Source organism: Cebus imitator, unplaced genomic scaffold, assembly GCF_001604975.1.
Source record: "Cebus imitator isolate Cc_AM_T3 unplaced genomic scaffold, Cebus_imitator-1.0 Scaffold109, whole genome shotgun sequence".
Lineage (NCBI taxonomy): Eukaryota > Metazoa > Chordata > Mammalia > Primates > Cebidae > Cebus > Cebus imitator.
In genome coordinates this window covers 4,362,132-4,486,965 of record NW_016107424.1, presented here as the reverse complement: position 1 = coordinate 4,486,965, position 124,834 = coordinate 4,362,132, and the positions used below count along the sequence as shown (strand labels likewise).

General features: G+C 41.3%; 1 protein-coding gene across 1 annotated transcript; it reads left to right on the top strand.

Annotated features, from left to right (window-relative positions):
- The first annotated feature begins 3,736 nt into the window (after nt 1-3,736).
- On the top strand, nt 3,737-81,822 carry CDH17 (cadherin 17). The gene is made up of 18 exons (XM_017538105.2): nt 3,737-3,847; nt 17,685-17,755; nt 23,027-23,125; nt 38,250-38,384; nt 39,296-39,434; nt 41,708-41,866; nt 41,975-42,174; nt 44,936-45,067; nt 45,364-45,514; nt 51,164-51,379; nt 54,847-54,923; nt 57,163-57,354; nt 64,867-65,111; nt 68,429-68,559; nt 71,115-71,354; nt 77,586-77,702; nt 77,839-77,952; nt 80,598-81,822. Exons 2-18 carry the CDS (start codon nt 17,705-17,707, stop codon nt 80,696-80,698), a joined length of 2,499 nt encoding a protein of 832 aa, XP_017393594.1. The 5' UTR covers nt 3,737-3,847; nt 17,685-17,704; the 3' UTR covers nt 80,699-81,822.
- Nucleotides 81,823-124,834: the final 43,012 nt, after the last annotated feature.

Sequence of the window (124,834 nt, the reverse complement as noted above, 5' to 3'; positions counted from 1 at the left end):
TGATGGAGTCTCACTCTCACCCAGGCTGGAGTGCAGTGGCAGGATCTCGGCTCACTGCAACCTTCACCTTCTGGGTTCAAGAAATCCTCCTGCCTCAGCTTCCTGAGTAGTTGGGACTACAGGCAAGCGCCACTGTGCTCAGCTAATTTTTGTATTTTTAGTAGAGATGGGGTTTCACCATGTTGGCCAGGATGGACTTTAACACTTGACCTTGTGATCTGCCTGCCTCGGCCTCCCAAAGTGCTGGGATTACAGGTGTGAGCCACCACACCTGGTGATTCAATGTTTTTTATTTGAAACTAGTGATTCATTTTGTTATTTAAGTTTTAAATCTTGTAATAATTCTCTCAAGTGTTCTGGTTTGCAAAACTGCCAAAACAAAACCCAACAACAGAAAAGCCTCCAAACAAACAAAAACCTCAAACCCAAACAAACTCAAAAGTAAGTATAGGCCGGGCAGGGTGCCTCACGCTTGTATTCCCAGCTCTTTGGGAGGCTGAGGTGGGCAGATCTCTAGACCCCAGGAGTTGGAGTCCAGCCTGGGCAACACGGTGAAACGCCATCTCTACAAAACATGGGATATGGTGGTGTGTGCCTGTAGTCCCAGCCACTTGGGAAGCTTAGGTGGGAGGATGGCGTGAGCTTGAGGGGCCGAGGCTGTGGTGAGACGAGATTGCACTACTGCACTCTAGCCTGTCGGCCTGTGACAGAGCAAGACACTGTTTCCAAAAAAGAAAAAGTATAAGAGCTACAGGAAAGTGGAAGCTGTTTTGATTAAATTTATCAGAAAATGGACTCTGTCCTGGCCAGCAAATGTAGTTAATGAAGATTCTGCTTCAGTTTAAAAATAATGACTAGCAGAAAATTAGTTTCACTTCATTCCACTAAATAAATGTGGAACAAAAACTGTGAACTCTAGGTTTCATGAAGTTCAAAATAATTTGCTTTTCTGGGTTCCTATTGGCCTTGGTTGAGCCTGCAGGTAGTCATAACTATTTAGAATTATTGAATTAAATTACTGAATGGAGTTGAGTTCTAAGAAGCACTTATTGAGTGCTAATTGAAGACAAAGTTCCTGCCACCATCAGGGTAACGAGAGTAAGACAGATATTAAGTAATTAAAATATTATTTTACACTTATATTAAGTGATGCTTATGTGTTGATGGACTCATGATAAAATATTCTGAATGTGTAATAAGTAACACATAAAGAACATATAAAATGCAAGTGCCTGAAAAATGGAAAAATTGAGCACTCATAGATTCCATTTGGAGTTTTAAAGAATAAAAATAGGCTGAGTGTGGTGGCTCATGCCTGTAATCCCAGCACTTTGGGTGGCCAAGGCTGGTAGACCATCTGAGGTCAGAAGTTCAAAACCAGCCTAGGCAACACCAGCTAATTTTTAAATTTTTTGTAGAGATAGGTTCTATGTTGTATATAAAAATACAAAAAATTAGCAAGGCATGGTGGTGGGCACCTATAATCCCAGCTTCTCTGGAGGCTGAGGCAGGAGAATCGCTTGAACCTGGGAGGTGGAGGTTGCAGGGAGCCGAGATTGTGCCACTGCACTCCAGCTTTGGGGACAGAGCGAGATTCTGTCTCAAAAATAAAATAAAATAGAAAAAGAATCAAAATATTAGGAATATAACATACTTTGACTTTTAGGAATAATTCCAAGTTTTCATAACTTTTTTGCCTGTCTGGGAGACTATTTAGATCTAATTTCTTACTAACAAATGTCCATAAATTATTTATGTATATTCTAGGGATAATATTGGAGGAATTCTTAAAACATGATTATAGACAAAAGTGTTGAAATGTTTTCACCAACATGAAGCTGTGAGTCAAAAGCACAAGCCCAAGTCCTTTCACTTGTTCAGTTTCAGTTTTTTTTTTTTTTTTTTTTGGATGTAGTGCTCTGTTGCCCAGGCTGGAGTGCAGTGGCACAATCTCGGCTCACTGCAACCTCTGCCTCTCAGGTTCAGGTGATTCTCCTGAGTCAGCCTCCCGAGTAGCTGGGATTACAGGCACCTGCCACCACGCCTGGATAATTTTTGCATTTTTAGTAGAGATGGGGTTTCACCATGTTGGCCAGGCTGGTCTCGAACTCTTGACCTCAGGTAATCTGCCTGCTTCAGCCTCCCAAAGTGCTGGGATTACGGGTGTGAGCCACTGTGCCTGGCATTTGGTTGTTTTTATCCTATAAATCATATCTCCTCTGCTTTGGAAAATTAAATCAGTAATCTTTGTCAATTACATTTTCCTTATTCCTGTTATTCTTATTAGCAAGTCCATTGAACTAGCAATGACTCACTTTTGCATGAAAATGGGTTTCTAAAATGCAGGAACAAGTAACTATAAATGGTGTATATATATATATATATATATATATATATATATATGCATTTTATTTTTGAAGAAACTCAAATTTAAAAGCACTTTATTATTTTAAAATTTCCAAAGAAGATCCAGACTTCTTTCTGAGCAGTGCTTTGTGATGAGATGCTTCCCTTGATTCCAGGAACTGAAACATGTGGCAAGTGGAAGCGATTTGACTTTGTAGAACAAGCACACTTCATTCAGCTAATGGGAGGGCAGAGGTGTGAAGAATGTGAGAAGTGCTTAGCCTGGATAACCTCATTCTCCGAAATGAGTGGTGCTGGCCATGGAACAAAGGAAGAAGGGACCTTGCAGAACCCACCAGTCCACCAAGGATGCTAACTGCTGGCATGCAACTGGATGGTGTCACTTGCAGTGTCCCGGAATAAATGAGGTTTATTCCCGCAGTGGCTTAGAGCACTCATGAAGCCTTCTCATGAAATCTGGAAAGGAGGGAGCCCTTCTACAGAGTAGGCTGGGCTCCTGTGCTTTCCCTCTGCCAGGTGCACACCTGGAAAGGAATGGAAATCACAACCCCAGCTCAGGAGAAGCCCAGAAATGAGCATGAGAAGGTCCACAGAAACAGGGCCAAGTGTGACACACTGGACGTGAACATGATGTGGATGCTCACCTTCAGTGTGGATTCCCAGAGTGACCGAGGTGTGGAAATCAGGAATCGGTCTAAAAGAAGCCTTGATTTGAGATATCTGAGGGTATTGTCTTTTACTGGTTAATCAAAAACTTCATTTTGATTAGGGAAAAATAACTTGTTCCTAGGTACTTCTGTTCCCTGAATTGTGGGGGGAAAAGGACTTGGTTTGGGTTTGGGTAAAAATTTGCTATCAGTTGTTTCTCGTAGACTTTGGAAGGGACCCTTGGATTTCAGAAGCACGCACAGCTAGATTTCACCTTCCCTCATGTCTTCTGAATCATTTGCGACGTCTCTTGTGGCTGGTTATCAATGAACTGTGTCATTGCTCAGAAATGGTGCCCCTGCTGTTTCTTTGGTGTTCGAGATGGAATCTACGCAAATATTTGCTGATCGAGTCTCCTGTGCCAAGTGCTGGGGGAGCAAAATATGAACAAAAGTCTTTGGTGTCATGGAGATAGTTGAACCCACAAAAAGCTTTTCCACGGGAACTTCTTGTCTTTTCATTGACTTGGCTACATTGAAAAATGTAGATGTTTGTTTTGAGATGGATTAGATGTAAATTACACTTCTTTTGGTACAAAGCCATTTCTTTCCTAGGGTAAATGTAATGACACTTTTTATGATACCCCAGTGGTTCCCGAAGATCAATAAAAAATGTTCATGGTTAATGTTTGACTGAAGCTGAAGGGAGAGGCTGGGAGGCAAAGCAGGGCAGAGGGAGTGTTCCCTGGAGAGATACTCAAGTCGCAGCAAGAGTCTCAACTACTGAATGGGAGACAAGGACTTTTAACCACCATTTTGTTACTTACAGAAAGGTAAGGGATGACATGTCTTACCTGTGTCAGTAACATATTTCTTCCAGAAGGACAAAGTAGATGGAGGGAGGGAACTTAAAAAGCCACTTGACAAATGTTTTCCTTGAGGTGGACTATGTAGCAAGCAGAGAAGGGAAATTTGTTGCTGGCGTGACAAGTTTTGCTTATAGAGTGTAATTTTTTTTTTTTTTTGTAATTTCGTTGGGCTCTATTTTATAAATTCATTTGATAAAGTGGCTGGAGTGAAATCAAGCTTGGCAGGGGAATTAAAGGGGAGATTGGGTTCTCTGATGTTTAAACAAGTATCCCACCCATTCTTTGTGATGAGCGTATAAAAGTGCCTGGTCTTAAGATGCGCTGGGTCTCTTGTGTTCTAGAAATTGGGGTTGGAATCACATTCTCACAAAGCGTGTCATCTCTCAGCATTCTACTTCTCAGAGAATGAGATTCAATTTGGGATTCTTAGGATTGTCTGGGACACAGCAAAGGAGGGGAAGTGCAGAGAAGAAAAGAAGCCTTTTTATAACAGTACTGGAGTAAGAATCGAAGACAGACACAGGCAGACCTGCCTACACATGTGAGAGGAGAGGCTGATGTGCATGTTACTCAGCTTCCTGGGCTGCTTCTGGCCGTGGTGGTGGATGTACCACCTGCAAATGTGTGTTTATTTTAATGTTAAGTCACACATAGCTTACTGGTATCTTTAATGGTCCAGTCTTTACCTCTATCTTGGTCTTTTTTTGATGACAGGTGACTTTATGGTGACAGATGCCCTTTGTGGTAGAGGATGCCAAGCAGCAGATCAGAAGGACACTAAATTAATAATTTCTTGTCTTTATTTTTCTTCAAAAACTTAAATAGCAAATGAGGCATTATTTGTAAGAAGAAGAAAAACACATGTTTAGATGAAACGAAGATGCATGCTATTCAGCTCTCACTAGGAAACAAAGCAAGCCCTTTACCGAAGAGGTTTCTAGTGGGTTATAGGGCTGTATGAGTCTTCAGGGTTGGCCAGATAAGTTAGGCCAGTTTGATTACTTTCCAGCCTGTGGGCACAGAACAGAGGGCTGTTACTCTCTGAGCCTTAATTTTTTTTGTCTGTAAAACAGAGACTTGCCTATCCAAGTAGTTACTGAGAAGTAAATTAGGTAAGTAGGTAAAGAGCTTACTATGTTGCTTGGTGCATGGTACACATCCAGTGAATGTTAGCTCTCTGCTCCGTGAAAAAGTTCGAGTAGGTGACTCAGGGCAAATTGAGAAGTTGCTGTCTCATTCTTAAGAAAAATAAGAAAAAAATCAGTAATGCCATGAAACATTTACAATTATGCAAGAAAGGAACAAATTCTATGTTCAGGAAGTGGGATTCAAAAATATAAGATTAATAAAATGATTGTTTTTGCTTTCATATATATATATATACACACACACACATATGTAAATTTACATATACATATACATAAATATATGTATATGTATGAAGCATTTTAAAGCCCCTCCAATGGTTCCCATATAAGTCTTTGGGTGGGGTTCAGGTGTGGCATCCTTTGAAACTCACCCAGATGACCTCTGAAGAAAGTCATCCCTGTTCAAGGTGAAGGTTACATTTCCGGTACCTTCTCCGTTCTCATACAAAAGGGAAAATATGGCTGGGTGTGGTGGCTCATTTCTGTAATTCCAGTAATTTGAGAGGCTGAGGAGGGAGAATCACTTGTGTTGGAGCTCAAGACCAGCCTGGGAGACTCTGCCTTCTGTTCAGGGAAATTGAAAATTAGCCAGGAGTGATGGCACTTACCTGTAGTCCTAGCTGCTGGGGAGGCTGAGGTGAGAGGATCCTGTAAGCCCAGGAGTTTGAGGCTGCAGTGAGCCATGATTGTACCACTGCACTCCAGCCTGGGTGACAGAGTGAGAACCTGTCTCAAAAAAAAAAAAAGCAAGCCAGATGATGGTGCAAAATATATCCTGGCAGTAAATTTACCTCTACTCTTTCTGTCTGGGTAAGTTTCAAAGCATGCCACACCTGCACCTTACCCAAAGACTTATATGGGAATCATCAGAAGGGCTTTAAAATACATACATATATATATTTAAAAGCAAAACCAATAGTTTTGTTATTCTTTTATTTTTTAATCCCACTTCCTGAACACAGAATTAGTTCCTCTCTTGCATAAAGGTAGATTTTTTAAAATGGCATTATTTCTGTTGTCCAAAACAATTTCTAGAAGGATGTGTCCCTCATTTCTCTTCCACATTAACAGAGACGACTCTGAGGAGGAACGCTGGGCATTGTCCTGCTCCCCGCTCTGGGGGCCGACAGACAGTGCTTGCACAGGAACTGGTTCACGGGTGGAGACGTATAAAATTGCATTGAGTCAGAAATCCCTGGTGTCAGATGTAGAATGGGGCCAGTTGTTCTGTAACTGCTCGGTGATTATCCAAAGAAAGACATGCTGAGTTTTAAGGAATATCTACTTATTTGTTGCTTGTGAGAACAGACAGGAATGTTTACTTAGGTACAAGAAATATTAACTTAATAAAAGCTGATATTTCTCCAGTGGCTGAGAATTACACTAACATTGAAATTTTTTTTTTCACTTAAGCAATATGTAACAAACTAAGCTATACTTGATTGCTGTCTATGTGGTACAAAGAAAATTTCTCTTCAAATATTCTGTAAGACTGACATGGAATTTTCTCATTTATATTTCTAAGTCATTCATTTTTGGCTATACACTTATTGCTTAAAAATATTAGGACTTGTTCTTAAGTGAAGGACAAAGAATCTAAATGGCAGATTTGTTGTCTTGACATCTAAGCTAAAGATGAACTCTTCCTCCCCGAGAGGCCGGCGGGCAGAGTGGCTGGGTGCTGGGCCGCTGCATTCACAGCACTGCCTCAAGCGCTCAAGGCTCAGTTTCTTGCTCTGTGGGGTAACAACAGGCCACATTGTACAATTATTGTGTTGTTCAAGGAAGTTCCTTGAAGTGCGTAGCTAAGCTTGCAATGTTTTGAGCATTTGCTATTTTTTTAAAGTTTCAATGATTTTGAAACCAATTCATGAGTGAGATTTCATCATAGTCTGGTACCTTTTATTAAGCAGGATTACATTTATTTTCCCTTCTTCTCTTACCCATCCCAGTTGTCAGTTATGATTTAATTACAGAAATTGGACCCATGAACCTGCCATACTTAAGCATGACTACACATTCTTGTCATTAAAATTCCTGCCTCGGGTCACCTTGCAAATGAATTGGTATTAGAGAAGGTATTTTTTTTCTTTTCTTTCTTTAAATACTTCAGTGTCTAAACCCTATGGGGTGGAATCTAATTTAGATTTACTTCCTACTGAATTTCTAAGGCCAGGATGTGTTGCTTTATTATCTTGACAAAATGCTTATCCATAAACTTTGTATTACATGCAGAAATAAACACTTTGTCAAAAAAATAGTCAAGCCACCTTTTATGAGAAACAGTCATTCAGTCCTCCTCTTTGGTCCAGGGAAGATGCTTGTGATATTGTTCTGCTAGATCTGGGGGAAAGAGGGTATCCCCCTGCCACCTTTCTAGGGTTTTTGGGATTTATAGCTGCACATGTCAGGGAAGTCAATGATGAAGTCCCTCCTGGCTACCTGCTTAAAATCCATTTATGCCTAGTGTCCCATTATTGGAATGCTAAGCATGTTGGAGTTATTTACATCCTATTGCTCAAGGTCATTGCCAAGGTCTGATTGCAAAAATTCAAAACATTGCAACCTCAGGCATAAATGGGTTATGACATCAGGGAAGTGTCCCAGCGGGATAGTCACTGTTGTCCCTATGTCAGTGGGTTCCCTTTCCTATGACTGCTCTGGGCCCCTCTTCCATTCAACACTGGGATGTTCTGGGAGACTCGGAGAAGAGGCCTTTTCTCCCCAGCTGACCCTTCCCTTGCTCTGTCTTGGGGGAATGCTGGGGGAATGAAAGCCAACCAGGAATGAGCATGACACCTTTCTCAAATATTCCTTGGAAGTCATTCTTTTCTTTAATAAGAATAATTATGCTAGTAATTCCATTACTGGATATATAACCAAAGGATTATAAATCATTCTATTATAAAGACACATGCTCACGTATGTTTGTTGCAGCACTATTTACAATAGCAGAGACTTGGAACCAACCCAAAAGCTCATCAATGATAGACTCGATAAAGAAAATGTGGCACATATACATCATGGAATACTATGCAGCCATAAAGAATGAGTTCATGTCCTTTACGGGGACATGAATGAAGCTGGAAACCATCATTATCAGCAAACTAACACAGGGACAGAGAACCAAACACTGCATGGTCTCTCACTCATAAGGTGGAGTTGAACAATGAGAACATGTAGACACAGGGGAAGATCACACACCGGGACCCGTCAGGTTGGTGTGCAAGGGGAGGGAGAGCATTAGGACAAATACCTAATGCATGTGGGGCTTAAAACCTAGATAATGGGTTGATAGGTGCAGCAAACCACCATGGCACAATGTGTACCTATGAAAGAAACCTGCATGTTCTGCACATATATCTTAGAACTTGAAGTAAAAATTTTTTAAAGAAAAAATGAGACAATTTTTAAAAAGAATTGTTAGTAATGTGTATTATAATTGATTATATCAATCTAAACCATTTTAAGTTATCCAGGGGACCATTTAGCCTCCTGTGAGCCATGCTCCTCATGAACCTATTGGTAGAACAAATAACCACCTCCAATTATGCATATGTGTAAATCCAGATTGTCATATACTGACAGATGGGCACATCTATATTACAGAGTTTAATGACAAAATCTGGCTTATGTTTGTGTGTGTATGTTCATTCCTCCCTCCCTCCTTTCATCCCTTCTTCCCTCCTCTCTAAAAACTGTCTTCCTCTCCTCTCTAAAAACAAATCATCCAGCTGCCCATTTCCTCCCCACATGGACTAATATGTTTGAAGTGTGAGGCAGAAGCCCAGATTTATACTTGCCTGCTTGTTTCTAGCTTATTAATAGCTACTTTAATTGGGTCCTTAATTTGTCAAAAGTGCAAATTGGTCAGATGCTTCTGTGGTTCTCTAAACTTTGAGTGATGCAATTGGTGCCAGAGATCTGTGAGCCTGACCAAAAAGATGGGCGTGACAGATCTGAACATTACTCGATGAATAATGGTTTGAGCGAGATTTTCATCTGATCTTTATATCTATCTGGGCTTGCCTTATACTTTATGCTGCTCTTAGCAGAATACAGTGAGGAGGAAAAATAAATGGCTCCCAGGATCTTTGGCACTGTTGGGTCCTGGTGGTGGTATGAATTCCTGTCACATCCCTTCCTGCCCACACTACCTTAGGATATTTGAAAACCAATTCTGTAGCTCTCTCCTTCTGCAACTTCTTTGTCCTTTGGAGCTGCATGGCTCAGCCTTAGCGCTAAGTGAATTATTTTAATTCAAAGCCCTTCATGCTTTATTTTAAAAAAATAACAAGAGATGACTGACTCTAAGATTCGTCTATCACAGCTTTTCATGAAGGGGACAAAAATCAATGCTATGTGTTGACATGTAAATTTGGAGATCTGGGACCTGGAGACTCCTTGTCCTTACTCAAATAAATGGGCAAATGACAAGAGTGTCTAAACATCACATTCCCATCTTGCAAGTTGGTGGGTGAAAGACTTGAGAAGCCAGATACTAAGGAGAAAAAAACCTAAAGCTAACAAGGCTTTTGCCAGTTGCAAGGTGAAAAGGGGAGAACCTCAGGGCTAAAAAGCCCAAGAAGGGGAAGCCTTGCTGCAGCCCAAATCCTGTCCTTATTGGAGGATTTGGCAGATATTCTGGAATTCATAGCCTCAGTATATTTGGCTATGTATTCCAGAAAGGCCATGTACAAGAGGAAGTACTTAGCTGCTAAGCCCAAGAGTGAAAAGAAGATTCTTGCAACTGTTACAAAACCAGTTGCTGGGGACAAGAATGATGATGCCTGGGTGGTTAAGCTTCACAAAACGCCTTGATATTATCCCACTGGAGATGTGCTTCAAAAGCTGTCCAGCCATGGCAAGAAACTCTGCAGTCAGTGTATGAGAAAACTTAAAGCCAGCATGGCCCCCGGGACTACAGTGCTCATCCTCCCTGGACGCCACCAAGGCAGGAGGGTGGCTTTCCTGGAGCAGCTGGGCAGTAGCTTGTTACTTGTGGCTAAACCTCTGGTCGTCAGTGGAATTCCTCTGTAAAGTACACATCAGAAATTTGTCTTCACCACCTCCATAAAAATTGGTATCAGGGCTGGACGTGGATCCCAGCACTTTGGGAGGCCAAGGCGTGTGGATCACTCAAAGCCAGGAGTTCGAGACCAGCCTGGTCAACATGGCGAAACCGTGTCTCCACTAAAAATACAAAATTTAGCCAGGTGTGGTGGCGCACACCTGTAATCCCAGCTACTTGGGAGGCTGAGGCATGAGAATCACTTGAACCTGGGAGGTGGAGGTTGCAGTGAGCCGAGATGGCACCATTACACTCCAGCCTGGGCATCAGACTGAGGCTGTCTCAAAAAAAAAAAAAAAAAAAAACCAAAAAACCAAAAAACCAAAAACAAACACCTAAGCATTGTGAGAACCCCAAAACATCTTACTGATGCCTACTTTAAGAAGCAGCTGCAGAAGCCTAGACACTAGGAGGGTGAGATCTTCGACACAGAAAAAGAGAAATATGAGACTACAAAGCAGTGCAAGGCTGATCAGAAAGCCGTGGACTGGCAAATTTTACCAAAACTCAAAGCTATTCCTCTGCTCCAGGGCTACCTGTGTGTGCCCTGACAAATGGAATTTATCCTCACAAATTGGTGTTCTAAATTTCTTAAGTAGGACTTAAGTATATAACTGGAAAAAAAAAATTCATACTGTTAAGCCTCTTGGGAGCTTGGAGCCTGGTGGGAGAATCGGTGAAGGCTTGGGTGGGCTGCTGGGACACGGAGGGCCCCTCGCTGTCTAATGCCTGAGCAAAGCCTCCTGTGAGGCCACCTCTGCCCTGGGATGGCAGAGCAGGCAAAACCAGAGTTCCCCGGGGTCTTCATTTGCTAGGGCTGCCTTCACACGATACCGCAGAATGGAGGACTGAAACAGTAGGCATTTGTCAGCTCAGTTCTGGTGGCCAGAAGTCCAAAACCAAGAGGGTGGGAAGGTTGGTTCCTTCTGAGAGCTGTGAAGGAGGGATCTCCTTCGGCCTCTCTCCTTGGCTTGTAGATGCTGTCTGCACATTCCTACAGTGTTCTTTCTTTGTGGATGAATCTGTCTCCAAATCTCTTTCTAGAAGGACGTAAGTCATAGTGAACGGTTAGGGCCCACTCTAACAACCTTATTTTAACTTCATTACCTCTATAGAAACTCCAAAGTCATATTCTGAGGTGCTTGGAAATTAGGACTCCAGCATCTGCTTTGGGGCAGGGGGAGGGAGACACAATTCTACCCATAGCATTTGGATTGATTAAAAAAAGGGAAGATCCCTAAGGTGAAGTGCAGACATGAGAAACAGTGAGACACAGAAATACGTTTGCAGTAGAAATGAACTTCCCAGACCAAGGCAGCCTTTTCCTCCAGGCGGGTGAGGGTGGGTCACGTCAGCATCTGGGAAAAAAAAAACAGCTACAAAGTGGGAGGTGGGGAAAAAAACCTTTTCAAAGTTTTGTAAAGATCTGTAATGGATGAAATGATACTTGGCGTCTCATCTTCAAGATATTTGTGTTTCAAAGGGAGTGAAAATTAGCCTGGCAGTGTGACCTTGAGCAAGACTCTTCATTTCTATGGTCTTCACTGTTTGATTTTCTATCCTTAAGAGGTAGATGGTAATAGCATCTGTTCCATAGAGTTGTTCTGAGAAATCAGCAATGTAATTCACCCCAAGTCTTATTGATGCATGCGGCAAATTGTCTTCTGGCAATGTTGGCTGCCTTTGCCATTATCCTGGCTGGACGCAGATTCAGGCTTTGGCGGGGTTCCTGTGTCTTCTGTTGTGCAGTGGATTAAATGAGGCACCGCTCCTGCAGGGTAAGCCCAGCAGCCCTGGTTCCCCTCTGCAAGCACACACCCTGGCCTACTATTGAGCAAGTGGTGGTGGCGATGGTGTCCACTGGGTGAGGGGCAGCCACAGTTTTGGAACCAAGGCCTCATTTTCAAAACTTTTTTTTTTTTTTCTCAACACCTCTGATCTATGTTGCAAAGGGTATGCTCGGCCTCTCAGATAATTAATTGCCATAGAAACTTTCTGAATTTAGTCCTTGTATCTGAGGGAAATCCTGACAAATGGCAAAAATTCCATGCAGATGGTTGGATCAACTATGACAGGTAGTTGAGATAAAATGGCACAGAGTCCTCTGGAAATCTCTTCCAATTCTTTTCCAAGTAGCATTTGTGAGGAAACCTATGATACGTTGTCTGGCTTGGTGGTTTGGGCAATTTCGGTGATGAAGCATGGCTTCCCATCAGCACCATCATGAGCCAGGGAGCGCCATTCATGAATGGTATTGTGTCCATGGAAGGAGGAAGTGTAGGTGGGAACAGTTTGAGAGACCAAAGTCCTCTTTTGACCTAATCTTAGCATTAGTCTCGTTTGCCTTGGGCTTTGCCTTGCTGCCTCCTTTGGCTGTGAGGATGTTGCTGTGGAGGCTGTTTCTAGAATATTTTCATTAGCAGGCCACCAAAAGTTGGGAACTGTGAAGAGAAATGTCTTGTTGGACAATGTTTACAGTTTGACTAAGCAAACGTGGGTGGCAAAGTGAATTTTTGACCAATAGCATTCCAAATATGAACTTGCTAAATCTCCTAACTCTCAAAGGTAGGTATTATTATTGTTATCCCTACTTTACAGAGAGTAGACAGGGCCACCAGTCAGCCAGTGGAAGAGTTAGGACCCAAGCTGGCCAGCCTAACCCCCTGGGTCTATGCTTCTAACAACCGCATAGTGTGGTAGATTTGTCTTCAAATAAATCATGGCACCCTACATGAGGCAGTGGAAAGCAATGACTTCTTCCCACTGGAAACCCTTCTGTGAGGGGCAGGCTAAATGTAAATGACAAAATAAAGGATAAGTACATTTCTACTTGTACTTCTCAGGTTCCATTCAAACATCTCAGACAGTAGTCTCTCTGAGCATCTGACCAAAGCAAGGCATTCCTTTCATTTTTATTTGCTCTTCTGTCATTCAACTTGTGTTTTTTTTGAAGACTAAAAGTGTTAAAAAAAAAAAAAAAAAATCAGTTCAAGAAGAGATGATCAATTTCAATCAGTTCTAGGTTATTTACTGAGCAGAAGTCTGTTAGTGTATTTAAGGAGACAACAACTCTTTTCATCAACAATAAAAATGCATTACTTTGCTTCAAAATAAAGCTTTGAATTTTGAATAAGTTTCCTTTAATATATCATGTTTATTCTGAAAGCTCTTACAGGTGAGAGCTTTAGGATATTATTTGTTAATATCCTATTAACAAATTAATAGGATATCCATGTTAGGTAATCACAAATGTTTTAGAATTTATCCAACATCTGATGAGGGCTTGATATATGCAGGGGATAGCAGGAAGAGCCCTGAGAAGTTAAAAAAAAAACAATAACAATTTAAAATTAAGGCCTCTACCCTTAAGGATCTTATTTAATAGTGGCAGTAATGCTAACAGATAAATAAATGATTAAAAAATATGATCAGAATTGGCTTTGAGAGGAAGAGACTTCTGGCGGGAAATCAAGGAAGATTTCACGAAGGAAGTAGACCTTAGGTCCTAGCTCCATGAAGGTAGACCCTGTACCCTTTTTCTTGGTACCCTGGTTCTTAGCACAGTATCTGGCACATGCTAGATGTGTAGCTCAATGCTATTTAAATAAATGAGTAAGTTGAAATTAGATGGTAAGGTGTGAGAAGCAGAAATGAGGAAACATCTCCATCTAACCTCATTAAGCAAATCTCCATTGTCCATTTTCTCCGGGCCAGGCCTTGTGCCAGGCGGGGAGAGCAGCAGGGGTGAGAGCTTGGCTGCGGGACAGCTCGGGGTACAAAGTCCATCTGGGTGGAGGCATGACTGGGTGTGGGAAGGGAGTGGCAGATAAGGCTAGAAGAGTTGGAGCAGCATTTGAAAGATCTTGAATACTGAGGAGCTTAAGGAGAAAGATCTCCCAATATGTCATTATTTTTACTCGCATTAAGCAGATACAGGTTGATAGCTGACCATGTGCATTTTGTTACTATTACAGAAAATTAGTTCCTTAGACTTAATATCAATGTATTCATTTATAAGTGATAACATCATCTTGCAATATGCTAGAACCTGAGGTTGTTACTTGTTTCTATGTGTTTCTAAACCAAGTAAGCAGTCTAAAGCAGTAATGCTCATTTGTTTGTGAGTTAATTCTAAAATGATGCTTGGATATGTCAACCAAATTAATTCTGTTACAAAAGCTAATTTTTAAACATTCAAGGAATTTATGAATCTAGGAATCCCAAAGGGTTTTAATCCTAGCTTTTCCTTAAATTAGTTGTGGAATTTCAGGGCAAGTTGCTTAATTTATATACTGTGTATAAATACATATACATATACAATATTTGTAGGTCTGTATAGCTCTTTCTCTGTCCATGGTCTTTGTCATACATCTACATCTAGATAGCTATCACACTATATAAAGTGCAGTAGACAGAGCTGAAATTCCAGAGTTTAAATTCTGGAATCGATAATCTGGTTGGGGGCAACGTAATGTCACTTCCTAGCTGTATGGTGTCTTTAGGCAAATTGGTTGACTTTGAACCTTGATTTTTCTCACCTACAAAATGAGAAGAGTAATTCCCAGCTCATGATATCTGAGAAAATCATAAGAGCACAAACTTCTTATGAGCACTTGCTGTGTATTTTCCATGTGAGGAGACTGAGGTCTGGAAGATGAAGTAGCATATCCAGAGCCGCATAGCTACAGAGATCCAGCTTTCTGACTCCAAGCCTACCTGTTGGGCCACTCTGTTACTATTTTTAATTTTAATTTTTTGAGACAGGGTCTTGCTCTGTTACCCCGGCTGCAGTGCAGTGGCGCAATCATGACCTGCTGCAACCTCTGCCTCCTGGGTATGATCCTCCCACCTCAGGCTCCCAAGTGAAGTGGTGTCATTTTCTGGGGTAAATACCAAAGGTCTGTGATCTCAGAGCAGGGAAATAGAAAACCCGGACACGCAAAAAGTGAGTTTAAGAGCAGAGGTTTCCCTCCCTGTGTCCATTGGGGTCAGTTGGGGGGAAATAGGGGAGGGACGGTGGGGGGTGGGGAGCTGGGGAGAGATAGCAAGGGGAGAAATGCCAGATGTAGGTGATGAGGAGGAAGGCAGCAAATCACACTGCTACGTGTGTACCTATGCAACAATATTGCATGTTCTTCACATGTACCCCAAAACCTAAAATGCAATGAAATAAATAAATGGGGGGGGGAAGGAGCAGAGGTTTAATAGGCAAAAGAAAGAAAGAAGAATAGCTCTGTCTCCTGCAGAGAGAAGGGAGCGCCCAAGTGGGTCTTCAGGTTTCATGGTGAAATGCATGTGTTTTTTGTTTTGTTTTGGTTTGGTTTTGAGACAGAGTCTTGCTCTGTTGCCCAGGTGGGAGTGCGGTGGCTTGATCTTGGGCTCACTGCAACTCCGCCTCCCCGGTTCAAGCAATTATCCTGCCTCAACCTCCAAAGTAGCTGGGACTACATGTGTGCACCACCATGCTGGCTAATTTTAGTAGAGACAGGGTTTCACCATGTTAGGCTGGTCTCGAACTCCTGACCTCAGGCAATCCACCCCTATATCCTTGGTGATGCTTTATAAAGGATTGTTTCTTTATCTCCCAGTACATTAGAGAGGCTAGAATGAAATGGCATTTTTACCCTTTAAAGTTCAAATATAAGTTAAGCAAATGTAGGCTATGTAAAATTTTCAGGATGTAAATTTTTAGAGTGGTTAAAATGTTATGAATTTTTTTCCATGCTGGTGATATTAGTGGCATGTGTGTTCCATATAGAAAACCTTAGTTCAACCATTGTGGAAGACAGTGTGGTGATTCCTCAAGGACTTAGAAATAGAAATTCCATTTGACCCAGCAATCCCATTACTGGGTATATATCCAAAGAATTATAAATTGTTCTATTATAAAGACACATGCACACGTATGTTCATTGCGGCACTGTTTACAATAGCAAAGACCTGGAACCAACCCAAATGCCCATTGATGATAGACTGGACAAGGAAAATGTGGCACATGTACACCATGGAATACTATGCAGCCATAAAAAACAATAAGTTCATGTCCTTTGTAGGGACATGGATGAATGTGGAAACCATCATTCTCAGCAAACTGACATAAGAACAGAAAAGCAAACACCGCATGTTCTCACTCATAGGTGGGTGTTGAACAATGAGAACACATGGACACAGGGAGGGGAGCATCATACACTGAGGTCTGTTGGGGGGGAATAAGGGAGGGAGAATGGGGGGTAGGGAGGTTTGGGAGGGATAACAGGGGGAGAAATCCCATATATAGGTGACGGGGGGATGGAGGCAGCAAACCACATTGCCATGTATGTACCTATGCAACAATCCTGCCTGTTCTGCACATGTACCCCAGAACCTAAAGTGCAATAAAATATGTATACTAAAAAATATAAAATTAAAATATAAATAAAGTAGTAAAAAAAACCCTTTAAATAATAAAGAGTAAGATGATGAAATAAACCAAGATTATTCATAATCTCTAGAGATAAGAAAGTGATTGGAATTTTAGTGAAATAAATACATTTAAAAAATTTCCTTGACTTTCTTTTTTGGTGGTGGAGGGGACAGTCCAAACTTACAACAGGCAACAACACTGTTTTTCAGGACATGGGAAAATTTATCTCACACATTAAAATCAATTAGTCATGACATGTCTCAGGGTGAAAGTTATAATCTCTGTGAAATGGGAAGCCTTAAGGAGGAAAGGAAAAATAATATTGGACAGGAGAGAATGAGGACAGAGTTCAGATTTTTGTTTGATCTCTTCTGGAATAGTAAGAAGTACATTTTTTTCTTAGGTTTATTACATAGGTAATGATAATATCTGGAAGACCAAAAAGGTAGCTGGTGATGCCTTTGAAGAATTGTGAGCATTCCTGAGTTCTTTTCACTTAAGGAGACTCATATGTTTGTGGCTTTGAATCAAAATGTTTATATCTAGTTATGCTGGCATTTGCCAAAATACATTTTCTCCATCCATATAATAAGAGTGAAAACAATATTTTGCTGGCTGGGTGCAGTGGCTCATACCTGTAATCCCAGGACTGTGAGAGGCCAAGGCAGGTGGATCACCTGAGGTCAGGAGTTCAAGACCAGCCTGGCCAACATAGTGAAATCCTGTCTCTACTAAAAATACAAAGATTAGCCAGGCATAGTGATGTAATCCCAGCTACCTGGCTTGAACCCAAGAGGCGGAGGTTGCAGTGGGATGAGATTGCACTACTGCATCCATCCTGGATGACAGACTTAGACTCTGTCTTAAAAAAACAAACAAAAAAACACATATTGCCTATTATTTAATATGCTTAAATGAAGAAGATCATAACAGAGCAAAGCATGCGAGAAATGGAATTATCATGAGCATGTTTTGAGATGTTGGCTTGCATAGTACTATGGATGATGTGCATGAAGCTTCTAGAAGACTGGGCTGCTCCATACAGAGAAGAGCCTGGCCTTTTGGGGTATCATTTTACTAGGTTTATAACTGGATATCATACATTGATTCTTACTGATTGGAAAGACATGACTTTAACAGACTAGTAACTAACCACTTTTATCTCTGGCTTATTCACAGGAATTTGAATAAAGAAAACTATGATACCTCAGGTCCATCTTCACTCCCTGTGTCTTCTCATACTTTATTTGGTAAGTGAAATGGGTGTTCTTCTCTATTTATTTACTAGAATATTTTCTGCTACTTTATACCCCATACCAGGGAAACAATGGCTATTATTACTTTAAAAAGATGACCTATCAAAATTAAGTTGTTGTATAGAATGGAAACATAGCTTTTTCCACTGTGATATGTTTGATGAAATGGCTACAAATCACATGTCTGCCCTCAACTAGGGAATGTATTTTCTTTCCCACTCTTAAAAGCCAATACCAGTTACGGGTAAGGCTGAAAACAAATCTATCTATTTATGTATAGCTCGGGGAATCTGGAATGACATTGTACTGACACATGAATTAATCTGTGTCCCTTAATATTGACTTTCTTTAAAAAAAAAAAAACTTTGCCCATGAAAACTTACTGAAACATCAAGAAAAGTGTTTTCTCTATTTTCAGCCCTGCCCTGCTCTGTACTTTTCTTCTCATCAATAGTTTGGAGTTTTCTCGTTGTCTTTAACCATTTGTTAGGTTAACCCTGTTGACTGCCAGCCTTCTAGAGCTTGGAGCTGAATGAAAACTGGGGAGTCTTTACCCTTGACCTCGGGGTAAACAGAAGATGCCTTTTTTTTTTTTTTAACCTACATGACTCCTGAGGTTCACAAAAAGTGCCCAATAAATTGCTGTATTATGAAACAAGATTATAAGATTTAGGGGAAGCATTTGCTTTTTTTTTTTTTTTAAACAGGAAGCTTCTAGATCTTCATACCTCAAATCTTATTTTCTTTCTTCTGGGACCCATAAATAATACACTAAATTTTGAGTCCCAAAAAGTACCCTAGAGCTCACATAGTTACAGAGTGAAATAGAGCGAAACTTAAAACTATGAGAGCCTTCCTCCCAGGGGAAATCTGCCATTCAAACCTTATGAGAAGCATGAGTTTTCACAGCCTGGAGGGTCAGAGCCTGTCTCCAGAATTGTGTAAGGGCTGAATATCAGACATCCCCAGTTGACCTCTCTCCTCATCCTACCCCTCAAATGTCCTTCATCGCCTATGTTTATCCCAGGGTAGTGATAAAGTCAGACCTGTTTTCAAACTTGGTGCCTCCACTACCAGTAATAGGAATTTGGTGAGTTACCTAAGCTTTGAACGTCAGTTTTCTGTGAAATGCATCTAATAATAGTACTTGTCTTATGAGATGTTGTGGCAATTCAATGAGATACTGCATTTACAAGGCTCTTGGATCAGTGACTGGCAGTTAAAGACACAATAAACATTAGCTACTGTAATTGCTACAGCATTTTAAGTGTTTGGTGTCTACATCCATATGGACCCTGACCTCCATGAAGAATGGACTGTGTTTTTGTCATCTTTGCAGATTCAGCACCAAACACACTTCTAAATTATTTAATAATATCAAATTATTAGGCCTCATTTGCTTCTTGTCTGAGAAGGGAACATGCATTTTTATTCCTGGATGAAAGGTGAAGATAAGGCTTCCTTCTCTCTATTCTCAGCCCGGTGGGATTTCTATCTAGAGTGAAAAATACTGCCCAACCACTGCTGCCAGCAGCGCCTTCTCCAGGTGACAGCCGCAAGCACAACTGTCTCTGGGTGAAGATAGGGAGAGGGATTTCAGGGGTGTTGGGAGGGAGACACTTCTTTTTCCTACCACCTCCCAAGGCCTCTCCTATGAAGACTGGAAGTTTGCTTGAAGAAACTTGCCTTCCGCATAGGGCTTTATTCAACAGAGGCACTAATTTACTCCATACTGCAAGTAGATCTTCTGTTCTTTTCCAAGAGACAGATTCGTCAGAGGGTTGGAAACACAAATGCAGCATAGATGTACTTCAAGGGCACCAAAGACAGAGTAAGTGATCCAGGATTTGGGAAAGGGAACTGAAAAGGGAATCGGAGGAAACCAAGGCAGAGCTGTCTATTTTGGAGTTTTGCCTGGGACTTCCAGAAGGAAGATGAGTTTGGTGCAAATACTACATAATCATTGTACTGAGCGCTTGACGGAGCTAGCAGGTAGGTGAACCTGGCAACTGCACATGTTCTTCGGCCTGGAAGGCAGTGCAGCAATGTGGTCAAGAGTTGGGGATTGGTGGTCCAATGGTGCTGGCTCCCGTCTGGAGGTAGCTCTATCTCTGAATGCTTTGCCCCTACTGTGGGACTTCTCTGGAGACACTTTCTTGATAGCATTAGTCAGATGAAATGGTGTTATGTGGTGATCTAGTCCCGTTACTGCCACATAAAAGACACTAAAAGTGATTTTAAAATGGCAGTTCCATTCTCTTCCTTTCACCTCTTTGTGCAAGATGATAAATGCTATACCCTCCAACTCCTGCATAAAGCCACCCTCTTGTCCTTACACAAGTTTCCACCACACCATCCTTCCTACTTCTGGGGAATGCGGCTTGATGATTCACAGTGTGACATGCACTTTGAAATCTTTATAGCCCCAATAGCCATGTTAATCGGCAGGAAGAGAGATTTCTGGCTCCAATACAAGCAGGCGACTTTGAACCCTGGAACTGAGACTTGATTCCCATTTTCTGATGAGTGAGCCAGCTTGTCCTTGTTGGGAAAGTGCAGCCATGTTTGTGTGTGGCTAATGTAGTTTTCACTGGTGTGACTAACTCAAAGACCGGCTGCTTGCTGACATGAGTGCAAAGCTGATGAAGATAGTTTGCTGTTAAGCAGTGGTTCCATAGATAGCACTCCCCTGACTTAACCAACCACGGTGGTACCTGACCTCTGTCCTGCACACCGGTTCTTATGCCCTGCCTTCTAGAGGAGTAAATGGAACAGGAAAAGATGTGGAAAAAGTGAAAGGGAAGCAGAGCTTCCAAAGGAAGATAAACTTAGGAGGAGATGGGCCAGAAGTCTGGCAAAATTACTTTGTGAGTTAAGAATGCATTTTCTTGGCTGAGCATGGCAGCTCATGCCTGTAATCCAGCACTTTGGGAGGCCGAGGCAGGTGGATCACCTGAGGTCAGGAGTTGAAGACCAGCCTGGCCAACATGGTGAAACCCTGTCTCTACTAAAATATAAAAAATTAGCCAGGCGTGGTGACGGGCACCTGTAATCCCAGCTACTTGGGAGGCTGAGGTGGGAGAATCACTTGAACCTGGGAGGTGGAAGTTACAGTGATTGCACCCCAGCCTGGGCAAGAAGAGGTCGAAACTCCGTCTAAAAAAAAAAAAATCATTTTCTTGCAAGTAAGAGGAAATCTGACTTTAGAGCATTTTAAATAAATAAGGGTTTATTTTCCTTGGATAACATGAAGGCTGAAGTAGCAATCCCGGGCAGGTTTAGCAATTCCATGATGTTGTCAGAGACTTGAGCTACTTTCTCTTTGTTACAGCATTTTTTGAGCTGGTTTGTCCTATCAGGGTTCATCACAGCTGCCCCAACTGCAGACACAAGGTCCATTGTCTCAGCAGGAGCCACAGGAAAGGGCAATGGTAGCCACAACTGCCTTTTTTTGAAATTGGGAAAACAGAAGCTTAACCAGTGGACTTTGCCTCTCATTTCATGAACCAGAACTGGGCCATTTGGCCACCTTCCTAGCCGCTAGAGAGCTGGGAAAGGACCACTTGGTTTACCAGCCTCTGTGGTGGCAGGCAGCAAAGGAGAGGTCTTGGCAGTGGCCCAGGGGCAGCAAATCTTGGGCCCTACCCCAACTCTGGGGACAGAAAACCAAACTTCAAAGCCCCTGTGTTTTCATTCATTATTGCCCTTTTGCCAGATATCCAGCATCCAACTTAGTCAAGATTCCCCAAACTGAGGGGTCCAGCATAAGACCTTTCTCTGATCCTTGGCATATTGATAAGTTTTGGATATTCCCAGCAGGGAGCAGTTTTCATGTCAAGAGTGTGCTTGCTCTCCCTAAATAACTGGAAAATAAATGGTTTTCCCCCAACCTAGTGGCACCTGGACATCTGTCCTGCACACCCAGTTCATTGGCTTGCCACATTGTGCTTCTGATTTCAATTTCTTTCACCCTGGATTTCCACCATAAATGGGAGACCCAAAGACTTGCGCAGGAAGGAGAGAAGACCAGTGTGGGGATGAGGCACTAAATCCCTTGTCCTAGAGGGTGCCCCAAGGTGGGTTCATGACTGACTGCCCCTTCATGCAGGTGACCACTCCACCTGCCTTCAGAGGTGCTGCTGTGGTGAGGGCTGCAGTGATGCTCCCCATGTTCTCAGACTAGGAATGGTGGAAGTCGCACTCTCATGCGCATCCTCAGTGCAGCCTGCTGGCTTTTCCTCCAGGATGTCTTGGCTGTTTCACATCCTCTGGTGGCTGCTGGTGCATGGAGGCTGAGAGGGCTGATTCCAGAGTTGCAGGTTCAAATCCTGCTTCCTGCCACTACCTGGGCAAATAATTTAACCTCTTTGAGTCTCTGTCTCATCACCTGTAAAACAAGGGTAACAATAGTAATTTCCTCCCGGAGGGTTGTTGTCAGGATTAAATGTGCTTAGTACAGAGCTTCACATGTACTAACGTAGCAAGTGTGAGCCACTTTTCTTACCATCCCAGCCACACTCACTACGACTCCAGCCTTGACTTGGGTGTCTGCAGAGGCTGCTTGGCTCTCAGGTTTAGGGTCTTTGGATTTTAGAACCATTGTGGGGCTGCTGCTTAAAGTAAACATTTTGTTCTTTTATTATTTCTGTTCTAAATGAATGTAAAGAGCTAATCAAATGTTAAAATAGTGAGCTTTGCTTATAGTTCAAATTCAGATTCAAATTTGGCTAAAACTTACTGTGTAACTGTGCCAACAAACTTTGTACTAAATAGATCTATATATTCTTTCTCCTCCGTATAAATTCAAAACTTTAGAGTGCTAGCAATCTGCTGCAAATGTCCTTATAAGATAAAAAGAGCGGAGGGAGGTGTTTTATGAAGCTGGAGTAAAAACATATAGAATTTAGAAGACTGTGGCACTGTGCAAGACCATGAGCTTTAGCTCAGGCCTGAGTGTGTGTGCTGTGTTAGCCTTTTTAAATTCCATTTTGAATATGGGGATGTTAATATTCTTCTCATAGGGTGATTCTTCTCATCTCTTATTCTTCTCAGATGTTTAAGAAAAGCAATGCAAAGATTTGTAACGAGCTACTTTGTTTGACATGGTAGAGCGTCAGCAGCTTTCACGCTCGTTTCTGCTTTGATCGGATTTCGGTTATGATAGAATTCTATGTTTCATATATTGGTGCTGGAAGCCCTAATAAAATCAACAATGACACAGACACAATCATACAAGATGCTAATTTTCTTTCTTTTTTTTAACAGACAACTGGATACAGCCAAGAAGGGAAGTTTAGTGGACCCCTGAAGCCCATGACATTTTCTATTTTTGAAGGTCAAGAACCGAGTCAAATTATATTCCAGGTAAAAGCTACCCTTGATCACTGTCCTCTTGATTTTGTGTGCTCTCTTGATGGACTTTTACTCCCTTATCTATTGTACAGCAGGAAGTAAAATAAAGGCATGGCATTCTCATTATCAAGAATGATTTCAGAAGCTAAGTTAAACAGAGAGATGAGTGGCCTCAGTATCATAAGAATTGTACATGCCATTCTCATTTGGACTTCCTCAATCATCTCTGGGGCGAAGTCTCCCATCCCTCTGCAGAGAGCTTGGTGCCTGTAGGCTCTGCCTCTCCCCTAGAGTAGAAAGGAAACCCGTCTCTGGAGAGGGGAATGACCATCCCCACTCTGGGTTGTCTGATCAATGAGCTTACTGCTTGAGGTGTTGGAAGATGTGGCTTCTCTGGAGTCAGCACTGGAATGAGCTTTCCTACCAGAGGAACTGCCTTTTCCTCACTGCCTTCTTTGAGCCCCCACCTGGGCCATTGCCAAGGTGTGCTGGGAGGCGGGTGTCTTGTTTAGTTAGAAAACCATGAACAGTATCAGATGGAGGGGTGGTCTGCAGGTGAGAGTAAGGGGAGGGTCCTAAGTCCCCTCAGAGGTGCTATTAAGGACACATAAATAATCTTGGAAATGTAGTAGAGAAAGAGAAGGATACTACTGTATTTACCAGACTTCCCCCTGGAAGGCCTCTTGGCCCTGAAGTGATTGGAGGTTGCTGATGAGCCTCTTTGGGGTGCCCATGACCCCTCCTCATCCCATGAACCAGGGAAGTGGCAGAGGTTGCTGAACTACCTTCTAAGGCAGGTGCCTTCCATTAACTGCCAAACATTTACAGATAGCCCTCTGTATCTCTGGGTTCATGCATCAGCAAATTCAACTGACAGAATCAAAAATATTTGGGAAAAATAAAAATAATACAAATTTTAAAATAATCATTTACATAGCACTTACATTGTATTATAAATAATCTAGAGATGGTTTAATGTACATGGGAGGATGTGTATAGGTTCCATAACCATAATACACCACTTTATATAAGGGCCTTCAGCATCTGTAGATTTTGGTATCTGTTTGGGTCCAGGAATGATCCCCCACAGATGCCAAGGGACAAATGTATTGTGCTGGACAGTTCCCCTCCACAGAGGAGAGGCTGAAAGCTGTCTCTCCTCCCCTTTCTTTCATTGGTACCAGCTTAGTGTAAAGGGCCCCAGAGTAAGAGCTGGCAGGGGCACGCATACATGTCTATGCAGCCTGGTGGGGTAGGGTGTTGTAAGGGGCCTCAACCTCTCCAGGCAGACAAGTCAGGGCCTGAGGAAGCAGTGAATATGTTGAGAGTTGGAAGTTGACAGGAATTAACTTGGTGAGGAAGGGAGGGAAGAGAGCTTAGCAAAGGCCCAGCAGGGATGGCTACCCTCTGCCAGGGGAGGGCAGGGGACATACTAAAGACTGGCAGATGGCCATGCAGCTGGGGAGGATGGAGCCAGGAGGAGCAGGTGGGAGACACAGAGGAGGAGGCCACAGAGACAGGGAGGACCCTGACTCCTAGGAATCTTGGGCTTTTCTCAAAAGCAACGGATCTGAATCAAGATCCCATGAGAAAAGGTCACTGTCTACAAACTAGAGGAGGAAAGAAAGGATTCAAGGAACCTGTTAGGAGACTCTGGCAGGGGGTCACACAGAGTTGAGTTGCTTACTTTCTCACACACACTTTCTTTTATTAACCATGTACAGAGTGACTACTGTATCTCCCAGGTGCTCTGCTGGGTACTGGGGATATGGGATGACCCTGACTCTATCCCTGTCCCAGTGAGCTTACCAGCTGGTAAGAGAAAACTAACAAGGAAACAGACACATGCACTGAAGGTTCTCATAGGAGTCCGGTGGGATGTGGAGTGGGCAGAGGGTACGCGAAGAAAGAGTGGCTGATTTTTATTTGTTTGTGTTTACTTTTTAATTGATAACATTGCATATATGTGTACAATGTATTTTGAAGCATATGTAGAGAGAAATGACTAAATCAAACTAATTAACATATGCATTATCTTATCTCTTTTGTGGTGAGAACACTTAAAATCTAAAAATAATCAGTTTCAAACAAAGATGGTAGTGAGTAAATAGAAGAGGTTTCACTGACTCCTAAACTGAGTATTCAAAGATGAGCAGGTGCTCACAGTCAGGAAGCACCTACTGAGTAAAGGATAGGAAAAAGCCTGGGGGTGTGCACTTGTCAAGAAAATGACAGATGGCATGTGGCCCAGAGTCTAGGGAGGGAGACAGTATGCAGTCAAAGGTCTGCATGCCTGCTGAGGTCAGCATGGGCTGGACTGGTCCTTTGTCCTACAGCAGGCTGCAGGGTGCTGCTGGAGGATTTCAACAGGGAAAACCATAACTAGATAAGTGCTGTAGAAGCTTACTGTGTGATCACTCTGCATGAGCTGAAAGGGGGTGAGTGTAGAGGTTAAAAGGATCTTAGAAAACTATTTTCAATTGTAGAGAGCCAGAGTAGCCCACCCCCTCTGGGGGACTCCACAGCAAGGCTGCTGCGAACTTTGGGTGAACTCGAGAAGCGAAACCGTAATAGGGAAACGTGTATGTCTCGGAGAAAATCAGAGAGGCCTAGAAAAAGATAACCAGCCCTCACTGACCTTGCTGCAAGATAGTTGGTAGCTGAAGTATGTTAAAGTGTGAGAATTATACCACAGGCTGTTCTAAGTAACTGCACCCTTCCTCTGCTATGTGCTTTGTAAACATGTAAAATAAAGTACTCTAAGGCAGGTCAGGGCCAAAGAGACTGACACCATCAGCTTTTTGGACCGCCTGGCCCAGCTTTATATATGTCTGTCTGTATGTCTTTCTTTATCCCCTGCTGTTCCCTCTTAGGTCTTTGAACCCTTGTGCAGCACGGGACGCAGCACATGCCAGATTCAATAGTTCAATAAGAAGTGATAGAGTCCTGGTTAGAGTAGCTTATAGAGGTCTGAATGTTGGTGTTCCCACGAAGTTCCTATGTTGAAGCCTAATCTCCAATGTATAAATGTGAAGAGTTAGGGTCCTTGGTAGGTGATTAGATCATGAGGGCTCTGCCTTTATGAACAGGATTAGTGACCTTGTAAAAAAGGCTTGGGGGAGCCTGTTTGCCCCTTCTGGTATGAAAGGTGCAATCTGTGAGGAGTGGGTCCTCACTGAATCTGCTGGTGCCTTGATCTTGGATTTCCCAGCTTTCAGAACTATGAGTGATAAACTTCTGTTGTTCATAAGTTACTGACAGGGGTGAGGGAACAGAAAGTAAGATAACTCTTAGGTCTCTGGCCTCCTTGACTGGGTAGTTAATGGTGTCACTGAGTAAGAGAGAGACAGAGTATAGCAAAAGATTTAGAGAAAAGTGAATAAATTTTAGGCTTATTGATTTTAAGTTAACTATGAGGCAGCCATGAGGAGATGTCTAGGAGACAGTGTTCATATTGGCCTAGAGATACAGATCAGGGAGACTTCCTCATATAGGTGCCAATAGTGTTCTTGGGTGTGACATAGATTCTTGTCTGTGTTGAGTTATTGCAACTGCCCTTAGGGGCTAGCTGAGTGATGAATGAAGCCATCTGGAGAAAAGAAAAACAACAGCCAAACAACAACAACAACAAAAAACAGATATGAGATAAAAACCTAACTGCACAAATATATCAAAAGCTTTCTGATACTTGTCTTTCATATTTGGGACAAGAGGGAGTAGTGGGGACTGTGGCAAACTGAGAGTAAGTCAAAAGGGGATGGGCTCAATTTGGCTCCAGACAATTTTCACAAGTCAGAATTTGGGTTCCACTGTATTAGATTTTATTTTAAAAAGGCATAAGATTTTGTATTTATATAAAATTCACTGATGTAAAAAAAATTGGCATTTCTTTTTATTACAAGCTAAACAAAACATATTTGTGAAACAAAGTTTGTGGCTACTTCTGAGAGTTCCGTATGAAAAGACTCAAGGTCAAAATAGAGTAGGTGTTCTGTGAGTTCAGGTCCACACTCCATTGAAGGGAACCAGGATTGTACATAGATGCAACCTTCAACTTACAAGCTTTACAACTGACAAATATGCAGACCTAGAAACTGTTCATTAGGATCATTCCAGAGTCTCTGGGGATATCAGTCAGTAAAAATCATTCCTTGGGCTGCTCCATGTTTTGTTTGTTTGTTTGTTTTTGTTTTGTTTTGTTTTTTCCTGTTAGCCATGCTACAAAGTTATCTTTTCTGGCAGAAAATGATAGCCTGGTTATCAAGGTTGAATGTTTCTTCTTTATAGGTGTGTGTGTGTGTATGTTGGGGTAGGACGTGGGGTTGGGATGAAAGAGTAGTGAGTAGAAGATGAAGGGAATTTTCTTTTTAGAATCACAGAAGCTTCATACTAGAAAAGACACTGGAGAGTTTTGGTACCAACCACTTGTTTTACACATGGGGAAACTGAGGCTTAAGTTGGTTAATGGCAGAGCCAAGAATAGAATACAGGTCTCCTGACTTCTAGTCAAGCATTCTCTGATCTCTCCGTCTTTGTATGTGGAAATAGTGAGCAAACCCATCCTTGGTAAGATGTGGTTGAAGCTCTTTGTTTTAGTGGTGGGGAAAAGGTAGCTGTACAAATCCTCTCATCCAGCACCTGGACCTACATAGGCATGAAAAATATTCATTGACCCATGAGGTTGATTGTTGGGTTATTAATATATCCTCAAAAATAAAATGAACAGAACAACCATGGACTTCTGTCATTGAGGATTTTCAACTAGTGCCAGCTGTGTACTCACCAGAGGCTTCCAGATCATCAGACAGTGTGATACAAATCTGAGAGAGGTCTTTTCTCATTTTTAATGAGATATAGCCCACATATCACAAAATTGATGCTTCTAAAATTCAGTAGTTTTTAGTATCTTAAAAGATGTGCAACCATCACTGCTATCTAATTCCAGAATATTTCCATCCGCCTCCAAAGAAATCCCATGCCTATTAGCAGTCACCCTCCAGCCTCCATTCACCTCAGCCCTGGGCAACTGCTAATCTACTTTTGGTCTCTATAGATTTGCCTGTTCTAGACATTTCATGTAAATAGAATTATACAACATGGGCCTTCTGTGTGTGACTTCTTTTATGCACCATCATGTTTTAAATAATCATCCATGTTGGTAACATGTACCAGAACTCCATTCCTTTTTATGACTGATATTCCATTATATGGATATATCACATTTTGGATGTCCAGTGTCAATTGATGGACATTTGGATTATTTTTTTCACTTACGGCTATAATGAATAATGCTGCTATGGCTATTCATTCATATACAACTTTATTTTATTTCACTTTAGGTCCTGGGATACATGTGAAGAACATGTAGGATTGTTGCATAGGTACATACATGGCAATGTGGTTTGCTGCCTGCATCCCTATCGCCTATATCTGGCATTTCTCCCCATGTTACTCCTCCCCAACTCCCTACCTCTGTCACCCAGCCTGGAGTGCAATGGTGCGATCTCGGCTCACTGCAACCTCTGCCTCCCAAGTTCAAGTGATTCTCTTGTTTCAGCCTCCTGAGTAGCAGGGATTACAGGTGTGTGCCACCGTGCCCAGCTAATTTTTATATTTTTAATAGAGATGGGGTTTCAACATCTTGGCCAGGCTGGTTTTGAACTCCTGACCTCGTGATCCACCCACCTCAGCCTCCCAAAGTGCTGGGATTACAGGTGTGAGCCACTGCGCCCGGCCTTGAGGTTTTTTTAAATCTTGCTCCTCTAGCTCTTTTAATTTTGGTGATAGGGTGTCAATTTTAGATCTTTCCTTACTTCTCACGTGGGCATTTATTGCTATAAATTTTCCTCTAGATACTGCTTTAAATGTGTCCCAGAGATTCTGGTATGTTGTGTCTTCGTTCTCGTTGGTTTCAAAGAACATCTTTATTTCTGCCTTAATGTCATTGTTTATCCAGTCAACATTCAAGAGCCAGTTGTTCAGTTTCCATGAAGTTGTGCAGTTCTGAGTTAGTTTCTTAATCCTGAGTTCTAATTTGATTACACTGTGGTCTGAGAGACCGTTTGTTATGATCTCCGTTCTTTTGCGTTTGCTGAGGAGTGATTTACTTCCAATTATGTGGTCAATTTTAGAGTAGGTGTGATATGGTCCTGAGAAGAATGTATATTCTGTGCATTTGGGATGGAGAGTTCTGTAAATGTCTATTAGGTTTGCTTGGTCCAGGTCTGAGTTCAACTCTTGGATATCCTTGTTAATTTTCTGTCTCGTTGATCTGTCTAATATTGACAATGTGATGTTAAAGTCTCCCACTATTATTGTGTGGGAGTCTAAGTCTCCTTGTAGGCCATTAAGAACTTGCTTTATGTATCTGGGTGCTCCTGTATTGGGTGCAAATATATTTAGGATCGTTAGCTCTTCTTGTTGCATTGATCCTTTTACCATTATGTAATGCCCTTCTTTGTCTCTTTTGATCTTTGTTGGTTTAAAGTGTTATTTTATCAGAGACTAGGATTGCAACTCCAGCTTTTTTTTGCTCTCCATTTGCTTGGTAAATCTTCCTCCATCACTTTATTTTGAGCCTATGTGTATCCTTACATGTGAGGTGGGCTTCCTGGATACAGCACACTGATGGGCTTTGACTTTATCCAATTTGCCAGTCTGTGTCTTTTGATTGAGGCATTTAGCCCATTTACATTTACATATTGTTATGTGTGAATTTGATCCTGCCGCTTTGACGCTAACTGATTGTTTTGCCCATGAGTTGATGTAGTTTCTTCATTGTGTTGATGCTCTTTACCATTTGGTACATTTTTGGAGTGGCTGGTACTGGTTGTTCCTTTCTATGTTTAGTGCTCCTTTAAGGAGCTCTTGTTTCAGGCAGGTGATGAAATCTCTGAGCAATTGCTTGTTCATATAGGATTTTATTTCTCCTTTGATTATGAAACTTAGTTTGGCTGGATATGAAATTCTAGGTTGAATGTTCTTTTCTTTAGGGATGTTGAATATTAGCCCCCTCTCTCTTCTGGCCTGTAGGGTTTCTGCTGAGAGATCTGCTGTGAGTCTGATGGGCTTCCCTTTGTGGGTAACCCAACCTTTCTCTCTGGCTGTCCTTAGCACTTTTTCCTTCATTTCAACCCTGGTGAATCTGACAATTATGTGCCTTGGGGTTGCTCTTCTTGAGGAATATCTTTGTGGTGTTCTCTGTATTTTCTGGACTTGAATACTGGCCTGCCTTGCTAGGGTGGGGAAGTTCTCCGGGATAATATCCTGAAGAGTGTTTTCCAGCTTGGATTCATTGTCTCTGTCACATTCAGGTACACCTACCAAACATAGATTAGGTCTTTTCACATAATCCCGTATTTCTTGTAGGCTTTGTTCATTTCTTTCCACTGTCTTTTCTCTATTCTTACCTTCTTATTTCATTGAGTTGATCTTCAGTCTCTGATATCCTTTCTTCTGCTTGGTCAATTCAGCTATTGAAACTTGTGTATGCTTCACGAAGTTCTCTTGTTGTGTTTTTCAGCTCTATCAGTTCATTTATATTCTTCTCTAAGCTGTTTATTCTCATTAGCATTTCATCAAATCTTTTTTCAAGGTTCTTAATTTCTTTACATTGTGTTAGAACGTGTTCTTTTAGCTCAGAGAAGTTTTTATTACCCACTTTCTGAAGGCTGTTTCTGTCAATTCCTCAGACTCATTCTCCATCCAGCCTTTTCCCTTGCTGGTGAGGAGTTGTGATCCCTTGGAGAAGGGGAGGTGTTCTGGTTTTGGGTGTTTTCATCCTTTTTGTGCTGGTTTCTTCCCATCTTTGTGGATTTATCTATCTGTGGTCTTTGGAGTTAGTGACATTTGGACGGGGTCTCTGAGTGGACATCCTTTTTGTTGATGATGAAGTTATGTCTTTCTGTTTTTTAGTTTTCCTTCTAACAGTCAGGCCCCTCTGCTGTTGGACTGCTGGAGGTACATTCCAGACCCTGCTTGTTTGGGAATCACCTGCAGTGGCTGCAGAACAGTAAGGGTTGCTGCCGGTTTCTTCTTCTGTTATCTTTGTATCAGAAGGATACCTGCCAGATGTCAGCCTGAGCTCTCCTTTATGAGGTGTCTCTTTGGATATATGGGGGTCAGGGAACTGCTAGAGAAGACAGTCTGTCCCTTATAGGAGCTCAAGTGCTGAGCTGTGAGCTCTGTTGTTCCATTCAGAACTGCTGGGCAGGTACGTTTAAGTCTGCTGCAGCGGAACTCATAACCACCTTTTTTCCCCAGGTGCTCTGTCCTGGGAAGGTGGGGCTTTATTTATAAGTTCCTGATATGCTGCTGCCTTTTTTCAGCAATGCCCTGCCCAGCAAGGACATAGCCTAGTCACAGTCTGCCAGCAGAGGTGTTGCTGAGCTGCCGTGGGCTCTGACCAGCTGCTGTGTGAACTTCTTGTGGTTTTGTTTATAGAGGTATAGTTAGAACTGCCTCGGTAATGGTGGACTGCCTCGGTAATGGCGGACTGCCTCGGTAGTGGTAGATAGCCTTCCCCCCACAGGGCTGGACCATCCCAAGTCCAGCTGTGCTTCCTGTGAAACTCTTGATCCAGAGCGTTTCAGATTGCTGGTCTTTGTGGGGCCTGAGCCAGATCACCTAGCTCCCTGTTTCGGCCCCCTTTTTTTCAGTTGAATGGGTGCCTCTGTCTCCCTGGCATTCCAGGCACCAGTTGAAACAGCCGCCCAGATTTGTGTGAGTTTTTGTGCAGAGACCTGCTGCACCATCTGAAACAGCCATGCTGGAGACTCATGGCATTTTTATGCCCAGGAATCTCCTGGTCTGTGGGCAGTAAAAATTCATTTAGAAATGCACTCATCCTCTGCATTCTCACTGGGAACTGCACTCCAGAGCTGTTCCTATTTGGCCATCTTGGGTCATCTCCTCTCATATACAATTTTTGATGAGGATATGTTTTCGATTCTCTGGGACACACACACACACATACATACACAAACTTAGTAGTGGGACTGCTGGGTCAAAGTTAATTCTGTTTAAATTTTGAAAAACTACAAACTGTTCTCCAAAACAACTGAATCATTTTACAGTTCACCAGCAAGGTATGAGTTCCAATTTATCAATATCCTTAGAGCTTGTTATCTGTCTTTTAAAATTACAGTTATCCTGGTGGTTGTGAATGGTATTTCTTTGTGATTTTGGTTTATATTTCCCTAATGACTGATGTCAAGTATCTTGTTATATGGCAATTGGCTATTCATATATCTTCTTTGGAGAAATGTCTATTCAAATCCTTTGCCTAATTTTAATTGGGTTTGTCTTTTTATTGTTGTAAGAATTCTTTGCATATTCTGTATTCAAGTTCTCCCTTATTAGATATGGTTTGCTGCAAGTATTTTCTCACATTCTATAAGTTATCTTTTCACCTTCTTGGTAGTGTCCTTTGAAGCACAAATGCTTTTAATTTTGATGAAGTCCAATTTATTTTGTTATTGTTATTTGTACTTTTGATGTCATATGTAAGAAACCATTGCTTCATTCAAGATCATAAAGATTTATGTCTATTCTTTTTTCTCAGAGTTTTATAGTTTAAGTTTTTCTGTTTAGGTCTTTGATCTATTTTGAGTTAGTTTTTTTGTATGGTATGGGGTAGGGGTCCAACTTCACTATTTTTGCATTATTTTAGCACCTTTTAATGAAAACACCATTCTTTCCCCCACTGAATTATTAGTAGCATCCTCATCAGAAATCAGTTGAATTGTTTCTGGACTCCCCATTTGATTCCATTGATCTATATATGTTTATGCCAGTATTGCATTATCTGGAACTATACCTTTGTAGTAAAATTTGAAATTAGATAATGTTAAGTCTTTCTACTTTGTTATTGGCTATTCTGAGTCCCTTATATTTCCATATGAATTTTAGGATCAGTCTATAAACTCTACAAACAAGGCAGCTGTAATTTTGATAGGAATTGTATTGAATCAGTAGATGAACTTGGGAAGTATTGCCATTTTAACAGCATTAGGTTTTTAAATCTGTAAACATGAGATGTCTTTCCATTTATTTAGATCTTGTTTAATTTCTTTCAACAGTGTTTTGTAGTTTCTATTTTATAAACTTCATATTTCTTTGGTTAAGTTTATTCTGAGATATGTCATTTTTTATCTGATTGTAAATGGAGTTTAAAAAATATCATTTTGCATTGCTCTTTGTTAATGGAGAGAAATAGATTGATTTTTATTTGTTAATCTTTTATCCTGAAACCTTATAATACTTGTTATTAGCTGTAATGGTTTTTTTTTTTTTTAGGTTTTGTAGAACTTTTCCTATGTAAAATCATGTTATCTGTGAATAGTGATAGTTTTACTTTTTAATTTCTAATTTTGGTATCTTTTATTTCTTGTTCTTGCCTAATTCCCCTTGCTAGAATCTCTAGTACAATGTTAAATAGAAGTGGGAAGATTAAGTACCCTTGTCTTGTTTCTAATCTTATGGGGAAAGCTTTCAGTCTTTCACCATTAAGTACAATGTTAGCTGTGGGATTTACTTAGGTGTCCTTTATTAGGCTGAGAAGTCACCTTCTATTCCTGGTGTGTTGAGTGTTTTTATCATGAAAGGATGATGGATTTTGTCAAACGATTTTCTGCCTCTATTGAAATACGTGGTTTTTGTCCTTGATTCTATCAATATAGGGTATTACATTAATTGACCTTCATATATTGAACCAGCTTTGTATTCTGGGATAATTTCGACTTGGTAATGGTATATAATCCTTTTCATATGTTGCTGGATTCAGTTTGCTAGTATTTCATTGACAAATTTTGTGTCTATATTCAAAAGAGGTATTGGTCTGAAGTTTTCTTACATTGACTTTTTCTGGTTTGGGTATCAGGATATTGGCCTCATGGAATGAGCTGAGTGTGTGTTCCTTACTCTTCTAGTTTTTGGAAGCATTTCTGAAGGTTTGGTGTTAATTCTTCTTTACATGTTAGGTACAATTCACTGGTGAAGCCATCTGGTTCTGGGCTTTTCTGTGTGTGGAAATTGTTTGATTACTAACACAATCCCTTGTTATAGCTCTATTCAGATTTTCTATGTGTTCTTGAGTCCGTTTTAGTAGTTTTTGTCTGTCTAAAAGTTTTCCCATTTCATCTAGGTTGTCTAGATGAAAACAATTGCTCATAATATACTCCTTAATACTTTTTGTTTCTATAAGGTTGATAGCAGTATGTCCTCTTATATTCCTGATTCTAGTTATTTGAATCTTACCTCATTTTTCTTGGTCAGTCTAGTCAATAACTTGTCACTTTTGTGGATCTTTTCAATAATCAACTCTGGTTTTGTTGGCTTTTCTCCTGTGCTTTTATATTCTCCATTTTATTAATTTACATTCAGATCTTTATTATTTTCTTCTGTTTTCTTTGCTATTCTTCTTTTTCGTGTGTGTGTGTGTGTGTGTGTGTGTGTGTGTGTGTGTGTGTATTTTTAGTAGAAGATTAGGTTATTTGGGATATTTCATCTTTTTTAACTTTACACATTTACAGTGATAGATTTTCCTTTAAGTACTGCTTTGTCTGCATCCCATAAGATTTGGCATACTGTGTTTCTTTTCATTTTCATTTATATCAAAGTGTTTTCTAATTTCCCTTGTGATTTCTTCTTTGACCAAAGTGTATGTATTTGCCCAAATTTCCTTCTATTATATTTAATTTTATTCAGTTGTCAAATACTTTGTATAACTTCAATCCTTTTAAATTTATAGAAACTTGTCTATGATCTAACAAACAACTTATCCTGGAGAATGTTCCATGTGATTGGCTTTCATTGGATGGAGTGTTGGGTGTCTGTTAGCTTCTGATTGGTTTATAGTATTGATCAAGTCTTCTGTTTCCTTATTAATTTTCTATTCTATTTAAAGTGAAGTCTTGAAATCTTCAATTATTAAAGTTGAATTATTTAATTTCTTTTCCATTCTGTCAGCTTTTCTTTCATGTGTTTTGAGGTCTGTTGTTAGGTGCATATATATATTTATATTGTTATGTTTTTTTTATGGATTGACCCTTGTATCATTGTAGAATATCCTTTTTTTGTCTTTGAAAATTTTGTCTTAAAGTCTTTTTTGTCTGATAGTAATACAGTTTATTCTCATTTTGAAGGATAGCTTTGTTGGATTTACAATTCTTACTTGGACACTCTTTCTTTCAGCACTTTGAATGTGTCATTCCACCACCTTCTGATCTCCATGGAAGATCAGCTGTTAATTTTATTGAGGATCCTTTGTGTGTGATGAGTCCATGCATTTTCAAGACTCTCTATCTTTCAAATGTTTATGATGTGACTAGGTTTGGATTTCTTTGAGTTTATTCTATTTGGAGTTCATTGATTGTTGAATATATAGATTCATGTTTTTCTTTAATTTGTGAGGTTTTGGGTCATTCTGTCTTCAAATAATCTTCCTTCCCCCTTAACTCTTTCCTTTTCTTCTGGAACTTTTATTATGTATGTGCTTGTCTGCTTGATAGTGTTTCACTGGTCCCTGAGGATCTGTTCATTTTTTTTCTTTCCATACTTAGGGTAGATAATATCTATTAATCTTTTTTCAAGTTCACAAATTCTTTCTTCTGCTAGCTCAAATCTGCTTTTGAACATCCTCTTATGAATTTTTCCTTTGAGTTATCCTTATAAACTGTAGAATTTCTATTTTTAAAAATTTCTATTTTTAATCAATATTTGATATCTGATGAGACATTATTTTTAAACTTTAATTCTTTTGATATATTTTTTTTTTAGTTTTTGAATCTATCTAAAATAGATTATTTAAAATCTTTAGTAAATCCAACATCTGGGCTTCTTAGGGACAGTTTCTATTGACTTAACTTTTTAATATTTTTGTATGTTTCATAATTTGTTGAAAACTGAACATTTTAAATAATGTGATATGGCAGCCCTAGAAATCATATATCTTCTTTTTCCTAGAGTTGGTTGTTGATGCTGTTTGTTTGCTTAGTGACTTCCCTGAATGAATTCTGTAAAGCCTGTATTCTTTGTCATGTCTGGCCACTGAAATCTCTGCTTAGTTAGCTTAGTGATCAGCTAATGACTAGATAGAGGTTTCCCTAAATGCCTTAAGCCAGTAAGTCTCCTGGTGTTTATCAAGGGGCACTGGGTGCATGTTGAGACACACCTTCAACTGTGTGGCAGGCTGTTTACAACTCTGCCTTAGCCTTCCTTTTCTGCTTATGCAGAGCCACCAGGTCAGCCAGAGGTGAGGGATTAGGGCCTTCTCAGGCATTTCCCAGGCATGTGCACAGCCCTGCTCATGATGGTGGCTTTATAGATTGCCAGGAATATATTAGAGCTTTCCAAAGCCCGTTATGGACATCTCATTTCGCCCCCACCCCCACCACCACTCCAGGCTTTCTCTTTTAAGTGTTTTGGTCAGCTGCTTCTTTGCTTCAACTGTTATCATAGTCTCAGGTAACTACAGTGTTGAACAATTGCTGATGGTTGTTTTCAACAAATGCCCCAGGGGAAAAATTGTGTGTAATGTGTGAATTCTGAGTCAGGTCAAATGAAGATGAGCCTGTGAGTAGGTGTTCCCAGGGAAATGCCAACAGCATAGATAATGATAGTTCTCTGGTGATGGAGCTTTTGGGAAGATACAAACACTTCTTGCCCTCTCCATGGTACTGTGGCATGAGGCTGTTGTTGTCAAGGCTACTTCAGATCTTAGGAAAGGACCATGGGATTAGGATGCATTAAAACACTACAAAGCTTGGCTTTCACTGATATTTAGTAGTTTTTTAATTTTTTTAAATAAACATTCCTTGGATTTTGCAAGCATCTGGTTAATTTCCCATATTCTGAAAAAAATATTTACAATTTTTGCCAGTGTTCTCATTGCTTTTATGGAGGAGCAGTTTTCTGCAAGTCCTTACTCCACCTTTCCCACTGATGTCCACGTCTTTTTCTGAAAACACAAAATAGCAACACTTTCATTTATTATATAAACAATATAATATCAACAAGCAAGGATGCACAAAAACTTTTTTACTTATAATCTTGCCCATTTAACACATCAACTATTTTGTATTTTTTTAAAATTCCATTTCTTGCCTACTGACATGAATTCTTTTGGTACTATAAACATCAGTCTAGATTTACTCTCAAATTTACTTCTGTTACTTTACATTATTGTTTCTTATGTTTCCTCATAATTTATAGAATGAACATTTTCATGATTAATATTCTGTCAGGTTTATGTGCCATAATAATTTCGCTGTCCTTTTTTTTGACCATTTAGGAGTTTTCAACCTTACTAGTATTATAAATAAAGTTATTTACACTACAAGCATGTACTTGTTTGAAAAAAAAATACTTCCTTAGGATAAATTCTATATAGTAATGTTTGCTATCAAAGGGTATACAATTTTATGCCTCAAGTTATTTCTAAATGGATTATAGGAATTTATATTTCCATCAACGTTTCTTTACATCCATACTAACATTGATATTGTTTTAAATTTGTTAATAAAATATATAAAAGTATATTAAAACTTAATAAGGTTGAACAACTTTTATGTTTTCTTCATTGTATGTGAATTTTCTGTTCTCATGGTCTTAAAAGTGATATAGCCATATCTATGAATATGGTGGTTTGTATTTTCTTCACTTCTGAAAAAGTAATAGGTTATCACATAGTGTTTGCATTAAGTTGCAGCCACTTATAAACTTTCCTTAAAATTAATGTGTTTATTAATCTTTGATGCAATTTTTAGTAGTGCTAAATGACATTTTATCCTAGCAAGAAAACTATCCCTTCTAATGTTTCTTAGAAACTAGTAATGTCATAGACTTCAGATATTACCAAAAAGTCTCTTTTAATCCCAGCTACAATTTAAAGCATCAATGAGTTTTGCCAATGTATCGAATCATATTATATACTGTTTCTTGAGGAAAATGTATGTTGAATGTTACACAATTATTGTGCAAGCAAACTTTTAGAAGGCATCGCTTTAAAAATTGAGGATTTCTTGCTTAGTAATTGAAGCAATGAAAATTTTACCTGAAATTGGTGACCTTTTACAAATTCCACAACATGGTTTCTTCCCTTACAACCTAATCTATTTTTTGCTTTTTTCCCCCCTAGTTTAAGGCCAATCCTCCTGCTGTGACTTTTCAACTAACTGGGGAGACAGACAACATATTTATGATAGAACGGGATGGACTTCTGTATTACACCAGAGCCTTGGACAGGGAAGCAAGATCCACTCATAATCTCCAGGTAAATTGACACCAGGTGAAGGAATCTAATTCCAGCCTCTCTGAGCACCCTTTGTTCTGGAAGTATTGCTGGCACCTTCCTCCCTTGCATAGGCCCCAGATACAGCTTTCCTTACATTAGTGGCATGCTTTTGTAATCCTCATTTGTCTGTTTCTTACCAACTACAGAGGGGTGTGGCAAACATATCCTTTTCTTTAGGCTTTTTAACCAGAGTAATCCCATTTACATTGCCAGGACCCTCCGACAGCATTAGTTATCCAAATAAGGCCATGCTTATGTACTTGGATCAAAAGTCAACATGTTTCTGATACTTCAGTGGTATCAGCCTGAAGGTCTAAGCCCTTACACTGGCTTAAACCCATAAAGAAGGCTGCATCAGTGCAGGGATGGAGCTCCTTTGAGCATTGGAAGAAGCAGAAGGAACCGATAGCCAGAAGCTGACTAAAAAGATCCTTCTCCCACTCATTCGCCTTTAGTTTTCACAGTTGGTATCTAAACACCTAGTAAAGGCAGAAAGCTAACGATGGAAAAAAGAGTGAGACGAAAGCTTTCTGTCGGGTACTTCTGCTGCGGGCCCTGCAGGCTGACCACAAAAATGGCTCTGGAAGAGGACACACTTTCATGTTCTCAGGGGTCAAAGCGCCCTTGTTTCATGGACTCCAGCCATCCAGAACAGACCCATGGTCAGTGTCCAGCACACCCCACTGCTAGAAAGTCACCGTCACGATTAGCCAGGCTTAGCTGATACAATCTCCATTTTAGCAGCTCCCAATTTAGGCTTTTATGAGTTCTTTCTCTCCTACCGTCACTAGGCCATTGGTTCTTTGAGCTCTAATTTCCTTCCAATGATTTTTGGGCATGTGACATGAAGTCCAGTCTCATCAACATGCTTTCCTTTTCCTCAACATCAGGTTGCAGCCCTAGATGCCAGTGGAGCTGTAGTGGAGGGTCCAGTACCCATCACCATAGAAGTGAAGGACATCAACGACAATCGACCCATGTTTCTCCAGTCAAAGTATGAAGGCTCAGTAAGGCAGAACTCTCGCCCAGGTAACAGGCAGGGGCCAGAGAGATTTATGGAAAGATGGAAGGGTGTCAGGTGGAAGGGGCAGACTTTGGCGACTTACAGCTGCAACTGTCACTGAGTAGGCACTTACTATCTTACCTACATTTCACACCGATCTGAGAGTTGTTTCACTATCTCTGTTGCTTTAGAGCATGGTCTTTCAACCGCAGCATTACGTGTTGACATCTTGGGCCTGGTAATTCTTTTTTTGATCAGAGGCTGTTCTGTGCCTTGTGGGATGATTGGCAACATCCCTCTGACCTCTATCCATTATGTGTCCCCCGCCAAGTTGTGACAATGAAAATGTCTCCAAGCACTGCCAAGTGTCCTCTGCTGGGAGCTGGAGGGGCACAAAATCCCAGCACTTTGGGAGGCCAAGGTGGGAGGATCACTTGAGCCAGGAGTTTGAGACCAGCCTGGGCAACAAAGTGAGACCCTGTCTGTACAAAAAAATAATAAAGTGTGCTAGGTGTGGTGTACACGCCTGCAGTCCCAGCTCCTTGGGAGGCTGAGGCAGCACAATCACTTGAGCCCAGGAGATTCAGACTGTAGTAAGTCATGATCACACCATTGCGCTTGGTCTGGGCAACAGAGGGAGATTCTGTCTCAAAAAAAAAAAATTACCTCTAGTTAAAAAACAGTTTTCTAGGGTGAGCTTTAAGATACCTCAGAGCTCTAGAACACTCTAGAAAGGTGTACTTATTACCCCTTATCTTCTCAGGAGCCTCCATTGCCATTGTCACTGGTGGTTTCCAGCTCTTTTCTTCTCGTGTCCCAGCTATGGTTCAGCCCTTCTTTATGCCACATTGCACTTCCACAAGAGCTCTTCATAAGGCATGAGTGTGTCCAGCAGCCTCCTAGGAAGGAGCGTCACCTTCTAACAATACACACAACATAAATGAATATTAGATTTTTGAGTTCTCGAATATAAGCTGTCTGTAGTACATTACTAGTTATATCTATCAACATTTACTGTATTAGAAATCTAAAAAGATACTCATTTAAAATAATACTAATCAAGACTTAGGACCATTTGCATCATCCCACCATCAAGCTTCTCTTTAAGTTACTTCATCTTTTCCTTCTCTTTCTTCAATGCCTGCTACCAAAAATTCAGGAAAAAAATTCACTTAACTTTATTCTGTGGAGCAATGTCCCTGTCCCTCAGGCTGCATACCAAAGACTCACACAGACTCTGCTAAATGTGAAGCCTCCAGACCTCCAGGCTGTACCTTTTCTCTCTTCACTAATAGAATCTTCTAGGGAATGGTTCTCAAACGTTTTGGTTTCAAGACTTGTATATTCTCTTAAAATTTACTGAGGGCTCCAAAGAACTTTTAGACACATGGGTTATATTCAGTGGTGTCCTGGTAAAGGCTTAACAGCTATTTCTCTTGGGGGGGACAAAGCTCTGATTTGTAGAATTTTCCAATTTCCATGTTGTAATTACTCCTACCATGGCCCATTGCAAGTGACCACTGGTGTTAATTGATGCAGAAGATTTCTGAAAGTTCAACAACTGAGTCTCATTAGCTGTCTCTAATACATCACTGGTTATATCTATCAACATTTACTGTATTAGAAATTTAAAAAATTATTAATTCATTAAAAATAACACTAATCCACATGTTTATGAAAATAACTGTATATTCAAGACAAAAAGAGTGGGAAAAAATGGCATTGCTTTAATCTTTGCAAATCTCTTTAACATCTGGATTAATAGAAAATACTTGGATTCTCATGTCTGTTTCTACATGCATTCTGTTGCCATGTGCTATTTTGGTTGAAATATATGAAGGAAAATTAGCTTCACACAGATATGCAGTTGGACAAGAGAGGAATATTTTAATAGTATTTTCAGGTAACTGGACATTCTTTAGTACTATACCCAAACTCAATAAATGGTGGTTTCTTAAATATTAGTTGCAAAGTGAAATCAACATCAATGCCATATTTTCCATTCTTTTACACTAGAATTCATTAAATTATCTTGTACTTTAAATGGATCATTTACACATACATGACCTTTAGCTTCATAGAGCGCTTGAAACAGTTTCAGGGACCCTTAGAAGATCTTAGACCATACCTTGAGAAATCTTACTTTAGGGAAGGGGAGTGGGATAAATTTTTATTTCACCACTAGCGTGAATTATCACTCCTTTTCCCGTTCTATCTCCACTTTTTAGAAGGAAAAAGTAGCTATGGTTGGTTTGGGTTTCAATTAATATCTTTTTTCTGGGTATGCTGTGTTAAACAGGAAAGCCCTTCTTGTACGTCAACGCCACAGACCTGGATGATCCAGCCACTCCCAATGCCCAGCTTTACTACCAGATTGTTATCCAGCTTCCCATGATCAACAATATCATGTACTTTCAGATCAACAACAAAACTGGGGGCATCTCTCTTACCCGAGAAGGTACGTTCAGGGGTGCCCTGGTAGGACTGTCTCAGTCAGAAAAAGGAAGTAGTTGGGTCTGTTTCTTCCAGAGACGCTTCCTATTCCCTTCTCCCCTACTTCTCATAGGAGCTAAGGAATTGGATCCTGCTAAGAATCCTTCCTATAATCTGGTGGTCTCAGTGAAGGACATGGGTGGCCAGAGTGAGAATTCCTTCAGTGATACCACATCTGTGGATATCATAGTGACAGAGAATATTTGGAAAGCACCGGAACCTGTGGAGATCGTGGAAAACTCGACTGATCCTCACCCCATCAAAATCACTCAGGTAGTACCCAAGCCCAAGTAGAGTAGTACCGAGGTAGTACTGAGAACCAGCAAGATTAATGGCCTCATTTTGTACAGACCCACCCTCACGGTCTTCGCTGATACATTTATTAGATACATTTTTGCATAGCATGATTATAAAGCACATTATATAGCTCTGGCCATGAGTCACTGGACTTGACCATGCATCATGGGCAGAAAACTTGGATGCAGATATTGTGTTAGGCCATTTTTGCATTGCTATAAATAAATACCCAAGGATGGGTAATTCATAAAGAAGTTTAATTGGCTCATGGTTCTGCAGGCTGTTCAAGCATGACTCCAGCATCTGCTTTTTGTGAGGGTCTTGGGAAAATTACAATCATGGCAGAAGGCAAAGGGGGAGCAGAAGCATCACATGACAAGGGTGGGAGCAAGAGAGTTAGTTGGGAGGAGCCACACATATTTAAACACCAGGTCTCATGTGAACTCAGAGTGAGAACTCACTTATCACCAAAGGCATGATGCTGAGTCATTCACGAGGGATCTGCCCCCATGATCCACTCACCTACTGGGCCTTACCTCCAACACTGGGGATTATTTTCAACATGAGATTTGGAAGGGACAGACATCCAAACTACATCAGATATACATTTTTGCTTTCAGAGAGAACTTCCCTCACCCTCGCCTTAAAAGTAGACAGAAATGAAGTTTGTTGTTCCCTGTGAGTGTGGGATATGGCTGCCCTGCAGTGGGTCATATTGTATGCTTGGACATGGTTTGATTTGTGGGTTACAAATCGTTTTGAAAGGCTGCTTCTTATTGTGGAAGAAAATCTTGACCCAACAGACTTGCCCCATCATAGGCTAAGAGACAGAGATAGGACTGGCTAGGGGTAAAAGGATCATAGTAGGGAGCCTTTCCACTTGGAAACTCCCTCGCCCCTGGCCTTCTGTCTCCTGTGTGTGCCTCTCCCCTCCATTCAGACGCTCCTACTTCCCCACCTCCATGGCATGTGCTCTCACCCTGGGCCTCCTCCTACCTTAGCTCCTGGAAATCCACTCTGGGCCCCACCCAGATTTGATATTTTCTGGAAGCTCAGGAGATTCCTCGACATGAAAGTTGTGGGTTGGTAGGTCCAGATCCCTGGATTTGGAAGCAGATGAACAAAATCATATTCCCGTCCCATTACTTGAATGACTGATCATAAACAAGTCATTTAACTATTTCGAGCCCCAATGACTCATCAATAAAGTAGGGATAACACCTCAGTGTTTTGTGAAGATTAACTGAGATAGTATCTGTAAAAGTAAATAAAATGCTAGATATTAAAATATATTAATATTATAAAATAGTACTAGTCTGTAGTTCCCCTATTTTTTTTTTTAATGCTACTATTGTTGAGGGGCCCTGGAATGGCTTATCCCATCATATTTATTGGGATGGGCCCAGGGACATTTATTTCTTTCTTTCTTGAACGTTGAATTAAAGAACTTCAACTTCAGGGGGTAGGGGAAAGGAACAACAGCAGGAAGAATTCTGCTTTCCCAGTTAGAAAAAAATCATGTCAGCACTCATTACCATGAAAATTTCCAATTGGGGGCCTAGACTAAAGTCTTCCTAGCTCTTATTCACGTTACCCCCATTGGGATTTGTAAGAGCTGCAAAGAACGTATGCTTAATGGCTCTTGGGGCTGCCAAGGAAACACTCTAGAGTGCCTACTCAATTTTCAGGCCTGGAGAAAATGCTCTGGGTATTATAAAATCCAAGAGAAGAGAGAGAAAGAGCATAGCTCAAGAGAATGAAAGGAACTTAGGGTGAATTTTTAGGACACAAGAGGAGCTCCCTTTAAAACCAAGACAGTAGTCTTTGCATGGACAATGGGTGGTGCTTAAATAATTAGGAAGGGACAAAGTCGCTTCTGTGATACCTTCCCAGGCTGCTCTGAGGATAGTTTACTGTGGAAATTTCAACTAGCAGTAGGACCTTGAGTGAGTCACTTAATTTTTTTGCACCCTAGTTTTTCATAACAGTAGTCTGTACTTCATAGGACTGTTTGAAGATTAAATGAGATAACACATAAATATGTTTAGAATTATGTCTGCCATGTGGCAAACTCAGTAAACATTATTAATATATCAGAGAGACCAGGCTCTGTCTATATAGCCAGTAGATTGGTCTTACTTGTGTTATTTTTTATTTTTGCCAGGTTGTTTACAAACAACCCTAGGAGTTGGCAGTTATTCTCATCTCTGAAGTCCCTAAGACTAAATATTTAGGGAAGGAATGTCCTTATTTTTGTATCATTTGTCTTACTTAATGACATGGAGAGGACTTTAGAGTGGAACCTACTGCCCCTGTTCATCTTCATTGGTGAGTGTTAGACGCTCACCACACATCACGGCTTAGTCCTCAGACACTGCCAGCTACAAAGTACATTTTGTTTCTTAAATTGATGTTTCATGGATAGGAAGCTTTCACAGTCAGACTTCTAAAAGAAAGCAACCCAGAAACCCTTTAGATGGTTTGTGAAGAATTGCTTTAGAGAAGAAAAATTCCCTGGTGTGCTTTTTTTTGAGCAATGTAACTTGGTGGTGGGGGTGGGGCAGGGAACAGACTTCTTTTAGGTTGAAAGTGAAAAATGTAATTCAGTTGTTATAAGAAACCACAGACACACAAACAAGGTTGTCAGAGATTTCTAGCTGAGAACCAGAAAATTATTTCCTTTCCGTTCTCTCTGTCCAAATGTAGCTTTCCTCACAATTGACTTTGGGTCCTATAGGTGCGGTGGAATGATCCTGGTGCACAATATTCCTTAGTTGACAAAGAGAATTGGCCAAGATTCCCATTTTCAATTGACCAGGAAGGAGATATTTATGTGACTCAGCCCCTGGACCGAGAAGAAAAGGATGCAGTGAGTAAAAGAGAAGAAGGCAACAAGACAAAGTCCCATGCTCATCCACAGTTGAGAGCAAAATGGATTTTACTTAAAACACACACACACACCCTCCAGTCTTCAGCATATTATTGGTTTTCAAAGACATGATAATTTTCACATAATTCTGACCCCTCTCATTTTTTCTTATTTCCCAGTTTTAAGTAAATTAAAAATAAGGGAGTAAATGACATAGAAATGAAACGGCTATTTTCTCTGCCTTTTGCAGAGGGTGGTGGGTGAGTCTTGTCTTAACTCTGACTTTCCTGTTGTAGTATGTTTTTTATGCAGTTGCAAAGGATGAGTATGGAGAAGCACTTTCATACCGCCTGACGATTCATGTAAAAGTTAAAGACATTAATGATAATCCACCTACATGCCCATCACCAGTAAGCGTATTTGAGGTCCAGGAGAATGAACGACTGGGTAAGAAATGAGAGCTGCCTAATGCTGTGTAACTGCTTTCCGTTTCTCTGCTCTGTTGGGAAAAAGGCAGGAGAATTTATTGGGTCAATAATCCATGTCTTGCACAGCACAGAGGTTGACTGCACCTTGGGAGTCACATGGGTACCATATCTGGGATCAAACATTATCTGAGCAGTATTCTTAAACTGGGGCTTTTATAACAACCACTACCACTACTACAATTATCACTGCTGTGATTATCCTTACCACTCTCATTGGTATCATGACTACCTACACTAATATCTTGTATATGTGTATAGGGATACCTCATTTGCAGGATCTCCCCATATATTATTTGACCACTAATCTCATTTAAAAGAGGTCTAATCTCATCACATTTGTCAAAGAATCTAAACATTTACATCCAAAGTCAGATACCCTGCAATACGCAAGCAATACCAATGGAAGTTGACTTTTGACCCTTGGACCTCCCTCTCTAAGAAGCTGATAATGTAATTCCAGAGGCTGCTACATGAAGTCCAAGTCCCTCTATTTTTGTCAGTTTTGCTTTATCTTGCTATGGTTTCTTTTACTGTGTCCTCTGATGGCTTGTTAGTTTGTATACAACAGCTCCTATAAGAACATTATAATTTTGGGGAGTTTTATGGCTTCTCTGGGTTTGGGACAGTCCTTGTCTATCTCCCCCTTGGCACTGAGCCCCTTGACTGAGCGACTGGCATTTCTTGAAATGTTGTGTTTTGTTTGGCTGTGTATATTTCAGAGGCTTCCAAGTGTAGCAGACTCTTACGACTATCATTTCTAGAGCTTTGCTGTCCTGTGGACAGATCCTCATATGCCTTGTGGATGGGCTCACATTTTCTTTTGGTCCCTCCATCTCTCACCAGACACACCTCTGGCAGAGTGGGTGCCTCCCTAGAGGCTTGGTGGGTGCTGCTGAAGCGGCTTCCTCACACTGCTCATTATTTCTCTTCTTGCTGTCAGGTGTCCTGTGGGCTGCCTATCGTCAGTGTGTTCTGTGTCACTGTATTTCCTCTTTCATTTATTCCAACTCTTGCCACAACAGGAAGAGTTAATGTCAGCTTGAAGGATTTCAGTTCATTATAAGGAAGAATCTTCTCACAGTGTCAACTGTGCAGCAATAGAATGTGTCACAATAGCCAGCAAACACATGTGCTATCACACTTTTGGGAAATCTGGGATGGTCTGTGACACTGAATGAAGGTGGAAAGTCTTTGACAACCTTTCTTGACCTTGACATGACACCTCTAGCCTCTTTTACATTGGGTCAAACATTTAGTGCATTTGTTACTTATTTCTGCAAAACAAATTGCCCTAAAGCTTGGCAGCTTAAGACAACAAACATGTATTATGTCACAGTTTCTGTGAGTCAGGAATCTGGGTGCAGTTTAGCTGGGTACCTCTAATTCAGAGTGAGAGTTCTGAGAGAGAAAGGGAATGCGGAGAGAGAAGCACGGCAGAGCAGGAAAGGACAGGCGAGATGGAAGTTAGTCTTTCTATGACCTAATCTTGGAAGTGATCCCATCACTTTTGCCATTAGAAACAAGTAGCTAGGCCCAGCCTGCACTCAAAAGGATGGGGTTATGAAAAATCACAAATATCGGGAGATATGGGGATTGCTAGGATCCCTTTTAGAGGCACCTACCTCATTTGGGAAGAGGATAGTGCTGGTTTTCTGAGACTGAAGATGTCATTGTGGGTAGAATAAATTTTGAAGGGGCTCAGCATGCTATTTGCCTCTCTAAAGGTGAGAGTTGATTTTGTAAAAATGTTTCAGAGTCTTTAGTGGACCAGGAATTCTTATAAATCAATGGAGCATATTCTATATGTGTAGCCTGAGAGAGGTACAAGGCAATGCTCCTTCCCCGTGGGGACTTACTGTCTAGCTGAGCTGATAGGACATGAGTAGGTGAAAATATTAACAAATAAAACCTTGATAAAATACTGAGTTAGGCCAGGTGCATGCCTATAATCATACTCAGCACTTTGGGAGGCCAAGATGGGCAGATCATTTGAGGCCAGGAGTTCAAGTCCAGCCTGGCCAACCCTGTCTCTCCTAAAAACAAAAAACAAAAACAAAACAAAACAAAAAACACAGAAAAATTAGCCAGGTACGGTGCTGCATGCCTGTAATCCCAGCTACTTGGGAGGCTTAGGCATGAGAATCGCTTGGACCTGGGAGGTGGAGTTTGCAGTGAGCTGAAATCATGCCACTGCACTCCAGCCTGGGTGACAAAGCAGGACCCCATTTATATGTATATATATGTCTGTGTGTATATATATACACACACACACACACACACACACACACACACACACACACACATATATATATATATTTATTTTTTTTCATTCCCCAGTGTATTTACATTCTCCTGTTTGGTATCTTGTGGAACTCATGTCCCCAAGTGATAGCAACACTAACATTTATACTTGAATCCCACTTGTCCCCAAGACTTATATGTTTGTATGGAAAATTTAGACTCTCATAAAAGCCTCACCTCCATGAATATTTCTGCATATTTCCAAGAGATGCTGTGTATACTCCTGTATCAGTTTGAGCTGCCACCTGTTCCTGGCCTCAGTCACTCAGAGACATGATTCTCCTTTCACTTCCAACTGATCCACAAGGTCCTCTGCTCCCAGTGAGGGGTGTCCTCTGATGTCTGCAGTCCTCCTGGTGCCTCTAGCAGCATGGAAGTTTCCTGTGGAGTGAGAGGAAGACAGTGTCCTCAGTTTTGTTATATGTAAAATTTTCCGTGCCACAAAAGAAGTAGCACTCGAATATAAATTTCCTCAGCAAGGCAATTTACTTCTATAGAAGGGTGCGGCTCACAGATGGAGCAATGGCGAGCACACACCTGGACAAGGGAGGGGAAGGGGTACTTATTTCTGACCGAGGTTACCCCTACTGCTGTGTTGTTCCCCTACTGGCTAGGGTTAGAACACACAGTCTAGTCTAATTCCAATTGGCTATTTTAAAGGGAGCAGTGATATGAGCCAGAGTGGTGGGGTGGGTAGTTTGGCAGAAAGGATGGTTACAGGCAGGTCAGAGCAGGTAACCAGGGATCAAAGCAGGTGACCGGGGGAACAGATGTGAACTACTGATTAGAACTGGTGGAAAAGCTTGTTTACTGAAATTACAAAGAAGTTAAACTTTAAAATGGAGAATTAAAGAATAAGAGCTGAACATGCTGACATACTAATTCTTTGAAGAAAAACTTGGGGTTCACTATATCTAACAGTTTCTTGCTCACCTGCTAAGGGAATAGGGCCACAGCAGGGCTGCTGAGACACCAAAAGACCACAGAATTGAGTAAGACGCTCTTTCATCCCAGCACACAGATGCTTTTCTTGCAAGGGCATATGCATGCCATATGCACTAGATACATATTCTCTTCTGTCCTGTTCCTTTTCATGGTCCCTGCGTGCAGCCTGTGAGACATATCTGCATGTGTCTAGCTCCACTGTAGACATAACATAGGTACTTTCTTTTTCCTCCCCCAACCCAAAACCAAAAAACCTCAAAATTTCCATATGTGTCAGTGGATGTAAACTGTGTCAGTGGATGGGGGGTGGGGTGTAACTCCAAGAATGGGATGAATTCAAGTTTGAGCTCCTTATTGGGATTCTTGCAGCATATAAAGAGACCCACAATTCCCACCTCCCAGAGTAGAATGATCTGGAACCTGGCAGAACTCACCCAGAGCTGGGTACAGGACCAAGTCATAGCCATTGGCTTGTAGAACTCCCTGGACTGAATAAAATACTTAGGACCGCAAACTACAGCATAGCAGAGAGGATCCTACCTGGTCTCTGCCCTGTGCTGTCTTTGGGGTAGAGTCAGTCTCTGCAATTGTTCCATGAAGTTGCTTAGAAGAAACCTAGTGTTGGATTCTCTTTGTTTAGTGATTTTGCCATGTGTATTAGTGTCCTAGGGCTGCAGCAACAAATCACCACCAACTCGGTGGCTTCAAACCACAGAAATCCGTTCTCTCCTAGTCCTAGAGGCTGGAAGTTTTAAATCAAGGTGCTAGCAGGGCCACGTTCTCTCCAGAGTCTCAAGGGGGGAATCTTTACTTGCCTCTTCTGGCTTCTGTTGGCATCTGGTGTTCCCTGGCTACTTAGGGTAGCATAAATCCAACTTCTGGCTTCCTCCTCCATATCACTTCCCGCTCTGTGTGCATCTCTGTGCATTTCCCTTCTTACAGGTGCACCTGTCACTGGATTTAGGACTGCCTCTAAATCCAGGATTATTTTATCTCCAGATCCTTGACTAGTGACATCCGGGAAGACCCTATTTGCAAATAAGTCCCATGCTCAGGTTCTGGTAGACATGAAGTTTTGGGAGGGAGCACTAGGTGTTACAGGCTGAATGTGTCCCCCCTGCCCCCTAAATTATATGTTGAGATAGTAACCCTCTGTTCCAAACTGCATTGTCCTCTCCCTCCCCCAGATTCATATGGTGAAGTTCTAACCCCTAGTACCTCAGAATGTGACTGTATTTGGAGATAAGGTTTTTAAAGAGGTAATTAAGGTAAAATGCCCTTACAGTGGGTCCTAATCCAATATGACTGGTTTCCTTATAAGAGGAAATGTGCTGGGCATCAGAAAACCAGAACTAGTACTGATGTCATCATTTATAAGAAAAAAAAAAAAAAAAAAAAGGAATCGTGGACATAGGGAGGTTCAGAAGGAAGGTGCTATGAAGGCACTGGGAGGAAAAGACAGCCACCCACAAGATAAGGAGAAGGGCCCCAGAAGAAACCAACCCTGGCAACACCTTGATCACAGACTTCTGGGCTTCAGAACTATGAGAAAATAAGTTTCTGTTGTTTGATCCATGATGCTTAGTGACAGCCCTGGCTAACTAATACATTATTCAACCCATTACATTGTTGGAAACAGGTTTATAACATTGGGAAAAATCCACACCAAGACAACGGATCACTCATCAAGGCTACCCTACCCTGCAGGAAGGATGCAACTCATTGACAGCCTTGCCATGAGAGCACACCTGAACAGAGGAGACAGGGACATTTATAACTTTCATAAACTGACGTAATTGCCCTACTGCTGTGTCCAGTTTCCATTGGTTGGAATGGGACCTCACATTCTATACTAGATTGGCTAAAAACCTGGAAATTTTCTAAAGAGGTAAAGGCAGAGGAGAACAAAGAAAAAGAGGAGGTAACTTGAGAAATGCTTACAGAAGCGGTAACATTTCCAAATTAGGAAGGGGAATAAGCTATGACCTAAGACTTCCCTGGGCTTGTCCAGGCATGTTAGGGCAAATATCTAGGTTAAAGTGAAGAACTAAGAACACAGGATACACTTATTTATTATGACTAACAGCTACTTTAAGATTATTAGCAAAAGCTTTAAAGTAAATTAATCTTTGAAGAAACTGTTATTCGTAATGAATTAGAAGGAAAGCTTTGAAGAGGAACCTTTTATTTATTCTTATTTCCTACAACATGATAGGATAGAACCAAAATAAATCTAAGAATGTTTGTCTGCTATCCAAAGTTATTCATGGTGTTTTCTAGGAATGTGCTTATCCAGTGAAACTATTTTAACAGATTACATGGAGCCTATAATGGTTGGACTTCCTCCTTTTCTTCCTCATAGGTAGCAGTATCGGGACCCTTACTGCACATGACAGGGATGAAGAAAATACTGCCAACAGTTTTTTAGCCTATCGTATTGTTGAGCAAACTCCCAAACTTCCCATGGACGGACTCTTCCTAATTGAAAACTTTTCTGGAATGTTGCAGTTAGCTAAACAGTCCTTGAAGAAGCAAGATACTCCTCAGTATAACTTAACGGTAGCAGTGTCTGACAAAGGTTAGTATCACATCTGCTGTCTTGGGTACGAATCATTATTTTCCTTCTAGCTATGACTTATTTGCCTGCTCTGAAGTCTGGGATGTTATAGAATGATGCCATTTATACATTCTTTGCTTCCTTTGTGAAACACACATAGCATAGAGCTGCTGAACATTGTAAAGGCCAGAGCTGCAGCTCAGGTACCACTGTCGTGTCAGTCTGGGTCCTATGAGAAGCAGATGCCAAAAGGAGATTAAATGTGCAAGGATTTTATTGGGGGAGGGCACAAAAAAGGGTGCTTGACCCTGAGTGAAGGGAGATGGGGAAGGAAGGCTGGTGGGAATGTCCTAGATTAGAACAGTCTGAGGAAAGCTACGCACAGCTGTTGGGGAGACTAAAGTTGGCTGTCAAAGGAGTTCACTGTCTTTGAGAAGGAGCCTGAGGAGCCTTACCATTGCTGCTTTTCTCAGTGACTGGCTGTGGACAGCCCAGAGAAAGGAGGTTTCAGTGCCAATGTGGTAGTGGATTTCAGAGCACAGCAGTGGATTGTCATCAATGAACACCTGCCAGGCACATTCTGCAGACCACAAATTGGAAAACTAATTGTATGTCCTAATTCTTGCGTTCAGACTGAAAGGGCTCTACTGTATGAAAGTGGAGAAGTGCATCTGTCAGGAAATTCTGTCTTATCCTTTCAGCTTCTATTTGGCCATTTGACACCATCAGGAGACATTCTTCCCTGTACTCCTTACACAATTGCAGAGCAAGTGGTTCTTAATCTCCATTGGGTCACAAGAGCCTTTGAGAATCTGATGAAAACTGGGCATTCTCAATCAATTGCACACATTGTTAAACAAATGTGCACAGACACACAAAATACCTGGATTCAAAGACAGACTCATTTCAAGGGCACTCAAGACTCCTAGATGGTCCTTTGAGTTGACTCGCACTGAATCTTCAATTACTATATAATTCAGTAATTGTTCTGCTGGCAGGCACAGGTATGGAGAACAAACAAGAAATGTTTCACACTGTGCTTCACATTTCTCTCCTTTACTGGGATATTGAGATACTAAGCAGAACGCAGGTTTAGTAGGTCTCCAACACAGAATGTTAGAAACCCAGTAATCTGACAAATATTAAGGCCCTAATATTTGCATTATGATGAGATAAAACAGATGTAAGTATAATAAATCTTCCCTATCCACGACGAGCTAGCAATTTCACATTAGCAGTCCATTCCTTCAGCAGCTATTCAGCATTTACCTATCTGAGGCACCATGCAGGGTACTGGGGAGACATAGATGACTCTGTCCTGAGGGAGCACTCATTCTGGTAGAGGAGATGGACATGTGAGTCACTAAATTGCAAGGAAGTGTACAAGGTAGCCCATGAAGGAAATGTGACTCAATGGAGGGAGAGAACAGGTACAGCTTTCTGGAAGAGGTGTCTCCGAGCTGGGCTTTGAAGGATGAATATAAGTTACAAAATCATGTAGGGCTTATGGGAGAGTGGGGATCCATGTGGAAATGCATAGGGACCTGCAGAAATTTGAAGATAGAGTTTAAAGTGGAAATCAGATTACAAATTGTTTATTTGCATGAATACATCTATGGAAATTATGGACCAGATTATAAAATATATTCAAATATGTGTGTATGTTGATATAACTAAACATTCTGTGCACTACAGAAAATTAGAGACTAGGCTATGAAACACAGTTTTGCATAAAACCATCAAGGGCCATTTATCCAGAAGGCCCACTGCTGGCTAAACGAGATATGTGCAGAGCGGTGAGCCAGGTGGTTCTGGGTCTGGCACCACTCCCGTCTTCAGCCACTCAAGTTGTCTACAAAGGTTCTGAGAACCAGCTTGAACTTTAATCAATATCCACTTGCTTGTAATTGGTTGTTAATAGATTCTGCCCCTGGGATCATGTCCAGTACATTGAGCACCAGCTCTAGAGTTAAATTACCTGGGAATATTAGTCAGGATCCCAGCAGGAAATGGAGGCTCCCCTCAAAGAGTTTAAAGAAGGAATTATTTGCAAAGGTTGTGGGCAGGGTTAAAGGAAACCAACAGGAGGTGGGAAGCACAGTGAGCAGCATTTTCTGCCCTAAAAGGTGAAGGAGCCAGGGAAGGGAACATCCCCCAAAAGAGCAAGGCCTGTGCCTGTCACTAGAAGAGGGCTGTTGGCACGGGGACATGACACTCCCAGCCACGCTCCTCCTGTCTTCCCTCCAGTCTCTTGCCAGGCCTCCCATTGGCAGAACCCAACTGTTACCCTCAGGGTGAGGAGGTGCTTTGATGCAGTTCACAAGGTCAGCCCCTTGGGCTATGGAGCAGACAGAGGAATGGACAGTGGCTGAAGGGCAAAGGGAGCCTCTGGGTTTGAATCCTGGCTCCACCACTTGTTAGTTGTGTGATCCTGGTAAGGTTACCTGAACTTCTCTATTGCCTGGCTTCCTCATCTGTTAAATAAATGGGAATGACAATAGCACCTACATCATGAAGTTATCATGAAGATGAATGAATAACTCAGGTAAAGCCACACAGTTGCTGGTATATAGAGGCCGCTAACAATTGTATTATGATGAAAACCTCAGTTCTGTTATTATTCACATTTTATAGATAAACTGTTTATCTGTCACATATATGCTAAGTGACAGAGCCAAAGTCCAAACAGTGAATTCCAAGCTCAGAGTCTTAACCATCACTACAGTGCAGTGCACCTCGGTTCGACCAATAGCAAGCCAACAAAGAACCTGTCATTTTGTTTCTCGTTCTCTCTCCCCCGGGCATCCTGTCCCCACCTGCACTCCACACACATTTGGAAGCTGGCTGAAGCTGCTATCTGCCTAGGTCTTGGAATTGTGAAACCCAGCCCTGAAAGCCTGGGTGATTTCTCCAGGGTTCCAGGAGCTACCTCTGTCCCCACCTTGCCTCCTGCAGGCTGGGCAGCCAGACTTGTGAAGAGGCCAATTGTACTGATTCCTCCCGTACTTGGAGAGGAGAGAGCAGGCCCTGAACCTCCCCACCATAGAAGGCAGAGCAGATGTAGGATGGATGTGTTCAGAGAAGGAGAGACAGCAACTGGGATGCTCAGAGAAGCTTTCTGGAAGGAGAGTTTTGCTCTGGACTTTGAAGATTACATAAGTTTCATTAGTCAGAAAAAGACTGCTTCAAAAAAGAAGCCATCCTGCTCAGGAACAAACCTTACCTAAGCTTACTTAGGAAGACGGCAGGTGGACAGCAATGAAAAACCCAGAAAAATCTCTCTTAGATCTATCTTTAGCCACCCTGCCCCACACTTGGTGAGCCCACTTGGGGTACAGGTGGGAAGCAGATAACCCACTCTCTGCATAAATTGCATGTCAATTGCAAAATTGTGGCTACTTCACTTGCCAAGTATTTTCTTGTGGATTTCTGATTTTAATGTATGATTTTCAGTGAAAATTTCTATGACCTATGACTTTGATTTTCAGATTTCAAGACCCTTTGTTCTGTGCAAATCAATGTTATTGACATCAATGATCAGATCCCCATCTTTGAAAAATCAGATGTGAGTAGTTGTCATTGTTTTTTCTTTACTTTGTTCATATTACTTGACCCCTTCTTCTGGGTTAAAGACACAGACAGTAGTTAGGAAAAATGCCAGGCTTAATGGGTAACCTTGGTCAGTTCACCAATAACCCAGATGCCATCTTCAGTGGAATTCTTTGGGGAACACCAACATGTACTGTTATAGGTGTCTGGGAACATCTGTTTATAAACTCCTGCCAACAGCTCATTTATTCCAAGGGCTGCTTAAAAACAACAACCACAATCTTTGTCAAATTGAAAAAAGTTGAATGGCTGCTTGCAGGTTGTCATTATACATTTTGTGTATTAGGACAATAAATAGATTACTTCTAGGTCTCAAGCATTTTTGGTCAAAAATTTAATATTTGGAATATTGGCAATTTAATTTGTAATAATTGGGTAAGAGAAAGGGAGGAGAAAAAAATGAATCTCTGATGTAAGCCAAAGAAAAATGTGCCCAAGACATTTGAGAGAATTAGAATTGGACAGAAAGTAAAAAATCAGTTGAGAACCTCAAGAAAAATACAAATTACTATTTTCTTGTCATTGATATGGAATTCAGACTTGGTGATAACTTTATCATTGTTTCCCTTAGGAGGGAAGTCCCCACTTATTTATTTTGAAGGAGCAAGAAGCCCATTTGACTAGACTGTTACATCATGCTTAAAGTCAGTTATGAGGCAGCCCAGAGCCTTTTGATGATGTTCATAAATCAAAACAGGGACAAGGCTGTGACAAAGAAGGGAATTGATTTATGAGGGGGATGGGGGTGGGAAGGGGTGTGAGTGGACATGTTTTGTATAACAGGCACTGAGGTTCAGCAGGCATCAAATAAAGAACTCATGTCTTCTCAGCCTCCATTCTCTTGGGCATTTGATTCTTTCCTAACTTTATGACCTCCTGCCTTTCATTGAGACAGTGTTTTTTAGATTGAGGGTAAGAATCCTGTACTTGGTGTCTCACAGCTGAAATACTTATCTAGCTACAGAGTGAACCTACTTCTTTCAATGCTGTGATCCTCTCTCCTGAACCCTACTTATAACCCTCTTTAGGATCATGAGGCCAAGAGAGATGATCTAGAGGATTTTTAGCAGAGTGGGAGATGGTCTAGGCCAGTGTTCAAGAGCACAGGCTTTGGAGTTGCACAAACATGGCTTTGAATCCCAATCTTGTGACCCACTAGCTGTGTGACCCTCAGTGGGTTTAACTTCCCCAAGCCTTTGCTCCTCATAAATGGAGATGGTAACACAACTACTGCATAGGGTGTTTTGTTGCTTTTCCTTATTGAGCACTTGCTATGTGCCAGGCATTTAGAAGCTTTACATGTATTGTCTCCCTTAATGCCCACAGCAAACATGAAGTAGGTTCTATTATCGTTGTCTACATTGGACAGATGATAAAACTGACACTTAAAGAAGTGACATAACGCCGAGCGCAGTGGCTCATGCCTATAATCCCAGCACTTTGGGAGGCAGAGGCGGGCGGATCATGAGGTCAAGAGATCGAGACCATCCTGGCCAACATAGTGAAACCCTGTCTCTACTAAAATATAAAAATTAGCTGGGTGTGGTGATGCACATCTATAGTCCCAGCTACTAGGGAGGCTGGGGCAGTAGAATTGCTTGAACCTGGGAGGTGGGGGTTGCAGTGAGCTAAGATCACACCACTGCACTCCAGCCTGGCGCCTGGTGACAAAGCGAGACTCTGTCTCAAAAAAAAAAAAAAAAAAAAAAAATTGAAGTAACTTGCTTCAAGCCACCCAACGAATAAGAAGCAAGCCTACGATTCATATTCAGGCTGTTAAAGTTCAAGCTTTTAATCAACCTCTATCCCTTTGTTGATTCCAGAATTAATTAAATAATGTAAATAAAGTACCTACCACATGATAGATACTCCATACATGGTGGCTATTTATTTATATCATTACTACTACATTAATTAAGTTTTTAAACAAATTAGATATGGGAGGGGGAATTTGTTTTAGAATCCAACCAGTAGCTCTCTGAGATATTGTGTTCTTTGGTACAATAGATATCAGCTCATGAGTATGAGCTGTTAAAATCAACTGCAACATGTTCATCAATAGGAAGAAACATGCCCCATGAAGACTGATGCAAACTATGGCTTATGTTTATTCTGAAACCAGAGAGATAAGTTTGTCCTTTGGCTTTGATGACAACAAACCTTCTCATTGTTTCCTTCTCCCATTTTCTCCATAGTATGGAAACCTGACTCTCACTGAAGATACAAAGGTTGGGTCCACCATCTTAGCCATCCAGGCCACGGATGCTGATGAGCCATTTACTGGGAGTTCTAAAATTCTGTATCATATCACAGTGGGAGACAGTGAGGGACGCCTAGGGGTTGACACGGATCCCCACACCAACACCGGATATGTCATAATTAAAAAGGTAAATAGCCCATTTATTTAATAGAATTTAGTGTAAGTCTGTTCCATGCAATATTTGGGACACACGTATACTAAAAAGTTGTTTGTTATTTATCTGAACTTCAAATCTAACTAGGTGTTCTATGTTTTTATTTGCTAAATCTGCCAGCCCTGCAAGGGGTCAGGAATGGCACTGGGGGCCTCGCTTTCACATCCCCCTTTGCAAATGTGAGGTGTTGGGTTGGATGAGCCCGCTGTAAATGCTTTATTGTAATGTGCCAGGCAGAGATACCTCTTGAATAATGAAACTGCTGGGTCTCCTTTCAAGGTTTAACAGACAAGTTTCTTTTCAATGCCCTCCCTGCTGCTTTACTTTCATCTTTTACTGTATTGCTAGACTTGTTCTGTCACTCCCTCTGTAAGGACTGGGTAATCTGGAGTCAAAGCCTTAATTACCTTGGTTCCTGTCTCTTTGTACAGGATCCTCCTAACCCTTCCTCAGTCTACTCCTGTCCCCTGCCACGTACACCTGAATCTTGACTCTTCTCTATGGCTGCCCCATCTGTGTAAGAGCACGTCATGGGTTTACCAGATGACTCAATTGGAAGCAGCACTCAATGCCATCCAATGTACTTACAGTTAAGATACTTTCCTAGGGGAAAGAGTAAAACCTCGCTGTTAAAAAGGGTCAGAGAGAATCTGCAAGGGCAGCTAATTGTTTAAGGTTTTCAGCGCAGTGTGCTAGAAGCTGCAAAAGAAAGCTCTGGAGTACAGGTTTGAGACAGGATAGAAGAAAACCGAAAGTAGAGCCTAACAATGAAGACAGAATAGAATAATTTCACAGAAAATGGACAGAAGCACAGAGAAAAAAGCATGAGTGCTGAAGCAAGCCCTCGGACAGAGTCTTGAAATTCGGATCCCATTGTTATCAGACATTCCAGCTCGAACCAAGGGCCCTGCTGCATTTCAGCAGAGGTTTCTGTGGACCAGCTCAAAGCCTCGGCCTTGTGTGTGAGTCTGACATTTGGAAACGGCACCGTGACAGCCTCCCATTGTGCTCATAGTGGTCTACATGGAGAGAAGAAGGATAAAAGAAAGGGCAGTTGTCAGAGCTTGCAGTGGGTTGATGTGTTCTTTTGCAGGTGATGGGGGGCAGCTTTCTTCTACCCTTTTGCAGGACCAGAGTGTTCAGAACCACTGTGTGAATAATTTTTAAAAGTTTAAACTAGGAATCTAAAGGAAGATAGAGGCCTATCTATCCCAGTATGACCAAGGCCCACATGTCATCTTTTTTTAAACAATGGTTTAACTTGGCCATTTGTGGTTAACGGGCTCTTTTAGGGAGATGTTGGCACCTACCTCAATGATTAGCGGTGGGTGAGAGGTGTAAGTATCCTCCCTCACAACCTGACATGAGAGGTATGCTACAGTAGAGTAGGCCTCTGACCAAACTTTGTCACATCCTTATTTTGTATGTGGCTCTATTTCAAGTGTCTAGAATGTCTCTTGGCATACAGGTTAAATAAATATTGCTTGACTTAATGAATAAATGAATTCTGTCCCATATACAATTATTAACAAGCAGACACATAAGTGATCATCCAACCTGTGCTTTAGACCTGTGACATCTCAGCTCTCTGTCCCTTGGGCACTGTGATAGCAATTCCTTAAGCCAGTGGATTTGTTCAACCATTCAGGGGTGAGTGAGAACTGGCAGAACAGAACTGAGCCCTGGAACCCTGAAGGGTACAATCTGCTGGTCAGGCCAGATGTTTACACTCCTGTTCACAATGACTAAGGGATACACTTTACTTTTAACCAAACAGCACTTTTTTTTTTTTTAAACAGGTACAGTGCCACAATCATAGCTCACTGCAGCCTCAACGTCCTGGGCTTGAGCAATCCTCCCACCTCAGCCTCCTGAGTAGCTGGGGCCATAGGCGTGTGCCACCACACCCAGCTAATTTTTTATTTTTGTAGAGATGGGGTCTCCTTATGTTGCTCAGGCTGGTCTTGAACTCCTGGGCTCAAATGATCCACCTGCACCTCAGCCTCCCGTGGTGCTGGGATTACAAGTATGAGCCACTGCGCATGGCCCAAAGTGCATATCTCAGACACCACTCATGTCACCAAGAACATTTATTTGTGAGATCACTTTGCTAATTAACAAATTTAGTTCTGATTGAGATAGTGTTGGCTGAAGGACTATCATATATCTGGGATATAGCTCTCTGATTAAGTTCTCTCAGATGCTAAGCAACAGTCAGCCCTGGGCTGTGGATTCTTGATTAGGATACTCCAAATGTTAGCCAATTCCCCCCCTAGGATATAGAATAAAAGCATAACAAATGTATGTATTCATACTATTTGTTATTAAAGTGTTTTAAATTAATTATAGACTGTATAATATGGTTTTTATGTACGCCTTTGTCTTCTAAATCCTTGCCTATTAAGCCATAAAGGGACTGCCACTGTTCAGAACCACTGTGTTAATAATTTTTAAAAGTTTAAACTAAGTTTGTTAAATACAATTATATCTCTTACAGTTCATCTGAATTACAGATGTGCTAATCAAGGTAAAATTCACTGAGGGTCTCATATATGGCAACTGTAGTCCATTTCCATTAAACTCTCTTTTGCCTCTCCCACTGACTCTAAGGGAGGCAGAGATTCAGGCCCACAGCAAGGTACAGTCAGGCCTTCTGGTGATGGCAGAGCTGGCAACTTGACTCCAGGCCTCCAGCTCCTCTCATGAAATAATTTCTGGGAGGCCTGGAGTTGCCACTTACCAGCTTGTGGCCTTGAGCAAATGATGTACCTTCTCAGGTCCCAGTTTTCCAATTTGTAAAAATGGGTAAAATGGTAGCACCTTTCTAGTAAGGGTGTTGAAGAATTAAATGCAAAAATATATATGTAGTTCCTAACACAGCATCCAGCAGGTTGCAAACTTAATAAACATGTGGCATCACTTGATTCTAATTAGTCAGAGCCAGGATTCTACCTGTGGACAGGTATGCTTTTCCCTGTTGCCTACAGGGACCAAACTTGCCTAATTCAAGAGTCAAATGGTGCATACTGAGGACTGCGGCCTTAGCCTCTCAAGGGGAAAGCCTGGAAATGACTAATTTTGGCAAGTGCCGAAAGTGACGCTTCAGATTATACAAGTGTCAGAAATGCTCCCTGCTCTGTATTCACTGCTGCCCAAACTCCAGCCTCTCATGTGGTTGGTTATCATGCTCTCAGGACCAAACGTGTGTCCTGAGCAGGAAAGCTATTTCTTTGAGCCCTGCCTGGCTCAACAACAACTCTCCTGGGATCCTCCTTCTTGAAATTCAGGGTTCTGCCATTTTTTTTTAAACTTGCAAATTTTGTCACTTCTCCACTATGACTGATTCTTTTGAATTCTCAGTTCACTAGCTATTTTTAACTGGCCCAAATGTCATCTGGAAAACTCATGTGCGCACTTTGATCTCATCAGTGATCCCTGGTGAAAATGGTAAATATCCCAGTCTCAAGCCCTCTCCTTCAGCACTTTCTTTGTTTCCAGGTTGAATCTGAATCACTAGGTTTGGCCTTTCAGGCAGTTGTGTGCACAAAAGGAATCGTGGTATGAGTAGGTTTTTTCAGCTAACTTGAATACATCTTGCTAGATGGGACTGAGTTGCCTTGGCTTTGCAGTCATATCCCCATGTCATGAAACATAATGCATGTGGCCAGACAAGGCTTGTTCTTGGTTCAGCTCTGTTGATCACCATTTGCTAGTTTAGCATCTTCCATTTCTAATGATTTCTCCAGATTTTGTTTGGTGTTTTTCCAGGTGTGGAAGTTACATGGACAGAATTCTCAATGGCAGCCTGCTGCTTTTCTTTCATTCTTCCAACCTGTGTTTAGGGAGCACTGACATTGCCTCCTGGCTGGTCTCCCACCCCAGTGTGGATCACCTCAAATCCATCCCTCACGCAGCTGCTCCTGGAGTTCTTTCTAAAACACAGATCTGACGTTGGTAGTCAAGGGTGAAGTTCCAACTCCTCAGCTTACCATACAGTCTTCTCTTTCCACGCTCAGCCTCACACGTTCTATTCTGGTAACACAGGCTGCTTCTCATTTGCACACATACACTGTCTCCTTTCTTTAAACCCTTGTCTCTGGGGCCACAGTGATGGGATGGGGAAAAGCCAAGGAGGGTGCTTAGGTCCTGCTTGGTGGTGAGGATGGATGCACATGCTCTGCTTGAGCATATGGACAGCTGTGCTGCCTGCCGGGGCCTGTACTCAGCTGGACTATCTAGGAACAGAGAGCTGTGTCCTTTGTCCCCATCACAAGCTCATTCTGGGGGCTGCTGCCTTCCTGCTTGGTCTACTAGGCTTTTATCTCAACTGGACAGTTCTGCTGTCATCTCCTGGGACAGGGAGTGGGTCCCTGTGAGTCAGAAACTTCAGCTTGCTCCCCTGACCCCTGCTCCAGGGGAGAAGCCCTAATTGAACCATGGACTATGTGCAGTGATCATGAGGTTGTCGAAGGCCAAGCCCTGCAGACAGAGTGGGTGCTTATCACCATGAACAACCTCTTTTGTCACACTTAGCTGGCTGACATGATTTTATATCTTACATATTTGAACAAATTTCAATTGCTTCTTCTATCTCAAATGAACTGAGTCTTTACACACGGTTCCCACCCTTCCACGTGAAAAATTGTCTCACAGCACTTATGAACTGGAGTGTGAGTCACAATGGTGTGTGTTGGTGCATGCATGGGGGAAGAGGGTTCTGGAGGGTGAGGATGTTCTCCAGAATCTCCTCTTCATGGAGGCCCTCAAGGACCAGGCCTTTCTGGTCTTTGTATTCCTGACCGGTCCGCTATGGGCACTGCATGCTGGGGAAGAGATGAGAAGCAAAGATGAGTATGACGCGGTTCTTCCTCTCACGGAGCTTAGGGTCAGTGAAGATCTAAAACAGACCAACAGTTAGATCTGTTAGGTGCTATGAGACTGCAGAGGATGTGCAGCTTGTCAGTTTGAGGATTGAATTTAGGGATGAGGAAGCAGACATGGAGAGGACAGCAGTGAGCCCACTCCTGAAGAGCTAGGAGGAGTACTCTTGGGTAGCCCTAACTGTTCAGTTCTGCCTCATATGAACCCAAAATTGGTTCCTTGATGTTCATTCCTGGTTCCATCTGGCATTTCTTCAGCAGATCATCTGTCATCTCCATTTCCATCTCCCATCCTCTATGGGTTTAAAATCTTTGATTTGGGGGCTTGAGTTTTGAGGCCCCTGGAAAGTTATTTCCCATAAAAAACAGAAGTCTGTATGTAAGCATTTCCCAAGCTGTCACCTGAGAACTGTCTTGGGAGCATCAATAAATTCCTATTGAATAAATGAAGTATCCCACAGCTAAATAAATTTGAGGCATTCCATGTTCTAATTCCTCTTCTAAGACACATTAGCATAGTGCAAGCTCTGATAAGTTCTGCAGAAAAATACTTTTTCATGGCTCTGTAATCATTCTGAGAAGGCTTTTGCTGACACTGGATTGAGAACCGCTTCTATGAAAGTCTGTCTTGTTTATAATTGACAAATAAAAATTGTATAGGAGTACAACATGTTTTGAAATATGCATACATTGTGGAATGGCTAATTAGAGCTAACTAGCATCTGCATTACCTCACATACTTATCATTTTTGTGATGAAAATACTTATGATCTACTCTCTCAGTGATTTTAAAGTATACACCATATTGTTAACTATAGTTACCACATTGTACAATAGATCTTTTAAACTTATTCCTCCTAACTGAAATTTTGCAAGCTTTTACTAGCACTCCCCAATCTCCTCACACCCCAGCTCCTGGTAATCACCATTCTACTCTCTAAGTTCAACACTTTAGATTCTACTTACAAGTGAGAACATGTGGTATTTGTCTTTTCATGCCTGGCTTATTTTGCTTGCCATAATATCCTCCAGATTTATCCATGTTATCACAAATGACAGAACTTCTTTCATTTTTAAAGCTGAATAGTATTTCATTGTGTGTGTGTGTGTGTGTGTATATATATCTCACATTTTGTTGATCCATTTGTTATTGGGCATTTAGGCTGATCCCATGTCTTGGCTATTATGAATAATGCTGCAGTGAACATAGGAGTGAGGATTTCTCTTTGACATACTGACCTTATATACCCAGTAGTGGGATTGCTGGATCATATGGTAGTTCTATTTTTAATTGTTTGAGGTTCTTTCATCCTGTTTTCCACAGTGGCTGTTGTAATTTACATTCTCACCAAGAGCATACAGGATTCCCTTTTCTCCACATCCTCGCCAATGTTTATTTTTTGTCTTTTTGATAATAGTCATTCTAACAGGTGTGAGGTGATAGCTCATTGGGGTTTTAATTTGCATCTCTCTGATGATGAGTAATGAGCATTTTTGCATATAACTGTTGGCTACTTGTATGTCTTCTTTTGAGAAATGACTATTCAGGTCCTTTGTCTACATTTTAAACAGGTGGTTTTCTTGCTACTGAGTTGTTTGAGTTCCTTAAATTTTTTTTTTATTAACCCTTTTTCAAAAGTGTATTTGCAAATACTTTCTCCCAATATGTAAGTTGCCTCTTCACTGTTTCCTTTGCTATGTGGAAGCTTCTTAGTTTAACGTAATACAATTTGTTTATCTTTGCTTTAGTAGTCTGTGCTTTGGGGGTCACACCTGAAAGATCATTGCTAGGCTAGGCATAGTGACTCATGCCTATAATCCCAGCATTTTGGGAGGCTACAGCGGGCAGATCACTTGACATCAGGAATTTGAGAACAGTCTGGCCAACATGGCAAAACCCCCATCTTTACTAAAAATAAAAGGATGAGTTTCCTCTCTCCATCTCAAGAAATGGCTTGCCCTTCTGTCACAGGACAGCACAAAGTCCTCAGCAGGTGCTGGTGCCATGTTCTTGGGCTTTCCAGCCTCTAGAACTGGGAGCCAAATAAACCTCGATTCCAGCTGTGCATGGTGGTTCATGCCTGTAGTCCCAGCACTTTGGGAGGCTGAGGTTGGCAGATTGCTTGGGGTCAGGAGTTTGAGACCAGCCTGGCCAACCTGGTGAAATCCCGCCTCTACTAAAAATACAAAAATTAACTGGGCATGGCGGCTACTCAGGATACTGAGGCAGGAGAATTACTTGAACAAACCTGGAAGACAGAACTTGCAGTGAGCCAAGATCGCACCACTGCATTCAAGGCTGGGTGACAGAGTGTGAGGCTCCATCTCAAAAATAAAAAATAACAAAAGATCATTGCCAAGACCAATGTCAGAAAGTTTTCTTCTAGTGGTGTTATAGTTTTAGTCTTATGTTTTAGTCTGTAATCTATTTTGAGTTGATTTTCATATATGGTATGAGATAGTCTGATTTCATTCTCTTGCATGTGGATATCCAGTTTCCCCAATATCATATGTTGAATAAATGAGAGTTTAAGAAGCATAGGGAATGAATCTTTTAAGGGAGCTAATCACCCCAGAAATAATTTTCTCTTTTTTTCCTACACAGCCTCTTGATTTTGAAACAGCAGCTGTTTCCAACATTGTGTTCAAAGCAGAAAATCCTGAGCCTCTAGTGTTTGGTGTGACGTACAATGAAAGTTCTTTTGCCAAGTTCACGCTAATTGTGACAGATGTGAATGAAGCACCACAGTTTCCCCAACATGTATTCCAAGCAAATGTCAGTGAGGATGTAGCTATAGGCACCAAAGTGGGCAATGTGACTGCCAAGGATCCAGAAGGTCTGGACATAAGGTAAGGGGGGCAGGCCTGGCTGCGTGGTCACTGAAGCCAGTGGGAAGGAGGAGGAGCTGGCCTGTACTGACTCCAGGGTTGACGAGCACAGCATGCTCAGCAATGATGAGCTTGGCCCTGGTTTAGGAAGGTGTCAACCCCTGGGGGACATTCCAAGGGATGGTGGTTCATCAATAAGCATCCAGGCTCAGACAAGGGGGAAGTGGCATGAGATTCCATTCCAGCCCATGAGCTTCAGGTCCCAGTTGAGAGCTGGACAGTTCAGGAGGTGAGGTTCACCTCTGAGAGACTCAATGAACCAGAACCTGTGTCTGAGCCAGTTATCTGGGCTGGGGCTTGGGAAAGGGTTCCAGCCTCAAAGGCGTATTGGAGTTCTAGACAGAGACACAAAGCCCATAGCCCAGGCCACCTTACAGGGCTGAGGGAATCTTCTGGATGTAGGATACATAGGTTCCTTGGCTCCAAAGAGCTGGTCTGGGGCACCCCTGGAGAAGCTGGTGTTCTGGCTGAGGTGGTTAAACAAAATGTGTAAATATTTCCATCTTAGCAATTCCCCTGCTTTTTGTTCAGTTCAATAGGACCCACACAGATTTGCCTTAAAAAGTACAATGATGATGAATTTAAGATATATACATTTGTATATATCTGTATAATATCTATAAAACCTTTAAGTTCATACAGTTAAGTACATAGATAAGACTTGGACTCAGATCTTTTGCTGCTATTATGCAACATTACACCACCTGTCTATGGGATAAAAAATATTTCAGCATGACTTAAATCACACATCACACCACCTGTCTATGGCTATGAATGACAGACAATTCCTTAAGTTTCTCTGAACATCTGGAGGGAGTTTTGTCTCCCATTGAGCTGTCCTTCAAGCACTCAGATTCACCTCTGAGACCGTTATCTGATCATTGAGAAGTAAAGTTACCACCTACAGTTTCACTCTCTAACTACTTCTGCAGTTTTATAGAGCAGAAAGAACAGTAGGGGGTATACTCAGTGGTTTAGTGTAGATACTACTGAGTCAAAAATTATGAGAAGACACAAAACGTTATAATGTATACAACCATTTATTTAACAAAAGCTCCTACCTTCTTCATGAAAAGGCTATAAAAATTATCTATCAGCTGGGCACGGTGGCTCATGCCCGTAATCCCAGCACTTTGGGAGGCTAAGGTGGGTGGATCATGAGATCAAGTGATCAAGACAATCTTGGCCAACATGGTGAAACCCTGTCTCTACTCAAAATACAAAAATTAGCTGGGTGTGGTGGCACATACCTGTGGTCCCAGCTACTTGGGCGGCTGAGGCAGGAGAATCACTTGAACCTGGGGAAGGGGGTGGAGGTTGCAGTGAGCCAAGATTGCACCACTGCACTCCAGCCTGGTGAGAGAGCAAGGCTCTGTCTCAAAAAAAAAAAAAAAAAAAAAATCATCAGCCAAAGACATGAATAAAAAGTTTAGTTTATAAGTGAGAAAAATAAAGGCATGTAAGAAAATTCTTGTGATGGAAAAAGGAAAGGATACATATACCATTGAGGTCAGAAAGAGGAGGTTAGCATGGGAGACTGAGAAGAGGTGTTCTGGAAGCTACAATTCCAGAAGACAAATGAAGAAAGTAGTTCAGGGGTAAGGAATAATCAATAGCTCAGACATGAGTAATAAGTCTGTTAAGAATTAAAGATGACTCCAGTGTTGGCCTGAGTAATTTATTTCTCCAGTTCCACAAACTTGAAATCTATTAGCACCCAACAGATCTGAATACAGTCCTTCAGCAAATATTATAGATTATTTTCTTGAAATATATTCAGAGTCCACATGCTTCTCCCTGCTTCCAGCCTACTCCAAGGTACCACCATGTCTGTTTGGATTCGCCCTTGCCCCTGCCATCCCTCGCCCCACCCTGAATCTACTCACTGAATTGCAGTCAGTGACCCTCTAAAAAAGTAAATCAGATCATCTGACTCCTCTTTCAAAACCCTCCAAAGCATTCCCATCTCTTTCAGGATGAAACTCCAAGTATAAAGAGTTTCATATTCATTACCCATATATATAACTTAACACAGTGCTTGGCATATGGAATATACTAAAAAAAATTTAGTAAATTTTTAATTCCCACATTGTGGGAAATCAACATATAATTTTTTAATCACTCTTATTCTTGGACATGTAGTTGCTTCCAGTATATTATAGAAAATGTTTTGAATAGATGCATGCATGTAATTCTTTTTAAACTTTGATTAAATTGGGTTTTTTTAGGTAGCATTTCCAGGAGTGGAGTTATTTGGTCTAAAGATATGGACAAGCTTATAACTATGATGTGTTGCTTTTTAAAGGACTGTGCCATTGGTTTTCCTGTGGTTCTAGTCTTGTCTCTCTCAACTTCATCTTCCACATGCCTACCAGTGAGCTCTGGTGAAAACACAAATATGACCAGGTCACCTTCCTGCTTAAATCATTGGCTGGCTGCCCACTGCTTCTTATGATCTGGCTCGCCTTTTGCCATCTTCTGCTTCCCATGTATACATAGCCCAACACTGCTGAAACGCCTGATCCCACACTCACCATGCTGCTCCTTGGCCCTTGGTACTTTAGCTCACACATTCCTTTTGTTTGAAGTGTCCTCTTCTTGCCTTTAACCTCTGCTCCTTAGAAAGACTTTGCTTATTCCTATAAACTTCTCTTGGATTCCATAGGGCCCCCCTCTGTTGTATTTGCCACATGTTATTGGAATTATCTGTTCATCTACCTCTTCTACTTGCCTACGTGCCCCTTTTTGTAACCTCTGCCCTTGGTCCACTGCCTGATCTTCTCCACACTCAATAGATGTTTGTTGGATGAGGAATTCACTGCATTACCAGGGTCTATGAGTATCAACCCATCTCGCCCAATGTTTCCACCACTGGGTGTTCAAATTTTCTAGATGGGTGGTTTGCTAAGAAGTTTTAAAGGATAGTTCTGGGTTTCTTTAATTTGAATTCTTTGATCACCATAAAAGTTGAACTACTTTCCCCAGAGGTTGTGAACTATACCCTTCCTAACGCAAGCACAAACACCACGTTGTAAGGATGAACGAATCCTCCTTTTGAAGATTAAATGAAAACAAAGCATTAATAATATAACAGATCTTTTAAATATGTTGTAAATAATATACAATTGATAATGCTGAGATTATCATTACGAGCATTATCATTTGTACTTACAACATATTTAAAGGATGCACAAACATATTTAGTTGATGCATGAACTATCTTCACATTTTCATGCAAAGTAATGTGGGCTTTCTTTTGCTCTTTTCGTTTGATGAAGATATTCACTGAGAGGAGACACAAGAGGTTGGCTTAAAATTGACCACGTGACTGGTGAGATCTTTAGTGTGGCTCCATTGGACAGAGAAGCTGGAAGTCCGTATCGGGTACAAGTGGTGGCCACCGAAGTAGGTAAGCAAATAAAAGGAACATATATTATCAGAAGATACATGAGTTGAAATGGGAGGGAAGATAAGAAAACTAACAGTGCCAAAGCACCAGAATATCACAACCTTAAAGTGGAAAGCTCAGAAGGGCACAAAAGCGTAAGGGAGTGCTCACACCTTCCTGTTTTTTGTTTTTGTTTTGAGATGGAGCCTCGCTGTGTCATCCAGGCTGGAGTACAGTGGCACAATCTCCACTCATTGCAACCTCCGTCTCCTGGGTTCAAGCAATACTTCTGCCTCAACTTTCTGAGTAGCTAGGATTACAGGCACGTGCCACCATGCCCAGCTAATTTTTGTATTTATAGTAGAGACAGAGTTTCATCATGTTGGCCAGGCTGGTCTCAAACTCCTGACCTCAGGTGATCCATCCTCCTCAGCCTCCCAAAGTGCTGGGGTTACAGGGGCAGCCACCATGCCCGGCCCCGTCATGGTTTTGCTAAAGGTGATAAACACCTGTGCCGTAGCAGGGCTGCTGCTCACTCTGTGGTTTCCTGTAGCAGCTATGGTCTCTTGTAGAAGGTTCCATGTCCCTGGCTTAACTACCTTCCTTCTTCCAATGTGGTTGTGGCTTTCTCTCAGGAGCTTTAAGTGGAGTCAAACCACTTACCTGTTCACCTGGACCACCACTTGTTCCTTCAGCCTTAAATTGTAACTCTCATCCTTTTGGAAACAGGAAATGTTTTATGAAATATTCTCCACTTTGATATGTGTCAGAATCCCCCGGGGAGCTTGTTAAATATGGACACTAGGAGTCCATCCCTGGAGATTCTGATTCTTCAGGTTTGGGTGAACCAGGGTAATCTGTTTTGATGAAATCAAGTGAGCTTTTGAAAGGAAAGACTATTATACAGTAAAGCCCGGGATGTTTGAGGCATTTTTGAATAATCTTTGCATCATTTTTCAGTTGTGGTGATATATATTGCCTGCTGGCTCCAAAGGTGGAGTTCTAGATAATTTTTAAAATAAAAATAAACTCATAAGAATACTATGTTTACTCAATAATAAGCCTAGCAACTAACACATTGAGTTTCTTTGCATTGTAATGGAATTTTGAAACATACACGTAGGAAATCTGTTGATCCAGTGCTGATCAGGCTCTAATTAGCTAGTAAATGTATCTGCCAGGTTTACCAGAAAAGATAATTAAAGTAATTATTACTCAATAAATACAGTTTTAGACACCCCCCCGGTTCCCCCCCACCCCGCCACAGAAAAAAAACCGTTCAGAATGTGAGGCCCAGGGTTGAGAATTGAAATGGAGAACAGAGACAGGGATCATAAAAATGGTCCCTGCGTATGGAAAGACTAAGAAAGACAAAGTTACTTCAGTCAAGTAATGCGAAACCGCGTGCCAGCTCAGGAAGAGTGTGTGTGAGTGGACAGGCCCTCTGTTTCTGTCTCTTGCTTGAGTTAAGCACATTCTGCTATCACATTGTGTACATTTTTAACTCTTGATTTAAAAGCTCCCAGTGAAGCAGCAGGCAGGTTCTGGCTGAGCCTTTATGCCAGGCACACCCCTTTCTCATACCATGGGGATCAGCAGTTCACTCTGGATGTGTCCCAAGAGTTTCTCACATTCTAGGAGTTTCAAAAATCAAAACCAGGGTCCAAAACCCTGTTCTGTTTTTAGTTTTTGATGCTGACATGATGTAAATAGATACAATGACTTCAAGCACACAGCAGCATTTTTGTCTTTGGTTAAGTGTAGCCATGGACATAAAAGATGTGGAGAAGAAAAGCAAGCAAACAGGGTTTACTGGAAATGAAGCAGGAGCAAGAAAATGTTTCCTGAAATCAAATAAGGTTAGAGTCAGAAGTTGTAGAAACAATGTCTGTGATTGGTGTCGGGGAGTACATGATGACGGTCAGTGTTTACGCTGCACTGACAGCCCCATACAGAGCACTCAGTGTCATAACTTACATCACTATAAGGTAGGTGCTATTATTGACCACATATTATGAACGAGGAAACCAAAGCACTGAGAAATTAAGTAATTGCCCATGATTATGCAGCTACCAACCGGTTATGCTGCAGAGTCCAAGTTTTTCACTCCTATCATACAGTAAATGTCTGTGGAGGCTTTTACTTTTCCAGAACATTCACTTATATGCGGGATGCTCACAAAGCCACACAGCTGAAGAAAGTAACATGACTAACATGTTTAGAAAACTCTACTAACATGCTTAAGGCCTGGTAAGGAGCAAGTGAAGGTGTGAGTGCTAGAGTTAAACCTCTTGGATTGAAAACCTCTCTGCCTTGGGCCAGTTACACAACTTCTGAGCTCAGTTTTCAGAATTATTTTGAAGTAATATCTGTAAAATATTAGCACATAGACCTTAGTTATTATAATGGTAAGTCTTTTTCTCCAGTAATGAAACTAGGTTTTTGATTCTAAATGCTTGTCTTTTTTGTAGCATCTCAGTGTACCTAACTGCTTAAATGTTAAAGAAAGGGAAATCTTTCTTGTTCAGAGGAAAATGAGTGAACTGATCCCACGTTTCAATCATTCAATTCTTTAGGGGGTTCTTCCTTGAGCTCTGTGTCAGAGTTCCACCTGACGCTTTTAGATGTGAATGACAACCCTCCCAGGCTGGCCAAGGAGTACACAGGCTTGTTCTTCTGCCATCCCCTCCGTGCACCTGGAAGTCTGATTTTCGAGGCTACTGATGATGATCAGCCGAAATTTCGGGGTCCCCACTTTACATTTTCCCTCGCCAGTGGAAACTTAGAAAATGACTGGGAAGTTTCCAAAATCAACGGTGAGTTGTCAAAAATACATGGAAAAAAACAGATGAATGGTGAATGTAGGTTTTAATTAATTTGGTGGGTTTGTAGTACTCAGCACAGAGCTTTCTCTCGTGCTCCAGGATGGAAGTTCATGCTTTGGAAACTTGCGTAGGGAAGGACTCCACAGGGGACAAAGCCCCAGGCTTTTAAGGGAGGAAAGATTGTGCCCACACAGCATCCAGTTGGTGTAGATGAGCAGTTGGATGACCTAGGAATCATTTGCAAAATTTCCAATGACAGATAGAAAGCAGATTTTATAGAATTTTTTAAAAAGCTTTGAGATATAATATATATTTAAAGTATACAATTCCATGAGAATTGACTATATGTAAATACTACTGAAGCCATCAGAGCAATCAAGGTAATGAACATTTCCACCACCCCCAGAAGATATTTCATGCCCTATAATAATATCTGCTTCCCACCCATACCCTCTCCCCAGGCAACCACTGATGTGCCTTCTATCACTATAGAATAGTTTTCATTTTCAATAATTTTAGCTAAGTAGAATAGTGTAGTATGTATACTTTTTTGGTCTGGCTTCTTTTACTTCATAATTATTTTGAGATATATTGGTGTTGTTACAGGCATCAATGCTTCGTTCCTTTTTATTGAGGAGTAGTATTCCATTGAATGACTGTATCTTTTCACCTGTTGATTGTAACTAAGGGTGTTTCCAACTTTTGCTATTACAAAAAAAGCTGCTGTGAGGATTGAACAAATGTTTTGTAGGGACAAAAGTTTGCAGTTTTCTTGGTTAAATACTGAAAGTTATTTCTTGGTTAAATAACCAAGGAGTGGAATGGCTGAGTTGTATGGGAGGTGTATGATTAAGAAAAGTTTGAACTGCTTTCCAAATTGTTCTTAACATTTTGCATTCTCACCAGTGCGTGAGAGGTCCAGTTGCTCAGCAGTCTCCCAGCACTTGCTGTGCTCGGTCTCTTTAATTTTAGCCATTTCAGTGGGCATGGAGTAGTATCTCATAATGGTTTTATTTGTATTTCTCTAATGACCGGTGGTGACCCTGAAACAAACCCATAATATCTCTGAGATGTGCTTGCATAGGCAGCATGGTAAAGACCAAAGTTTATTGTTTTTAACATAGCTATCTAACTGTTCTAACACCATTTTTGTTTAAAACATCCTTTTCACCTTGAATTGTCTTAACAACTTTGGCAAAAAACAACTGCCCACCTATACATAAATCTGTTTCTGCATTTTTCTTGTTTTATTCATCTGTGTCTATTTTTATAACAACACATTGTCTTGATTACTATAGCTCTATAAGACTTGAGATCAGGTAGATTAATTTTTCCAACTTGGTTCTTTTTCAAAATTCCTTCATTCTATGTCTTTTTCATTTCTATATAAATTTTAGAATGTAGCTTGTTCCTTTCTACCAAAAAAGCCCATTGAGATTGTGTTGAATCTATAGGGGAATCTGGAGTAGAATTGATATATTAACAAAATTAAGTCTTCCAACTATGTCTCCACTTACTAAGCTCTTTAATTTCTTTCAGCAATGTGATTTAGTTTTCAGTATATAGCTCTTGCGAAATTTTCCCTAATCAATCATTTCATATTTTTGATATTTTAAATATTTCTAGATATAGCAATATAATTTTTGTATACTAATCTGTATTCTACAGCCTTGCTGACCTTATTTTTTTAGATTTCATAGATTTTCTACATATATGATCATGTTGTCTGTGAATAATGACAGTTCTTCCTTTTCAATCTGTTTGCCTTCTGTTTCTTTAATTACCGGCTGAAACCTTCAGTGCAATGTCAAATAGAGGTAGTAAGAGCAGAAATACTTGACTTGTTCATGATCTTAGGGATAAAGCATTTAGCCTTTCACTATTAAGTATGATGTTAGCTGCAGGTTTTTTTGTAGGTGATCTTTATTAGATTGAGGACTTTACCCTTTATTCCTATTTATGAAGGTTTTTTTTTTTCTAAATTAAAAATGGATGTTAAATTTTTCAAGTGCTTTTTGTCCATGTATTGATTATGTGGCTGATTTGATTTTTTAGGTCTATTAATTGATGAATTATATCAACTTTTGAATCTAAAACTAACATATTTCTGAGATAAAGCCTACTTGGTGATGAAATATTACCATGTTTATATATTGTTGGGTTTGATTTGCTAAAACTGCTTAAATAATTTTTGCATCTATATTCATGAGGGATGTTGGTCTCTCTGTATATTTCTCCTTGTAGTGTCTTTGGCTTTGGCCCCAGAGCAAGGCTGGCCTTGTAGAATGAGTTAGGAAGCATTCGACCTGTTTATCTTCAATTATCTGGACAAGCGTGCATAAAATTGGTATTATTTCTTTCTTAAAGTTTTTGCCAGTAAAGTTATCTGGGCCTGGTGTATTTTTTTAAAAGAAGTTTTAACTACAAATTCAATTTTCTTTTGTAGATATATGAGAATTCAATTTATATATTTCTTTTTGGTTGAGCTTGTTAGCTTGTACCTTTCAAATAATTTGTCTATTCATTTATCTAATTTATTGACATCGTTCATGATATTTTGTTATTTCTTAATATCTGTAGAATATGTAGAGCTATCACCTCATTCTGATATTGGCAAATTGTCTTTTTTCCTGATAATCTGGCTAGAAGTTTATTTTACTGATATTCTCAAAGAACCAGCTTTTGGTTTCATTGATTTTTTTTTTTTTTCTGTTTTGTATTCCACTGGCCAGATCTTTATTATTTCCTTTATTCTTCTTACATCGTGTTTTTGTTCTTGTTCTGTTTTCATTAAAGCTGATGCCATTAATTTGAGATCTTTTTGTTAAACAGACATTTAGTACTACAAATTTATCTTAGTGTTACATTAGCTGCATTTTTTCTAAGACACAGGGTTTCCTTCAGTCACCCAGGCTGCAGTGCCGTGGTGTGATCATGGCTCACTGCAGCCTTGAACTCCTGGGCTCAGATGATCCTCCTGCTTCAGCCTCCCAAGTAGCTGAGACTACATGTGGGAGCCTCCACCCTTGGCCAACTTTTTTGTAAAGATGGGGATCACCCTGTGTTATCCAGGCTTGTCTCAAACTCCTGGGTTCAAGTGAGCCTCCCACCTCCACCTCCCAAAATGTTGGGATTGCAGGTATGAACCACCATGCCTGGCTCACAAAGTTTGATATATTGTGTTTTCCCTTTAGATTTTTTTTTTCTCTTATGTGACTCCAGTAGAACCCAACCCTTTAGATTTTGTGATCATGTGTTAGTTTACAAATATTCTGGGAATATTTCCTATAACTTCCTGACTTCTAATTTAAGTACATCATAACCAGAAAACATATGACTAGAATACTTTTAAATTTGAGACATTTTTTCTTTCAGTATTTCAAAGATATTTCACCACTTTTGTTGTTGTTTTTGAGACCATCTTACTCTGTTGCCCAGGCTGGAGTACACTGATGCAATCTCAGCCCCCTAGTAGATGGGATTACAGGCGCACACCATGATGCCCAGCTAATTTTTGTATTTTTAGTAGAGACGAGGTTTTTCCATGTTGGCCAGACTGGTCTCCAACTCCTGGCCTCAAGTAATCTACCTGCCTCGGCCTCCCAAAGTGCTGGGATTACAAGTGTAAACCACCTGGGGTGCCCTGCCCACTATGGTTTCTTCTTTGTTCCATTGAATGTTTATATTATTTTTTCTCTGGGTGCTTTTAAGGTATTCTCTTACTAGTTTTAAGTAATTTGATGCTTATATTGCTTTGGTGGTGTTTTATTCATTTTTCTTCTTCCTGAAGTTTGCTGATCTTCTTGGATCTGAAAATTTGGAGTTTTCATTAAACATGGAAAAAATATTAGCCATTATCTCAGCAATTTTTTTTCTCTCCACTATCTTTCTTGGCTTTCAGGGATTTAATTACACATATATTAGGCCACTTAAATTGTCTCAAACTTACTCTTTTTTGTATTTCTTTTTGGATAGCTTTATTTCTATATCTTCAAGTTTATTGCTTTTTTTCTGCTATATTCAATGGCTATATTATAGCCATTAATACAACCTAGTCTATTTGTAGTTTTCTTAACTGTGGGTTTTTAAAGTATGTTCCATGTCTATCTATACTTCTCAGTCTTGTAGCTTCTTGAACATAGAATATAACAACTGTTTTCATGTCTTTTCCTACTATTTATGTAATATATATCATTTCCAGGTAGGCTTCAATTGATCTTTTCTCTCATGAGTCATATTTTTCTCTTTTCTTGAATGTCTGACAATTTTTTATTAAATTCCAGACATTTGGATGCTGAATATTTTGTATTCCCATAAATATTCTTGAACTTTATTGTGAAATACAGTTAGATTGCTTGGAAAATATGTGACACTTTCATGTGTGTGTTGCTTTTAAGTTTTCTTAGGTAGGACTATTCTAGGGTTAATGTTTTCAAACTTGTGAGGTGAAGCCTTCTGCATACTCTACCTGGTAGCACATGAATTATGAGATTTTCAGCTCTTGGAACCAGGAACGATTCCTGGCCCTTTGTAAGCTCTGTGCTCTCTTTCAGATGGTTCTTTTCCCAGCCTTGAGTAGTTCCTTCATACACAGATGCTGATCAGTACTCAGCTAAAGCCTTAAGAGACCCCTCTATAGATCTCTTTAGTGAGCATTCTCTTTGCAGCTCTCTCTAGGACTCTGCTCTGTAAACTCTAGTTGCCTTGACCTCCCCTTACTCCTGTGCTCCATCACCTCAGCTCAGGGACATCATGGGAACATTCCACTCTCTGCAACTGAGACCTGGATATTTGCTTTGGATGATAAGCTGAGGCAATTATAATATTTACCTCATTTGCTTTTTTTCTTTTAGAAATCACTGTCCATTGCCTAATATATAAATCTTTAAAACCATGGTTTCATATATTTTCTGTTCTTTTAGTTGTTTTTAGTGGGATGGTAAATCTGGTCCCTGTTACTATATGTTATCTAGGTGGGCCATAATGATTTTTAAATATGAATATTTAAGTCGTCCCCAATCTGGGAAAATTCATTGGCAGATATGAACAGGGAAGGCATAAGCACAAATTGTAACAAGACCAAATTTTTTAAAAGTTTGAAATTTAGTGTTTTTGCACTCTTAATTTTCTATTTTAAGAAACGGTGGTAAATACTCTGAAAGCCAGGTATAATATCGTGCATACCCTTATTTCTGGACTCAGAGGGATTTTGAGGCCTATAAATGTTATGACTTACCCAATCACATAGCTAACAAGCAGCAGATTTGAAACCCAGATCAGGTCTGCAGATGCTCAGTCCCAGGTACTGTCCAATCTTCTGACATATACAGTCGATTCCATTATTTGCAGATGCTGTTTATAAAATCATCTAAGTGATAAAATTTGTAACCCAAAAGTCAGTACTTAAAGCTTTTGCTTTCATGGACACTGGCAGAGTGGTGAAAAATTTGAATTACTGGACACATATGTTCCCAGCTCTTATACTGTTAAGTGGGTCTTTTTGTTCTTTTTGTAGTGCCCCGTTTTTCACATTTTTGTGCTTTTCATTGATGATTTCATTTTTTAAAATGGCTCTGAACTATAGTGCTGAAGTCCTGTTTAGAGTTCCTAAGCAGAGGAAGGCTGTGATGTGTGCCTTACAGAGAAAAATTGTGGTTTTGGGCCACAGATTAAAAGTCATGGCCAAAACTGCAATTATTTTTCCACCAACCTAAATATGTGTGTGTGATAAGCTTGGTTCAGGAAGGAGTTCTAGCGCTGTTAGATGTGCGTGAAATGTTAGAGTCAACAATGTATGTTAAATAAGATATCTTGAAACATAAGCACACAAAAAAACAAGGTTGTATGTTGATCAGTTAGGGAAAATGTGACTAGAAGCTCACAGGAAACTAATCCTGTATTTCTTCCAGGAGCAATGGTTCAGTATTCATTAATTCAGTGTTTGGGGTAACTTTATAGAGCATAAGTGCCAGAAATGATAATTGACCATATTTAGTATTAATTTCTATAGAGAAATCATGAATTAAGAACTTAAAGGATGCTTTAGCCCTTTCCTACCTTATGAGAAGATACATGTGGAATGTTGTGTGTGATACTTTCGGCAGCTTAACTCATATCTAGCCATGTTCCAGTCAACCTTAGTATGTGATGTAAGATGAGCTTGATTCCTGCTGATCCAGGGTCTGAAGTTGTGTTTTCATGTTTTCTTTCCTGTCCTGGCAGTTACTCATGCCCGACTCTCTACCAGGCACACAAGCTTTGAGGAGAGGGAATATATTGTCCTAATCCGCATCAACGATGGGGGTCGGCCCCCCTTAGAAGGCATTGTTTCTTTACCAGGTAGGTATTTTGCTATAGACAACTCAGGCTAGTATCTGTCACCATGGGCCATTTGAGGAGATTCTCATCTTTGATGTGGGATTCTGCAACTATTCACTTGAATATTTATCCTACAAAATACTGTCTTGCTTTTCAGTTACATTCTGCACTTGTGTGGAAGGAAGCTGTTTCCGGCCAGCAGGTCACCAGCCTGGGATACCCACCATAGGCATGGCAGTTGGTATACTGTTGACCACCCTTCTGGTCATTGGTGAGTGTAATTTCTTAATTCAGCGTCTTATCCTGGGCCTCAGAAATGTGAGCTTATCTCAGGGCCTGTCTTCCTGGACTGGTCTAATGGCTGCTCAAATGGCAACCCAGGCAATAGCCCAGAAGGTAGATCACTGGCAAATTATATCAGACTTTCTTGGTTGGAGTTTCAGCTTTAGTACCACCCTCTGTCTCTATTGCCTTATTGTTTAGTTTAGAAATATAAGGGGCTTTATAGCCATCAATTGCTATATTTCATGCCTAGTTACAATGCTTTGTGATAAAGAGGGAAGAAATGGAGTGTGCCGTGTATCATGCACTGTGCTTGATGTGGGGGATAGCGACAGGCGAGACATACATCGATCCTACAACAGAGTTTATGGTCTCACCTGCCACTGTCGTGAGAGGTAGAAGTTGACAAAATCAAATTTTTTAGAAATGTGAAGTTTAGTGTTTTTGCACTCTTAATTTTCTATTTTAAAAAAGGTGGTAAATACCCTGAAAACCAGGTACAATATCATGCATACCCTTATTTCTGTGGAGACACTGAGATACCTGACATGTATAGTGTAGAACTTCCCTATGCATAGGACCCTGATTCTTTATTACTCAGAATAACTCATTGCATCATGACCAGAGCCTCTACCATAGCCTCTGGCCTGGCTAGACAATAGAGTCCCCTGATCTAGCTTTTTTTTTTTTTTTTTCTCGTTTGCAAACAACTCAGTGCCTACTCAAATTGTTTCCTTACCCAAAATGCTTGAGAGCAGAAGTGTTTCCAGATTTTTGAACATTTGTAAATACATGATGAGACTTGGGTCCCATCCCCAAGATATCTCAACATAAAATTCACTTTATACACATAGTCTGAAAGCATTTCATACAATTTTTTTTTTTTGAGATGGGGTCTCACTCTGTTGCCCAGGCTGGAGTGCAGTGGCACCATCTCAGCTCACTGCAAACTTTGCCTCCCAGATTCAAACACTTCTCCTGCCGCAGCCTTCTGAGTAGCTGAGATTACAGGCACCCGCCACCTATGCCTGGCTAGTTTTTGTATTTTTAGTAGACATGGGATTTCACCATGTTGGCCAGGCTGGTCTCAAACTGCTAACGTCAGGTGATCCGCCCGTCTGCCTCCCAAAGTACTGGGATAACAGGCATGAGCCACTGCACCCGGCTTCATACCAAATTTAGGTAATTTTGTACATGAAACAAAGTTTTGCCTGTAACCTGTCACATGAGGTCAGGTGTAGAATTTTCTGCTTGTGGCATCAAGTTGGTACCCCAAAAGTTTCAGATTTGAGATTTTCAGATTAGGGATACTCAACCTATGTATAGTAATTACCTTCTTTCAAGTGTTGTCCCCTCCACAAGTTAAACATATTAGAAGTAGGTACTTCATTATTTCATTCGTACCTAAGTGAAGTGGGTCATGGTTTCATATGCTTTTTCTTTTAAAAGAAAGGCTAGGATTATTCTAAGTATTCTTGATCTCTCAGCATCTGGTCTTTTATCTCATGATCCAGTGTGTCACACTGGACTCTGATTCATGCATCAGAGTATAAAGAAAGGGGTCCCCATTTCTTTATACCCTCCAGTCCACACTCCCTATGGCATGGGAGGGCGTTCATGTCATGGCCACTGCCCGTCCTAATGTGTGCATGGTGATCACCATTTCTCCCTGAGAACCACTATCTGCTGCACACTTTTCATGGTAATTGAGCTGGCTTTTTGAGGTCCCACTCACTTACCAAGGTCCCTTCTGCCTCTGCTTTATTGGCCCTCCCACCTTGAAAGGATTTTTGAATTTACATATCAAATAGCAGTTTTCTTAACATACCAATTTCATTCTATAATCCTGCCACAAGTTAAAGACTGGTTAAGTTTGGGGACATCTAGAAATAGAATAGGATTTTACAGTTTCATGCCCTTATAATTCCAAACCTATCTTGCAACTAAGTTTCTGAGCAACCAGTCTTTTCTGCCATGATTCCTCTTATAAACTTACTAGCAGGTTAGTTTCCTTCAAACAGCTCCCTTCTTTGTAGTAGACTGTTTGACAGTACACAATCAGTGCTAAGATGCGCACTGTAATTTTATCAGATGGGAGAAATCAAGAAAGTTAAATAGTCTACCCAGGGTCCCACAACAATGTAGGCAGGATGCAAGAGGAAGGTGCCCAAGGAAATGCGATGTCTGGTGTGGACACAATGAAAGTCAGCTTCAGGGAGGTGAGCAGGTCAGAGAACAGCTTTCTGGTTGTGCTAATTGGATTATTTTCTCTAGGAAAGGGGAAGAATAGAATCAATATTAAGTATATATAAAGTTCAGGAACTTTGTCAGGTGCTTATACACTCCATAGTGTGGCACATTAGGTCCTATATTCTTAGGGAGAGATCCAGTGAGAGCCACCAAGTCAGCTATGGCTTGGGACTTGAGACATACATACAACAGGATAAATGATAAGCTTATTTCCCTCCAAGAAGGTCAATAACTACAGTCCCTTATTCACTAGGAAATGAAACTTTGTTAAACCACATACAAAGATGAGTTTGATTTTTTCCCATCACAGTACTACTTCATAAATGAATGTGACAGTACATTTTAAAAGATCCCATTTATTTGACCCTGGGTTTTTTCTTTTAGGTATAATTTTAACAGTTGTGTTTATCCGCATGAAGAAGGATAAAGGCAAAGATAATGTTGAAAGTACTCAGGCATCTGAAGTCAAACCTCTGAGAAGCTGAATTTGAAAATGAATGTTTGAGTTTATATGTCAACTGCTATTTCAATAACAGCGATCTAATCCTATAATAGTACCTTTCATCCAACATGTGCATTATAATTTTTTAAAGATACTCCCTCTTGTCCTTTAATATTTACTAAGTATATATATACATCTCAAATATATATATATATTTGAGATGAAGTCTTGCTCTGTCACCCAGGCTGGAGTGCAGTGGTGTGATCTTGGCTCACTGCAACCTCCACTGCCTGCGTTCAAGTGATTCTCCTGTCTCAGCCTCCCGAGTAACTGAGATTACAGGCACCATACCTTGCTAATTTTTGTATTTTTAGTAGAGTTGGAGTTTCACCACCTTGACTGGGCTGGTATTGAACTACTGACCTCAAGCGATCCACCTGCCTGGGTCTCCCAATGCAGGCATAAGCCACTGTACCCACCTGCTTAGATATTTCATGCGCTATAGATATTAGACATTTTTCTTTTTCCCATGACGTTTTTTCCTTCTGCAAATAGCTTAGCTGCTTATATAAAACAAAACAATGTGTTTTTCTCTTTCCTTTTCCCAAGACAGACTCATTAACTATTCTGTACATTTTTTTCTTTATCAAAGAGCTACATCAGTTGTGTCCCACACAACTTCCTGGATTCCATTTCTGTTTTTTCTGATTCCATCCTTTGTCTGCTTAATCCTTGTCTCCTTTGGTATTTCACTGTATTTAAAACATTTTTCAGAAAAGAACAAAGTTATAACTCGGGGAAAAAAATAAAACAGCCTTTTCCCTTAGTATGAGCAGAAATGCTTCTGTGTCATTAATTGTCTGTCTTTAACCCATGTGACATATGTTGCTCTTTGATTGAAATTCTTCAACTTGGAAATGACACAGATGCACAGAAGATGTTTAAACACAACTTACTCTGTAAACCTTGGTGCAAGAACCAGTCAGCTGGCCAGGTTTCCTCACTACCTGCCATGCTTACATGCTGCGCATGTTTTCTTTATTTGTATGTTAATAAAGTTTTGGTTATTATATATTTAACATGTGGAGGAAAATGAGACATAAAAAGAGTGGTAACAAATCAAGAATAAACACTGGCTGTGGGCATTTTTGTTTGCTGATCTCTTCAGCTCTGCTTCCTGTTTCTTCTTATTTGTGGAGGGAAGAATTTTTTTATGTTTAAAAATGATTATTTTTCATGTTTAAAAATGGCCTCCCCAGCAGCTCCAGTCAGGGCTTATAGATAAAACTCCCATCTCCCTGAAACAGAGCATCTGGGGGAAGGGCGGCTGTGGGCATAACTTCAGCAGACTTAAACGTTCCTGCCTACCAGCTCTGAAGACAGCAGATGATCCTGACAAGGAGGATTCTCCCAGCATAGCACTTGAGCTCTGCTAAGGGACAGACTGCCTCCGTGAGTGGGTCCCTGACCTCTGTGCCTCCTGACTGGGAGACACCTCATACAGGAGAGTTCTGGCTGGCACCAGGCCAGTGCCCCTGTGGGACAAAGCTTCCAGAGAAAGAGTGGCAGCAGTCTCTCCTGTTCTGCAGCCTCTGCGGGTGATACCCAGGCAAACAGGGTCTGGAGTGGACCCCCAGTCAATTGTAGCAGACAGGCCTGACTGTTTGAAAACAGAAAACAACATCAACAAAAAGGACCCCAACATAAAAACCCCATCCAAAGGTCATCAGCCTCAAAGATCAAAGGTAGATAAATCCATGAAGATGAGGAAAAACCAGTGCAAAAATGCTGAAAATCCCAAAAACCAGAATGCCTTTTCTCCTCCAAATGATCACAACTCCTTTCAAGCGAGGAAACAAAGCTGGACAGAGAATGAGTTTGACAAATTGGCAGAAGCAGGTAATAACTAACCTCTCCAAGCTAAAGAAACATGTTCTAACCCAATGCAAGGAAGGTAAGAACCTTGATAAAAGGTTACAGGAACTGCTAACGGTAATAACCAGTTTAGAAAAGAACATAAATGACTTGATGCAGCTGAAAAACACAGCACAAAAACTTCATGAAGCATATATAAGTATTAATAGCCAAATCAAGTGGAAGAAAGGATATCAGAGACTGAAGATCAACTTACTGAAATAAGGTGAGAAGACAAGATTAAAGAGAATGAAAGGAATGAACAAAGCCTCCAAGAAATATGGGATGATGTCAAAAGACCAAACCTATGATTAACTCGTGTACCTAAAAGTGACGGGGAGAATGGAACCAACTTAGAAAACACACTTCAGGATATTACCCAGAACTTCTCCAACCTAGTAAGACAGGGCAACATTCAAAGTCAGGAAATACAGAGACCACCACTAAGATACTCAAGAAGATCAACCCCAAGACACATAATTATCAGATTCTCCAAGGCTGAAATGAAGGAAAAAATGTTGGGACCGGATCCAAGATGGCCGTTTAGGAACAGCTCAGGATTGCAGCTCCCAGTGAAAGCACAGAGGGTGAGTGGATGACACATTTGCAGATGGATTTTTATTGCCCAAAGACCAGGAGATTCCCAGGCGAGGAGCCCCACGGGTCACCAGTGCGACTGTTTTGGCCGGCGCAGCCCGTTTAGGTCCCCACGGCTTTTGGCCCACACGGCTGCTTTGCGGTGCCCCGGCACGGCAGTTCTCCATACAAAATACACTGGTCCGGGTGCCCTTTTATAGCTGGCAATTGGAGCCCCGGGAAGGCGCAGTCGCCCATTCATCTGACTAAAAAGGGGTCTGAAACAGGGAGCCAGGCCAGGAGATTCCCGGGCAAAAACAAACAAAAAAGCCCCATGAATCTCAGTGCCACTGTTTAAGCCAGCACAGTGAGTCGCCACAGGGGAAATCACATAGACCCTGGCGCCTTTTCAACAGGTGACTGGAACACCTGGGAGAGAGTTGACTGTTCAGCTAAAAAACAAAAGGCTCTGAGGCAGGGAGCCAGGTGATCAAGCTCGGCTGGTCCCACCCCCACAAAAGAATAGCAATCAGAAACTTTGGATTGAGAGTTTCACAGCAAGCACAGCTGAATCCGGGACTGTCCAGCTCTGTGGGGGAGGGGCGTCTGCCATTGCCGAGGCACTCCACCACTTCGGAGGTAGTCTGCCGTTGCCGAGGCAACCCGCCATTGCCAAGGCAACCTGCTGTTACAGCAAGATTCTGCCATTACAGAGGTGGGCCACCAATGCTGAGACAGTTCTAACTGCACCCATATAAACAGGACTGCAGGGAAGTTCACACAACAGCTGGGCGGAGCCCACAGCAGCTCAGCAAAGCCTCTGCAGGCAGACAGTGACTAGGCTGCCTCCTTGCTGCACAGGGCAGCCCTGAAAAAAAAAAAGGCAGCAGCACAATGGAAACTCGTAAATAAAGCCCTGACTCCCTGGGACAGAGCACCTGGGGGAAAAAAAAAGGTGTTTATGAGTTCTGCTTCAGCAGACCTAAACGTACCTGCCCAGCAGCCCTGAATGAAAAATGGAGCTCACAACTCAGCACTTGAGCTCATGTAAAGGACAGACAGTCTCCTCAAGCGGCTCCCTGACCCCTGTATATCCAAAGAGTCACCTCATAAAGGAGAGATCAGACTGACATTTAGCCGGTGTCCTTCTGGGACAAAGATAGCAGAAAAAGAAACTGGTAGCAACCGTTTCTGTTCTGCAGCTGCTGCAGGTGATCCCCAGGCAAGCAGGACCTGGAGTGGACCTCAGCAGTCCTACAGCCGAGGGGCCAGACTGTTAGAAGGAAAACTAAGAAACAGAAATAACTTCATTATCAACAAATTGGACGTCCACTCAGAGACTCGATCTGAAAGTCAGCAACTACAAAGACGACAGGTGGATAAATCCACAAAGATGGGAAGAAACCAGTGCAAAAAGAATGAAAACACCCGAAACCAGAACACCTCTCATCCTACAGGGGTTCACAACTCCTCACCAGCAAGGGAACAAGGCTGGATGGAGAATGAGTGTGATGAAGTGACAGAATCAGACTTCAGAAGGTGGGTAATAAGGAACTTCCGTGAGCTAAAAGAACATGTTCTAACCCAATGCAAAGAAACTAAGAACCTTGAAAAAAGATCTGATGAAAATGCTAATGAGAATGGACAAATTAGAGAGGAATATAAGTGAATTGATGGAGCTGAAAAAGACAACACGAGAACTTCTCGAAGCATGCACAAGCTTCAACAGCCGAATTGACCAAGCAGAAGAAAGGATATCAGAGGTCGAAGATCAACTCAAAGAAATAAAATGAGAAGGCAAGATTAGAGAAAAAGGGGTAAAAAGGAATGAACAAAGTCTTCAAGAAATGTGGGACTATGTGAAAAGACCTAATCTACGTTTGATAGGCGTACCTGAGTGTGACAAAGAGAATGAGTCCAAGCTGGAAAATACTCTTCAGGATATTATCCAGGAAAACTTCCCCAACCTAGCAAGGCAGGCAAATATTCAAGTCCAGGAAATACAGAGAACACCACAAAGATATTCCTCATGAAGAGCAACCCCAAGGCACAGAATCATCAGATTCACCAGGGTTGAAATGAAGGAGAAAATGCTAAGGGCAGCCAGAGAGAAAGGTCGGGCTACCCACAAAGGGAAGCCCATCAGACTCACAGCAGATCTCTCAGCAGAAACCCTACAAGCCAGAAGAGAGTGGGGGCCAATATTCAACATCCTTAAAGAAAAGAACTTTCAACCCAGAATCTCCTATCCAGCCAAACTAAGCTTCATAAGTGAAGGAAAAATAAAATCCTTTGCGAACAAGCAAGTACTCAGAGATTTCATCACTACCAGGCCTGCTTTACAGGAGCTCCTGAAAGAGGCTCTACACATAAAGGAACAACCAGTACCAGCCACTCTAAAAATGTACCAAATGGTAAAGAGCATCAACACAATGAAGAATCTATATCAACTAATGGGCAAAATAACCAGCTAGCATCAAAATGACAGTATCAAATTCACACATAACAATATTAACCCTAAATGTAAATGGACTAAATGCCCAAATCAAAAGAAGGAAAAAATGTTAAGGGCAGCCAGAGAGAAAGGCCAAGTTACCTACAAAGGGAAGCCTATTAGACTAACAGTGGATCTCTCTGCAGAAACCCTGCAAGCTAGAAGAGAGTGGGGGCCCAATATTCAACATTCATAAGAATTTAACCCAGAAATTCATCTCCAACCAAACTAAGCTTCATAAGCAAAGGAGAAATAAAATTCTTTTCAGACAAGGAAATGCTGAGGGATTTTTGTTACCACCAGAATTGCCTTATAAGAGCTCCTGAAGGAAGCACTAAATACAGAAAGGAAAAACGTACCTGCCACTGCAAAAACACGCCAAAATATAAAGACGAACAACACTATGAGGAAACTTCATCAACTAATGTGCAAAATAACCAGCTAGCATTATGATGACAGGATCAAATTCACATATAATATTAACCTTAAATGTAAATGGCCAAATGTTTCAATTAAAAGGCATAGCCTGGCACATTGGATAGAATCAAGACCCATCTCTCATGCAAAGACACACATCGGCTCAAAATGAAAGAATGGAGGAATATTTACTAAACAAATGGAAAGCAAAAAAGCAAGGATTGCAATCCTAGTCTCTGATAAAACACTTTAAACAAAGATAAAAAAGGAAGAGCTAACTATCCTAAATATACACACACCCAATAAACGAGCACCTAGATTCATAAAGCAAGTTCTTAGAGACCTACAGAGACTTAGACTACCACACAATAATAGTGAGAGACTTTAACACCCTATTGTCAATATTGATCAATGAGAGAGAAGTGACAAGGATATTCAAGACTTGAACTCAGCTTTGAGCCAAGTAGACCTAATAGACATCTACAGAACTCTCCACCCCAAATCAACAGAATATACATTATTCTCAGCACCACACAGCCCTTATTCTAAAATTGACCACATAATTGGAAGTAAAACACTCCTCAGCAAATGCAAAAGAACAGAAATCACAACATTCTCTCAGACCACAGTGCAATCAAATTAGAAGTCAGGATTAAGAAACTCACTCAGAACTACACAACTACATGGAAACTGAACAACCTGCTCCTGAATGACTACTGGGTAAATAACAAAAGGCAGAAATAAAGAAGTTCTTTGAAACCAATGAGAAAAAGAGACAATGTACCAGAATCCCTGGGACACAGCTAAAGCAGTGTTAGAAGGAAAATTTATCACACTAAATGCCCACATCAGAAAGCTGGAAAGATCTAAAATCAACACCCGAACATCACAATTAAAAGAACTAGAGAAGCAAAGGCAAACAAATTTAAAACTAGTAGAAGACAAGAAATAACTAAGATTAGAGCAGAACTGAAGGAGATACAGACATAAAAAGCCCTTCAAAAAAATAAATGAATCCAGCTGATTTTTTGAAAAGATTAACAAAATAGATAGACCACTAGCCATACTAATAAGAAAGAACCAAATAGACACTATAAAAAATGATAAAGGGGCTATCACCACTATCCCACAGAAATACAAACTACCATCAGAGAATACTATAAACATCATTATGCAAATAAACTAGAAAATTTAGAAGAAATGGATAAATTCCTGGATACATACACCCTCCCAAGACTAAACCAGGAAGAAGTCAAATCCCTGAATCGACTATTTAAGCTCTGAAATTGAGGGCTACCAACCAACAAAAGCCCAGGACCAGACATGTTCACAGCTGAATTCTAAGAGATGGTACAAAGAGAAGCTGGTACCATTCCTTCTGAAACTATTCTAAACAATGGAAAAAGAGAGACTCCTCCCTAACTCATTTTATGAGGCCAGCATCATCCTGGTACCAAAACCTGGCAGAGACATAACAAAAAAAAAAGAAAATTTCAGGCCAATAACCCTGATGAACATGAATGCGAAAATCCTCAATAAAATACTGGCAAACCAAATCCAGAAACACATCAAAAAGCTTATCCACAGCAATCAAGTCAGCTTCATTCCAGGGATACAAGGCTGGCTCAACATACACAAATCAATAAACATAATCCATCACATAAACAGAACCAATGACAAAAACCACTTGATTATCTCAATAGATGCAGAAAAGGCCTTTGATAAAATTCAACACTGCTTCATGCTAAAAACTCTCAATAGGAGCTACTTATGACAAACTCATAGCAAATAGCATACTGAATGGGCAAAAGCTGGAGCATTCTCTTTGAAAACTGGCACAAGACAAGGATGCTGTCTCTCACCACTCCTATTCAACATAGTATTGGAAGTTCTGGCTAGGGCAATCAGGCAAGAAAAAAAAAATAGAGTATTCAAATAGGAAGAGAGGAAGTAAACATTCCTATACATCAACAATAGACAAGCAGAGAGCCAAATTGTGAGTGAACTCCCATTCACAATTACTAAAAAGAGAATAAAATACCTAGGAATCCAACTTACAAGGGATGTGAAGGACCTCTTCAAGGAGAACTACAAACCACTGCTCAAGGAAATAAGAGAGAACACAAACAAATGGAAAAAATTCTGTGCTCATGGACAGGAAGAATCAATATCATGAAAATGGTCATATTGCCCAAAGTAAATTACAGATTCAATGCTATTCCCATCAAGCTACTACTGACTTTCTTCACAGAATTAGAAAAAACTACTTTAAATTTCATATGGAAACAAAAAAAAGCCCATATAACCAAGACAATTTTAAGCAAAAACAAATCTGGAGGCATGATGCTACCTGACTTCAAATACACTACAAGGCTACAGTAACCAAAACAGCATGGTACTGGTATCAAAATATGTAGACCCATGGAACAGAACAGGGGCCTCAGAAATAACACTACACATCTACAACCATCTGATCTTTGACAAACCTGACAAAAACAAGCAATGGGGAAATAATTCCCTATTTAATAAATGGTGCTGAAAAAACTGGCTAGCCATATGCAGAAAACAGAAACTGGATCCCTTCCTTACACCTTATACAAAAATTAAGATGGACTAAAAACTTAAATGTAAAACCTAAAACCATAATAACCCTAGAAGAAAACCTAGGTAATACCATTCAGAACATAGGCATGGGCAAAGACTTCATGCCTAAAACACCAAAAACAATTGCAACAAAAGCCAAAATTGACAAATGGGATCTAATCAAGCTAAAAAGCTTCTGCACAGCAAAAAAAAAACTATCAGAGCGAACAGGCAACCTAGAAAATGGGAGAAAATTTTTGCAAGCTACGCATCTGACAAGCGGTAATATCCAGAATGTACAAGGAACTTAAACAAATTTACAAGCAAAAAAACCCCCATCAAAAAGTGGGCAAAGGATATGAACAGACACTTATCAAAAGAAGACATTTATGTGGCCAAGAAACATATGAAAAAAAGCTCGTTGTTACTGGTCACTAGAGAAATGCAAATCAACACCGCAATGAGATACCATCTCATACCAGTGAGAATGGCAATCATTAAAAAGTTCAACCATTGTGGAAGACACTGTGGTGATTCCTCAAGGATCTAGACTCAGAAATACCAGTTGACCCAGCAATCCTATTACTAGGTATATACCCAAAGGATTATAAATCATTCTACTATAAAGACACATGCACATGTATGTTTATTGCAGCACTATTTGCAATTGCAAAGACTTGGAACCAACCCAAATGCCCATCAATGATAGACTGGATAAAGAAAATGTGGCACATATACTCCATGGAATACTATGCAGCCATAAAAAGAATGAATTCATGTCCTTTGCAGGGATATGAATGAAGCTGGAAGCCATCATTCTCAGCAAACTAACACAGGAACAGAAAACCAAAAACTGCATGTTCTCATTCATAAATGGGAGTTGGACAATGAGAGCACATGAACACAGGGAGGGGAAATCACACTCTGGGGCCTGTTGGGTGGAAGAGGTGGTGGTGAAGTGGAAGAGGAGAGAGAACATTAGGACAAACACCTAATGGATGCGGGGCTTAAAACCTAGGTGATGGGCTGATGGGAGCAGCAAATCACCAAGGCACAGGTATACCTATGTAACAAACCTGCACGTTGTGTACATGTATCCCAGATCTTAAAGTAAAATTAAAAAGTAATTCAAAAAAATTGCCTCCCATGGAGAATTAGCCCAAGAGAAGGAGTCTATGATGAAACAAATTCACCACTCACATGATCGTGGATAGAACTGTTTCAGGTAAGTATATCAGAAATTTTTAAATTTTAAATAAGAGAAGCTTGGAGATTTGAAATAATTCTAGGTGTGGAACTGTTGTTTGGCTCCTAATTTGAGCCTTGGGAGCATTCAACATTACATGACCTCTCAGAAATTTTAACCAGGAAGAACTCAACTGTGGAAGGTTGCTCATACAATGGCTGTTGAAGCAGGCCATGGGGTTGGGTTTTTCATAAATAATCATCTTTGTGACCATCTATTCTATTTTTTAAAAGCAAAATGTAAGGCAAAATAAACTGTTTTTAAGACCTCAGTATTTCTTTCTCGTATAATAATGTCATTGGATACTTAGGGTGTCGCTTCACCAGCCGGAAATCTCTGTGGCTGGCAGCGCCTCTGCTTGGGTTGCTCTTGCACCTTTGGGCTTGCTCCACCCTCTCGGCCCAGCAGGCTGCGCTTGGCTTGTGCTACGGGCCCAGATCCTACCCTTGCCAAGAGCGAGCCAGGCAGAGAGAGGCGAGGGGTGTGTGAGGGAGCGAGCGTGGGGTCTGGCCACTGTGCACAGCCAGGCACACTGGCACAGACACTGGCTCTGTGCAATGCTGCAGCTGGACCAAATGTACCACAAGTGGCTTCTGCTGTGGGCACCAGTGACTGGACAAGGCTAACGTAATGGTGCCTGAAAGCTTGGAGATGCCAGGAACTGCAGAGCCCCAAAGAGGGTGTTACACTTTGCCACAGCCCTGGCTCAGGAAGCCCGGAAGTCTGGGCTCCCAGAAGGGCCACAGCTCTCCTCCTCATCACCCACAAAGTGGCAAACAGGGGGCGTATTTCAGCCCTGTTTGTGTTACAACTCTTTCAGTCCTGCCATTTGGTGGGTCTCGAGTTCTTGTCCTGCATCCAGGAGGAATGAGGTATGCTGACAACTAGAGGCTGAGCAAGGCAGAGAGGTGCTTCACTGAGTGACAGAACGGCTTTCAGGAGACATGAAGCGCGTAGCTTCTTTCTGCAGGCAGGTCTTTCCCGTGAGGGTGTTAGTCTGACTGAGTCTGGGGGTTTTCAGGTACTCAGAATGGAGGAAGTGCATGCTGATTGGTCCATGAGTGGCCATGGGCGGGCCTGGAAAAAGCACCATCTGACTGGCCAAAGAGTCATCAATGAATCCCTCACTCACAGCGGTAGACTTCACCTGGAACTGGCAGCCCGGCCCCCAGGCTTCAGGCTGTCCCCCCTTGAAGATGGGGTCTCACTGAGCACCTGCCCTATCCCTCTGCTAATAGCATGTCGTCCACACGCCTAAGCTGTCTGCATGCCTGTGCCAAGCCGCCCTCATTGCCCTCCCGCTTCAGCCTCCCTCCTGGGCTTGTTGGTGCCCAAAGTCCAGAGAGGGCCAAGGCAGCAGGGGGCTGGTGTGTCAGCACTTCCCTGAGCGCACACATAGCTGGCTGGGTTGCAACAGTGCCTGAGCTTGGTCACAACTTTGCTCCACCCTGGAGCAGGCATTGGGAGTGGGGAGAGGCCAGGGAGCAGGAGTGGGCACTTTTAAGCCTGCAGGGTCAGGGGGCTTCCTGGGGCCCCAAGAGCATGTAGGGACCACAGCAGCTGTGCCCAGGAGCTCAGGGCTCCCACCCCGCCAACTCAGTAGCAGGCAGGACTCCTGCCTGTTCCCAACCCCCTCTGGACCCACAGAGCTTACAGCCCTGGCAGTGCCTCCCTCACTGCAGCCGGCCTCTTTGCAGCAGCCGCCCCAGACAGGCCATCGCCGTCAATATTACACTGTTCCTCAAACGATTTTACCTCTTCCCACCCAGAAATGGGTAGTTATCTCCTGTCTGACCTCAAAAGACAAACTGAAAAAAAAAAAAAAAAAATTCCAAGAGCACAAAAAGCAAATGCACTTCACAAATTATACTCCAAGAGCTGAGGAATAGTACAACTTTTAAGCATCTCTGTGGGTATTCTACTTGTAAGTTTTTCTTGATGAGTGATGTGATGTTCAGGTCACTTAAAATTGCATTACTGCTTGCCCTGCTTATTTTCAGGAAATTACATTATTACTAAAAGATATCACTACTCTCCTGCTTCAACACCATGTTATTCTCAGGAGCAACTGGTGTCATGCAGTAATAGACTGATCACACAGAACTTGTTCATTGATTATTATTCATGTTGCTTGTGCTATTTCTTCCCTAGGCAGAGGGGTCCTCTCCCTCAACATTCTCATCCTTCCATGACCAGCTCTTTAAACCCATTCTTAAAGACCAGTTTAAATACTGGTCCCTCTGAGAAACCTTCTGACTTCTTACAGGAGACCAGGCCACTGCCTCACCTAAACTTCCACAGTGTAGTAAGGGACAGTGGTTTCCCTGGCCAGGCTCTATTCCCTCTTCTAGTAAGAATCGTTGGATCTCACACTGGGAAATGGCTCCCCCAGCTCCCATCCAATCAATATAGTTTGAGTAGAGCCAGCTCATTTTTCTCCATCCCCTCAGCTCTAGAGTTGGGCACTTTATCTCAGCAAGATTCACTCTGAAAATTTTAGCTGGAACCCTGAGAAAAGAGCTTGCTTTATACGGAATTTGCTAGGCTGGTAGAAGAGTAAAGCATTATAGTCACCCTAAGAGGTGAGTCTTTCCCTGAGAATGAGGACCACAGAAAATCAAGAAAGGAGAAAATCTTGAAGCTGTTGAATACCTGGATCCAGCTGTGCTGAAGCACAGCCTTGCCCTACACTTTTCCATCCCATGAGCCAATACATTCCTTTTTTTATTTAAAACATGATTTTTTTTTGCCCCTTGCAACCAACAGGGTGGATATTTATACTTTGCATATGGCCCTTCTCATGATCTACCATTAGTGTCTGTTTGATCTCCCCACATAGGCTGGGACTTTTTAGAATCTCTCTCAATGCCGCTGTGTGAGCCCAACTCCTGACTCATAGTGGTTCCTCCATAATTTTTTGAAGAATAAGTGAAATAGCTGATTCACTTTGGCCACTTAAATGACAACAGCTTAAGTGCCACCCATTTGATAAAGTCTGAACTAAAGAAAACAACTGCCATCCTTTCTGTTCACTTACGGTACACTCAGACACCCTTCATCCCCCACCTCACCACACTCCTTTTCTCAACCTGCAAACCCTGATGCTCCAAATATCCTCAGAGCAGGCCGTAGCAGTGAATGAGGCCTGTGAATGACAACGCTTTTGATAGTTTCTAGATGAGTAAGCAACAATTGTGAGATCGAGAGGGTCTCAGGGGTAGGTGGGGATAGAGTTGGAGGGTCTTGTTAGCAGTTATGTAGAAAATCTTGGGCTTCTATGGAGTAGTAAACTTAAGAGTGGAGAGATCAAGCTATTGATCCTTGGTGTAGATAATTCACAAGCAGAAATCAGATTACCTCAAGTATCTAATGCACACAGGGAATTATTTGCTTCTAGGATTTTATACAATGCTGTATTCATCATGAGAGCTTGGTAAACTTGGAAAAAATATAATAGTTCACAGTATCAACTTTAAAAACCATTGTAACCATTTCAAGTGTACGGTTCAGTGGCATTAAGTACATTCACAGTGTTATGCAACCATCACCACTATTCACTCCCAAACTTCATCATTCCAAATGAAACCCTGTACCCACTAAACAATAACTCCACACAGTAACACTACTCTAACTTTGTGTCTCTATACATTTGACTATTCTAAGTATCTCCTATAAATGGAATCATAACATTTGTCCACAATGGCAACATTTGAAAACAGGTTTTAAAATAGTAACCAAAAGAGAAAGTAGCATTCAAACCTAGAAAAAATTGCCTCATGAGACTGTCTCAAGACTAATGCTATTTTTGATGTGTTCATATGTGACATACTGTATACACATAAACACACATTTTGTACCTGTGAAGACATGTCCACACAATATAGACACAATGCACTTGCCTTCCCCAAACACCACACACACAAACACTCAGTGCTCCCAGGTTTGTCCTCACAGAAATCTGTCTCATTCTGGCTGAGCCCCAAGGAGTAGTCAGCTGTTGGATGACCAGTTGTCTAGTACAGGGGTTCTTGACGAATGCATGTCAGAATCACCTGGAGAAGCTTTTTTTAAAATATGCATTTCAGGGCTCTACCCTCAATTCAATTAACATCTCCAGCCATGAAGCCCTAGCCTTGGTATTTTTTAAAACTCCCCTGGTAGGTTGTACTATGCAACCACAGCTGAGAACCCTTGCTCCAGACAATTCTTAGAAGACCAAGTTAGTGCCAGGCTGGTGTGGAATATGATTCTTTTTAGTGTCTAAGGACTGAATTGTGTCCCCTGCAAAATTCATATGTTGAAGCCCTAATCCCCATGCTGACTGCATTTGGAAATAGGGCTTTAGGAGGTAAGATTAAATGAGGTCTTCAGGGTGGGGCCCTAATCTGATAGGAGTTGTGTCCTTAGAAGTAAAGACAGGCCAGGTGCTGTGGTTCACGCCTGTAATCCTACCATTTTGGGAGACTGAGGTGGGCAGATTGCTTAATTCAAGACCAGGATGGGCAACATGGCAAAATCCCGTCTCTACAAAGAAATACAAAAATTAGCTGGGATGGTGGTGCATCCCTGTGGTCCCAGCTACTTGGGAGGCTGAGGTGGGAGGATCACCTGAGCCAAGCTGAGGCTGCAGTGAACTGTGATCTCACCACTGCACTCCAGCGTGGGCAAGAGTGAGATCCTGTCTCAAAAAATAAGTAGATCAACATGAGAGCTTACTCGCTCTCTTCCCACACATACACAGAGGAGCAGGCACACAGGTAGCCAGCGAAGAAGTAGCCATTGCAAGCCAGAAAGAGAGGCCTTCCAAAAGGCCTTTTCAGATCAAGGCCTGACAGATCTTCATCTAGGACTTCTAGCCTTAGAATTGTGAGAGTTAAACATCTTGTCCATGGTATTTTGTTATGGCAGCCTGAGCTGACTAATACAGAATCTGAATCAGGATCCTCCTTCAGAACAACATCGGCTTCCCAATGCCCTCAACATCTTGGGCGCTTCTAACACTGACCAGTCCTGCCCAGGCCTTTCTCTGATCCCCACCTGGAATATGACCTGGAACTCAGGGAGGCTTCCTCAGCCCACAGAGATCCTTCAACTAAGAGCGGCCTGGGTCACTCTGTCACCACATCACAGCCTTGGAAACCCCAACCCTGAAGCCATGAAGAAGCCGGTTCTTGCCTGCAGAGAGCATCCCTCCTTTGCAAGCCAGAGCTGAGCAAGGAACAGCAGTGCTTCACTTTTCACCATAGATGCAGCTCTCAAAAACATACAGTAGTGTCAAGTGACTCTTTCGTGCATGTGCTTGGAAATATGACTTAGATAACATTATTGACAATGAAAAAATTATTTTTATAATATAATTAACTCTCATTTTATTGACTTTTTTTCTTTTTTTGGGTCTGCCTTGAATGCCAACCATTTTACTGACTTTCTGTTTGTATTTTTACTTACTAGCACGATAGAAACTCCATTCAACATCTCAAAACGACTTCCTTTATCTGCTATGTGCAAGTCACTTACAAGTCCTCTGGGCCCATAAAACAAGTAGGCTAGGCTACTGAGATGGTAGGCAATTCTAAAGGGCAAGGGGCTGCCATGGAATCCAGGGATAATTATGTTGACGGCAAAGCAAAGTCATGCGTGAAGCCTCCATGTGTTGTCTCCAGATCATTCTTGGTTTCTTTGAACAGAAATCAAAGCATCTTCTTTTACATGTTCCTCATCCTGGGCAGGGAGGCAGGAAGATTGAAGGAAGGAGGAGTGGGCTACAGAAGCCAAAGTTCATCTTACTGAGAGAAAGCATGTCCATTTTTTCCACTGCAATATTTGGGCAGATGTGTACATCTGGGATTTGAAGGCTACATTAGGAAGAGGAGAAGGGTGTGCACATGGGAGGTGGGAATAAAAATAGCATGTGTTTATCCAGCAATTTTAGTTCCTCTTTTGAATTAAGCACAGGACTGAAAGGAAATAGAATATATTTTTGGTAAAAGAAGACAAATTGGACCTCTCTCTGGCTCCTGGCCAAGGAAAGATCCCAAAGGCAGAATTTCCCAGGGCTCTGCTCAGTCACAACCAAAGTCAGGCATGGCCTTGGGTCATGGTGGACACAAAACTAGGGAAAGGGTCTTGATGTGTCCAGGTCAGCTGTGGAGCAGGAGGGGGAAGGCCCCAGCTGAGGGTTTCCCACTGAGTTCTGCCTCTTGCAGTGGGATCTCAGGCCGCCTTCCTGGGGCCTATGAGGAGGAGGGCAAGGATTTCCGTGTAAGCAAATGTGGCCTGGTGGGTACTTGCTAAAGTCCTGGCACAGTTTGGGCCAAATGCCATCACTGACGTGGGGCTTCTGTGGGGTGTCAGTTCCTCCTGAGCTATTGCTGTATCTCTCTGCTCAGATTCTCCTCTGGCAGCACCACGTGTCCAAGCAGGAAACTGCGAAATTGCTTGGGTCCTGGTGGGCACCAGCACATTCTCTCAGAGGCTAATAGGTCAGTGTGGCCCTCCCAGAAGCAGAGGCCATGACAGAATTAGACAGGCATGAGATTTAGTGGGGAAAGACCTGTGAAGAATAAACGGAGGGAACAGGAGTAGGTATGGAAAGCCCTCGACCTCTACAGGTGTTTGATAGCTGTTTAAGAAGGTAGGGAAGGAAGGAGGCTGGACAGCAAGAGTCTTAGGCCACAATGCTACTCTGAGAAATCTGAGCCAGGCTGTTGTGAAATCCCAGAACCAAGATCATCTGTTTGAGGACCTAGCGTTGGGAAGAAGCCACCCAGCTCTAGGACCCCACTGTGCTTAGTCACTGACTGGGAGTGTGACCCTGTGATCCCAAAGGTCTGCGAGCTCCCTGCAGTCGAGTCCTCTTCAGGAAGAGCTGATTACATGCTCCTATGGCTGTCACAGTAGCTCTTTTGTTCTTTTACTTATTCAGCTATTTCCTGAGCCCCACTGTGGCCAGGAACTGAGCTGGTCTCCAGGAATAACAATAGATAATAAATATACAGCATTAACAACGTGGCGGGTACTGTTTTAAATGCTTTTCATTGTATTATGTCACTGAATCCTTGCAACTATGAGACAATTGTTGTGTCTGTTGCTCACATGAGAAGCTGCCACACATAAAGGTTATGTAACTTGCTCAAGGCTACATGCCAAATAAGCGACCCCGAAATCTGACTCCAGAGCCCACGACCAAAGTTAATGGCATTTCATCTAACCTGAGGTGACATCTATTGTAAGATGTATCGTTATTTTATGTGACACCAAGAAAAAAAAAAAGAGCACTGTCAATTAACTTCAGCACGCCATTATTGGTAAGATCATCCTCAATTTCAGAGAGATTAAAATGTAAAAAAGAAAAGTGTGAACTGATCGTTATTATAAAAAGGCACTACGCCTGTTCTCAAAGACTTGGCCGTTGAGTAGGAGAGACAGGCTGATGCCATCGCCATGCTATGTGGTGAACATCAAGTGTCTCCCAAGAGAAATGTACAAATTGCTGCAGGGGCAGATAGAGGAGCAAATCACTGCCAGCTGAGGTTACCTGGAAAGCCTTACAGAGGAAGTGGCACCCGGCTGAGCCTTAGAGTTTCTCCAAAGAGAGAAGGGGGGTAGAACTGGAATATTTTGAGTATTTTAGGGGCCTTGATTTATATGTTAATGTTAAAAATACAACAGTAGCTAACAACTTATTGAGTGTTAACCATGTTCTAGGCACTGTGTGAAGGGGCTTTTTGTGTATCACCCCATTTAATCCTCATAGAAGCCCCGAGAAGACCCCCTCATGAGAATCATTTTATAGGAGAGAAGCCTGAGGCTCAGGAGATTAGCTGATTTACCCCAGGACACAGCTGGTAGACAGTGGAGCCAGGATGAGAATCTCCAATGGCACTGCTCTCCAGTCTCAGATGTCAACCATACGGCTGGGCCACATCTCGGAAGGCAGGTTGGGGACAAGTCGTGCTCACCAAAGTCATTCTTGTCCACTGAGCACTTTGTTTTCTGAGAGAAGGCTGAGAGAGGGTAAATATGGCCAAACACAAGGATTGAGAGAGACCTTTGGGAGTCCCAACTCATGCTGAATTCAGGTGGGGGAGGACTGATGGGCAGGAGGTTCTGGAAGCAGTAGTGCAAGACTGGGGCCTCTGAGTCATTCCACCTGCTGAGTGTTTGCTGAAACTTCACTCTGAGCGAAGATCTGTGCTGGGCACCAAGGGGGGGCTACTGACAGAAGTTGAAGTATAACACTGGGTTCTTTGCAGGCCTGACGGATCTGCCCCCATCTTTTCCCACTGGACCTCATCTTCTGCCTCCTTCCTCTGACAAGCTCTTGGCCTGGCCATCTGCCACTTCCTTGAGGAGGTCAAGCTCCCTCCACTTCTGTTCTTCTACCTGTGCCTCTGCTTGGAATGTTCTCCTGCCCTCAGCTTCTTTTGCATGAGTGGCTTCTTCTCTGGCTTTGGGTCTCAGTGTAAATGTTGCCTCCTCTGAGAAGCTCTGCCTGTTATTTTCCATCATAGCACCATGTTCATTTCCTCCCTAGAAATTTTCATAGTATGTTGTATTGGTTTGCATCTTCAGGGCAGGGACGTTGAAGATGCACCCCGACAGTGGGACTGTTGCATCCCAGCAGTGAGCATGCTGCCTGCCATGTAGTAGGTGCTTCACATTTGAATGAACGAACAGCTTTGCTTAGAATGAGTCAGATGCACATCTGACACAGAAAATAATCAACTACTGGACTGCTTAAAGAACGGAGTGGATGATGTGAGCTGAAATTCTCAAGGAGATGTAAGAGTTGAGCAGGGCAGGTGGAAATCAGAGTTAGGGGTGGCTAGAGAATAAGAAACCCAGCTGGGGGGGACAAAGTAGTCTGTGTGGGAACAAAAAGTTTTCTATTGGCTGCAGGTTTGCAGCACCTTCATGTTCGGTGTCTGGAATGACCTCAGCTTTCTTCCCTCCTGGATCCCTCCTCCTACTTATTGAAACGTGGGGCTGAGACCACCAGGAACATTTGTCTAGCTTCTCCTCAGTGTGTTTCTTGGGACCCAACACGACATTGAGACTGAAATTTCATATGGCTCCTCAGTCTAGAAATGAGGCTATTTGGGGAAAAACCATGACGAATGCTGTCTTTATTTTTACTCTAGATCATGCACAGAATGTCCCTTCATAACCAGAAAGGCTCTCAGATGGCTGTATTTTAGAATCCCTTCGAGGTTTTTAGAAGTGGAGCTAGATGGGTACAATGTGTGTTATTTAGGTGACGGGTAACCTAAAAGCCCAACTTCACCACTATGCAATATAGCCATGTAACAAGACTATACTTGTACCTCATAAATGTAGGCAAATTTTAGAAGTACAGCTAGACCTCACCAATTACGGTGTGTTCTATCAGCTGTTCCTGTTTTGTTTCTCACATAGGGAGCTAACAGAACACAACATTTAATTCACTGAATTATGTACTTGTATACCTCTCAACGTATGGATTTCCATATATTTTGAAAGTAAACAAAGGTCAAGACTTGTTACCATTTTATACATGTCCTGATTGATGTGCAATAGGCTTTTCTTTTTAATCTTGCCTAGAAACACATCTATTTACAGAGTATCAAGTCTTATTTTTGTTATGTCTTCATGAGTTTTCCTCCCCCACCCCACCCCCACCCTCCTGCAAGAACACATTCTGAGCTCATTGAGACAGGAGATCATGCCTTATTACTGAACTCCAGTGTCTGCAAGGAATCTTCAATAAAACAGCTGCTTGGTAAATATTGAATGAAATTGAAGTGTTCCAAGACCTTCTAGAAGTTCAGTTCTCTGCTCATTTTAATAGAGCAAGTTGTCTCAATTCATCTGAGCCCAAAGTTGTTGCCTCTTAATGATATAGATCAAACTCTATGTCCTACTTGTCAGAAACTATTAAAGAACAGGAATATCACTTTTGCTTTAACTGATCTGTGACTTAATTTGGAAAGTTTCTCCTTACCCCAGATTATACATGATTGAATAAGAAAAAACTAAAAATAGCTTTTGCTATAGTGAAACAACAATTTAAAAATTTAAACAAAATCCTTTGCTGCAAACCCTAATCTCTTAGGAAACTTCTAGCTATTTCAGAGTTTGAAGAGAATATTAATCGCCACATTTCAGCCAAGGGTAACACCATGTGATGGTGGAAGAAATGAAGTCATTTGGGTATGTGTTTTCTGGAACCCTGCCCTAAATGGCTTTCTCCTTGACATATATCCAGCTCTTTAGTACAGCTTAACATTAGTAATGCTCATAACCTTTTTATAAAACCATGTTTAAAATATAAAGGAAGCATGGAAAAATGCTCAGGGTGAAGCAAAGGAGAGAGAAAAGAAGGAAAGAAAGCATTCATTGTGGGCAAGTGAGCATTCACTGTGTTATGAATGGTGAGGCTTTCTCTGTCAATGACAGCCTTGTTCAAAGAGTCATCTCAATGGTTGGGATGATACTTGCTCCCTGAATTTAGCTAAGGATCATCATCTTCAGATTCATGTACTAGTTGCTTAATCCACAACTTTCTATTTATTACTTTTTTAATCCCTAAAAGGCAGTCAGAATGCAATAGCAGCAATCACTGCAGCCTTTGTTCTTGTCATTTCCTACCCATTAATTTTCTTGCTCAACAGAACCCTATCAGGTCTTGGCCAGGTGCAATGGCTCACGCCTGTAATCCCAGCACTTTGAGAGGCTGAGGAGGGTGGATCACTTGAGGTCAGGAGTTCGAGACCAGCCTGGCCAACATGGTGACACTCCCGTCTTTACTAAAAATACAAAAATTAGCCGGGTGTGATGGCGGGTGCCTGTAGTCCCAGCTACTTGGGAGGCTGAGGCAGGAGAATCTCTTGAATCTGAGGTGGAGGTTGCAGCTGAGACTGCACCACTGCACTCCAGCCTGGGTGACAGAGCAAGACTCTGTCTCAAAAGACAAACAAACAAAAAACAGAACCCTATCAGGTCTTCAGAAGGAATTTTGGATGTTCCTAGACTCTAGGCTCAAGGACTCTTCCACCAAATGATTAGTAAAGAAATGCTTACAGTAATGTTTGCCTACCTTGAACCATTTTTGTCTCTGGTATTTTCCCACAATCAGGGCCTGATCCTAATATCAATGGAAAAATATTTCAAGGAAACAAAATGCAAGAAAACCTCTGTGAGGCCAGATCTGTGGAGTCACAGAAGGACTCAGCAGAAACTCCCAAGCAGCTGGGAACAGTCAGAGTGCTGCAGAATTCCTAAACCTTGCTAAGAGTTTTGGTGTCCTGGAAAAAGTTCCAAAATGTTCCAATCATTAAATTGCTCAACTTAAATCACTTGCAGATGAGCAAATTCAGGACAAATATTACTGACTTTTTAAACTACATCCTATGTTCCAAAAGCAAAGTGGGAAGCAAAGCTGAATAGTGTGTTCTTTCCCCACTTGCCTTTGCAGGTGATTTCAAATTTAATAGATGCAAAGTAGAGTCAGAAGAAGTTTTCGGCATGTCTGCCCTAAGAGCCAATAATATGAATATATATAAACCTTGGACCATTGATTCGAAGGAATTTAATCTTTAAATGGTTCTGCCAATAAGAGTGCTTAATGTCAGGGCAACTAATTCATATTAGTTGCTCAGTAAATGTTCATTTAATTCATACTAAATACATGAATAAACGACATCTAATAAGTATCTAAAAATAAAGTACTTTGAAAGATCTACTCTTAAAGTTTGTCAGAGTGTGATGGCCCCATGAAACAGAATGAAAACAGTGGCCAAAAAAACTAAGACCAAAACTTGCAGACTGAAGTGCTGACAAAAATTCAGAAAAGAAAATTATAAGAAGGAACAAGTGGTTGACAAGGTGCAATACAGCAAGAGACCTCAAAATCAGGACCGATGGGTGTCAAGTGGATTTCACAACAAAGTGGTAATCTGGGTGGCAATTTATGTACACGATTAATTCAGTAGGCAGCCTCTAAGATTGCCCCCAACTCTCGGCATTCGGGCAGTTCTGCAATCTCCTACCCTGAGTATGGACTACATTTAGTGACATAATCCTAGTGAATAGAATCTGGCAGAAGTGATGGGATGTCACTTCTGATATTAGGAAACAAATAGATTGTCTCTCACTGCTTATTCTGGGGGAGGCCGGCTGCCATGTTGTGAGCTACCTTAAGAAAAGTTCACATGGCAAAACAAAACAAAAAACCCTGATGTTTTTGGTTAATAGCCAGTGAGGACCTGAAGCCTGCCAACAGCCACATGTATCCAAGTACATTCCTGCAATCATTTACTATGTTAAGAATCTGTATTAATAGACATGGATTCCTTTATCTCAAGAAGTATTGCTATGTTATTACTAAAAAGCACATTGTAGCCATTATCTCACCTAAAAGCAATGAGCTGTGACTCTGTGGACTTAAGAATGAACACAGAAGACACCTTGCCTAAATGACTGAGCTAAGATGATGTCTTCTCAGACTCAGTTTACTCTTTGATCTTCTAATTCAGGCCTTTAACGTCTGCTTGGAAAATTCCAACCCAATTTGACTGAAGAGAAAGAGTAGGTAACTAATGGTCACCAAAACAAAATATTCCCCAAATTGCAATCTTTTAAAATGGGATTTGTTACTTTTTTTAAAAAAAAGGAGCGATCTGAAGAAAAAACATTTTAACAGGATTGACTTAACACAAATGTTTGGATGTAGCTATTTTGATTTAGGGAATATTTTGATGTAACTGTTTTAACCTCAGTGTTTTGACGCTTCATCAAAATCAAAAATTACTGCTTCTTTTTTTTTTAAAATTGCCAAGTGAGATAGTCAACAGATTTCTGGATCTCTCTATTCCTGATCCTCCCCCGGCCTAGAACACCCTGACCTTAACTTGCAGGTAAAAGTTGTCATGGGTGAAATTTAGAAATGGGGTAAGAATGTTAACTCTGTAGGATTACAGTGATCTTTTTAAATGTAAAATTCCAGTAGGGTAAATTTTTTTTGCACATTAAGATAATCTGATTATCAACAGAGTCATTTCAAAATGTCAAGTGCTTAGAGGCATATGATTTTTGATAATATCTTTTAGCTTTTGAAATCTTTACTCAACATGAACAGTCTCTACTAACCTAACTCCATGCAAATGTGGTTTTCCAGCTTTGAATGTTGGTGGGCTGCAGTTGTGCAATCTATGTACCATTCAATAGGCATCCTAGAATGTGCTATAGCAGTTAAAAGCACAAGATGTGGTGTTAGCATACCATCTACTAGCAGAATGACACAGGGAAAAACTATTTCATATCTTTGAACTTTGGGGTTTTTTAATAAAATGGATCTAATAATAGTATTTGTGCAGATTAAATGATGTAAATGAAGTCCTTAGTAGACTGCCTATACAACATATTATAAACTATTAGTACTGTTATCAGAAATGTTTATGTAACTAGGTGTGGTGAGTCACGCCTGTAATCACAGCACTTGGAAGGCTGAGGTGGGCAGATTACTTGAGGTCAGGAGTTTGAGACCAGCCTGGCCAACATGGTGAAAGCCCTTCTCTCCTAAAAATACAAAAATTAGCCAGGCGTGGTAGCACATGCCTGCAATCCCAGCTACCTGGGAGACTGAGGCAGGAGAATCACTTGAACCTGGGAGGCAGAAGCTGCAATGAGCCGAGATCATGCTGCTGCACTCCAACCTGGGTGACTGAGATGCTGTCCCAAAAAAAGAAAGAAAAGAAAGAAAAGACAGAAAGAGAAAGAAAGAGAGCGAGAGAAAGACAGACAGAGAGAGAGAGAGAGAGAGAGAGAGAGAGAGAGAGAGAGAGATGTTTATCTAAATTGGACCCGGGAAAGTGATTTCATTAACAACATTGATAAAATATGGATATAAATAATGTCAATGTTGTTAATATCAATGGTTCTGAAACATGATTGCCTCTCAAAAATTACGTGGAAAAACTTCACCTTCCTCTGATGGAGCAAGGACGTCTAGACTTAATTTTCTACTATAAACTGCCAGAAAACTATATAAAAGATGAGCAGCAACTGTTATCAGACATTGGACTATGCACAGCACATGAGTGATTCTTAAAGGAGGAGAAACAGACAAGGTGAGCCTTGTGAATGCCCCCACTTGCTGCCCAGAGGGAATTAATGGCACACTCACATAAGAAATTAGCATTTCAATCAGACTGAGTAAAATTGCCCTCACTAATGTGTGGGATATCATCCAACCCACTGAGGGCCTGAATAAAATAGGCAGAAAAAAGGTGAATTTGCTCATTCTGCTTAAGCTGTGGCAATCCATCTTCTCTTGCCCCCAGATATCAGTGTTTCTGGTTCTGGGGCCTTTAGACTTGGACTGGGACTAACACCATTGGCTCCCTTTTTTTCCCTGGACTTTGAGTTTGGACTGAAACTATACCACCAGCTTTCCTGGGCCTCCAGCTGGCAGATGGCAGATAACAGGACTTCTCAACAAATCCTTCCACAAATCTATATATATGTAAATGTGTGTGTGTGTGTGTGTGTGTGTGTGTGTGTGTGTGTGTGTGTGTGTAGGGAACCCATGAGCCCCACACGTTGGGTGCCAGAACATAGGGATCCATGAGCCCTACATTGGGTACCAGAATGTAGGGAGCCAGCCCTACATTACCTGTGGGTACCCCAAGTTCAGTGGCAACAAAGGAATGAGAAAAAGAGAGATTAGGAGAGAAAGTGGGACCAGAGGGCCATCGTTTTATTACTCTGGTGGAGGCAGTGAAGGCCCTGAGCTCTGATCATGCACATTGTTTATTTTATAATCACTTTGATCTATAGGGTAGGGGTAGAGTGGTGGTGGAGTGAATCAGTGAGCCAGAAGTGAATCAGTGAACCGGAACTGGTGTGTCATCCTAAGGATTGATAAGAGTATAAAATTAAAGTAATATAAAAAAATCTCAAACTCAGAGAAAGAAAATATTTCCCAAATTCTTATTACAAAAATTTCCCAACATAGAACTAAGTTGAATTTTATCACAAATGTCCATGAACCTACCAACCACCTAGAGTCTATTACTAACACTTTATTCTATTTGCCTTTTTCCATATCTAGCCATCAGTTCATCCCGCCATCCATCCATCCGCCAAACCATTTTATTTTTCATGCCTTTCAAAATACACTGCAGAATGTCATCACTTTTCTCTAAAAACTTCAGTATGTCCAGGATTAATTTAAATTCAATATTCATATACAATTTTGTCTTGCTATAAATTTAAATATAATGAAATGCAAAGTCTTAAGTGTACATTCAATGAAATTTGATAAATGTATGAACCTGCGTTACCCAACCTCTCTCAAGGCACCGAATGTCACTATCACCCAGAAAGGCTTGATGTTGCATCTCAGCCAACCTGACCTATACCCCACAGATGTACCTGCTATTCTGACTTTTCTGTCATAGATTGGCTTGTCTGCTATAGAAACTTCATATACTATGTTCTCTTTTGCATAAGACTAAATTTGCACTGCATAAAATTGTTTGCCAATTGCAACAAAACAAAACAAAAAAAAACAAAAAAACAAAAAACAAAACTTCAGCTGCTCCTACCTGAATAGATTTCCCGCTCTGGGTTCCCCTCCCACAACAGCATGAGAGCTGTCTTCTCTCTTCTTCTCTCTCTCTCCTCCCTCCCTCCTTCTCTCTCTCTCTCTCTCTTTCTGTGTAATTAAAAAAAAAAAAAAAAAAAAAAAAAAACCACGTAAGAGTGGCAGTTTGGGAGTTCCACAAAACAAGAACATGTGGTTATCTTTAGCTTATTATCTATGTGCAGGTGATGAAACACGGGCCTTACAAGGAGCCTACAAGTCTGGCTACTTCACAGTGCTACGTCATAGTTAAGGGGTTTTACGTCCTTGAGCACAATGTTTATGGTAACAGAGCCTAGGTCACCCTGCACCCGAACATGAGGCATGGAGAGGCCTTCCTCCTCAGAGGCCTCCTGAAGTCTTCCGCAGATTATTGTTCCTTGTTTATATGTTACTCATAACGAATTTATGTAGGCACTCTGTAAGTCCTTTCTCCTTTGCTGTTTTTAGCAACTGTGTGTGTGTGTGTGTGTGTGTGTGTGTGTGTGTGTGTATTTTATTGGTTCTGCTTCTCTAGAGAACTCTAACATAGCAAAAGAATAAAGAATACTAGAAATGGTAAATACATGAGTAAATATTGGAGACTGTTACATTTTCATTTGAAACAGTTGACTGTTTAAAGCAAAAAGAATGTATTTTGAAGTTTATAACATGTAGCAATAAAATGTGTGATAAAATAATACAAAGGAAGATATACAGGAAATGGAAGTATACTATTAAAAGAATCTTATATTTTTGCACAAAGTGGTATATTATTTGAAGACAGTCTACAAGTTGAAAATACATATTATAAACATTAGATTTAACTTTTAAATGCAACAAAGAGATGTATAGAATATATAGTGGAGATAGAATAGAATACAAAAGATAAAAAGCCAAGAAAAGAGGAAAAGGGTAATATAGATGAAACAAACAGAAAACATTTAGTAAAATGGAATATTTAAATTCAACTAAATTGATAAAATAAGTTTTTTAAACAGTACAATTAAAAATATTCTCAGGCATGATTAAAATGTAAGAGCAAAATATATTCTGTCTACAAAAAAATTTAATGTAAAAATGGTAAAAAGTAAAAGAATGAAAAACAATATACCATACAAACACGAAATGTAAGACACCTGAAGTAGATATATTAATATCAAACAAAGTAGAATTCAGAACAAGAAGTATTACCAGAGACAAAGAGGGACACTTAATTATATTGAGAGTCAATTTATCACATAGAAATAACAATCTTAAGTGTGCATATATATACCTAAGAGCTTCAAATATGTAAAATAAGAACTGAAAAACAGAAAAAATGTTAATTATACTTGGAGATAAACATTCCTCTCTCAGTAATTTATAGAAGTAGACCAAAAAACCAGTCGAGAAATAAAAGATTTGATAATCTCTAGCAACCAACTTGACCTAGTTGACACTTATAAAATGCTGTACTCAACAACAGAATACACATTCTGTGTGCATGAAACATTCATGAAGCTAGAACACCTGCTGAGCTGTAAAATAAGACTTGACATTTTTAAAAGAATCAAAATAATACAGAGTATATTCTTTGACTGTAGTGAAATTAAAGTAGAAATCAGTAACAAACAGATATATGGAAAATAAAAAAAGACTTGGAGATTAAATCACATACTTCTAAAAAAAAAAAAAAAAAAAAAGGAAATGAGAAAATTAGAAAGTGTTTTGATCTAAATGAAAATAAAAACAACATTAAAATGTGTATGATGCAGCTAAAGAAGTTGTTAAAGGGAACTTTATAGTGCTACATGTTTATATTTTAAAAAGAGGAGGGCCTAAAATCAACGATCTAAGCTTTCATCTTAAACCAGAAAAAGGAGTTAATTAAACCTAAAGGGAGTTGGAGAAAGGAAATAAGAGCAGAAAGTAATAAATTCAAAAATTAAAAAAACAATTTTAAAAATTATGGAAAAGCTGGCTCTTTGAAGGGTTCAGTAAACCTTAAGTGAGATGAACGGAGGTGGGAAGGAGAGAGAGAACACAAATCACCAATATCAGAAACAAAAGAAGAGACAGCACTACAGTGCCTACCAACATTAAATGAGAGAATATTATGGACAAATTTATGCCAACAAATTTGAAAACTTAGACAAAATGGACGAATTCTTTGAAAGACTCAAGTTACCAAAAGTGACTCAAGAATAGAAAAGTAACTCTTATGAAGCTAATTTACCACTGATTCACAGAATGCCTCTGAAAACCATTGATTTGGTTCAGATTTTATCTAAGCATATCAGTAAACCAAAGGCACAGAAGATTTCAGCAGGATTAGACTGTCCAAATAGAGCCCAACAACCTACTGAATAAAATATTCTATTGCAGTTGATGACTACATCACCAAATAAATCTCTGAATATTTGCTCAATGACTGGGCTGAAAATTTTGAGTCAGTTATTTAGGGGTAGTATAACCTTCAAGATTCAGATGTGAAGATGGGAATGTCAACACCCATTCCCAATTCCCTCCCTCCTTGCTTACTTTCTGAGCCTCCCTTGCATATGCCACCATTCTGGCAACTGAATGTAAGCAGGTGTTTGCTAAGGGTGGGGGAGCATATTTTGATAAAAGGGAACAAATGTTCAGCAACCATTCTGCAAATGAGAAACTGAGACAATCCTGACATCACTGAGCTGCTGAATCAGTAATGACAATAATGGTCTCCATCGTGATTTTTCTTTATTGTTATATGAGAAAAATTCCCATTTCTTTAAAGGTTTTTAAGTTGGGTTTTTATTTACTTACAATCATACACAGTCTTAATAGAAGACTATGACATATTTATATTCCCACAACTAAGGCAAAAAGGGAAACATCAATTTAGTTCTTCCCTTGACTAGCTATACAAATCTTAGAACCACCTCTTAGTATCAATGCACCTGAATTTTGACATCAATAGATAATAATCATGATCATAATAACTATCTAGTGAAGTTGATGCTGAGGGAGAGAACAAAGCGGAGACTTCAGAATCTCATTCAGCCACTGGAAGGACAGACAGTATGCCAATACAAGAAATTCTTACACATCAGAATATTAAAATCTGGAATATGATTCTGCTTGCAGCATAATAAGACATCAGTAAGCAGCAGTTTTAGCATGAGTATGAACAGTCTTGAAACTTTTTAGAGGCACATACACTGAGAGCCAACTCCCAAGAGGATCACGAAAAGTAAATTAAGCACATTCAATGTTTTTCCAACAGATGCCCATGATGATATTTCATATGGGGGAATCTTTGCCTCTGTGATTCATTTTGCAAATCTTATGACCCATGTTTCTTTTCACACGATAGAACACCAGGGTTGTGCAGAAGAACTCCCTGTTCAGCAGATATTTGTGGTCAAGGTTCCGAGAAGATTTTTGCCCATAAATGGCTCACACTGTATCCCATTAGAAAGAAATGAGCATTCACAGAATTTCACAGGACAGCTAATGCCCCAGCAAAACCATGCAAACCAGCTGGGCATGCAAAAACGTGGAGCAAGACACAGTCACTCACTACTTCCAGCTGAAAAGGGGCAATGAGATTGAATCCACACAACCATGGCATCTTTTTTATTTTATTTTATTTTATTTTTTTTTTTAGGCTGTGTCCCTCTCTGTTGCCCAGAGAGAGAGTGGAGTGCAGTGGTGCGATCTCAGCTCACTGCAACCTCCGCCTCCCAGGTTCAAGTGATTCTCCTGCCTCAGCCTCCTGAGTAGCTAGGATTACAGGCATGTGCCACCAAGCCCAGCTAATTATATTATTTATTTTTAGCAGAGACAGGGTTTCACCATGTTAGCCAGGAATGATCTCTGTCTCCTGACCTTGTGATCCACCCGCCTCAGCCTCTCAAAGTGCTGGGATTACAGGCATGAGCCACTGCACCTGGCCTTACCTTTCTTTATTGAAGCATAGAGCCCTGTTAGCTCACCATTCTAACTGGTGTCTTGTGTTAAAAGAAAGGGCCTGGCATTACCCAGCGCTGCCACTTACTAGCTGGCTATGATGACTTTGGGGAGGTAATTTAAACATGCAACTTCCTCCTATGTAAAACAAAGATAATGATGACTATAACCGCTTCCCATTAGAAATAAACATTTATTGAGAGCTTGCTGAATACAGAACACTGTTTTAAGTGAATGTGTTAAACTCATTTAGTCTTCACAGTTCTGACACATTCTCTATCCTTATTTTTTTGTATTTTAAATTGAAGAAATTGGAAGAAGGGTAAGAACTGTTCCTGAGGCTACACAACCGGTATGTGACACAGATTGCATAGGGGGCTGCTGTCAGGATCGAACAAGAAAATACGACAGGTAAAACTCTGCCTGGCACATAGTAGGTATGTCATGATACACGACAATCATTGTCTCTTGGTCACCTTCTGCTTGTGATGTCACCTTAGAAACAGCTACAGAAAATCTACTGAAGGTTATGAGTGGGGAAAGTGGCACAGATTGAAGTACTGACGCTTTCTGTTGAAAGTCATTAGTGGGGCAGTGACATGCCGGGGTAAGGCAGTTACAGCTGTTGTCTAAGAACACATTGAGGAAAAACAGCCAGCGCAAGGCAGACACAGGCCCAGTGTAAATGGAGAAGTCACGTTAAGCTAGGAGAGGAGCAAATGCTGAGTTCTCACCCGGGTAGGGGGAGTTATAAATTAATAAAAAGGGGATAGCCCTGTGACAGACACTTTCCAACCCTCCCTAAAATAATCTACAGTGGTCTAATCCTTTCGTTTTTTGGTCACAACTATCTTTCTGCCCCACAGATAACCCCACTCTATTAATATGGACTCTTAGAACATTTTTTCCATTCCGCAAGATATACTTAATGCTAATCCTGTTATTTCATCTTTGGTCAAGCTGAATTTAATGCGTCTTTATTTGTATTACCTCCAACCCTGTTTAAAACCTTTCACTGTGTTCTCATTTTCTTAAAGACGTTTCTGCAATGAAAAAGATTTATTCTTTAAATGAACGCCCATGGAAATTGTTTTAAAGGCTTTCAACAACTCTCCAGCACAGCTTTCTGATGTTTTTAGAAATGGGGTCATTTGGGACTGTCTTGTGATTTGTAGCATCCTTGGAGGATGACTCTTTTCTTTCCCAGAGCCCCCCACTGACCCTGCACCGAGGTTACCTGTGTCTTAGCCGCACTGTCTCCTTCTTCCTCCTTCATTCAGCTCTTCCTGTTCTTTTCCTGCATCTTCTATCTCCCCCCTTCTCCTTGGTCCTCTTTCCCCACAACCCTGCAGACTTTGTCTCCTCTCTTTCTAGTCCCCTCCAGCTTCCTATCATTTTACCAGAAAGTAAAATGATATGTATCATATGTAAACATAAGTAAAATGATACGTAAGCATTTGAGTAAGATGATTTTGATTTGTCACTACCTTAACCCTATTACCCTGTGAGAATTCCCTCTCTGTGGTGACCGAGGACCTCCTATTTGCCAAAGTCATAACCTTTCCCTGGTTTCATCCTCCTTAATATGAGTAGCATTTGGTGCCATTGACCTACCTCCTCTTTCCTGAAATTCTTCTCCTCCTCCCGGAAGAGGTGCTTCCTCCAGGCAGCAATCCTTGATTTCCCAAAACAAGATGTGACCCCCTCCTCCCTGCAAGTGCATATGTCTATGTTGTACCTGTCTGCATAGATTATAATGTCCTTGAGGGCAGGAGCCTTGTTTTATGCCTCTCCCTCAACACCCACGTACAGCCTGGAGCTAACACAGTGCCAAACTCCTTGCAAGAATTCAGCAAACATGGTGCGAGTACAGAAATAAACTTGGTCTCAAAATGTCAGGACGCAGCTGAACGTGGCCCAAAGATGACTTTGATTTGGACTGTCTAGCAATTTTTAAATCACTGAGTTTGTTATCAGCATTTAAAAGCTGTGGTATTTTACATGAAAAAAATTCAGATTTCTTGGTTGCTTTCTTTGACACATCTGATTTAATCTCATTTGGGTCTCTATTCCTGCATGGCAACAGAACACAGGAGCTGAGCATCTGCTGTCCCCGTGGTTTTCTGCTTCACTCGTGGACATTTCCTTCATGGCCCCTGCAGACACTTTAGTCTTGTGAACCCCTGAAAAATGAACCTGTGCAAAGGATAAAGGCAGGACGCACTCACTGGTTCAGTTTTCAGGGTTCCTGCCATCTCTGTCCTCTAGCTGCTTGTCCAGAGTTCAGAAGGAATGGGAAGTGGGCAGCCATCTCTGAGCTCCCTGTCACTGGCCTGGACCTGGAGAGAATACTTCCTCAAGGAAGCTTTCCAGGGCTGCTGCTCTTGAAAAACCTGTCCCTCTTTTTGCCCCATACAGCAGCTAATACAGGATGTCCCCTGCTCAACATGCACACACATCAGCTCTGGCTGTATGTATGACTCCACTTTGGCTGCCTACTGCCAATGTTACTTCTACATAACACTCAATGCACATTGGGGTTGTTTGCTTTTATTCATAGGCCTGTGAGTGTTTGGGTGGCGAGCAGTGGAAGAACCTGGTTAGGGGCATGCTATCCTCATGATGTCCTGTTCTTGCCACTCTCCCTATGGGCTGGTCACAGTGGGTAACACATGTACTTGCAATGAAAGCTGACTCTCACAAAATTGATGCCTTCTCTCCATTTACTACCTCTGTGTGTCTGAGCAAGTCAGCCTGGACCTCAGTCTTGTCATCAGTTCAGGGGGAATAATAATACCTGCCATTAAAGGCTTCTGAAGATTAAGGGTATGTTTCATGCCTGGTACTTAGCTGGCATTCAATAAGTGGTTGAAAAAATTAGACCATCCCATGGCAATGTCAGGGAGAGGCCACATGCAGAATTTCAGTCTCTCTGGGCAATGCATATAGCTGTTGTTGGGGATAACAGAATAGTTCCAGGTGGGTGTGTACTTGCTTGAGGCAATTATCTGTACAAATGACCAGGGAGAGAACTCAGCTAGTAACTTTAGGAAACCAATAGCCTGAATTTCTCTACCTATTTATGGTAAGACGTTTTCTCTGCATGGCCTTTTTGACAGGTATCAATAGAGGTAGGAACTGGGAATCCTCTTCTCTCATGGCCTAAGGGAACTGGGAGAAAGCAAAGAGCATTTTAATTAAAGGTTCTCTGTGCTGTGCAATTCCAATCTTGCAGGAGGTTTGGCCAAGAGGCTCATTGCAAGAGGTTCTCCAGCCTACCATAAAGGGCTTCTCCCTGTTCCAGACAATAACTCTTGCCTCAAGGGCTGCAGACACATTGGGAGCTAACTCTCAAGGCAATTGACTCCTTTCTTCCCCTCTAGAAGGACGAGAAATCTACACCTCCCTCTAAATCTCTTAGAGTCATAGTATTGACCATGCAAGCCACCTTTCCCAAGGTATTGATAAAAACTATATGGCCTTGAACATGTCACCTGCAAGGACAAGAATCACACCGACAAACAGTGTGACGTGGGAAAAGCATGGGGCTGAGGCAGCCTTTGGATCAAGTCTCAGTTTCACCACTTAAATGGGAGTTTGGGGGCAAGTTCTGTAGCCTTGCAGAGTCTCAGTTTTCTCATCTGTAAAGTGGAGGCTACTTCATGCCTCAATAGGATTAAAAGAATCAGAACTAAAGTCATGTATCAGAAAAGCATGTTGTACATGGAAAAGCTCTGAAAATGTTATTTTCAATATTGTAAACTTGGTCAAGTTCCCTTTAGAGATTTTAGTGTTTCTAAAGGGAACTACAGGGCCCTCTTCCATGCTGTGCCACCACCCTGGCTGCTCAGGGGACCCTGCCTCAGATTTTCATTCACCCCTACCTGATGAGGAACATTCAGAGAGGAATTAGATTGCTCCCTTCTGATGTCCCAGCCCCATGAGTATCTGGGTCATCTGTTCCATGGCTCTCCTCCCTGATGTGAAACAGACCATGTTCAGATTAGTTAGCAGGTTAGAACTTGGCATTAGAGTTGGAGAGACCTGGCTTTCACACTCACTTGCTGGAGACTGAATTATTTAGCATCTGACTCTCGATTTCCAAGTGGGGAAAATAATAGCAATGTATTCATTAGAATACTTTAGGTTGCAAGTAGTAAAACAAACTCAAACTAGCTTAATCCGTAAGGAGATCAATTATCTTACATAACAAGATATCTAGAAGAACTTAGTTTTCAGGACTGTTTGATTCAGTAGCTCAACTGTGCCATTGAGTAAGCTGGTCTCCCTCTCCTGGCTCTGCCATCCGTATGCTGGCTCTGTCTAATCTGCTAGCTGTATGGCTGCAGCTATCCCAGGCATCAAAGATTAAGGAAACCTCTAAGATGTTCCCCAGGAGCATTGTTCTCTCATCTAACTTGCCAGATGAGAGGTGCATGTGGCCATCCCTGAACCAACCACTGGGAAGGAAACAGGCTTACGCTAAGATGAATCAAGTTAATTGCTGAAGCAAGGGTGCATTTAGTTTTCCCAAGGCTACGATGGGGAAGAATGAAATGGATTCTATTTCAGGTGTTAAATTACATAAGCAGGAGGCTGTGGCCATGATGCTGTCTCCATACTTTGGGTTCCTGGGTAACAAACTGCAACCTAATTTAAAGAAACAGAAACCTCATTTAGGAGCATATTTTACAAAAGCCAAACTTCGGCCAATAACAGCCAGCCAGCTGATGAGACCATGCTCCAATGAGGCAAATGCTTAGCTGTAGCCAATCAGGTAACTTCTCTACTTTGCCTCTGCATTGGGTCCATAAAAGCTCCCGGCTCACATGGCTAGGTAGAGCTCTCTGAATCGCCTTTGGTTTTGAGTGCTGCCCTAATTCATGAATCATTCTTTCCTCAAGCTGTTAAATTTGTCTGAAGATTTTCTTTTAACAGAAGAAAGGGCAAAATGGATGCTGAGTGGGTAACCAAGAGTCTCCTCTGCCAGCACTGCCTCAGGGTGGTGTAAAGGTCAAGGAAATAAGGTATGAGTGCTTGCTAAATGGCACCTATTAGTATCCTCTCTTTTCATTTTCCTGTCAAATTCTGTCCTGCCTCCTGCTGCCTCAAGACTCAGATGTGTGATCATGAGGATATTCCAAACATGCGGCAGTTTCTAGTATCAGAGAGAACTGCGGGACAAGACAAAGAGCAGAGAGGACTAAAAACAAAAACAAAATAAATTCAAATCATAGCCACACAGAATTCTCCTTATGACCAGCATTGGTCCTGGGTGTCCTCACAGCAGCCCCACGGCCTCCTGCTACAGTTGCTGTATCTGCAGAGGAGGGGGCCTGGCACACGTTCTCAGAGCTTATCCTGTAGCTGGAGGAATGTGGCCCATAAGCAGCTGGCTCTCTGTCTTCAGCACCTCCCCTAGGGCCCTTGCTTCTTTTTATCTGCTAACTCTCTCCAGTACAGGAAACCATGTGCTGATTGACTTCAGTATTCTCTTTAGCAGAGTTATCCCAAGAAAATTGTGAGTGCAACTGGAATATTTTGAAAATATTAATCTGATATAATTTGTTTGTCTTTAGTCTGTGAATTAGAAGTCTGAGCCTTAAGCTTATTACTCAGAAAGAAAGGGCGGTTGCTTCTAAAAATAGCAAAAATACTGTTTTTCATAGTCCATTCTTGGATATTGGTTTCCACATTAGAACATTCCAAAGTATAGAATGTGTTATTTATTTTTAAATCAAGTCCATCTGGCTCAAATGACAATGCTTAAGAAGACACATCCTTCATGGTTCCTAGTTTCCTAGTAAAAGAAAACAGCATCACAACATAAACACCCTGCTGAGGGTCCTCTTCTCTACCCATTATAGATTCCTTCACTCTCGTCTCTGGTCTAATTGCTTTTGCTGTACTATTCTTCTACATATCTTTACTTTCTCTTTGCCTTTTTATCTGTCAAGGCCCAGCTCAAAATTCATCTTCAAGAAGACTTTATTGAATAGCTTTTTGGTTTTTTTTGAGGTGGAGTCTTGTTATGTTGCTCAGGCTGGAGTGCAGTGGTGTGATTTTGGCTCACTGCAACCTCCATCTCCCAGGTTCAAGTGATTCTCCTGCCTCAGCCTCCCAAGTAGCTGGGGTTACAGGTGCCCACCAGCACATCCAGCTAATTTTTTGTATTTTAAGTAGAGATGGGTTTCACCATGTTGACCAGGCTGGTCTCGAACTCCTGATCTTGTGATTTGCCCGCCTCTCCCTCCCAAAGTGTTGGGATTACAAGTGTGAGCCACTGTGCCCCGCCTATTGAATAGCCTTTGATTGTAGAGTCGTTTTATATACCACTTCAGATTTAGAAAGAAGCTTGAAAGATGCTCATTTTATAGTTGTGAGGTTCTGCTATATGCATTTACAACTAGGACAACACAAGTGATAGGACAACACAATACATGTGATAAAATAGAAAACAATATAGGTACAATCCAACCTTATTAATTAGACATTTCATTCTAATGGATGATACTCTATTAGGTACAGAAAGAACGTGACTGAGACAGAGGTGGCCAGAAATTCATTGCTTCCTTTTGAAATGTAGCAAAACATACCAGTTGTTAAAATAATTAACTGTGAGACCATTAGGCTGAGATGTCTCCAGAACCTTCGGTTCTTATATAAGCAAACCAAACCCGAACTTAATGTAAATAGTAAAACAAAACTTAAGGTTAACTAATCAGAAACCACCAACTAACCTCTAACTAGAGGCTTCATTAATTAGAAGCTACCAAGTAACCTCTAACTGGGGACTCTCCACTTTAACCAATCAAATAGTTTCATTATCTGGCTTTCACAGACTCCTAATAAAATATCCTTTTGTGCCCCCTTTGGTGGAGCACTGAGCCCCTTATGATTTGGCACTGCCCAATTCATGAATCACTGAATTCAAATAAACTCATTAAATTTTTAACGTGCCTAAGTTTATCTTTCAATGCAATCAGCCAACAAACAAAAATTCCATCAAGATACATTGCTTCTAATGGTTCTGTGGGCAGGTCACTCTAACCCTTGAAGTTGATCAACATGGTAATAGCACATCTCTCATCAGCATTCTGAACTAGTTTAACCCTGACCAAGTAGAGTAGCACTGGGCATAAAGGCAAGAACCCTCTTTCTTAGTCTAAGAGCAGAGCCTCATGCCTGTAGGGAAAAAAAGCAGCATATTGTAGGCAAGGCAGCACCAAGAATACATTTTAGTTCTTATCACATATTAGCTTCCCCTTGGGGTACAATTTAGGCAAAGTTTATGAACATTTGTCACTCAATAAATCATCTACACTATATATGTCTCCCAAGCATCCAGTTCTCTTAATCTTTTCAATATTTTCAAAAATATGCAAAGATTCCACAAAAATTAAAACATTACTCATTTCAAAAACTAACACTAAAGACATTGTTACATTATTTTGAGAAATTCATAGAATTGAGTCGCCAAATTCAAAGGGGCAGAAGGCTATCCTAGAACAGCTGGGCTTGATCACATTGGGGCTCAGAACACAGTACCCCAAAGTATGGTGTTTTGGTGTGCTGAGTACTTTGAACTGAAGAAAAATGAAAAAACTTCAAAAGTGAAATCTTTCTGACCGCCTATACTTCTGTCTCCTGCCCTCTCTCCATCTTAATGTCAACTCTCTCAAAGTGAAGTAAGTCACAGAAACAAGAATTCCTCTTTCCCAAGATGGGCTATAGAAACTGGAACTTCCTTCTTGCAAAGCAAACCCCCAAACCTGGCAAAGTTACTCCCCCATCCAAACCCTTATTCCAGAGGGGCCCTGACACTACCCAGGAGGAGGGAATGCTAGACAGAGATGCCAAGAAGAAGCTAAACAAATTTGCTGGGTTTCCCCTGCCCTCCTCTCCGTCTACCACCATTAAACCCACCCTTTTGTCCAATCCCATTTCTACAGGGCTGTCCATTCTTCATGGAACCTAACTCTATTGGTCCATTTTCATGCTGCTGATAAAGACATACCCAAGACTAGGTAATTCACAAAGGAAAGAGGTTTAATGGACTTACAGCTCCACATGGCTGGGGAGGCCTCATAATCATGGTAGAAGATGAAGGAAGAGCAAAGGGATGTTTTACATGGCTGCAGGCAAAGAGGGCTTGTGCAGGGGAACTCCCGTTTATAAAACCATCAGATCTCGTGAGACTTATTCATTATCAGGAGAACAACACAGGAAAGACACTACCCCATGATTCAATTACCTCCCATCAAGTCCTTCCCACTACACATGGCAATTATGGGAGGTACAATTCAAGATGAAATGTGGGTGGGGACACAACCAAACCATATCACTAACCACAAAAAATAGACAGGCTTCCCTGGGTCTTTGGGTCTTTATTTCTGAAGGCTTCTGCGTCACCTACAACTCTGAATACATTTGTTATGCGTTCCTCCTGCTAATCTGTCTGCTACAGGAATGTCAGCTGTGACCCTTGTGATAAGGAAAAGCATAGCATTTTTCCCCTTACAATTATGAGACACTAAAGTTCTCAGATAATTGACTTGTGACTGAGGTTTGATAGTGCTTCTACTCCAGACATTAGTAACCAGACTAGCATTTTTGGATTGGGTCCCTTCTTTTAAAGAGACTTCATCTGTCACGCCTACAGGATTTTCCAAATCTTTGCTCATCTGCTGGGACTTTCTGAGGTATTTTCCTTTGGCCCAGCCATTTGTAGGAATATGTCCTTCTCAAGTTCTAGCATGTTTAGTTTTTCTTTTTGCGTATCTTTTACAGGGGGGCATCCTTTTTATTTTTTAAATTTATTTTTAATTATTATGGACACATAATATGGAGTACATGTGACATTTTGATAAAAGCATACAATGGGTAATAACCAAATCAGGGTAATTGGGAATCTATCACCTCAAGCATTTATTATTTCTTTCTTAGGAACATTTTGATTTCATTCTTTTTGTTATTTTGAAATATGTAATAAATTATTGTTAACTATAGCCTTATATTACAGTTAACAATTCATTGCATTTAAAAATTTTACAATTTTGATTTTGTGTAGCCTTTTCATTTCTTTACCTAAGCCCTTGATGTAATTACTAATCAGTAACTTCCTGTCAGATGGGTCAGTGACCATTTCCTTCTCTACTGTATGGGTGCTCTTAGAAGTAGTTGTCTTAAAGTATTGTTCTACAAATTCCGAAATTAATCCTTTTGAGAATAGATGAGAATGTTTAACAACATAATGCTAATCATTTCATTGAGTCTTCTCCACCATTTACATTAGGGCCTCAGTCAAGTGACCTCTCTCTCTTATCTAACCTCTGTTTGTAGAGGTGGGCCAGTGACAATGGGTATAAGATTGCTGTGTGCATGTTTCTTAAACTTCCTGGAGTGAAAGGCTGACTCACTGTTAGGCCCAAGCATCTTAAGTCCAGCATTCCTGGGATCCAGGAAACAGGCAGAGGTCAACTGGATTTCAACAATGACCTGGCATGACTGCAAATCACTGAAACTATCAGAGATCCTAGTAGAAATCTGAGACATAAATAGGAGCATGTAGAGTTATTTTGAAAATAATTCCCCCCATCCAAATTATATTCCTGTTAGTTATTCTTTGTCAAAGCATGCTATGCTATCAGTCCATTTAGAAGAATTCTAATGATATGGTTGAGTCCTTAATTGCTATGTTCATCCCCTTACCCACCAGGGAGCTCCAAGAGAACAGGAATCACATTATTATTTTTTGAGATATTATTTACCCACATAAAAGTAATCTTAAGTATCCAGGGCAATGAATTCTTATATAGGCACCCATGTATTCACTATTCAGGTTAAGACAGAGAACATTTCTACTACTCTAGAAAGTTCTTTCATGTCACTTTCCAGTCAATATTCCCCGATAGAGGTAACCACTATTCTGACTTGTATCACTGTAATTTTTCCTGTTCTTGAACTTCATGTAAATAGAAACAGTATGTATATTCTTTTGTATTTCACTTTTTTACTCAACATAAATGTGTTTGAGGTTCATTTTTTCTAAACCTCTAACATTTTTTTTTCCTGCTCATTGATAGTATCCCATTACGTGAATGCACCACAATGTGTTTTATCTTGTTAATAAACATTTTAGTCACTTATAGTTTTAACCACCATCAGGAAACCTGCTATGAACAGCCTTACAGAAATTTTTCTATGATACACACGTTCATTTCTTTGGGTATATAACTAGGATGGAATTGCTGAGTCATAGGGTAGACACATATTTAACTTTAGTGTATATTGCTAAGCAGATTTTTCCAAGATAGCTGTACCCTTATATACTTCCTTGAGCTGTGATTGAGAGTTCTAACTGCTCCACATTCTTGGCAGCACTTGGTATTGTCCATCTTTGTGGTTTTAGCCATTCCATTCAACATGTTGTGGTATCTTACTGCAGTTGCTATTTGTATTTCCCTGATGAGTAATTTATGTTGAATAAAAATCTCTCAGGACAATCCTTTTTCTCCCACCATCTGTAAGCAGAATTATTTGTTGACTGAGGAGAAGTTAGCATGGTTAAATATAAACGTGGGTATGATGAAGTTTCTGTTTCCTATGTTCTGCTGGCTTAGTTTTTAAGAGCTCTTTGTTTACTCTAAAGAAAAGCATGTTGTGCCCAGTGGCTCATGCCTGTAATCCCAGCACATTGGGAGGCTGAGATGGAAGGTTTGCGTGAGCCCAGGAGATTGAGACCAACCAGGGTAACAAAGGGACACCCTATCTCTACAAAAAATTTAAAACATCAGCCGGGCATAGTGGTGTGCACCTGTAGTTGCAGCTACTTGAGAGGCTGTGGCAAGAAGATCACTGGAGCCCAGGAGCTTGAGGCTGCAGTGAGCTGTGATCCTGCCACCGCACTCCAGCCTGGGCAATAGGGTGAGACCCTGTCTCAGAAAAAATAAAAGCAAATCATTTCTATTAGAAATTTTGCCTGCGACTTCCCTGACATGTAGAGAAACAATTTCTTTGGGCCGTTATATTTGGCAGTTTGGTTCCACAGAGAGCTTCTGTTAGATGATACACTGCGTTGAGTACTATCCGACCCAAAATTAATGTCTACCTGGCACTTCAGAATGTGACTTATTTGGAAATGGAATATTTGCAGATATAATTAACTAAGTTAAGATGAGGTCACACTGGATTGGGGCGGGCCCTAAATCCAATGACAGGTGTCCTTCAAAGGTGGCCATGTGAAGAAATGAAGACACAGGGGAGAGGAGGCCATGTGAAGATGGAGGCAGAAACAGGAGCAGGGCAGCTATTATTATTATTATCCAAGAACTCCAGGGATTCTGAGACAGGAGCAGGGAAGCTATGATCCAAGAACTCCACGGATTCTGAGACAGGAGCAGGGCAGCTATGATCCAAGAACTCCAGGGATTCTTGGGAGCTACCAGAAGCTAGGGAGAGGCAAGGAAGGAGTCTGCCCTAGAGCCTTCAGAATGCGGCCCTGCCAACACCTTCATTTCAGACTTCTGGCCTCCAGAACTGAGAGAAATTACATATCTATTGTCTTAGGTCACTAGGAAACTAAGAGATAGCTTTATGTAGAATGCCACATTTAAGGAAACAGTACAGGGTCAGCTAAGAAGTCTTAGAAGTAGCACATGGTTAAGGAGGCTGGGAGGTCTGGGCTGGACGCACCAAAGTGCTTTGGCCAGACTGCTTCTCTAGATTCCTCCTCCCTGGGCAGGGCATCTCTGAAGGAAATGTAACAGCTCCAGTCAGGGGCTTACATACAAAACCGCCATCTACCTAGGACAGAGCACCTGGGGGAAGGGGTAGGGTGGTAGGGTGGAAGCTTCACAGTGGAAACAGCAGTGTTTCAGATGAGACATACGTTTGCAGTTAAACTAAATAACCTGATGGTGCTGATGAAAAGACCATCTTTGACTTTTTAAGATTTGCTGCCTATCCAAGGATTATGATCCGTGGGCTCTCAGGAACCAATTCACAACTGTTGAAGACTGTTTCATTTGCCTCCAAGTAGAATGAAAATATCTCAAGGTAGAACGCAGCACAGTGCCTAGCACAAAGGAGGAGGTAGTAAATATTGCTCAGTAAACTTTGTCATATACAGGTCTCTTTCAGTCATCAAGTGACAGAAACCAACTGTGACCTACTTGTGTCAGCTCAGAACTGTGAGGACCAGGACACAGCTTGTTCCTGGCAGGGCCAGACCCTGTCTTGCCATTTATCAGCTTCATTCTTGGGAAGGTTTTCCCCACCGCTCCTTATAAAGGCAAAGACAACCACCAGCAGCTCTAGATTTATGTAATCCTCACAGTTAACAATCCCAGTTTTAAACAGAAAGAAAGGGAGAGAAAGGAAAGAAAGAGAAAGAGAGGAAAGAGGAGAAAGAAAGAAAGAAAGGAAAGAAGGAAAAGAGAAAGAAAGGGAGAAGGAGGAAACCAAAGGAGGAGGAGGAGGGGAGCTTAACGGAAAAAGGCCAGTGCAAGGTACTGATTTACCCTGTTTCAGCACCAATGGCTGTGACCAGGGTGGTGGAGAGCTCTGGACAACTCAGATCACATGGCTGAACTGCAAGGATTGAGAATGGGGAGGATGTTTTTCCCCAGACCTTGGCAGACACAAAAACATATCCATCACGCACCTAAGCTGTCACTTGGAGTTATCCTCAGAATGAACTGCCACTGCTGGTCATTGCTCAGCACTTTTACTTTTTTAATAGCCTCCTTGGTTGTCTCTAGGAGTTTCATTTTTATACTATTAAACTGTAAGAAGAAACAGTCTGTCATCAGCACCAGTCCTTTTCTAGAGCAAACTTCCCTGGGCTGACTCCATCTAAAATTCGTCAGGTTACAGCTACACAATCTCAAAAGGAATAAAGACACTAATGGAAATTGCAAGGAACAAAAGCATTAAGACAAAACCTCATTGGTCTCCAACCAAAAAGGACCCATATTAAGATGGGCAGGGTGGGACGGCATTGCAAGGTGTATCCAAACTTCTGAACCTAAATGAAATGAAGTAGGGTGGTTAACTTAAAAATAGGAATCCAGGCCTGGGGTGTCAAATTAAGCATTATTTGATAGTTAAGAACTTTCTCTCAGGTCTCCATAGGATGAGAATTCATCAAACTAATTTTTAAACTATTCCAGACAAACAAGCTTTGGAATATAAACTGGTATATGTTTAAGAATGAGAGACAGAAATTCTTAGCAGCTACCATATAGTATAACATGGCATGACGTATCAGACACTAGCTACATGCTGCATATGAAATGTTTAATCCAACATCACTCTAAGGTGGGTACTCATGCCATACTCAAGACAGTACTAGGCTTCTCCACTCAGCAGTTTACAAGTTTCTGCATTATTTTAAAATTTTAAACCTCTATCTCTATGGTCTTTGAGCCTAGAATGGGAAACAGAATCCACCGGATCCAAGAAGGATGAAACCCGAGAACCCCGCAAGGAGAGAAGCATTGCCCGGGCCTGACCCAGGGCCTGGCAGGGGCTTTACCGTCTTACTGCCATTTCGTTGTTGCCTCGCCCGTTCTGGCCACTCCTATCTCTACATCTGTGTGCCAGCCTTGTAAAAAGCTCGTTAGAACCATGAGATGAGCCGCCACTGTGAAGCAGAAACAGATCAAAAAATGAACGCACTCTCCCAGGGCAAGTCCTGGGAGCCCAGTAGCTGTTGGCTCCAGAGAGTGACAGGAAACAGGCCAGCCAGTGGCTGCCAGGCGTCCTCCTGTGCCATCTTGTTGACGTTTCTCTGAGTGAATATTTCACATCTGACTTCTCTCAAAACACAGCATCTCTCTCTCTCTCTTTCTCTCTCTCTCTCTCTCACTCTCTCAAATGGTACTCAGGGATCCTGGAGCTTCCAGCTGGTTATTAGAAATATTCCTATTTGAGAAATAAGTTTTGCATATCTAAATGCCCACTAATTGTTGGGACTTGGGTTTGCAAAGCCATCCTGGATCGTGTCATGACTCTGGAAAATTCTACCACAGAGGCCCTTTCCCTGACACTGTCTATGGCTACTGAAAACGGATTCTTTTTTAACTTTACAAAAGGATATTGCTTATTTTGTAAAAATAGGAAGACTTCAACAAGCAAAAGGAGGAAAACAAGAAGCACTGATGATCCCGTCTGCCTAATACACTAGTTCACATCCTTTTGTCTCTCCCCAAAGAGAATTCATACAATGCAAACTATTTAGTGGTTTGGCTTTTCAATATTCAAGTTTTTCCCTGTCCATAAATATATCACTGTAACTCTAAAATAATATAGTGTGCACACAGCTACTTTTACACTGAAGTAAAACAAGATGAATTTGGTAGATGCTATATATTCTGATAAGTTCTTGCTACAGCTGATATCTAAACAACTGGTTGAAAGAATGCTTAAAAATGTAAAAATGGTCGTTTCCTTAATGGTGTATCAAAGAATTGGTTTGGTTACTTTTCCCGAGACTGACGATTTTTATTTTCTCATTACATTAACTTAATCGGCCAGTAGCTCTGAAGTTCTGTGTATAGAGCCTAGATGTCCCTGAAAAGCTAAACAGAAACATCAGCTAAACATCTGATGCAGGTTTTCCTGCCAAGAGACGAGAGTCAGCGCTGTCTGCTCCACTCTCCCCCGGCCTTGTTTACCATCCCATCCACCATGTGACGCCATTAGATGTGGTGGGGGCGGGGGGCGCATCCAGCCTGCTGCAATGGAAGCACCGCCTCCTCCAACACACTTTATCTTGTGACTGAAATGGTTCTTTGTTATTTGTAAGGAGGCTTCCTGGCAATAATATTTAGAGGTGGTGTCTTTCTTGGTTTTCTTCCTTATTTTTCAATACGCAGGCCATGGTCCTTTGCTTACCACAATATTACGCAGCCATCGAGGGGAGTGGGAGAGAAAACAGGAGTGAGTGTTTGCTAGAGCTCTGGGCTCCTTAGGGCCAGCACAAGAATTATCATCTTCCCTTCCATGAGACTCAGAATGGCTGTAACTATGGAACCCTTCACACTACAACGCAGCAAGACATCAGCACAGGAGAGGTGCCATGTGCCTTCTGCCTTCACTCATTGGCAGGCCTCTGGCTCTCATCTCCCTGCCCTTCTGAGGCTTCACTAGCATGGGCTGCTCCAGGCCAGTGCCAGGCAGAGGAGTGGGTTCCAAAGTGGGTCAAGATCACCTTTTCTTTGGGGTCAAGATTAGGGGAAACTGTGGCTCTATTTCCAAGGTGCTCTCCAGAAATGTGCAACCTCGGAAGAGCAGGGAGGTGAGAGCCAGAGGGCCTGCCAGTGAGTGGTAGGGGGAACGCACACAACACGTGCCCCATGCTGATGTATCTATCGCTGCACCTGAGGGTGATGGACCACAGGGTCCGTCA

Excerpts from the sequence above, each read along its gene's own strand:
- CDH17 (XM_017538105.2), top strand. The coding sequence starts at position 17,705 with ATGATACCTCAGGTCCATCTTCACTCCCTGTGTCTTCTCATACTTTAT. Across the intron at positions 51,380-54,846 it reads GGTAGCAGTGTCTGACAAAG|ATTTCAAGACCCTTTGTTCT; the intron begins GTTAGTATCACA and ends TTTGATTTTCAG. Across the intron at positions 57,355-64,866 it reads GATATGTCATAATTAAAAAG|CCTCTTGATTTTGAAACAGC; the intron begins GTAAATAGCCCA and ends TTTCCTACACAG.